Source organism: Amblyomma maculatum, chromosome 9 (genome assembly GCF_055883805.1).
Source record: "Amblyomma maculatum isolate TAMU_Amacu chromosome 9, ASM5588380v1, whole genome shotgun sequence".
NCBI lineage: Eukaryota > Metazoa > Arthropoda > Arachnida > Ixodida > Ixodidae > Amblyomma > Amblyomma maculatum.
In genome coordinates, this window is record NC_139352.1 from 17,046,342 (window position 1) to 17,168,237 (window position 121,896).

The 121,896-nt window shown below is 44.9% G+C and overlaps 8 protein-coding genes across 10 annotated transcripts in view; 3 read left to right on the plus strand and 5 right to left on the minus strand.

Annotated features, from left to right (window-relative positions):
- Positions 1-19,115, minus strand: part of LOC146178438 (cytosolic endo-beta-N-acetylglucosaminidase-like) — a 19,885-nt gene extending 770 nt beyond the window's left edge. The window contains exons 1-8 of the mRNA XM_084579972.1: positions 18,898-19,115; positions 16,620-16,768; positions 12,871-13,019; positions 11,208-11,525; positions 7,521-7,624; positions 6,189-6,297; positions 5,178-5,365; positions 800-1,018 (exon numbers count right to left, since the gene is read on the minus strand). Of these exons, the coding sequence (XP_084436098.1) occupies positions 800-1,018; positions 5,178-5,365; positions 6,189-6,297; positions 7,521-7,624; positions 11,208-11,525; positions 12,871-13,019; positions 16,620-16,768; positions 18,898-19,115 (1,454 nt within the window). The remainder of the gene's footprint in view (positions 1-799; positions 1,019-5,177; positions 5,366-6,188; positions 6,298-7,520; positions 7,625-11,207; positions 11,526-12,870; positions 13,020-16,619; positions 16,769-18,897) is intronic.
- A 28,188-nt stretch (positions 19,116-47,303) lies between these two features.
- Positions 47,304-51,780, plus strand: LOC146178439 (neurotrophin 1-like). Its single transcript, XM_084579757.1, has 4 exons — positions 47,304-47,348; positions 47,934-48,229; positions 50,707-50,970; positions 51,600-51,780. Exons 1-4 carry the CDS (start codon positions 47,304-47,306, stop codon positions 51,778-51,780), a joined length of 786 nt encoding a protein of 261 aa, XP_084435883.1.
- A 9,868-nt stretch (positions 51,781-61,648) lies between these two features.
- mRpL46 (mitochondrial ribosomal protein L46) lies at positions 61,649-69,487 on the minus strand. 2 transcript variants are annotated; one of them, XM_084578267.1, is made up of 6 exons: positions 69,338-69,487; positions 68,491-68,710; positions 67,524-67,648; positions 63,522-63,664; positions 62,888-63,019; positions 61,649-61,971 (listed from the first exon to the last, which is right to left on the minus strand). In XM_084578267.1, exons 1-6 carry the CDS (start codon positions 69,432-69,434, stop codon positions 61,687-61,689), a joined length of 1,002 nt encoding a protein of 333 aa, XP_084434393.1. In that variant the 5' UTR covers positions 69,435-69,487; the 3' UTR covers positions 61,649-61,686. The 2 variants fall into 2 exon arrangements, with proteins under 2 accessions (XP_084434393.1, XP_084434394.1); XM_084578268.1 differs by having other exon boundaries at positions 68,491-68,689; positions 69,338-69,483.
- A 199-nt stretch (positions 69,488-69,686) lies between these two features.
- Positions 69,687-72,036, plus strand: LOC146178441 (uncharacterized). Of its 2 annotated transcripts, none has more exons than XM_084578270.1 (4): positions 69,687-70,012; positions 70,084-70,154; positions 70,933-70,960; positions 71,763-72,036. In XM_084578270.1, exons 1-4 carry the CDS (start codon positions 69,970-69,972, stop codon positions 71,948-71,950), a joined length of 330 nt encoding a protein of 109 aa, XP_084434396.1. In that variant the 5' UTR covers positions 69,687-69,969; the 3' UTR covers positions 71,951-72,036. The 2 variants fall into 2 exon arrangements, with proteins under 2 accessions (XP_084434396.1, XP_084434397.1); XM_084578271.1 differs by having other exon boundaries at positions 71,766-72,036.
- Positions 72,037-72,178: 142 nt separating this feature from the next.
- mRpS34 (mitochondrial ribosomal protein S34) lies at positions 72,179-76,591 on the minus strand. The gene has a single exon (XM_084578269.1). The coding sequence runs from the start codon at positions 76,417-76,419 to the stop codon at positions 75,859-75,861; it is 561 nt and encodes a 186-aa protein (XP_084434395.1). The 5' UTR covers positions 76,420-76,591; the 3' UTR covers positions 72,179-75,858.
- A 2,192-nt stretch (positions 76,592-78,783) lies between these two features.
- On the minus strand, positions 78,784-92,188 carry LOC146178443 (XK-related protein 6-like). The gene is made up of 5 exons (XM_084578273.1): positions 91,774-92,188; positions 89,595-89,800; positions 87,643-87,928; positions 83,823-84,054; positions 78,784-81,921 (listed from the first exon to the last, which is right to left on the minus strand). Exons 1-5 carry the CDS (start codon positions 92,181-92,183, stop codon positions 81,679-81,681), a joined length of 1,377 nt encoding a protein of 458 aa, XP_084434399.1. The 5' UTR covers positions 92,184-92,188; the 3' UTR covers positions 78,784-81,678.
- Positions 92,189-92,838: 650 nt separating this feature from the next.
- LOC146178444 (XK-related protein 6-like) lies at positions 92,839-112,851 on the plus strand. The gene is made up of 5 exons (XM_084578272.1): positions 92,839-93,486; positions 96,497-96,702; positions 99,940-100,228; positions 102,281-102,512; positions 104,586-112,851. Exons 1-5 carry the CDS (start codon positions 93,074-93,076, stop codon positions 104,841-104,843), a joined length of 1,398 nt encoding a protein of 465 aa, XP_084434398.1. The 5' UTR covers positions 92,839-93,073; the 3' UTR covers positions 104,844-112,851.
- Positions 112,852-115,208: 2,357 nt separating this feature from the next.
- LOC146178445 (uncharacterized) lies at positions 115,209-121,447 on the minus strand. Its single transcript, XM_084579758.1, has 3 exons — positions 121,246-121,447; positions 120,106-120,380; positions 115,209-115,595 (listed from the first exon to the last, which is right to left on the minus strand). The coding sequence occupies exons 1-3, from the start codon at positions 121,445-121,447 to the stop codon at positions 115,401-115,403; spliced, it is 672 nt and encodes a 223-aa protein (XP_084435884.1). The 3' UTR covers positions 115,209-115,400.
- Between the last annotated feature and the right edge of the window lie 449 nt (positions 121,448-121,896).

Below are 121,896 nucleotides of genomic sequence, written 5' to 3' on the forward strand. Positions count from 1 at the left end.
ATAACGCAGTACGTATATAATATCAGCGTGCATACACACTGCCATCTTGCCGTTTCTTGCTATGGAAGAAGCAAGTCAACTGGGACCGTCTACACCGTCGGGACGGTCTCGTAGATGACGGGATGAGTTTGATGATCCGGCTGACGTTGACACTAATGCTATGTATTTAGTTACTGGTAGGGATGAGTCGATCTGGCTTAGCAACACAGCATAAAAAAAAGCTTTCGCTTGCGTAACCGCCACAGCCATTTTATTTTTCGACAGAAGCCCAGCCTTCGTTCCTCAAACTTCCGTTTGATACTTAAGCGTGCATGTTCGCGAATCGTGATCGTGGTGGTTTACTTAAAGAAAGTAAAAATCAAGAGGGGAAAAATATTGCTGGCCAAGGACAGGTTCTCGGGCAGCACGTCCTTCCAAGCTATTACTATCTGCTCTTTTCTGGGAAACATTACTGGTTAACCGTCTTAAATGAGGTTGCTCAGGCCTATGCTGCACCACCGAAAACATGTAGGGTGAATTACGCGATCGCACCGTGTACTCACGGTTCCTCACTTGCCGCTTCCTGAAGACATAATAGAGCGGCCGGTGTTAGGAAGTCAGAGCTAAGCCAATGTTTTTGTTTTCAGTTATAGGATTCGAGTTGTCACCATGTACCGTCGCTGCCGTCAGCCGAGGCCTTTGTAAACAGCACTTCCATCAATTTGATATGCTTGGCATATGCTTTCGCGGGAAGAAATCAACCTTGTAGGTTTGGTATCTTGCGCACCTGGTACACCATGTATCTGTTTGATCGCTCAACGCAGCGTCAGGAATGGCCTGGCATTCACGCCTGATCAAGTAGTTATTGTCGTCTAGCTGGGAGACGGTGACTCCAAGAAAAAAGTCCTCCGTCTCTCCAGAGGGAGTCTTGACCTTCAGGACGAGCGCAACGTCTGGACCGGCGAGCTGGGTGTCTCTGAAGACCTTGAAAGCGTAGCTGACGGTAAGCGAACCCAACGGGAAGTCGCAGCCAAACAACCTGCGGACGACCAGATTGGCATGTAGACAAATTCATGAGAACGATTTGTTTCAAACGACTCCGGAGGCGTTCGAACGCACCGTGTAGAGAATAGCCAGCAGGCATGACAGCTCTCAACTCGATATTACTCGTACCCGCAAACTTCAACCATTGCGACCTCTCCACATAATGCTTACGTCTTTGGCGTTGCTGCGTTGACTTTTAATAAAACATTTATCTGTGCGTCATGTGGCTATCTATATACGCTGAATTCAAACGCGAAATCCGTTCACCTAACAACGAATGTTCACGCCACCCTTTTGCGTGGTCGGTAAGAACGTCCCCGGAAGAAAAGGCTCCCGAGGGAGCGGCGCCTAGGAGAAAACATCCCCAAAGCAAAACTTCATACTAAAAATGAACTTTTCCGGATTGTACATGTTTACAGAAACTGCGGAAGGCATGGCAAAAAGCGTGGTTAAAGATCTCACCACAGCATGCCACCTGGTTAGTTTTATACGGTGCGCGGGGCCTCCTTACCCAGCCCATTGAGTACTTATCAAAGTAAGTCTAACTGGCTAAGTGCATTTTCTTATTAGAGACGTTACAATCGACTGGGCGCACTCAAGGTCTTGCGGAACCGGCCGTTACAAAAGTTGTTATTGGAACACCCTTGCGGATATGCCGGTGACGAGGGTCAAATCGGTCCGGTAGAGGTGGTTCAGGGTTTTAGCTGCATTTCCGTTGGTGACGGAGATGATGTAGTACAAAAGAATGCAGGCCGAGCCGTAACCGATTGTTGTTGAAGCGCAGAAAAAATACAGAGGCTCACTTCGCTCCGGCCACTCGGTTTCCGCTGCCATCATTTTTTATTAATATCGACGTAATGCATAAGTTCGATGTTTGGTCAGTTCCAAGCCAACGGGTGAAAGCGCTGTAGCATACACTGCTGCAACTCGGCACGAAATGCATTCTTTGCCGTATAGCGAATGAAGGACTATACAAAACTTGAAAGAAAAAACTTGCTGGAAAGAATAAGTGTGAGCAAATATAAGAATTAACCGAAGACAAAAATTGGCATTATGGTACATTTATTGAACTGGTTTAGGGACATTTTTTCCTACTTCGCAAAGGGGTTTTTTCTGGGGACGTTTATTCCGGGAACATTTTCTCATGGGAGCTTTTTCCGGGGATGTTATTACCCGAACTCCTCCTTTACATCTTTCGTGCCCCGTGGGGCCGAAAAACTAGCAGCACGCTTAAACTTCGTCGTAAGAGTAGACGCTATAGCGCCTTCAATACCTCAGTTTCATTCCGCGAATTTTCAGGCTTTAAGATAATGGTATGCAGAGTTCGGCAAAGTGTTAAATATATTTAGTTTGGTATTTGGGCAGAAAGGCGCAGTATCCGTCTCACTTCTCGGTAAACACCTACACTTACTAGGAGCGGCACAGAATTAGAAGTTACATATGTCATCGGTTCGACACAGAACTGAAATAGTATAACACCATCCTGAACGCTGAACAAGAACCATTGCGCCACTGTTTTGGTACAAAATCAGTCTCATGTTTTTTTCTGGTACGTTTTTTTTTTTTGTTCTTTTTTATTTTGATTAAGGCAACGGCAACGCTTTTTCGAGAGGTTTTAACGAAGTTTAGCCGAATAGGAAGTTCGAAGGCATTTGCGTACAGATGAAAATTGATGGAGCGGACGACGTGCAATGCGCACCACGAGAATGTGTTGTCTGCACGCTAGATGCTCGGCTGCGACGATAGCTACGATTATTCTTCTTCTGGAAACCGCCGTGTTCGAGCGTTATTAGAGAGATTTAGCACACCGTGATCCGCGATCCGCTACTGTGATCCGCCATCGCGCGTTTCATTGCGCACGCCCAGATCACTTTGATGCCGATAGATGGCGCCACATACTTGATGCCGGCACATTGACCTGCCGTATCGGAACCAATTAGCTTGTGCGCCCCGCCCACGAGCGGTAGAAGGTCACGGTGGCGGATCGCGGATCGCGGTATGCTAAATCTCCCTACTACCTTACAACGCTTGCGCTACCGTCTACCGCTACCGCACGGGCGTCAGCACGCATGTGCAGATCACTCTCAGTGCGACAGATGGCGCCACAGATGGCGCCACGCTTCATTCAAAGTCAAATGTAGTCAAATGGCGGTGGTTTCGGCACGCAGGGGCCAATCAGCGCGTAAGCCACTTACGGCACGCGGTAAGCGGTACAGCTGTTAGAAGTACCTATCGTGAGCTTCGTAGGAGCAGTTTCAGCGGCCGTGTCTGGCCGCGGTAACATAGATTAAAGCGGTCTATATGCTTCACGAACTGAAAAATCAGGCATGCTCTCGTAAAGGCTAACTGACAATCGATCCATTCGCACCATTAGTGAAGTTATAAAGAGCTGCGCAAAATATAAGTAACATTTTTGTATAGCCTCCGGGAATTACAAGAAAGCATTTCATACAGTCAGAACCTCAGCAGCTGCACATGCACTTCGAAATCAGGAGTTAGAAAAGCCATATGTTAAAATACTGGAAGATATCTATAGTGGCTATAGAGTCCCAATAGTTCTCCATAAAGTAAAAATATACCAATAAGGAAATGTTTTAGGCAGGAAGAAACAAGTTATCTGATATTATTCTCCGCTTTCTTGCAGAAGGCATTCATATACAGAGATTGGCATTACCTCGCGATAAGAGTCGATACAGAGTACTCTAGGGATCTGCGATTTGCTGATGGCATTGCTTTACTCAGTATCTCAGGGGACGAAATGCAAAGGGTGAGCAATGATTGACAAATGAAACATCACGATGGTTCTAAAAATTATGCACAAAGCTGCACTAATTTTCGTCAGTCTGGGAAGAAAACTGCAGTTCACGATGGCACCGAGACGCTGGAAGTGGCAAGGAAATGCGTCTTCTTAGGATAGTGTGTGACCGCGGATTCGTACCAGGAAAGGGAAAACACTAGAATGAAAATGCAGCCGGAGAGCTTCTTACCAGGATAAATAGGGCAGTACATAATTGTTGTTATCGAAAATGGTTCAGCATGAAATGAAGACATGCACAGCGAACTAGGCATGGAAAGAAAAATGATAGGCGTAACGTTAGGAGACGGGAGTAGAGTCGGTTAGAGAACAACCGACAGTCTAGTCAAAATCAAGAAGGAGAAATTGATATGGACAGAGCAGGTAGTGTGAATGCAAAGATAGTCGATGGTTGCCAAGGGTAACTGAATGGTTTCCAAGAAAATGCAAGCGTAGCAAGCAGTGGCAGATAGTCGAGGGCACGTCATTAGGAAAGTTGCGTGTATTAAGGTAACGGGACCTTACATAGAAACAGGTTTAGTTGCCGAGATAATAGATGACTGGTGTGCAGTGGGTAGTCAGGCTGCTGACAGAACTCCATTTTTAGTAGGGTATACCACGTGACCACAGAGGACGCATATTGAGAATGTCGCTACTCTGTCCAATCGGAGGACATGATTATAGGCAGGCAGGGCATTTTTCGTCACGCACATCTCAATTCTAATGACTTTTAGAGTTGGATGAGTGAATAGCTGAAATTATCACGCCGAAAAGAAGAGGACGAGATTCACTCCGTTGGCAGAATGAAGCGCTAAAGAAGACAGAGTGACTAATAAAAAATTACAAGAGTTCAACGCTGCTGAACCAAGTATTGAGCGAAAGCATCAGCTGCGGGGGACCGAAGGTTCTTCTCTTTTTCTTCTTCCTCAGCCCACAATAAAGCCCCGCTTTAACCGAGCCGTATGAACGCACCTTAGTGGCCTATAGGGGGTAACGTGAATTCCAGGGTCCTAGCAGGCTGATTCTGACTCGTATGGCTGACGGCATGAGCCAGGGCCCGATTTATCCAACTGTATGACGTCACTCCGTCTGTAGCGCTCCTCACGGAAGGAGCGGGAGTTAGGCCGCCGTTGGTGTGCACCGCCTCGCATGGCTGACGGCGCGCGTTGGGCCCCCGGTTTTTGCAGCAGATGGCATGACGTCACACCAAGGGTGAAGCTAAAGGTCAATGGTATGCACCGCCCCGCTATGCTGAAGGCTTGAAAGTGCAAGTAGTATTGCTTTCGCAATAAAACAGAAATGAGGACAGGCTGCAGTGGGTCCCTGTTTAGCGCTTCAAGCATTTACGGAAGAGTTGTACCTGAAGTAAGGCTCCTCGTCGGCGTGCTGCTCTTTTGCCTTGAACAGCAGGCGAATGCAGCTGCCCCCGTCATACGCGTCATCCATGTGCACAGTTGCCGAGCCGCAGGTGTTGCACAGTGTGTTCCCCTGATCGCGGGGCTGCAGCTGCTGCTTGGACAGGTTGAACCACGGCTTATTGGACAGCTTCTGAGTTGATGCAGAGGGGACAAACTTAATACACATCTAGTGCCCCACACCACTCAAACCCGGCGGTCCACATCGTGAACTATAGCGTTTACAGCACGAAAATTGACGAAACCACACCAAACAAGAAAAGAGCGGCAGCGCATTTTGTTTCAGCTTTGTTTCCGTATAATCCTTTCCGCTGGTCGTCATTCTCTCGTTACCAATACCTCCCTCTATGGATTTCGACCAAATGCACTGCAAAATGAAACTAGTGAATTTAGAGTTCCTTATTTATTAGCTAGCTGTAAAACAATAAGGCTATACCGCTATCTGAAAGCTCTGCAGAGCACGAATGTGCGTTTGTGACAGCAAAATATTTTGTTTAGTTTCAAAATAGAACTTTAAATTATTGTGCTCTTAACGACTTTCATGAGTCGCTTATATTTCTTTACTCATATAATTGATGAAATATCACACGTTCTGGGATTCTATTATCTTCCTGCCAGTATCCTGCATCCTTGAAAGAAGTAAAAAAGGGGCCACTAAGACCCTAAATACGCAGCCAATGAAAGCTAGCGCAAATTTTTCTACACTGCTAACGCTCACAGGGCGTCATAACGCATATTCCGCGTGGCGTTGTTTTTAGAAGTGTCGTTTTCATCCTCAATTCAAGTCACCTGACAAGTGGAAATGGCGGAACCGAAAGTGACGGTACGCATTTACTTCACTCGGCTCTGATGTTTCCACCAATCAGACGAGGGCAAAAATGGCGAAAGCGACAAAAACTCGAAATATGGGACCTAGGCTAATACAAAAAAAAAAAAAAAGTATGAATGACACCTACAGCGCCCGCCGAGAATAGTTTTTTTCCCACGCCCTGGCAGAAACTGGTGCAGAGCGGTAACGCAGTCAGGCGCCATTCGGGACAGATTTTGTCTGGGAAGTCCCACAGCCTGCGCATGAGAGGTGATGCGACATGAGCTCGAAACAGGTAAAATGCCAGCGCCGACTTAGGCATGCCGTTAGACTAATTACTCTATTGCGATGTCCTGAAAAACGAATCATGACGTTGGCTAGGGTTGGACAGTGGACGTTAAAAAGTAACTTCTCTAGAACTTGTGGGAAATATTTTAATCCCTTTATGGCTTGCAGTTATGCCTTAGATTCCGACAATAGCAGTCGTAATAATTGTGTGTTAGAAGCTGTGCGACGTTCGGTGACGTTCGTGTAGCGGCGCCTGCGTTTAATATCATCCCCTCTTATGTAATTGCGTTTACTCATTTTGTGGCGTGATAAATGATGACGATCTTTCCCTCTTCCGAATCTCACCGGAAGACCAATCGCTAGATTGTTTCCTAAGATACATGATCATGCCACTTTTCGACATAATTTCCGTTCGCAAAAGAGTACGTTTACTACAGCGTCGGTCATATCAGTATGACGGGAATTGTCAAACTCAATGCCAAAACTTTTCGAACGATGTCACCCGGTCACCTGCTGACTGGAACTATACCTTGTACCCGTTCTCGCAGCCACTGAAGGAAGCATTTTTGCCACACATTAACGTTTCATGTATTTTGGTGTCATTTTACTCACTTTGTGAGAACCGTCGCCAAATTAAGTATACTCCCTTCAGTAATGCATGGGTTTTGTAGTAGGTAAACTAAACACCTTTGCCAGTGTTTCCATTTCCTCGCGCCCTTCGACATCGTGTACGTAGCGTGATTTTGGCGATGTTGTGCTCGCGCGTGTTGTTTCAGCCCTTTTCGTTGTCAAAATCCATTTCCAGCAAAGATGGGACATTAGCCAAAGTGACGGCACCTACAGAAAATGACTTTCAGTATTTCCTTATCCTCTATGTCATCTGTGCAGCGTGGTTAATTCGTGAACGTGTCGGCGGGAGACAATCTTTGATAACTTGATGACATCATTTCGAATGGCTCCAAACATGAAACAGTCACGCCTTTCGCCCTGAACACATGAAAGCATGAAAGGCGGTTCGTGTAGCAAACTTTCAAAAACAAACTATTTTTCGAAACATTTAGTGACGTTCTGTAAGAAAAACTTCCGGTATTCTGGAGCATGCGGAACCGTTTCAAGAGCCTAAGTGCAAGCTACTTCACGGTGCATTGCGGCAGAGCATTTATGGTGCCTTAGTGCACGTACCAGCACTCACCTATACTGGTTCTTTAAGAAATTCTTCGTCAGACTCCTGTCGTACACGCGACCGGCCCCAAAAATGGCTGTCGACAAGCCGTAAGTGCGGATCATCTCGACTGTCTGCAAAAGAACAGCCAAAAACCGCTACCGTGAAAGAGAACTTCTCCGAAGTTAGCGCATCATCGAATTCGTTACCAATAGGTCTGATATATCGTTGCAGGAGCTCCGAGCAGTGCTAAGGGGGTGAGAGGGTTAGCGACGCTTGCTTACAGCTAGAATCAATATGAAAGGGAACACGGGAGCGCGTGTTCCCTTTCATATTGATGAAAGGGAACGCTTTCAAATGCGCTCCACGCTTTCAAATGCGCTGCCACCGACAGCTGATAAGAATCAGTGGTAAAGACGCACCCAAGGTAAGCTTAGTCGGCCGCTCTTTCCGAGCATCCCTAGGTGCTACCCATTCTCGTCTTGTGTTGGTGGCAGCGCTTTGCAAAGCGCGGAGGCCACGCGCTCCCATGTTCCCTTTCATTTTGCTTCTAGCTGTACATTAGTGAGAAAAGAAATATGCAATATTTCAGCTTCTCACATTTAACTATTTTTACTGCACCGACAAATTTCGAATAAGCTGAGAGTGCAGTGAATTGAAGAGAGTGCGACTTCCTACAAAACAGCAAATGATATTTATCACCATACTAAGCAACAATTTTTTACCATACCAAATATATTGAAGGACTTCTGCACTCTGTGAAACTATCCACAGTAATGAGCGTTTTCTGTTTCTTTTTAAAAATGAAGTACCAGTTTTAATTATCACTTTCGCCTTCATAAAATTAGTGAAATGTGATTAAAACTGAAGTTTACGCTGCAGCATCGTCTTATATCATTGGATAGCTTTTGTCGAGTTTGGTTGCCGCGGACCAATTAGCAGGTCTTAATCATTACCCTTAATTAGTTAACTCTGATTAAAAACTGAACAACCAGCTATATATTAAAGTAATATATAATTGGATATCTTATGTTGAGTATAACTACACTGGACTAATTGCAGGTCTTATTTAAAAACTTTAATTAGTTAACTGTGATTAGAGCTTAACTTTAGGCTACAACATCACTTCTTATGTCGTTGGCAAGGTTCCGGCGAATAAAATCCAAAATCAAGCGCTAAACCACACAAAAACCATGCAAAACCGATCGTGTTACCTGAGCTAACGCTAATCTAATTCGGTTCAAAAAACGCGCAGGAGAAGCGAAACAGTTGCATTTGATAAGGGAGTAATTACATATTTACATCCACCCAAGTGCAGCTATACGGCTACAAAGGAAGACTAGACAGCTTTCTCAGAAATTTTGTAGTTATAGAAAGCTGAGAAAGCTGTACAGCTTTCTTTTGTAGCCGTATGGCTGCGCTTAGGTGGATGTCAATATGCAATTACTCCATTATTAGAAGTCTACTCCACCTTGGGGGTTTCCCCTAAATATTTGACCAACACCATTCCCACTCCGAGTTATAGATCATTTCGCTCTCTAAATTTCTCTAAATTAAGATGCGTTGAATCTCATTCAACGCATCAATAAAACTGTGGAAAAGGTTTTGTCCTTAGTTTTTCATCCTTAATACGTGAAAGTAAGATTTTATTTGGGTTGGCCACCCCTCCAATAAGTTTATTTATTTGGTCATTATCAGGGTCATCGGCGCAGCACTGATGAAGTGGTAATTATTTATACAAAACCAAAAATTAAGCACTTTAACATAGGTGAAGAATAGCAGATCTGAATGCTTCAGGTTTAGGAATGGGGACTATGCAGGCAGGCAAGTGGCTCACATAAAGGTTTATCTCGTGTGTGTATGAAGAAGGGGTGGGGGGGGGGGGGGGGGGGGAGCTATGTACAAATGATGTTTTTGAAACGAAGACGTCATAAAATTGCTTCACTGAAGCGCTCTTCATTACGACACGATTTATACTCTTGAATTATTGCCTCAGTTCATTATCTCGTGAAGCCTGCAGTATCGCTTTTTGTCTTCTTTGTAGCAATTTTTTGGTGTCGTTATGCGGCGTATGTATACTTTATCTATTGTAACGTTTCCAGCGCCTGCGACACATGCACAAGTTATCTCGCTGCCGCTGATTTCTGTATTGGCTTAGCACACAGCCGAATTAATTCACACGTCTGCGTCTTTTGGTTCTTAACTTGTATTCTAAGGGCTCTATGGCGTTTCTTGGGGTATAACTGTGTGATTAGGATGAGTACATCGGTGTGGATGACTCTTTTCTCAGCATTCCCCTTTATTATTTCTTCTACGGATACTGCGATTGCGTAACACTCTGCCGTGAAACCAAGGTCGTTATTGTTAATTTGCATTGTTTAAAAGTGCCGTTACCTCCCTGACATCGAATCATCTGATTGGCGGTAACGCGTGAACGGGAAGTTGTGTAATGACATCCGGTTCTGGTGTTTCCACCCATCAGATGACTCGAGATCAGTGCGATAACAACACTTCTGGAACCGACACACACTCGAAATACGGACCCTGATGCGCACTGAGAACTTAACCCCATATTTTCTCCCATTGGTCGTATAGCAATTCCAAAGTAAAGTGCTCTTTTGGAACGATCTGCATAAAATGCTCCGAGGTACAATGATTTCATAAATAACACCAATGTATTTATATTATGATGTGAAGGGGCTTACTTAGAAATTTGAGTTCATCGTCATCATCAGCATCAGCCTGACTATACCCACTGCAGGGCGAAGGCATCTCCCATATTTCTCCAATTAACCCGGTTCTGTGCTAGCTGCATCCACATGACCCCTGCGAACTTCTTAACCTCATCCGCCCACCTAGCTTTCTGCCGCCCCCTGCTACGCTTTCCTTCCCTTGGAATCCAGTTTCTTACCCTAAGCGACTATCGGTTACCCTCTCTTGGGTTGGGAAATTTGGGTTGCTTGCGCTTAAAGGTGATTCGGCTTCATCATTGTTAAGGTACACTTTTTATGATAGGCTCTATGATGAAACGGCAGGCTCTATCAAAAACAGTGTACGACCGCAGTGCCACAATACTTGAACAAAAAATATTCATAATTTGACGGAATGAAAAAGGCCGAGATTGTGTTCGAGACGCATGCTCATGCTGGCGTCGATTCATGATTTGGGCTTAATAATTGCACTACCGTTACTAGGTGAACCTAAGCTTTTGACAAAAAGTATTTAGGTCAGAGAGTTAGCTTCTGAGTCGTGTTGGACAGTGGCTCGCCTTAAAGGCGACAAGTCTGCGGATGTTAAATTAACTGGCAACCTCACTCTTCTGGTCATCTCGCCCGAAAAAAACCTTTTACCAGAAAATGCACATAAAATTGGACAAAAATATAAGCACGGTAGTGGTATAACCCTCTAACGCGGGAGTGTATATACAACCTCGTCCAAAATCCCTGAGACCAATTAGTTTGTATTTCGTGCTTGAAGTGGGACAAATATAGTTTGCGTGAGGATTCAAACACCTGAAGGTTGAAAAGAAAACTCATGACCACACAGTTCTATCGCAGACTCCGTGGCTTGAATTTTGAGCTAGCTTATATAAGCTCTAAGCGACTCAACTGAGCAATGAAAAGGCTAAAAGCGCTATTTGCGGGAAGTGGTGTCGCCGAGAGGATTTGCAGCAGGCATATACCATTCAGCACCAGTAATGGATAACGCTTATCGTACCTCGGACAATCCGTAGCCACTCGCATAGAACATGTTTGCCTTGAACATATCGACGCCCGCATAGACATCGGCCCTGCGGTCGCCTGCGAGCTGAGCCGACCTCCGGAGCTCTTTTTTGGCCCATCGGAGGTGGAGGAAGATGCCATCGCAGAGTTCAAAGAATCCCACATTTTTCTTGTTCAGCTCGTTGTGGGGAATCATCTTTCCGCGCGCGTCAACGCCGTCGTACCAGATTACAAGCGAACCGGGTACAGTGCTGTGGGTCTCCATCTTGATGGCCTTAAGGAGGTCCTTGATGAAAGGCACGCAGCCGGCATCCTGAGAATGGGTAACGAAATAGTTATGAAAACCTCAATAAAGTGTGTAACTAATATGTACACTTTAGTTATTGATATGTGCACTCTAGTTATTCCGCGCTTTCCTGAACCATGTATATGAACTACGTTGTTTGTGTACAAACAAACCACCGAAGATCCGGCGTTTTGTGTATGTACAAACTTCCGAAAGTAAATCCTCCACCAACGACGACGAATGGTAATGACGCAACCATTACAACGACGCTCTATACCAGGTTACCCTATGATGAAGCGACCAAACGTCAAATAGACACCGCCCCCCAGCAAAATGACACCGATGGGCTCCAGTTGCAAAGTAAACACACGGTGAAGCTGAGATCGGACACCGAAGCCTATATTTCGATGACCTCTGAGCACGCATGGTGCTAACGCCGCCGCCGCCGAGTTCAATCTTTTACAGGAACAATTGTAAGCTCAATAAAGGGTTTATTCCAGTGCTATATATGTCTGTTCGTCTGTTGCCTTCGGCATTGTCACTGCAATGTCACATTATTAACTGCTCCGTGGCCCAAGAATTTTAGCACGCAAAAATATCCATTGATGGGCACTGCGTTCAATAAACAATGTCTAGATTTGCACTGGTCAGTTATCCACAAAACCTCGATGAACATGGACCAGTGATAAATACGCAACAAGGGCATCATTGCTGTAACACCAGCAACAAAATCATTTGCAACAGCAGAAACGAAAACGCTCGTCTAGCCGATCAGTCATGATTGCAGTTCAGCTTCCGATGCATCGATATTACCACCGACATAGATGTGAGTGAGCAAACTCAATAAATAAGGAGCTAGTGAAAGTAGTCAGAGATTTCTCTTTCGCTCGCTCTCTCTCTCGCACACACACAAAAGAACGCACAGAATGCGCCGTCTAAAATAGACTCTTCGTTATCTTTTAAAAGCTGTTCTTTCTTTCGGAATACGTAATAAAGGTAGCATAAAGCTCTACAATCTACAGAACTATTTTCTTCTGTACCGCTCAAAGTCAGTAATTAGAGTTGTTTTCTAAACTACAGGAGCAATCTAACTGCTCCTTAATTGGCATACAAAGGCATCACCACTGACAGAAGTTTATTGCATGCAGCTTGCAGTGTCAAATAACGCAAATGACTGCTCACCGCGAAGTAAGCTTCGATACGCTATAGGCAGTGCGTAAGCAATCCAGCGACACCTTACTCGTCATATTTGCACTGATTGCAATACCACATCAGGACATATTCGATTTGGGTGCTGTCTGCGGACAGTTTACGACCTATACGTCTACACCGAATGCAAATAGCGTGGAGGTTGTGAGTAATTGACACTAACCACTCTGCATCGAATGCTGACTAGCCATCCGTCGAACCTCCAAAGCGAAGCAACTTGCGCCAACTTTTTTGCAACTTGCTGAAGTAGACCGGAATTTCTGATGGTTTCGATGATATTCTGACCCTTGGCTGAATCCAGCATGAAGGTTCCTGAAATGGCAAAAACAGTAAGATTCGCTATCGCGCAGCTAATACTGATCGAGAAACTGCATCCGGTTGTCATACATTTCATCTAGATTGTTGTGCCTTATTCTCAACGTTGCTAATTCTTCCTCAATTTATAAGGTTGACGGAAGGTGTTTGCTGAAGCGGGCTTAAACTTAGCTAGTTCCGATGTTAAGAGGAAGTTAGCAATACATTTTTACGGCGCGTTCAAGAGCCTATTACTGCAATATTTGTGTGATGTTTAAGAAGGCAATACTAGAAATTTCATTAATTTTCTTTTTACAAATTACTAGTTGAAATTTATTAAAACAACGCAGGATCAGGTCTTTGTCATCCAAACATCTGAATTTAAATTAGAATGTCAGCAAAAACTCACTCATCAAATCTTAATCAGAAATGAAGTGAACAGTTTTTACCATCAATACGTCAGACGAGTGTGATGTCCAAATTCACTGAATATATCGTTTGTAGATATCAGCTTTTCAATTTGATAAGAAGTTCTGCCAATTTGAAAAAGCTGACTAGCCATCCAATGGCGAGACACGACAGCAGTGTTCACAGACGTGGCACTAGCGAAACGTGATAGTGCTCACCATCGTCATCATGATCGTGCCTACTGCACAACAAAGGGCTCTCTTAAATATCTCCAAATAACCGAGGAATATGTCAACTGCAGCCAAATGATATCCACAAACTTCACCTAATTAGTGTCACCCCCGCCAAGGTTGTAATTCAGTTCGCCAACCTTGACGGCCATCGCTCACCGTGCTTTCTTCCTCATTAGATGCCCTGCTTTCCCCCTTCCCCCCCCCCTTTACACATACGCTTTATTCTGTCTAGAATATCATGGACTCGCATCCGTGTTTTGACGCACTCTGCTCTCTCACTGCTTATAACGTTACACGTATCTTATTCATATCCATGGATGACTGCGTTGTCTCTGATACATCTGCGACCTGACTGTGTTCAGTGCGCCAAACAGTAGTCGCAGTACACTAAGTATCGTTCTTATATATAGTCTCCCGCGCGTACATCATCCGGCAATGATTGCGCTCCGGTCAGTTATGTTTTTCTTGATATTTATTTATATCTAGGTAGATTATCAGGCTGATGGCTGTATATGTTGATCTGTGTTTCAGCATCATCCCGGGATAGCTACAGAGAACCACTGCACCTGGTCTTTTCCACACTGAAAGCCTGCACATTTGCGTTACTTTCAGTTTGCCCCAGCGTCATTGCGCATGGTTGGGCCACAATGACAACAGCGCCGACTGCGGCAGCATTCACAAGTTCCACATTTGATGACACTGCTGTCACCAAGCGCGAAAAGATATTCCCGTCTCCTTTTTTTTTCTTCATTTCACGGGTTCTATTTTAAATGCATGAATGCTAATCTGGCTATTCCCCATATCGAGATTTTTAAAAATTGGCTGTGGCTTAGCTTGGTTAAGCCTGGTAATTGCGAAGCAATACGTGGGTTCTGAAAGATTTCTCTCGTGTTTTCTTCAAACGTTCCTCTCGTTGCTCGGGTGTTTCTTCAGCATGCCGTTTTCCTCGCTTTTCATTCTGCCTCTCTCGATACGCACGTTCCTTCTCGAGTCTCTGCTGTCGCTGTTCCGAAGTTTTTTGGGCACGTCGCTCCCGTTTGGCTGCGTTCCGGCTACAGTGAACTAGAATATAGATCACTGTAGTTCCGGCGTTCCGAACTAGTAGTGCTGGAACGAGTTGCACATTCCACACTGTCAGCAAAACTTATAACTTCCCCACTTGCTTCTGCCGTTGATTCTGCTGCCGAAGACGCTGAGCGTTTTTTTCGCCTGGCTGCATCTTGAGCTCGTCGCTTGGAAAGCCGTTCTTCTCGTTCTTATTCTGTCTCCGTAGCCCGCTGATGCTTTCTCTTTGCAACCTGCCGAAGCGTATAGGCTGGAGGCGGCATCTCGTGGGCTGGACGAGAAGAGCGGGAGTCAGGCCGCGGCCGTGGCTATGCACCGCGAAAGGTGACGGCGTGAGATGGGGCCCCGTTTTTAAGCGAGGCTATGCGGCCGCGGCATAGCACGGGCTGAGATGATAGCTAAAGTAGTATTGCTTCGCAATAAAACTCACAGACGCCACCACCGTAAGACGCTGTACAATGCGGCGCTGAAATATCGTCGAAAGCGCAGTAGCTGCATCGCGAAAGCTTTTTGTCGCTATGTACCGGAAGCGACGAGTACGAAACGCCGGATTCAAGAAGCACGCCGCTCTTACCAGCTCACGAGTCAAACAAACAGGCCTTTAAGTTGTTGGGGCTCGCTCGTATACCTTCCACTCCATAACTACAGAAAGCTTTTACGGAGTATAGCAATAACTGTTTTCAGTTTATCTACTCAAAAGAGCAAAATATTATAGTCGGAGACAGCTCGTCTGCTGTAACTATAGTGTACTAGAGTAGCTGTAACCTCCACACAGAATTCTTCCATGACAGTAACTAGTTTGCTCCTAAAGCGTTTCCAGTTATCTAAGTAAAGAGGTAGACATCTGACCAAATTATGTAAGTCCAAAGAATTTGATACCTCTTGGTTGTTTGGTATGATTAAATATCAAATAGTGATAAATATCAAATAATAATAATATATATATATATATATATATATATATATATATATATATATATATATATATATATATATATATCGACATAAATATGTTTTAAGTTTTTCAGTGTGACACTTACTACTACGTTTAATCAGATGCCTTGAAAACATGTGTGTGTGTGTGTGTGTGTGTGTGTGTGTGTGTGTGTGTGTGTGTGTGTGTGTGTGTGTGTGTGTGTGTGTGTGTGTGTGTGTGTGTGTGTGTGTGTGTGTGTGTGTGTGTGTGTGTGTGTGTGTGTGTGTGTGTGTGTGTGTGTGTGTGTGTGTGTGTGTGTGTGTGTGTGTGTGTGTGTGTGTGTGTGTGTGTGTGTGTGTGTGTGTGTGTGTGTGTGTGTGTGTGTGTGTGTGTGTGTGTGTGTGTGTGTGTGTGTGTGTGTGTGTGTGTGTGTGTGTGTGTGTGTGTGTGTGTGTGTGTGTGTGTGTGTGTGTGTGTGTGTGTGTGTGTGTGTGTGTGTGTGTGTGTGTGTGTGTGTGTGTGTGTGTGTGTGTGTGTGTGTGTGTGTGTGTGTGTGTGTGTGTGTGTGTGTGTGTGTGTGTGTGTGTGTGTGTGTGTGTGTGTGTGTGTGTGTGTGTGTGTGTGTGTGTGCGCGCGTGCGCGCGTGCGTGCGTGCGTGCTTCTTTTTAGTTGCATACTATTATGAAAATGCGACGACCTGCGCTATATATCTGTCAGCAACATGGATCAAGCTGCTTAAACACAGTGCTCGCGAGTTCATGTTTAAGCATTCGCTACAGTAAGGTGGGACAGCTGCACCACGGCCGCACATTGGAAGCGCCACGTTTTTGGCTGCACACACATCGACCACTGTAGGCCTCTTTGCCTACGCGGTTTTGGCAATCGTTCTGCAACCAATAGTTGCTGCCTTTGTACACTAAAGAGTGACCACTAAAATTTCAGGCTAAGTAACAGCCCATTTTTCATGGAAGATCGGAGGGCGCTGACACTGCTCACCCAAGACCCGGACGCCGTGCCTGTGGGCAGCCGAGATCCAACCGGGGGGCGGGATGGTGACCAGGTTGTACGTGTAGTAAACGAACGTGTTGATTTTCTGCCACTCGTGGAAGCGATATGCGTCGGTATCATCGCAGCCGTGGATGAACCTACAGAGTCATGATGTTAGAGACAAGAATACAGCCGATTGAGCACAGCTACAGTAAACCTCCAGTACATGTCGGTAAGGCACGACCGCTGTTTTTTATTGCAGTTATAGCTACACGGGCAAGACATTCTATTAACGTACGCAGATAGTATCGTGAAATATTTTGTGCACATCCTGTCAATACCTTTCAAGACATGGGGCATAGCGAGCTTTACATTGCCACCTGGCGGTAGCAACACCAGATACAATGCACGATGAAGCTAGTTGGTGCACATGGTACAGAAAAAATGTTCATTGGCTGACTTCTGCTCACGATGTACTGAATAATCCGGCGGCGGTGATAACTAGATGGGCTGTGGTTGATGGACAGAAGCGCAGCATTTGTGGACAGTGCTAGGTTTAAAGTTGACAGTAAATTTTGAGACCAGGCGGGAGAAGCCCGTACGATTGTCCCAAACGACGAATAGAATTTGTTGCACGTATATTCATTAAATCGACATATGTCTAGTAACATTTATCGACACAAACAAAGAGATGCACAGGCAAGGCTCAGCATGACGAAACAAGCACTACTGAATTTTAGGCAATGTGGCCTTGACATATTTGGTTTGAAGGTTCATAAAAATTTTAAGTGAAAACATTAACGATGTCATGAAAGTCGAACATCTGTCGACACCTGCCTGAAACCTCAGCGTGGAATGTGTATGCATTTCAGCACACGCAAACAGTTCGGATAAGAGTGGCGGTAGGAGTAGCAGTAGATGATTTGGTACATGTATACAAATGATGAGTACGGACAACAATTGCTTATGACAGTATGACTAAGCTTAACACGACAAACTAACAATGAACAAGCAAGACTAAGCAAAAACAGATGGCGAAGGATGAGTCAGCAAATTAAAGACGACCAAGAATGATATATTTAAAAAAAAAAAGAGCAGACTGAAGTCAGAATCACACATGGCAACATAGATGAGCTCCTTAAGTAGCTAGAGTGAACAATGTCTTCATGCTAGCTGTGCAAATATGCACATAACCAAGTCAGCTGGAAATTGAGGGACACATTATCGTGCAGCTGTCCCTTGCTATCCCACCGCGCAAGCTCGCAGCACTTGGGTGGTAAAGTCGGGCTAGATGGCGCCGCTTTTCAGAAAGAATATGAAATGGGTTACAAGATTGAGGATGCTCTCTCTCTCTCTCTCTCTCTCTCTCTCTCTCTCTCTCTCTCTCTCTCTCTCTCTCTCTCTCATGACAACACATAAAACGGATGTTAGAAGAGCTTGCTTGTAGAGCGAAAACGTAGATGAATTTCCCTCTTCAGTATCCTACAATGTTAGCCGGTACCCGAAGAATGTTGCCCTCACAAACTTTTCTTGAGATGTACAAACTCCTGTTTTCGTCTAAGTACTGCAACTTGGCGCACATCTTTTCAGCAGCTTGACCGTGATGAAGAGCGGCGATTTTTTTTCTGTACGTCCTGAATTAGTGTAATGCTGTTAATGAGAATTTCCCTGCGCAGGCCATTTTGTTTATAGTGATTCCTAGAAAAGTGAAGTCGACTCAAAATCAGGCGAATCAACTTCACTTTTCTAGAGGCACCCACAGACATGTCGCAGCCGTCGCCTCAAGCTTCCAACATCTCGCGCATAGCATCAGGCAGCTGATCCAGAATATAGGCTTATTTGTAACATTGCGCAACGCTACCGGTCCTCTGAATACGTTCAAGTTTTAAGTGATATTCGCGTTTTGTTTACCGAGCGTAAACCCTCGCCCAAAGGCACCGTAGCTTGGGAAATGCGTCACGTCCTTTCTCTGTATTATTCTCCTCTCCGGAAATGCGCTGCCCATTGTATGGACACACTGTCTCATCATCCAGCGAACAACGTTCAGTGCGGGAAAAAGATATCTCCCATTTCCCATTATCCCCTTTGCAAGGAATTTATTGTTTTCTTAGAATATCATCCTTTACCTTCCTTTTCCTGCTCAAGCCCCTTTCTTAATCTCGACATCATCTCTGATGTCATGAATTCGCTTTTGTTTCTTAATCCTCTCTGAAACATTTCTCTCTTCGTACCCGCAGTCCGTGCGTATGTATACATTAGAACCAACAGAGCCACCCCGTGTACCCACCTGTCCGCATGGTAACCGCCCTTCGCTTCGTGGCAGAAGAGGACCTTGGGGTCATTCGGTGCCCCTCGCTTGACAGCTTCATTAAGGGGCTCAAGGGCACACAGCAGCTGCTTCTTGTAAGCGAGCAGCTCGTCCAGAGTCTTGAGTGGACGCACCTCCTGGTCGGGCAACCGGGAAGGTGGTGGAGGACTGGACTTCCGCGAACCCACGGCGCTCATGGCTGGTGGTCTCCACGACACTTACTACGTGGTGCAGGAGTACAGGTGGCGGTGCCCCCGGCGCTCCTCCGGGTCGGAAATCTTGTGACACACGGGCGCCTGAAAGCGGAAAGGCTTGATCAGCCTTTGCTTCTTTCTCCTCTTCTGATAGGCATAATGAACTGAAAAAAAAAAAAAAAAACTAATTGTGGTTTAACTCTGGTTAAACGATAGCAACGGCGGAAGCTTCTTTTGCCTGCTACATTATACCCCTATCACGCCCTATTAGTGTAAGGTGCTATATTATTGGGGACACTTAAACTCATTCTTTAAGAGTATCAGGCGAGAGCGTAAGTTACCAGCCTTCTTCTGCTCCTCCTCCTCCTCCTCGGTTGTTCAAGGTCAAGCGTGGCATCCGCCGAGACCAGGCGACAGCTCGAAACCTGGCTCAGTATTGTAAAAATATAGAAGTCCAACTATCCTTGAAACTAGTCACGAGCGTTGGCCATCGGCCGCAGCCGCAGTGGCTGCTGTCGCTTTCATCTTAGCTCGCTTCCGCTCTAGGTAAGCTTCCCAGCAACTGGCTAGTCTGGTTTCTCGGTGGTCGACTGCCTCGGCAACTTGTCTGGCATGGCTGTGGTACCTAGCTGTCTTTAGCGAGATGGCGAATGTGTATTTTCTGTTCACCTATAGGCAAATGAAGGAGCGGCGCAGATGGAACATCATGAAGACGACCATGTTTAACGCACTGCGCGAGAGTATTTTGCAGTTGGAGCTTGGCAAAGATGACGATGTTTACTGCAGAGCACGTGAGCGCGTTGCAGTTTTACACGAGGCGCGATCGGCTGCGGCGATTGCAGAGTGCTCTCGTGCCTGAACACGACGATGAAGTTTACGATGTTTCCTGTGACAGCGCGAGATTGAACAACATGGTGCGCAGGAGTACGTGGCGATATTCGTGGTACTCATGCGGTACTAGGTACAGGAATAAGGCGGTATAATTTGAAACTCGCAAATGAACGCAGTAGAGCTAAGGCTCTGAAAAAAATCTCCAGACACTTTGGACCGCCTGCGTGCGAGGGCAAAATCTCTCCCGCGGAGCGATGCCCGATTCCCGTGCTTCATTAAGGTCACCGGAACACTGAACGCACCGTAAGCAACAGTCGGCGAGCGGGCAACACTGAGCAAGAAATGCAAGAATTTCTTGCAAGAAATGGGAGGAAGCAAACGACAACACGGCAGTGGAAACGACCAAACGACGCCTTGAGCACTGGATGCGGGTTCTCCTTTTGCAGCTTTTGCCTACCTTGCTGAATTCTTCATTAAAATCTCGTCTTTCTTTTGTTTTCTCGTCTGTGTCTTTCTTCGCTTTTTTTTTTCTCCTCTTTTGGTTCTTCGCCGATCTGTATGTCGTATTATGTCGTCTTGTTTTTTTTTTTTTTTTTTTTTTTCCTGTTCAGTTCCGTTCAGTCGTTCAGTCGTGTCCGACTCTTCGCGACCCTATGGACCATATCGACTGATTTGATTTTCTGGCAGTCCGAGGAACTCTCAAGTCTCCGCCAGCACCACAATTCAAACGCGTCAATTCTTCGGCGGTCAGCCTTCTTCACAGTCCAACTCTCGCATCCATACATCACAACTGGAAAGACCATAGCACGAGTTATACGGATCTTGGTTGGCAGACTAATGCCTCTGCTCTTTACTAGGCGGTCAAGGCTAGCCATGGCTCTCTTTCCCAGAAGCAGGCGTCTCCTAATTTCATGGCTGCAGTCTCCTTCCGGGGTAATCTTGGAGCCCAAAAAGAGAAAATCTGTCACAGCTTCCACTTCTTGCCCTTGATGCTCCAGGACTTGATAGGGCAAGACGCCATGATCTTTGTCATTTTAATGTTCAGTTTAAGCCCAAACTTCTCTCTCTTCTTGTACGCGCATCAGAAGTCTCTTGAGTTCCACTTCACTTTCTGCCATTAAAGTGATATCATCCTGTTACTGCTTCTCTATATTCCTGTTTGTCTTCAAATTACATATATCTTTTATTTAGGTGGCTTAGCTTCTTTTCGTTTATCTTATATTGGTTTAATCCCGGCAACAATTTACTGGCCCGGGCTCCCTATCTATTTTCTTCTCCGATTTTCTTTTTTTTTTTTTTTTTTTTTTTTTTTGCAGATGTACGCGAGAAGACAAATGAAATGAAACATAATGGGGACGGACGGTCAGATGTAAAACTGATGTGTGCGACCTACTCACGTGTAGAACGATTTTGCAGGCCTAATCCAAAACCCAATGTGATCCACGGTGATGTGACCACCCATTAAACTGGGTGTGGGCCATACCATTATTATCGTCATCATCAAATGGTGCACCGTGGCGACCACGTCGTCTGCTAAGCGAGCAAAAAGCCGACACCATCATCGGCGTACAGAAAAGAGCGGTCCCGCCGCAGTGGTGCTGTGGTTAGGGCGCTTGACTCTGTGCCCGAAAATGCGGCATCGAATGAAACCAGCTGCGGTCGCTTTTCGATGGTGGCGAAAGCAGGCTGTTCGTGTGCTGTGCGATGTCAATGCACGTTAAAGAACCTTAGGTGGTCGAAATGTCTTTCAATATGGCGTCTCTCATAATCTGAGTCGCTTCGGGACGTTAAACCCAACAAATCAAATTAAAAACATGAAAAGCGCGGATGAAAGTATTGGTAACTGAAAACTGAAAACTTCTTTCGGCAATCATTTACCTTCAAAGCGTTTCAAGTCAGCTATGCAACCGTAGTTCTTTTTTTTTTTTTTCCATTCTCCATCTCATATCCTACTGCCCTGAGGCAATAAATATCGTTTTGAGTCATTCGACGTGCGTCCGCAACGCATTTCACAACGCAAAAAGCAGGATGGCGCAGAGATATCGTGCCTTGCATGAATAAGAGCAGCGAAAATGACGCCAAGACAAGTTTTTCTGGCTATGGAGACAAGACTACAGGGGCGGAGCTTTCGTCACGGTGTTACTACACTATGTAGTTCGGGCATATCTGGCCTTAGGTACAGTTTCGGTTTCAATTCCGCCTTTGCTGAACCTCTAACGGCGCAGAAATGTACTTCTTTAGACAACTTAAGTCCTAAGGGAACGTATATTCACGGTTAATGAATATCACGCGCTACGTACAGCCTCGTCCACTTCTGACTATAACATGCTCACTGCTTTCAAAGCGCATATTAGGTCCGAACTCTCCGCATAGTAAAGTTAACTGGCAGTTCATGTGAAGCAGCACTTCCGGGTACATCTGCGCTTGCATCGCTTTGCATTGATATGCACCTAGGTTGGACGTAATGTTGGTTTGAAAGCAGTGACCGTGTTATAGCTAGAAGTGGATGACCCTGTACACTGACGAAACAGGCGCATTGCGAAAACGCACAAAAACCGACAGCTCAGACGACGTGCGCTTCGGGAGATGCCCGGCAGATGGCGCAGCCATCCCGTTAGTTTTAAAGCCGTTAGTTTGAACAATGCCGTGTACTGAACGTTGTACTGGCCTATACTGTAGTAGAGTCTTTATGTAATAATAACATAGGCATTCCTGTAATGATACGATATTCTAGAGCACGATCCGCGCATAGTGAGCTGATGCGTTTTGGCTCTGAAACTTTGGCTTGCTCAAAAAAGGGACGCGTAGAAAAACCTCGCTCTTTCTCCTCGTTTCTTCCCTGTATGGGAAATAGTTGGACGATACCAAGAACGCTGGAGCGCAGGACCACCGTTGTAACATGCACTCAAATGCCATTTCTGTCTGAAAAAGCGAGTCGAGTTTACGATATGCAAAAATTTCGATTGATATTCCGCTTGATGTCAAATATCCAACAACTTTCTATATTTTGTAAGTAGGTCTTTTTTTCTCTTGATAATAAGCAGCGATTACGAGCAGTGTTTCTTAATTTTAGATGTCAATGTTCTGTGCTGGTAGGATTGTATGACTGTGAAAACAAACTAGCTTGTTCGACCATTTTCAATGTATGGTCTATATGTCTATTAAGCAGATTCTAAAAAAAAAGGGGGGGGGGGCGTATTGCTTCCAATTCTAGAGCACTGGAGTTCAGGTGTCTTGAATTCATGATGTTCCTGGTAAGCATAGTAAATATATAGGTTGTGATTGAGTAGCTGTTGATACAATGTTACAAACTTTATCGACACTTCCCCTGAAAAATACAAGCATTAATGGAAGTATTCTGGTTCTTGATAAAGTGTACGGTTTCGCACTAATTTGGAAAATACATCAATGTGTAGTTTGCAGTTCAAGCTGTAGGTCAACACAACACCTAGATATTTTATTGTGTCGACTTCTTCTAGCAGACAGTTCTTGAAATAAATGTTTAATGAATACGGGAAAATCATGTCTGTACGCGGGACGAAACATTGTGTGCTTTGTTTTAGAGAAGACAAAGGGCCCGTGAAAAGCTATTTACTAAGACTATACAAAACCATCAATCCTCTCCGAAACGCGAAGCGGGGAGAGGCGCATCATCTGTCACACTTGTTTCTATGAACACCTAAACCGCGCCGTAAGGGAAGGGAGGAAGGTTGGAGTGAAAATGGAAAGAGAGAAAGAGGAGCCGTAGTGGAGAGCTACGGAGTAATTTCGGCCACCTGGATATCTTTAATGTGCGATGTCAGCGTACGTGTATACGTATGCATGTGTAATCTAGTGTATATGGTGCAGTTAACTTTGAAACAGTAATTACGAGGTCATTTCCGGTGTGTACATTAAATTTGAATTGAATGGCGGGGAAAGAGATGCGCTCTTGTTAAATGCGATTTTCCCAAAAATAAATGAGTCTTTTCCTTCAAAGAAAATATTACATAAGTAGCCACAAAATGGGCACTATTGATTTTTGATAAGAAAAATTAGACATAGGTTTAACCCTACTAAACCTTAGTAGCCAAAGCGAATGCTGCGGTACGTTTCGCTCGACCCGCCTCTCGGCGAGCTACGTTGGCACCGGTTAAGAGGCAGCGGAGGCTATGAGACAGAGCGAGCGCCTCGGCTACAGCGCAGCTATGGTTGAATGACGTCATGGTTGTCATGTGACTAGGCAGAGGCGAGCACACGGTTACTTCGGTTTCAGTCAAAACTTTTTATCATACCAGTTAGGAGACTCCGCTTCAAAAAGTAACTAGCTTCAGTAAGCATTTTTCGGGTGCTTATGGAGTGTGGCGCCGTCTAGAAGCGGCCAAAAAAACTATCTGGTTAACGAGGCCCTTCAACACTGCACCAAAGAAACATGTCGTATCATCCACATCTACACCGACAGTCAAGAGGCTATAAAAACTCTGAAAGTCTGTTCTTACAAGACCTCAGTGCGACACCGCATCAAACAGCACTGCCGCTACTTACAGGACCTTACAAGTCTCGGTATGGATTCATTGGACACCTCGACATCACGCACAAGGAACTGGAAACATGACTACCCACGAGGCCGCTGGCGCGCAGCTAGAGGAAGACCGCCGGCATAGCCGTGATGTGGGCCCGTTCAACTCGTACCACCCTTACTGTTCTCCAGTGTCCCTCATCATACCGGACTCTGCCATCACATGCACGGCTTAAACATGAGCGGAGGTGTTTGTTCCGGGACCTTGTCCTCGACATTACTCCTCCTATTCCTTCCGGCCCTTCTCGCCCTGCCCAAGTTCTCACTCACAAGGCGCGAGCCAGTGCAGCGTACACTCCGGACATCCTGAGTCGATGGCGCCGAACCAGGATCTGCTGCCCCAACTGACCTGCTGACTCCGTTGACCTCCAGTACAATGTCAAGAACACTTGATCACTTGATCTGGACCTGTCCTGGCACGGCGAGCCTCCGAGCCCGCTACACATCTGCTCAATACATTCAGACTTACGAAGACTGGACAGCTCCCAATACCGACGCCAAGCGCAAGCTTAGTGCCCTGCTAAACTTCATGTCGGAGTCTAACGCCCTCAACCTTACCTAACCCATCCCTTTCCACTCTAGGCCTCAGGTCATTCTTATGAATAAAGATTTATAAATGAATTATTGAATTGTCTGAAAATCTCTTTGTTTATTTTAACTGTTCTCTTTTATTTATCTCTACGACTGTTGTGTCTAAAAATGTGTACTAATGCACCTTTTCAGCTGAGTTTATTTGTCAGGTGGTTGTGCATTTATCAACAATCTGAACATTTACAACATACACACAGTTTACTTTATTGACTTCGGGGCGCCGTAAATATCCGTATACACCTTAATTTTTACCAATCAAAACCGCTGTGACAGATCGGCCCTCAAAGTTCCGCAACTATTAAAAAACTCTGGTTTCGGCGGCAGCGCACAGCGGATCAGTGACGTCATAGATGTCATGTGGCTTTTCGTTGGCTCAAGGTCAAACACGTGCGCACTGTGCATATGGCGAAAAAGCTACAGAGAGGAGATGTAAAAACTCTCGCTTTAAAAAAAACGTGAATGAAGCTGTCATATAAACATTGAACGAAAATCACTTTTCGCGAGACACTTTCGTGCAGCTAAAAAGAAACTGCGGCGCCGTTTCAAAAGTCAAGAAGAAGAAGAGGAGTCATGTTTCAAAAGTGTTCCATATGCACAGAGGCGAGAAGAAAGAGCTAAGAAGAAGGAGGAGGATCGATGGAGACCCCGAAGCGATCTCGAAGCCCACCTGGAAAACCAAAGAAGCACCCTTCAACGCCCAGGCTGCATCGCAGTCGCCCAAGGAAACATTCTCCGAGGAGCGCCGAACGTGTAGCCCAGGAACAGGTCGCCAGCCCAGAGCGGAAGCTTCGGTCTAAAGCACATACCACGGAACAATGGGGTGGCAGCCTCAGCAAGCAGCCGGAGAGCATTACTGTAGAGCAAGGCACACGTAAGCAAGAATTCTTCCTATTCTGCTGCAACCACGCTTACATTGTTGTTTATGGTTAGAACGAGCAGTACCTAATTATTGGTCTATAAGGCGGGCGGCGTAACAGACCACGATGAAATATTCCCTACGCTTACAAACCAACACTGTTTACAAACGAGTCGCTGGTAAACCCTGGAGGTTGCTGAGGCCACAGTGTTGCCGGGGGTATCATGTGCGCCGTCGTCTGCTACAATGCGTGATTCGCTTTCGTTTAACTACCACGGAGTCTGAGAAATGTTTTAAAAAAAATTGGCAGTGGTTTAGCTCCAGTTAAACCTAGTTGAGTTGCGAAAGCAACTGCTGCATGGCTACGCATACGATTCGCTAGGAGTGTAGACAGGATTTGTGCGTCCGCGGAGAGTGCCGCACCGCCACCGTCGGGAAATTAATTGATTGATGGGTAAAAAAAAATATTTTGTATGAGGTAGAGGGTGAAGTAATTAATTAAGCAGAGCCAAAAAAGTCAATTCGAGTCAAAATAACCAAGGACGTTGATATAATGTATAGACGTCAATCAGCTACGGACGCCGAAATTGTGCCACATACGTCAAAATTGTGAAACAAACCTGCAAAAACATTCTAAAGCTTTAAAATCAGGCCTCTAAAAGAAGCAAATGGGTGAGAAAGTGGTAAGTGAGTACAAAGAGTCGCAGGAAAGACGTTCGCCTCACGGCACTTGGCGAAATCTAAGTGCTTCCAACGAATTGTTTTATGTAAAGCTATCTAGGTTGAACGACTGTATAGCGAGAAAATGTAGTTCACCAAGGCTGTTTCTTGGTCTAGTTTGCAAGGAGCGTTTGCGATTCGGAGAAGGAGCAAGCTGATAGAGCGCTTTAAGGCGTATGGCCTACATAATTATTTATCACTAAAAAATGTACTCCCAGATTTCATACTCATTTCTTTAAAGCACTCGCCAACAGTTAACGAACGGCCGCACCTCCATAAATAATCTACGAAAAGCATAAAAACGACAATGAAATTTATTTGCCCATATTTTGTGACGGCTGCGGTCCCAATCAGTGTCCACTGAGGGCGGCCAGAGCACGCAGTTTTTCTTCCTTTGTTCATATTTCTTTCCTTTTTCATATTCTTTTCCTACTTTTTTTTTGCTGTCTTTCAGTGTTTTTTTTTTTTTCTTCCTTCCTTCCCTTCTTCCTCTCTTTGTTTTTGCATCGGGGAGAGCATCCGCCTAGCATTCGGCAGGAAGTGGCTTTGATCCCGTGTTCTTCCGGGTACCCATTTCCTATTTGGTAAAATATTTACCTCAGCCTGACTCCGCTCTTCTGAGGTGGATTCCTTGAGAAACGCCTCTTGGGAGGAGGGGACTAAACCGTTGTTTTAAATATATGTATTATGCTCTCAAGTCATAGTAGAGCGAGAGAAAAAAGATGGTTTACACGGTATGAAGGAGCGCTGAACAAGGGTAAAGGGGTGGGACGCCTCAGTTCGCAGCTCGAGGCAACATTTCGACAAGTGGACTCGTCTTCATCTGGGCATAGCGATCATCACTGGCAGGGGTTTAAATACACTTTTGCTTCCGAAGAAGAAAAGCTGCAGGGGAAAGTGGGTGAGAAGAAAGTAGATCATGGAGTGAACAAAAAAAAAATGTTTCTTCAGTACGTATTTCTCAGCCTGGAACCAGGAATCATGTGGCCTGCAAAAAAAAAAATAAATAAAAGCGGCAGTACCAGGAAAAACTACAATACCAGGTGCATGATAGGATGAACTCAGCATTTCTTCACGAAGGTAAGTCATCGTAGATGCAGCGTTAAATCAAGGAACTACTTAGAAAGCTGTTGGTTGCATGTATTCGTATGAGACATGTAGATTGACTGTTATCCAGAGTCATAGTGTAAGCACGCGCCCTCGAGAGTACTCAGCCGGCGACAGCAGCACGTCCACGTCTTAAGTCACAGAATAGTGGTGGCCCACAAGGGCACAAATGTTGGCATTCTTTGTTCATATCTTTGCGGGATCCTGGGGCGCGGAATTGGCCAAACAACCACATTTACCGAATCATCACAAGAGTTGGACGAAACACTATACCGAGATCAGGACAGTACAAGTGAAGCCTCACCTTTTGCCTCAGGCTTACAAGACGAACATGCTGAATTTTACCCTACTTGTAATCGTCCAAAAGTAAACGACGATGTTACTGAGCAGAGCTGAATCTTTTAAATGTTAGCGACAGTTCCGGCTTCCGCTCCCGCCTGGTCCAACTCCACCGGGCTGACAGCAGCAGAACAGCCAGCAACCTCCTCTGGTCCCCCGGCAAGCACAGAGGTCAACAGTATTGGGTAAGAATACTGCATTTAGAGCGAAGGTATTAATCCGGAGGTTAAGAGCCTTGCAGAATTGGCAAACATTTGCGTGTGCGACTGTAGTGATTTCACACACATAACACGAAAAGTCGGAGCGCGAGAACGAATTCGAACCCAGTGACATGTTGTATGAACCGAGTACAGACCATCATAGCCATCTCGTAGAAGCTTATCAACCCGCATCCAGACTGCAACACAGTATCGCGCTGTGCGGTGCATGTAGTCTTCTACATCAACTGCCATCTTTGCGCAAAAGCTTTCGCACGTCCTGCTTGCTTTTAAGTACACAGAAATCCTATCATTTGTGCAAATATTGTGAAAAGCTCACTCCGTTGGTTTCCTGTGGCAGTCACAACTACTTGGTACGAGCGCAGAACAAACCTTAAGAGGCTTTGGTACAAACAGGACGAGTAGACCATTCTCATCAATAAATACATGACAGTGCCCATCAATTCTCCATAATTGTCTCACATTGCACTTGTAACTAACCTAAAAATCAGCATATTTCCGCTGATGTTTATAGTGTCTTGCTCTTTGATACGATAAATGTCAGTCATTGCCTAAACATGAAACATATTTCTTAACATTTCCTCTCCCTCCGCTTTCCCTATTGCAAGCCTAAGGCTAACTGCGACGGCCAGGGCGCCACTAGGGGTATTTATCACTGCGGTAAAGACGAACGGCTCTGTCTCCCGTGTGAACGGGACGAAAAAATAAATCGTTACGTCCTTATTCAAAAGCAGAAAAAAACTTGAATCATGTGCTTTATGCATGCATTGCGAGACGCATCAATCCTATATCTGTGATTTGATCGTCCGTTGACTGCGGAGCTGCTAGACACCTATCGACTACAGAAATTCGATGATTTCCTGTCCGCAGCCTCTGCGGCGGATCCTCCACTGCCCTGTCCAGCACATCGCCGAAGCCTACAGCCAGCAGCTCACAGCATGCCACTGCATCGCAGCCATCACAGGGGCAGCCATCATCGCCACGAGTCGGGTTGCGAAATGTGGGCGACGGTCTCCACAGTCCTTCCAGGCCCACCGTAGCACAGATCGCAGGCCCAATACCAAGAATAGATCGAGATAGAAAACTGGCCAGAGGAACGAGCAGACCTAAACTCCAGTCAGAGGTGAGCTAGGTGTGCATCTGCAGTGTTCAGTCTTGCAGGTAACAAACAAAAATGAAATATAGTTTGTATTGGGATCGAACTTATTCATGCCCATGTGCTCTTTCGCATGGACATGGAGAAATCAAGACCCATCCCTCCTCCTTTCGTAGCTTTTTTTCGAATGCAGATTGGGATGAAGAAAAACTCGTGTGCAAATACATCTGTTTAACATTGTGTATGCATGCAGTTGATGAGATTTTGTCTTTAGTCGTATGGTACGCACGTTTGTGGTTCCCACGTTCTACAAAAGGAAGAACCGTTCACAAAGTACGCAACTAACTCCTAGTTCGCGAAAATGTTTTGTGTTTAAACTTCCGAGCCTTCAAGAATTTTTTCAAGTTCACCTTTCTCACAAGTTTGCGCAAATTTAGGAATACAGTGTCATGCAAGTGAAAACTCGCTAGCGGATGCAACAGGACGTATGAGAGTAACAGAGAAATAGCTTCCGGGTACCAGTGAAGGGCGCATAATTTTGCCCTCTACGTTTCGTATGTCTGGCAGAAAAGAAACGTACCGCGCCTTCTCAAAAGTTCCTCCTCTCTTGGTTGACGCATCGAGGCACCCTACATAGGGTTCCACTGAAATCCGCCTAGCGGTCGTTTTCGAAAGTACGTCCGGGAGATGGGCTGGCTGCGTTTCTTTTTTTTTTCGATTTCCGCCAATTTCTTATATTTGGCCTGTGTAGAAGTGGAAGTACTGATGATGCTGCAGACACCTGAGAGAAACGAAGCACATAATGCATCAGATGCATCCTAAAAACAATCGCTAAATATTAGCAGCAATGTTCAGCCCGGCCTCACTGTGGGTGTATATACGCTTCACCGGCTGGTCATTTATTCAACGCAGGAATTGGGTGTTCTTTCGTTATCGTTTCTTATATCAATATGTATCTGCATGTATATGTATATGTGATGATGTTCAGGCGCCTCGACCCAACACGACGTTTTGCGCCACCCGCCACTACATCGGGATGGCACCGCTGTCGTATATGTGGTTTCATCTGTCAAACACAAGTTTTTAACGCGGCAGCAATAAGTGTGTCGAGTCACAGAAAATTCGTTCTAGTCGTCGATGAGGTTGACCGTCAGCGAAAAATTCTGACAGAGCACTCAAACTGAGTAACTGTCGAGTTATTCAGAATCGCTGAATCTCAGAGCGGTTATTGTAACTAAAAGACAAAGTAATTGAGCGGAAATCCTACGCCCATGGAGGAAGGAGATTTCTTTCCTCCATGCTTTCGCTTGTCAGAACCATTCCGCTTCACTGATTGGCTGTCAGTAGTGTCGATTTCAGTCACGTAGGTGCGTTAATCTTCCGGCACGGCAGTGCCGCCAAAATGACGTGGACTTGAAAACTGATTTCAAAGATCAGTAGTGCATCAAAAAAGCCGCGTTGAAATGACGTGGATTTGAAAATTGGTTTCCAACACCATCATCATCATCATCATCCGTCTGACTATACCCACTGCAGGGCGAAGGCCTCTCCCATATTTCTCCAATTAACCCGGTTCTGTGCTAGCTGCATCCACTTGACCCCCGCGAACTTCTTAATCTCATCCGCCCACCTAACTTTCTGCCGCCCCCTGCTGCGCTTTCCTTCCCTTGGAATCCAGTTTGTTACCCTCAGCGACCATCGGTTATCCTCTCTTCGCACTACATGTCCTGCCCATGTCCATTTCTTCTTCTTAATTTTCACTAGAATGTCGGTAACTTGAGTTATTTCTCTGACCCACTCTGCACGCTTCCTATCTCTTAATGTTACCCCTACCATTTTTCGTTCCATAGCCCTCTGGGTTGTCCTCAACTTAAGTAAAACTCTCTTGGTTAGCCTCTACGTTTCAGCCCCATAGGTGAGTACAGGTAAGATGCAACTGTTGCAACACCAGTCGGGTACCAAATATAGCGGCCCTGAAGATCAGTTTTGAATCGCACGTTTATTTTACTTCTTTCTAAGCGGACTACTTCGTGCCAAAGGTTTAAAGCACATAACTAAAAAAATATTGTAAGCCCGTTAGAGAAACAATATTCGAAAGAACAAGCGAATTAAGGAAATCGGGCATATAAGCTTTCCCAAAGCGCTTGTTTTTACAGTTAACGCACGTCGTGGGGGATTTGTCGCAAATTTACGTTGGCATTGACCTTCAGGGACGAAAATACCTGTCTGTGTAGTTGGCAGCTCACAATATATTAATTTAACGTAAGGCAGACCTAAATTCGAAACCATAACCATAAATCATAACCTTAAGCATTGTTTTTTTTTTTTTCCTCACTTTAATGTAGCACTGTACAGCGCTTGGGTATTGTGCGCAGAAGATAATATGTTCGAAAAAGTGGTTAAGTTTCTCTGCGACAGCTGACAGCCCATCTAATGTCTAGTGTAAAGTGTACGTAAGAGGGCGACTGGCTGTAGATTGTTGCGTAAGTTCCTTAGATGAAGTAAAAAAAAAAAAAAACTGGGGAGACTTAAGCGAAAACTTGTAGTACGACGTTCCGTTAATTGTTCTCATCTGAGGCTTCCGGTGCGGATCCTTGTTCGCGTCTATTAACCTTACTATTAGTCAAATCATCATCATCAGCCAGAATATACCCCGTGCAGGGTAAAGTCCTCTCCCATTCTATTCACCTTTGCTACTCGATCAATCACTCCGAGAAATATTCGTAACATTTGGTTGTCACGCGTTGTGATAGTAAAGAACCTAAGAGCGATTGCACCAGAATCCACTTCTGTGTTCGGACCGCTGGTGCTAGCATTTTGTTTTTGTTTTACAGTTTTTGACGCTGTTAGCTTAATCGTCTTATTAAATTCAATTGCTAACAGTCGTCCGCTGAGCGAGTGCAATGTGTGGCAGCTCGATTGCGTGCTTTTGCAGGTCGAAGGCTGCAAGCCAGCATCGATTCATAGTAACAAAGCTGTCCCACGGGAGTTTGTGGTTTGTGTTGTCAAATAATCGAACATATTCTCACGCTTAGATGTAATTTGCAAAGTATGCATCGTTTTTGCTTTTCAGTGGTTTTGAGCTCAGACGGAAGTATATATCAACAATACCATTAGCCAGCAAGTGGCGTCTTTGTCAAGAAAAAGCACCATGAAATAATGAATATGCCAACAAAAATCAGTGGAAAAAGTATATTCGGTGTGAAATGTGCTTGGAGCGTGTCTAGAAGTAAATTATGCGCGCATTCTTGTTTTGAGTATTTTGTGAACGTTTCTAATATTACCGCGAAAGAGTTTTTGCTTATTTTAAGCTTTGAAAGTTTCCGGAAATTTTACACCGCTACCCTCAAATGAGGTCGTCCAGTCGTGGTGTACGTCGTTAGATTTTCATGACATTGCGGTTAATCAATTGTAACTATAACGTGACAAGGGCAAATGATTAACTTGTGGTTAAAAAGATTTAGCCACGAATTAACGGCTTAGTCACGATAATCGAAGGACTTTACTGGGTGGAGGGTCTCCTCCTTTCAGAAGTACGTACTTTCCGCTTCGTTCCTGCGTTGTATCCGACTACAGCGAGCATGACGCGTTGCGCAGAAGCGCCCTGCCACTCGCGGCGTCTTGGCGTCCCACCGCTCCTTGGTTACGAAAACTGGTACAGTAAGCACAATGCCACGGCATCCTGGCTCCAGTGAAAACCCGGCCAAGCAGACCTCTCCCTGGAAGGCACCAGTAAGTCAGATACCAATCATGCTGTCTTAACGGCCAAAGCTCCCTGTATTTGCATTCTCACACGAAAACCATTTCCACTTCAGAACTGACCGAACTACGACGCCACGGATAATTTTTCCGACCCTACACCCGGTAAAGGCGGATTCACACGACACGCCATTGGCCCGCGGACAGAAGGCGACGTGTTGTTCCGCTTCCGTTTTATGAGTTTCGCGTATGACAAGCGTACGGATAAAGGCAGCGTGCATGTCTAATTCGCTTTCGCTACTGCTCCGTCTTCGTGATCACCTTTGCAGAAAGCGATAAGTGAATTAGGCAGGCTTCACCAACATCGCAGCCCAGACGCCAACTTCAAAGAGAACCTTACATGACGTCCGGTCCGCGGACCAATGGTCAATTATTGTGCTTATCCTTCCCCCTATGCACGTTGTACATCCCCCCCGTTTGTCGCGCGAATTTCGCTCGTTTTTAACGCCAATGTAATGATGCGCTCGTAGCTTCTACTCCTATAAGTGTCGAAGCAAAAATAGCGTTGTGCAAGGTTTTGCCGCGCGAAGGGCCAGCACAGCCACCTCCCTGCAGTTCTATTAGAATCCTATGTCAGAAATAATTTAAGTGGCACACTTCAGTCACCTTACGTGCAGCAAGGCGAAAGCGTTTTGGCTGCCCAGCTGCGGTCCTTTGAGTTCCCCTGAATCATCGAGAGAGAGAGAGAGAGAGAAACAGAGAGGTCATCTCCCTAAGTCTTACTCTCAACTCTCTCTAGAGAGAGGGAGAGAACAGATAGTGAGAAAGAGAGTATCAGTCGCTACTGTCTCTCTCTCTCTCTCTCTCTCTCTCTCTCTCTCTCTCTAGAAAGAGAGTATCTCTCACTCTCTACTACAGAGAGGAGATAGGAGAGCGAGAGGAAGGAGGCGGGGGAGGAAGGGGTAGATAAACTGAGGGGAGGGAACGAGAAAGAGGATGAGAGAGAGAAGCTGAGGGAGATGGGGAGGGAGGGGTAGAGAGAGAAGGATGAGAGGGAGAGTCTACCTTTCCTTCTCTATCTCTCTCTAGAGGCCCTCTCTCGCTCTTTCTCTCTGTGAGAGAGAGAGCTCTCCCCTCTCTCTGGAGAGACAGTCGAGAGAGACACCCTCATCGCCGGCAATCATTATCTGTCCCTAACTATAACTATCGATCACTGTATACCAGCTCGCGAACACATCTCGCGCGCTCTTCCTGCGCACACTTTCCGCGAACGCCACTCATGAGCTTTTAAGTCGCGCATCGCGACAGGCGTCAAATGGTGCACAACAGTACTGATGGATGATGTCACGTTTGACACCAGTTGTTTTGTGTAGTGTGAAAGTAATCACTGCTCCGAAAAAGTAAGGAGCCAAACAATGTTGTTGTCAGCTGTGTAGCAGAGGTTTTCTAGCATCGGCGAAAGTCCTAATGTTAGGAGGAGCGCGTCCTAAAGGCCTACGAGAAAGCAAATCATTGGGATCAGTTAAGGCTTCGTGTTATGAGCAAAGCATTCAAACTCCCATGCATGTACTGCGGACGTATAACATCAATGTCGGTTTCGCAAGTCACTCATTGAACTCCATAAAAATCATTTTTAAATTTTAAATACGTAAAAAAATGAAAAATCGCGGAATGAAAAAGGGTCCTAAAGGCACTATCGTTCCCTCCCAATTTTTTCATCTCATGTATTTTGCGCTTTCTTCTCTGCTCACTTGGACAAATACGGAAAACATACCTTCCCTACGCGGCAACGTATGTATTATGACGCCCATGTACGCTTCTAAGGGCGTTGCTAGCCTTCGCACTGTTGTGCAAGCGAGTTCGAACTCGAACTACTATACATGTAAGCTGTGCAGTGCGGGTACAGAGGTCTGTTTAAAATGAAAGAGCGGTCTTGCACTTGCCCTTCTAGGGAACCCACTTTGTCTCGCGCTACGCGACTCGCGTACACAACGGCGAAGACACCTTCGTGTCTTTAAAAGTGTACCCCACATACGGCCACCAGGTATAATAGAATATACGCTATTGTTCCCAAAACAGCATGGAAGTGGGATAGGTAGGTGACGAGGAATCGGTAGGCAAAGGAGGAGGATATATAGCCTCGACATAACACAACGGCTGCTATGGGCAGGCGGAAGTAATGCGCTCCTCCAGCATCCGACTCACTTAATCCTTTCTCTGTAGCGAAATTTGTCACATTGAGTCCTCCCCGGCGGGTTCAGAGCAGAACGTCAACATCCGGTCACGTGACCGTCGCCGTTACCATCCCGTGTCCAACACCGCACACGTGACGAGCTCATGTGTGATTGTGCGTCCGTTCTGGTAGTGCAGGTTGCCACAAAGTCTGCAAGTCATATCCATTAGCGAAGCATAGCACAGCGACAGCTTTACTCAGCAAGCAACAAAAGTAGTTTGCAATAGCCACGTCCTTTTTTTTTTTTTTCTTTTTTGCTGCCCATGCCGAGCACTCACTCTTTAATTCTGGCGGGATTCCTGCACTGCGCAGTACGCTCCCGTTCCCGTCGTGCCGGTGGCAAAGCCTTCCGCCGTTGAAACGGATATCGGCCTTGCTACCTCACAACAAAGACCACCCGGCATGGGATCCTGGACGAAGGTGGCCTCTCCCGGTCACGGCACGGTAAGTCGTAAGACTCAGGACAGCTTCGTGAAAACAAAAACTCGCCTAAGAATTGCCTCTTATTCCTCACAGCCTTCGCTATGCTAATGCTGAACAATGCTGTCTCATGACAATTATTTATGCCGAGAAACGAAGTGTAATCAGGTATATCCGGTTACAATGACAGTGGGGAAACGGCAGAGCCGTTTCGAGACCGCAAATGAGTCTTCGCACGGGTCCAGGACCGATTCGACACCTTATCATTTTTTGTTCATAACGACTCTATTTTCTGTTGAATGATGAAAGTAACCTAGCTGCTATCTGTTTTCTCGTAACAAATTTTAAACAAAAATGCACAAAAGCACAATAATTCTACTCTCCCCTTCCCTGCCAACTATCCCCCCCAGAGTAGAGATGCGAAAGTTTTGGAAAATTTGAATAGCTAGGAAAAACGTTTTTCATGAAAATTCAGAAATTTTGGGGGAAAAAAGAAACGCGATTAGAACAGCGTGGACTTATCCGCTAAAAAGAACAAATGTGAATAACGACTTTAGCTTGATCAGCTCATTCATAAGCAAGCTCAGGCGAGCCATTAGTCGCATATTCGTCAATTCGTCCACATCGTCAACTCTTCAACTTGTTGACCATTCTTTCTTTTATCATTTTTGCTAAGGACGGAAGCCTGAACTTCGAAGGAGGTGTGCATGAAGTTTTATCCCCATTTCGATAACAAGGTAATGGCTTAGATTTTACATGGGAAATACCTGAGGGTAATACATTGCAGTTTTTAGTATTGAGCTCCGTGAGGATCACGTTTGCTGGCAATATTCTCCGCATTAAAAAAAAAATAGGGGCTTCTGCCATACGACTCTTCCCATTCCAAGCTAATAAAGAGGAGGATAGCAACACTGCCTAGAATCCGCTCTCAGGAAATCATGCCCTCACAAGATGCATGCAAGCTTTGATAACCAATTGGCAAGGTTGTTTTCAGCCGGGTTCCCTGATTCGCTCGTGACGGGGGTCGCCGAAAGTCTATTTCAGAAAATGAAAGCAAAGGCAGTGAGAGCGGGGGAAGACGTTCCTCGAAAAGAGGCCAATAGACCTGTGGCGGTGCCCTACATTCACAAGTTGGCCCACTATTTAAAGAAGGTTGCGAGCAGGCATGGTGTGCCGCTTGTCTCTTCCGCGCCTAGTAAGCTCGATTACATTTGCTCACTCATCCAAAAAGGAAGGAAAGAAGGAGGCTGCGGCACTAAGCACGTGTGACCGTTTATGAAGTGCGCCGAAGGTGTGGTGTATGAAATCTCCCTCTCGTGTGGCCGCTCTTATGTTGGACAGACTGGGCGCTGTGTTAATGAGCGAGTCAGGGAGCACGAAAGAAACGTTGAACAAAATAAAGAAGGACCAAATTTACCCAAACGTATAAGGTCTTGCCCGTCATGCTCTTGTGAGGAATGGTTTTCTGAGGCGCGGATTCTGCAAAGACACGAAAGATAAGGAGTTAATTGAGGCATTTTTTATCGATAAGAAAGCAAGCAATGTGTGTTAGTAACGCATCGATATCTCTGTACAAGGCTGTAAAGAATTACTTCACCCGCGTGGTGTCGTATCAGCCTTCAATCACGATGATGTTTCCTGTGTGTACGACTACTATATATGTGCGTGTTTCTCATTCAATAAAGCAGTTGTAAGTGGCGCTCCGTCACGTTACCTTTCTTGTGTCCGTGTGTGTTTTCGCGCCTTGAACTTACAATGAACTGTCACCAACTAGTCCAACAAGACGTTCTTTCAAAAAACCTCCGCGCAGCCCGGCCGCGTCGTCTGCTCCGCGCTGCATTCAAGCGCGTGTTGACGCGTGCGCGCGCATTTGCTGCTCTCCTCCTCCGGCCGCGTTCCAACCAAGAGGGGAAAAAAAAAAAAAAGAACTAGAATGAAAAAACGACGGCGCGCTTTTTCGCCAAACTTGTGCGGTAAACGGTAACGGGGTGGTTGTCGGTCCTTTTTCGAAGCCGCAGCGGTCATCGCGGAACCGAGTCAGCCTCAAACAACAGATATGCCAATCCTTCTATCCCCATACGCGATCCTGCTTCGGGAATCGGGAGCTAAAAACTGCGCTTTCGCTAGAGGAGATAACTGAAGTAGGGATTGCACAGAGTAGCAGTAGAACTAAGAAGACAGGTTTCCGTGGAGAGATGTCTCCGTCTGCATGGAAAGTCGTCAGGCATTTCCTCGCTGTTCGTCTCGTGGAGAGGAAGAAAACTGCCGCAGGAATGGCATGCCTCGGCTTCTGGTGAATGACGCAGATCGTTAGGAACCAGTGACCGTTAAATGCAGATAGGTTATTGATTTCGGACAGCAGCGCCACAGCAGCGAACTTCTTCTGGCCGCTGTCGGCAAAAACCAAAGGGCTGCTTTTGTGTTGTGTTTCGTGCCAACGTCTAAAACGCGCCAAAACAGATACCGCGGCGCCGGTAGCATCCTGTGTAGTCGTCACCCTTCCGAAGCGAATTGGCCATCTACCTCGCATTAAGAATAAAGCGCCAAGAACTGCCCGCAAGAGACCCATGATGGAACTTACACTACATAAAGATCTCTTTCCTTTGCAGGAATCAACGCTTCCTTCGACCCGATCTTGTCGGTCCGCAGCAGTGATGGCCCTGGCTGTTCTCGCCACAACTGTCATCGTCTGCTGTCTCGCCTACGCTCTCTTGTCCAGACCACGGAAGACGCCATACGCGAGAGACCAGCTTCTTTGCCGCACAAAGGACTGTCGGATTCAAGCAGAAATACTGAACACCTGGTTGAACAGCAGCATCGATCCGTGCTACGACTTTGAAGCCCACGTTTGCTCAAAGTGGATCAATCACGAAAAAAATAAGAGAGACGGTGCACACTCCATCATGGACCTAGCCTTGAAACAATGGGTTAGCGACTTTGAGAAAAACCTGGTAAGAGCCGTGCCGCACCATCCGGTCGCCAGTCAACTACTCGGCGTATTCACCTCTTGCATGGCAGACGCCTCACCATCGGAATCACTACTAGATATGGCTCGCATGAAGGCGTTTATGGGAGAGCTCAGAGTTCCTTGGCCCGAAGCGCCATTGGAAGGTACGGACCCTCTCGAAGTCGCAATTGACCTTTCGGTGAACTGGAGTGTGGGACCTTGGTTGGACGTCACCCTGCTACGACTCGCCGATGGAACGACTAACGTTGTACTACGACCAGCCAGCCTATGCAGGGTTTGGTTTCAGGTGGAACGAGAAGTCGCCGCTTCGGGAGCGCACCGCGCTCTCTGGAACGGATTATACGGAGCGTTTTCTCCGGGCCAGCAGCCGCGACCTGATTCAGAAATAGACAGTATTTTGCAGACACACAGCGACATCTTCAAAGAACTAAGTCAAGTCGTCATGCAGAAGCCGAAGGAACCATTGCGGTTTCCACTTCGGGAGATCTCAGCGAATCTGCCGAACGTGTCAGCGGCTCGATGGAAGAAGGCGGTGGAAGCCTCCACTGGTTACCTGTTTGACTTCACCGATGCCGTCACCTTCGCTGACAAGACACTCCTGGACGCGATGAGAAACATCTTCTCGCGCCATAACGACACAGCGATGCTGCGCGACCTGTCTTGGACGATCGCCCAAGTCTTTTCGTCGGTCGCCGACCGAAACTTTCTGACGTACACACTCGGAAACCGCTACCTGGCTCTTCAACAGCGGCGCAAATTATGCGCCACCGAGGTTGAGGCAGCCTATCGTTGGCTCATCGTGTCGCTGCGCGTCATCACCGACTTCCCTCTCGAAAGTCGAGAGACGATAGACGCTTCTCTGAAAGACGTAACGCTGGCCGTACTCTCTAAGCTCGAGAACCTGTCATGGGCTGAACCCGGTTTCAGACGCGCGCTCACTGACAAGGTCGCGAACGTCTCTGTAATCCTGTGGCCCAGCGGCAGCGCTTTGACACCCGAAGGACTGTCAGATTTCTACGCGGGGTGGATCTCAAATTCCAGCTCATTCACCCAACATTGGATCACCGCGATGAGGAACTGGCGACATCTTAGCGTCTCGGAGCACCCCGACAACTTTTTGCTTCCGTTTATTTCGTACGATTACTTCCTCAACGCCGTTCGTATGGCCCTGGTGACCCTACAGCCTCCCTTGCACTATGCCAATGGAACCAAGGCCATGATGTACGGCAGCCTCGGATTTTACTACGCTCTACACCTGGTCCGGAGCTTCGACGGCATCGGACTTAAAATCGATGCGGAAGGAAGAGTATCCGACTCGTGGCTTCCAGCACAAAATGCAACATTGGCGAACAGGGCATCGTGTCTCGGATCGGGACAGGGTTATGATGACTTCTTTCCCGAGATTCCCGCTATGGAGGCTGCGCATGCTGCCTTCGAGGCTGCCCTGAATGACCCCGACCGCCCGCAAACGGTTGTTAGGGACTTCAGTGAGGACCAGCTGTTCTTCTTCGCTGCCTGCATCACGGTCTGCGGCCTCCAGCATGAGCGTACCACGGCTCAACGCATCGACTGTAACAAGGCCATCACCAACTTTCCGCCCTTCGCGAAGGCCTTCGGGTGCCGTGCCAATGTCGCCATGAATCCAAGCGACAAGTGCCCCTTCTTTGATTAAGTTCTACTGGCAGGAATTCATCGATCTTCAGTTTTTCAAAGGAGCAAGTCTCTGCAGTGTTTTTCGTCTTAGATTCCTGATCGTCTTGTAGCATACTGCACTTCATCGACAATCTTATCTTTAATGCCTTTCCTTGAAGTGACTTTCGTTCAGTATTCATTTTTGTTAACTAGCGATGAGGTTAACGCCCATTGGAATTTGTTGATGCTGTATGCAAGTCATTTTACAGCTCACAAGTATGACGTACGCGAAAAAGATAAAAACATGCGTATGAATAGCGAACGTCGCGTGAGGTCTGTAAATGAACAATGGACCCGTAGCAACTCATTGCTCGTGCGTAGTCAACAGCATCAGGCAGGATGCACTTTGCTGAAACTGAGTGATGTACTCAGACGCTTGAAAGCTACCACGGTGTGCGCATCTATGAAACGGTGCTTCTTATGACTTCGCGAGGCTCGTCGAAAAGCTGATAAGTCAAATAATTATCTAGTTTTCTGCTTCTGATATCAAATGACAAAATGCGTTTCTCTTCTTGTGGAAACAGCGCAAAACACAGCGGACAATCTAGAAGACGGGACAGGCGCTCACTATGAGATTGAGGTAGGACAAGAACGCCATATCAACTAGCTCGATTTTCCGTGCTTCTGCACTCTTTCTCTCTTGTACATTGTACCTCTTCTTACCGTACCTGAAACACGAATGCAACTCAAGAAAAATAATTGGCTGTGGTTTGAACAATGGTTATCCCGAGTAGAATTGCGGAGGCAACATCTGCGGCGAACGCGGCACCTCTGAGTCACCGCGCCGTGGAGGAGTCAGCTGGATGGCTTTGAAACGGGGTGGTAGCAGTTGCTATCATGCTCGTTGTTTTCCTTATATCTTAATTATTGTTTTAGATTGGTTACCTATACCATCATTCTGTTTATTAAATTTTTGTTTCTACATCACTGACATTATGTTACTTTTCTGCTCTTAAGCCACTAATCTTCCAATCGTTTTTTACTAGCTTCCACCGCAGGTGCATTCACCCGGCCACTGGTATCTCTAAATCCCAGGGCCTCAGGAAGAGTGACTGCGCCTGCATCAACTTCCGGTTGGATAACATCACATTCGAGTACAAGATGATTAATTGTTTATGTGGAATTACCACATACTGCTGATGTCATCTTCATGGTTAAATTTCTTTTTGTAGCTGCGTGTTCTAAGGCACCCTGATCTAGCTTCAAAAAGTAGGGAACTGCATCTTGAGTTATCAAAGAAAGCTTCCTTCCTGATCTGCCTTTTCCAATTTCGGTATAGTTCCACAATTCTGTTTTTTTTTTTTTCACGGAATTTATCCATTTTTTTGCAGTCTGTGTTTTTCGCCTGTTGCTTAACGCTCTTTATTTTTTCGTCCTTGTGACCAGCATACTTACTGGTTAGTTTTCTTGTTCTTTTCCTCCATTGTGAGTCAACGCTTTTTAGGTATAGATATTTAAATACTTTAGCTGTCCACCTGTTACTGTCCAGTTTCCTCAGGCATTCCTCATACATTATTTTACTCAGAGCTTCCTGTACTTTGAAAGATGCCCAGCCCATATCTCCCTGTACCACCTCATTTGTGGTTTTGCCGTGGGCACCCAGTGCTAATCATACGATGGCTCTTATTTCTAATGCCGACTGTACCCCTGCTTTTAGGCACAAAACCACATTTCTGAAAGTAAGCCTGGGCACCATAATTCCTTTCCAAATAACCCCTCAACACCTGATACTTGTTGTATCCCCACAATACCCTATCCTTCATTATCCCGGCATTTCTTCGTCCTTTAGCCCTATATGATTGCTCATGCTTTTAAATGTATGCCAATCCTTCGTTTACCCATACCCCAAGATATTTATATTCTGCCACTGTGGGTATTTCATGACCTTGCATTTTAAGACCCTGATCAGTTGAGCCGTTGGAAATCATTAGACCCGACTTAACTGCGCTAAAACTGAAGCCTAGAGCGTCCCCTTCGTCTCCGCAATACTTAACTAAAGTTTACAAATTTTCCTGGCTATCTGTTGCCAGCACAATATCGTCTGCATAGATCAAACCGGGGAGGCGCTGCTCTACCGCCTTTCTACCTAATCTATATGACAGGTTAAAACCTAGGTTACTTCCTTGTATTCTCCATTCCAGGTTTATCATATAAAGCATGAACAGCAGCGGTGATAGAAGGCAACCTTGTCTTAATCCTTTGCATACCTTGACAGCTTCCGTACTTCTTATCCCTTCCCATGTAATTTCTGCTTTGTTATCCCGGTATATTTACTGCAAGAAATCTGTTCTCATGACCGATACCTTATTTCAATATGTTCCACAGGAGTTCCCTGTTTACGTTGTCGTACGCCCCGTTTATGTCCAAGAAGGTCAAATACAAAGGTCTATTTTCCACTCTAGATATTTAGATGCATTGGGTAAGCACGAACAGGCTATCATCTAAGCGCCTACCATTTCTAAAGCCGTTCTGAAGTTCTCCGAGTATCTTGTTACTTTCTACCCATGATTCCACCTTTAATTTCACTGCCTGCATGTCTAACTCCAACCTGTACATAGCAGATGTTATGGTAATTGGCCTGTAGTATTTTGTGTGCATCCTATCTCCTTTCCCTTTAAAAATGAAATTCGTTTTACCCTGCCGCCAGCTGTCCAGAATTTGCTTATTCGTCATGATTGTTTTCAAAGTTTTTAACAACGTTTCCTTACTTCTTGGACCAAGTTCATTAATTAGCTTGACCGGAATTTTATCGATTACTGTAGATGTGCTTTTAGGAATACTTTTTTTCCGCCTTTTTCCACTTTCGATTGGTCAGTTCTAAGCTGCTTTGTATTCGGCTATCTTGTGTTGTCTCCTGATTTGCGGGGATTACCCTATCGTCGCTCTTAAATGCCTCAGCTATAACTTTTGGTGGTGGCCCCGGCCAGCCCCATCTAGAATTTGCCCCGGCGCGCCAGCTGTGCACTGTGTGACGTCACTCCCTTCTGGCGCATGCGCAGCTGGCGCGAGGGCGGCGGCACATCTCAGCCATCCGCGCAGCGGAGGAGTCGGCGGCGGCTCAGATGCGGTTCTCTAGCTGTGCTCCGTGTGACGTCACTCGCTCCGCGTGCATGCGCAGCTTGGCTCATCGAGGGCTCTGCGAAATGGCTCAGCAACTAGCGTAGTGTTGCTTCCGCAACAAAATCTGCCGATGGTCCTCGAAGGGAGTCGTCTGGCCAATGGTGTCAAACGGTTTTCATGACGCCACGGTTTAAACTCTACTAAGCCGTGGTGAGCCCCCTTTCACCTGCCACATCCTAGGTTGCCACACTAGCAGGTCCAGAAGTGCACTGATTTGCTTTGCGGCCGTACATCCTATATATTAAGCGGAAAAGTGCTTCTGGCTTGAAAGAAGTTAAAGCCTAATCTGCAGGGCAGCAGCAATTGCGCTCGCTCCATGCGCCTCAGGCTAGCCAATATCGGCAGCGATGCATCCAGTCAGCACCAGCATCTCCTGTTTCTGATAATTGAATGTATAAAGCTGTAAATGAGCACATAAAAACGAGAAAGTTTGTCGCAACAGGAAAAATGGATAAATGCGCTCACCCTTCAGCAAATATCGGGCACACAGACTACAGGCAACAATAAACTACTGTGCATCGGACAGTTTAGAATGCATGCAGATTTTTCCTTTCAGGGCGCAGTTACAACCCAGTCCAGCATCGTAATCGAATTACGGCCACTGGCGATATCAGTCGTGAGTACAGTGAACCTGGAATGCCCCAGCATGTAATTAAATTGTAAACTATAAGGTTTAACATCTCGAAGAGTAATGTTGGCTATGAAGGACATTATGCGAAAGTGCTACGGATAAATCTACACCACCTAGTATTTTTTTATCGGATATCAAGCTGGCGTTTTGATATTTCATTTCTATCATAATACGGTCGCCGTAGCCGGATCGAACCCGCGACCTGTGGATCAGAAATCTTAGCGCCAAGGCCACCGAGCCACCTCGGGGGCGCATGGAACTTTTGCTGCAGAGCAGCATGACACCACGGTATATCTCGCAAGAGGAATGTTTGGAAGAGGGGTAAGGATATTCATGGAATGGGTGGTGATGAACAGAAAAGACGTGTGCAAGCCAGAAATAAATGTAGGCTTACCACGTGCACACCAATGCAGAGTCAGTAATCAAGTTTCGCACTGAGCTCAGTTCAGTTCAGGCGTTCAGTCGTGTCCGACTCTTCGTGACCCTATGGACCATGTCACGCCACGCTTTCCGGTCTCTCACTATCTTCTTAACATCACATAGCTTCATCTGCAATGCCTCGAGAATGCCATCTAACCATCGCGTTCACTGCCTACCCCTTCTCCGGCGACCCTCAACCTTTCCCAACATCAAATCTTTCTCCAGCGACTCCTCTCTTCTCATCAGATGACCAAAGTAGCTGAGCTTTAACTTTAGAATTTGACCCTCCAATGAGCAGTCAGGGTTTATGGTCGACAATATCGACTGATTTGATCTTCTGGCAGTCCAAGGAACTCTTAAGAGTCTTCGCCAGCACCACAATTCAAACGCGTCAATTCTTCGGCGGTCAGCCTTTTTCACAGTCCAACTCTCGCATCCATACATCACAACTGGAAAGACCATAGCACGGGTTATACGGATCTTGGTTGGTAGACTAATGTCTCTGCTCTTTACTAGGCGGTCAAGGCTAACCATTGCTCTCTTTCCCAGAAGCAGGCGTCTCCTAATTTCATGGCTGTAGTCCAGAAGTACGTGCCTGTTAAAGCCCTGTTTAAGCGCCCATTTGCGACCACTCCTATACATAAACTATTGCGCTCTGAAGTTGACACGACATCCAGCAGCGACGAACGAAAGCATGTTTTCTTCCATCGCAAGGAAGCGCTCAGTGAGCTGGAAGACTCGCAAATGGTCTTGCAATGTCAAAAGAGACACAGTGTACAAGAAAGACCAAGCTCTTCCACAACATTCGTAGCATTCACGCTTGTGTCCCGTCCGTCTGCCTGCGCTACCCTGCATACGGAATGAACGCTCAGTGGGTCAAGGTCTGTTTTCGACACGCGTGGGTCTTACAGGGAGGGGCCTGACCCTTTCGTAATAGGCTCCGAAAGAACTCCGCGAAGAGAAGTCGAGCTCGCGAGTATATAACGGCTGCGAAGCTTTGTGCACGAATCGGTGATCGAGGACCCCTTCGATTCGGTACAGAACCTAATTCGAGTCAGTGACACAGAGGCAGAAAGAGCAAATTGAAATTCGCGCTTCACCACCGTCGCTACACGGTGGTCCGACACAATCAGCAGCCTACCAATGCATGGGACTGCACAAGAAATGCTTTCGCGTACAAGGGAACGCACCAGCGCTAGGCTGGGAGCGTGTCTCGCGTGCGCGAGCCTTTCACTGGCTCGTTCCGGCCCTCCCTGCAATGGTCTCGAAGACAAAAAGCAGGGGTGCTGACGTGCCTCGATGCGGCGAGAAGGTCGCCCGGCAAAGGAGCCGACGAACGACTGCCGCGATCGTTCGCGGACGTTACGCCATACGCCAGTCTGTGTTCGGACAGCGCCGTTACAGCTTTCCAAGCGGACGATCTCAGTGCGACCACTTCTAGCCAACCCTGTCTCGTGCGATTCGTTAGCGGAACATGGCTAGCGCCGGCAGCGCCATCTACGGTGATCCTCAAGCAACGCCCGGTTCGGAATTGCGAATGCAAACCCTATATACTATAGAAGTTACAGATGGTAAATGAAGTTCAAAACATTCGTGTTAACGACGAACCCACGCTGCTGCATAGAAGGTTGCATCATTTTTCTACCAGTTTCTGTCAGACTGCAACATCTCAGTGCTAAACTTGATACTTTTCTGCCTCATTTATTTCTCCTGCATGCGTGACCAGCACTATTTAAGCTCACACGACCTTCGCCTTTTGTGACTAGGGGGACGTTCAATATGGTAAATTGACAGGCAGCGCAGATTCAGACAAAATTACTGACCTGTTGGCGTCCTGGAGTAGGTGTTTTAAAGGCACATCAAATTTTGTGCACACCAGAATCATGAACTAGGTAAGTGATGAAAGTAACGAATTATCAGAAGTAGTGTTGCCGCAGGTGACACAGTACAGGGAAAACTAGGTAACACTGAAAAAGGTTCTTCTCGACTATAGGATTCTCTGACAAAACGGAATTATTATAGCCACCGCAACAAAACGCCGGTAATAAGGCTCAGATAAGTTGTTTGCATTCAAAGAAAAAAAAAATAATTTATAAGTGTGCTTTAAAATCTCTTAGAGCGAAACTTTTCGCCGGTTGCAGGTGGCACAGAAAATTGCAACCTGACGAGATCTTGACAACTTAGGGAAGCCGTTTGGACAGTTTTTCGCTTCTCTAACATCTTTTCAATAAACTGGCGAATACGACTGAAGCATCTGAAAAGATATATCTGCCGACCGGGATCACGTGCAGCAGTAGCACGCGCACGCCACCGATACCTCCAGATGGCGCTAAGAGCGCATGTCCACGCAGCGGTCCACACAGTGGCACAGAAGCAGTGATTCCCACGACATAACTGAGCGTCACGCAAGGCATGAGGACCCCTTCGATGCCAGGGGTGGAATCCTCGCGTTCGCTTTCACTGGGACCCCTCACCCCTACGCCGGCCGCGGGGCGCGCAATTAACGGTGCCGGCGGCATCCCGCCCGCAGAGACAAAGCGAGCCGCGCGGCCGGCCGCTCTCCCTTGGCCCCGTTCCGGCCGGGTGCCCCTTTTGTAGCGCGGGCTGCCTTAAAACACCGGTGCCGGACCGCGCGTCCCCGCAGACGCGCACACCCGCAGCGCGCGCTCCCACAGGCTCAGTTGCGACCGCGATGGATGATCGACAGAGGATGAACATTCCACCACGGATAGGCACGGTGAGAGCAGATCTACGGCGATAGGTGGTACGCTTGCCCTTCCTGCGAAATCTGCCTGCAAGACCACCGCCTGAAAAGAGGTCGAACCCAAAACAGCAAAAGAGAGGTCGCAGATTCAAATGTCAGATGACTTTAGAGGATTTCTAACTACAGAAGCTGCAGAGGACGGATCTTGTTCCCTCCTGCAAACAGAACTGATTTTCAACAGACTGAGTACCCGTCGCTGATGCTGTTCGCGGTCGAGACTTGAGAATTATAGCGCATACGCAGAAAATTCATACAGCCCTGGACAATGCGCAGCATACTTGCAACTGTAATGGAATCCTTCCTCTGCTACGACTCTTCAGAGCTAGATGCCCCCAGGGACTCAAAATGAGCTTTAACTCTTTATGTTCGTCTTCATCGCAATATCTAGCATTTAAAAAGGGTACCACAGCCATTGGATCAGATAATTCTCGATGGTATCCTGTCTCCTCCGCCTAAACTGTTTCCGTACATACTAGAATCAAGAATTTGTATCTGGAGGACTCCGTGTCACTTGTTCCGCGGGCTCTCATTAAGACTCTCTCGTCATGTATTTCGCAGAGGCAGTTGCTGGCAGCGTTTTCCCTCCTCTCAGCGGGCCTTCTCTGGACTGGTGCAACGGTGGTACTGGGGTCCGAGTTCCCGCACCACCACGGATCAGGTGGTGCCGGGGGCGGTGTGGTGGTCCTCTACCACAAGGACCCCCCGTTCTCGGGAGACAGACGCTTTCCAAAGGGCAAGCATGTGACCACTTCGCTGGTGCCAGCCGCCTCTATCATTCCGTCGGGATTCGTGCATGGCAGGCCGTCGTGCGCACGGGACCTGGACCTGTGCGTGTTCAACCACGACTACCCCATGTAAGTGTACAGCTCTGGTTACTACTGTTGTGACAACCTTCGGGAGATTTTGCCTGAGCAATTAAAACAGAAGGAATTGATAGTTTGGACTGGTAGCCTTATACACAGATTAGAAACCGTAAAATAGAGTTTTGGAAACAGCGCTAAACCCGGAAAGCACATGTGTACGATTCTCTCAGTCTGCCTAAATGTAGTACGCCAACATCGAAGACGTATATTACCAAGCGCATTAAGCACGGCCGCTAGGCACGCAACTCGAAAGTTCCGCACGCACACTTTGGGTGCAAAGTAACATCAGAAACAGTAAGAGGTTAAGCAGGCTAAAAATAGTAACATGTAGGATATAAGATTATACGTCATCTCGAGAAGTAGAAACAGCCGAACACGCAACAGGATGGCAATAGAAACACGTTAATAAGCGTCCGAAAGCTACTGTCACATATTCCGCAGCGGAGGAGAGTGAGAAGAATTACTCGGTATGAGATTATCTGTTAGGCATGCCAAGCTCATACTAATGCAAAAAAAAAAAAGTTCCGGACTGCGCTTAAGCTTGAGCGGAAATGGCGAAACCCACACTACAGGACTCTATTCAGTGACTGCATCGTCACTGTCACCTGTACTATCATCATCGTCACTATCATTATCAACTAAATTAGCCATCATTGTCATCGCTACTATAGTCATCATCACTATTGCTACATCATCATTATTATTAACTAAATGCACCGTCATTGTCATTGCTACTGTCATCAATATCATCATCATAACTGCAGCGTCATTATAGTCCCTATACTATCATCATTATTACTAATTGCAGTGTCACTGTCATCGCACTATCATCCGTACACTAGACAAGGAAAATTACCTGTTTTTCACGATCCTGGCGTAGAGCAGTGGTTTGCGCGCTTGGCTGGCGATCGGAGGGATAGTGGTTAGATTCCCAGTAAAGACGACAGATTTAGTACCACTGCGAAGGACGTTTTCTGATCTCACTCCCTGTTTGGAAAAAAACAGCGCAATCACCAACTAGCCCGTTCTACCACCCTTAACTTTCTGTACAGGGCGAGCATGAGCAAAATAAATAAAAAAAGAAGGCTTTCGCCTTAAGAACAGATCCCCGAGATATTTCTGTATCCGTACAGACGCATTGACATTGTGCACGTGACCTTGCAACAAATTATCTGATCTTACTTTCTTCATAATCCTTGTGATCATTCGCTTTTTACTTCATTTCGTTGCATGATGAGAAATCAATGTTTCATATCTATTCGATTAAGACACTAGCATCGCAATTCTGATATCGTTATGTGCATATGAATTAATTTGCGTGCCTCCCACCCTCGCTTTTCTAAGGACACTCCTTTAAACCATTTTTTTTTTATCTGGTGCTTACCGAAATGATCACCTTTCCAACATGCATCTCCCCCACCACCCTGTAAATTAAAAAAAGCACGTAATTTCAATTCCTGGGCAAACCCCTGTGTGTATATGCTACATCCCTCCGCCAAAGTGTCCGCTGCCGAGCACTCCAAGTGGGAATCGTCAAAATACATATATGTCTTCTTCTCCCACCTTCGTAGCCACATCCAACATCTTATGCCTAATATAGTTACGACCATTCACAAAGACTCCTAATCACGTTGCTTTAGCATTACGATAACATCAGAAGTCACTGATGTCTGCTTTTGTTGTTGTTTTTGTTGTTGTGTTTGATGTTGTTTTATGTCATTATTACACGGTTGTGTTGGCGCATTTGCGGACCCCTACACGTCTGTCTGCGCACAAGACAGCCGCTCGAGTTATCCGGCTGATTGTAATTCCCCGAGGGCATCTGTCAGCGGCGGCACAGATACAGATACACCTAAACGTACAGTTACCGCTTCCCTCCAGCAGTTGAAGCAGTCCCGGCTGGTGACATCACATCCCTCCAGCCAATCACCGAAATTCATGACACAAATCATTTTCCCTGGTGAAACTTCTGAGGTTAGCGCATTAAAAATGGGTTCCTATAGAAGAACGCCATTTAAACTAGATACGCCAAACTGTACCCATAGCCCACTAAAGCTGAAGGTTTTGAGTGTGCCGTTCAGTATGTAGATACGAACTCCTTAACGCATCAACATAGCCAGCAGGACAACACCAGCTGAAAGTTTTAGTTGCGGGACAACCCCTGAATGACGTTTTCATTGCACTGCGCATGGCTCCAATGCTCTATCCATGCCTGAAAGCACATTTAAGTGTGCGTCCCCTATACCTCAAGCGGGTATCCACCGGTTTTTTGAAGGGCAGTGTCCTGGCCTCGTTCTCAGCTTCTATGGGATGAAATTCATTAGAAGATGGCTCTTTGACGCTGACTCGTACAGACCATGCCAGCACTTCAGTCATGACACTATCTGGCTAACAGCGCTTGTGCCAATAAAATCTAACAATTTCAGCCAGTTATTATCTCTATTCCCTTTCTCGATGGCTCCATGCAGCGAGAAGGTGCAGTCCATCGTGGACCGGTACTACAACCAGATGTACGACCTGTACCACACCCTGTACAAGACGCCTCCCCATGAGGTCCAATGGGTGGAGAACTACACGCTGGCCTTCGCCGCCGAGAAGCAGCACGGCAGCTTCGTGTGCCGCTCAGAGGCCGTCTACCTGCGCATCGGATGGGCCAAGAACTGGAAGGGCATCTGGATGACCGTCGTCAACACCGAGCGCTTCCCGCAGGTCACGCGCGTCGAGAAGTGCAAGTAAGTCTCACGGTGGGGGGAGGGGGGGGGGAAGAGTAGAAGGACTGCGACGCTTACGGGTATACACTTCTTCAAAGTAGTACCACAGTCCTTTAACGTTACTGAGGGACTCTGGTAATATACTCAGTTGTTTTTCCCACGCACCGTTTTGGTACCCTTGAAGGTGTAAACTCCTGTGTATCTCGGTATTGATAAGGTGTATTTTGCGTTTGTAGTATCTTTCACTGGTGTTATTGCTGGTAACGTACAGGCAACATCTGCAGAGCTACTGCAGCTTTATAACAAGTCCATTTCACCACCAGCAACCACCGCTTATTGTGCACTTATCTATTCATTTATTTATTGTTTATTTAGTTATTGAAAATGCCTGCAGTACTCATAGGTATTATTGCAGAGGGAGGATACATCTGAACGCAGATTGCCGTTTTACTGATATGCTACGTGCACGAACTCAAATAATGACACCATGGACTAGTTCACAGTACAAAACAACATGGGAAAATGGCAGTGGGTGATATCTATATTCGTAGGCTCTCCTGTGCCTCTACGTGACGTTACATTAGGTCCCATCCGCGGCGCCATAATCGCCCGTGTCATTATAATCGTACGCGCATTCTATTCATGTGCAGGTACCGCAACAAGCCCTGCGACTACATGGTGCCCTGCTACAAGTCATCCTGCAAGCAGCGCGAAATGCTCTACCCACTTATCGCTGTCAACCCGTATGACGCTGGACAGAAACCCGTCATCGACCTATTCCCGATCCCCAGTGGATGTGTCTGTTACGTAGACGACTACCGGTTCCACTAAGTACCGTTAGAAGGCAGCACATATGCCGTGGTATAGAGTGTTCAGAATGTGCGCATAAGGTTAAAGGCTGGGCCAATAAGGGAGGAAAGTTAGTGAGCCAACTACCTTTGCTGGGATTCAGTGATGAAAAGATTTGCTTGGCCATAATCTTTGCAACAGTTAAGAGCACTTAAACGTTCTGAACAGGTGTAATGAGTGGCGTTCCACGCGTTGCCACCTTCAGATGCAATCAAAAAGGCAATAATAAATGCAAATAAAACTGCATCAATGAAAGAACGCTGATCAAGTCCGGAATGCAGTAATACAAAACAATATACAGCTTTCCCCAAAAGGCTTGATTCTGCGCCATTTAGCAGGCTCTTGTAGCATACCCATAGCAGCCCTAACTTTCGGAATGTAGAGGACGAAATGTCCTGTCATCTTCAAAAGTTTGAAGCTGGCGATGCGTAACAGGCCACATAGCACGGCCCTGAAGCGAATTCCTTGAACTCTATACTTTTGGCAAATGCTTTAGATCTACAATGATCTGGCTGGTGTCCAATGATGGATACAAAAGTGAAGTGTATATATGTGTAGAGCAGTGCTAGCCGTACTTGTCTGTGCATTCTTTAACTTAATCTGCATGAACTGTATGCTCATCCATGAACGTTGCAAAGCGAAACGATTTCTTTGTCATGGAACATTTCTTTCATGTTATGCTTGTGTTTTGACTGCAATAGCAGTTTGGTCCACGCACTAGAGAAGAGCACGTCTCACTTCCAAAGAAGCTGAAAACAAGAATCAACTACACATTCGCGTTAGAATGCAGACACGATACCTCTCTGTTTGAAACTAAAATATTGCCTCCTCTGCTATCGATAATAAAGATGTCAAAAAGGCAACAAACCAACCTTGTGTTCAACGAAAGGTGGTAACACGATACAAGCCCTTGTGAATTTCCCCAATGAAACAACTGCATCGTCAAACGCCTGGTGCACTGCACGCGAAGCAAAACGTTGCGCTAGTTCAATAGGATATACATTTCGGGATAGCTATCGTCCTCGTTGTTGTTTTTTTGTTTGTTTCTAGAACGCATTGCAAAGAGAATAAAAATTCATCCTTACACCTCCGCGCAACATGAGTGGTGTTACATCCTTGTGGCAAGCAACCTTCCGAGTTCTCAGTGCCTCAGAACAATGAAGGGAAACGAAACTTTTCAGGCGGTCAGATTGCAATTCGTTACGATATTTATCGACAAAAAGCGCTACCATACCATGCTTCACACGCTTCGAGAAAGTGAAGCAATCATCTGGAGAGATTGCTGACTCACCGTTTTGATTAAATCTATACTTGGCTTGTGTGGTAATTTTTTGTTTCATCTCATACTCCGGCAGCACTATAGCTACACTACTTTTTCCCATCGAAATAGTAAAGTGAGGTTCACTTCATGGTGTGGTATGCAAATAGCGGAATTCACAAGGAGCTTCGCTATACGCATCTTAGAGCGGCAGCAGCATGGGCAACAGTTAGGGCGCTTTTCCCAGCTATGCGGTGTTAGTGTAACACCGTGCCATTCTGAATGGTCAGCACGTTAATGACATCACGCGTCATGTTATGACACAGCGTCACTGCTAATGGTGACGTCACGACTGAGCTATGCTGGGTACAGTGAACTAGAATATCTGAGAGGCAGTTTTCTGTGGTTATGCAACCAAAGCTACAGAGCTGGCATAAACCAGTTCACTAAGTAATCACTCCAGAAATTTCGCGGAGCGTGCTCCCGAATGTTATAAGGAATCATTCGTGTTCTATTATACCAAGATTATACAATATTAACCAGTGGAGAGCATTTAGTTTGTACAATACGTCATGCGCATGTCGATGGCTGCTCCACCTGTCGGGAATACCGCGAAGCTTACGTGGGCCGCATCTGCTGCGTCTCCTCGCCGGTTCCTTCTTTCGAAATGTGCTTGCTTTGACAACGTACAGCCTTTGTCAAAAGTGTAGAGCCCAAGGGGTCTGCTTGTGAGCCGTGTAGTGGCGCTAATTTAGCATTAGAGGAGGTCCTTCCCATTGGAGAGTGTAGGGCAAAAAATCTTCTCGCCACCAAGAGATTCGGGAACGAAATGCATTACAAGGCGCAGGAAGTGGCTCAGAAGCAGACGCCCCGGGCTCTATACTTTTGACAAAGACTGTACATCGTGTGGGCTGTTGCAAATTTGCGTTCGGATAGCCTTCAGTGGTGCAAGGAACACATTTCGGAAAAAGTGTCGGCGTATTTCCCGCCTCGACAACTATTATTTCAACGTAAAGTCATAACTGAAACCGATAACGCAGCTTAACCGTAATTGAAGCCAGATATCCCTGAACCACGTACCCGGTGTAGTAACAGTGCGAGGAAAACTCCGCCGCATAGCCTTGCCTGCATATCCATAGAAAGCTGCATACCGTTTTTTTATATCTTTTTGTTTAAGCTAGTAATTATAATAATAATAATAATAATAATAATTGGAATAATTGGTCCACGGGAAAGGAAGGGCGCAGTATCTGTCGCACTTGTTCAGTAGACACCTGAACCGCGCCGTTAGGGAAGGGAGGAAAGTGGAAGTGAAAGCGGAAGGAGATGAAGGGGTGCCATAGTGGAGGGCTTCGGAGTAATTTCGACCACCTGGGGATCTTTAACGTGCACTAACATCGCAGAGCACAAGGACGCCACTTCGTTTTGCCTCCATCAAAACGCAGCCGGCGGCGGTCGGGATCGACCCCAGGTACTCCGGCACAGTAGTCGGGTGTCTTACCACTAGACTACAGCGACGGGACTTGTTTAAGCTAGTAGGCAGGTTTTTGGGGCAAGAAAGGCACAGTATATCTGTCTCACCATCCTGCACACAATTTGTGAATTGATTTATAGAAAATGAAAAGCACAATTCACGGTCGACACCTAAACCGCACCGAGACACCACCCGAACTACAGGCCTTCATTTTTTCCCACGTTCCGAACACTTCCGACAAAACCCGAGCCGAAACTGGGGTACGGGGGCGGTTTTTCAAGCAAGCGAGCTTTATATGCTCACGCGTAATATTAGTTATAATAGAGATTTAGCTTACCGTGATCAAAGCCACCTAGTCTAGGTGGCTTTGCTGTGATCCGCGATCCGCCACCATGACTCTCTACCGCGCGTGGGCGGAGCGCTTAAGCTGATTGGTCCCGACGCGGTAGGTGTGTGCCGACATCCAGTATGTGGCGCCATCTATCGGCATCAAGGGGCGTCTGGGCATGCACAGTGGAACACGCGGTGGCGGATCATGGTAGCGGATCGCGGATCACGGTAAGCTAAAACTTTCTAATAATGCAAACCGCCCCCAACCTTAAATTACGCAGTAGTAACCACCCTGATAGGTTATTACGTTTAGTCTTACGAAATTTCCTGGCTTACGTAAAACGGTTTGGTTTATGGGGTTTAACGTCCAATTCAAGCGACTCAAGCTATATGGAAGACATCGTAGTTGAGAGTTCCGGAAATGTCGACCACCTGGGGTTCATTGACTTGCACAGGCATCACACAGCACATAGGTGCCTTCTTTCCACCTCGATCCACCGAAAAGCGACCGCCGGGGCCAAGATTCGATTGCGCATCCTTGGGCACAGCTAGCAGTCGAGCGCCCTAACTGCACCACCGTGGCGGGGCCCTACGTAAAATAAGTGGTGCTGCAAAACCTTAAATTTCTGTTACAAATTTAAATTTTTCTGCTAACGTGAAATCTAAGCTGGAACTGAGTGACAAAAGTTTAATGACAGCAGGCGTTTTTGTATACGGTTTTGTAGAAGAAAAAAATTGAATTGTAGCAGAAATTTAAGGCTTTACAGCAGCTAAAATCATGTTTTGTAAGACGTTCAAGCTTTTGCAGCAGAAAAAACTGTTTCGTAGCAAAACCTCTCTGTTGCAGCACAAAAAAATAAAAGTTGCAGCAAAATATCGTCTTTACAAGGTAGAAAGTTCACATTTTCGTGCAATTGCATTACATCAAGAAATTACGAACTTTTCATCCGCATGTCGTCGTTATCTGTTCCTAAGGAAAACCTATACAGCTTTCCAATAATTGGTCGCTGGACGCCGCCATTTTGTTCGCTGGACTGCATTTTGCGCTTGGCACTAGCCGTGTGGAAGCTGCAGCGGAACCAGTTTTTCTGCAGTCCAGAAAGGAGATATTTCGACATCTTCCTCAACCGAAGAAAAGAAAGGCTTGCTGATCGAATAACTTAGTTTTATTGAGGGTGAAAAATAACTATCACCATGAAAACTATATTATGCGCAAAACGTTAGAATAATATCATTGAAACTATAATGTCCTCGGGTAGTACGAATTTCCTGTTCTTTAGCAAACAAATATAGAAGTGAGGGGCTCATTACGAGATACACACAAATGGAGCAACAGCCCCTGAAAACAGAGGAAGCATAGGGGAATTTCTGTTTGGTGTTGACTGATATGAAATAACGCAACCATGAATTGATCCCAAAAGAGTAAAAAAAAATAATCGCATGCCGATGCTTCGACACTAACACAGCAAAAAAATATTTTAGGTTTATACCATGGTATCAGTGTCTGTTAGATCAATATGTATATTGCCGTTATTTAATGATTCCGAAGAGGCACAACTTTCGAAATGACGGTACTGACAGCCGGTAGCCCCGTCCCTAAAAATTCCTTCGCAACGCTTTGAGGACAGCTTTATAGAGCTGGCAGTGCGGTTTGTATTTAACGTCCAAAAGCGACTCAGGCTGCGGGCGACGCCGTACTGGATGGCTCGGAAACTCTCGACTGGTTCTTTAACGTGCCCTGACACCGCACAGTAACTTGTTTTTCGCCTCCATAAAAAGTGGCCGCCCCGCCAGTATTTGATCCTGCATCCTTGGGTTGGGCAGTCTTGCGCCCTAACCACAATATAAGCCACCACGGCGGGGAAAGTGGCAAAGGCATTCTGCCTAAATACTGCTTTCTTGGTGATAAGTAGCGCGTTTAGTGCTCGCTTATCGGTTCTGCAGCCCTTCGATGGACACGTGAAGGTGTTACTTATTGGAACAATAAAGAAACAGTGTTTTGATGGCGAAAATTGTTTCTCAGGGTGCATCGAATATTGACTTCGTTATTTCCCTTAAGTTCCCCACGAAATTTTCATGCGATATTTTTTGACAAGAACTAGTGGTGGCCATATTGATGAATATCTGAAGCGTTCTTGTACAAAAACGCCGAAAATGTTGGTTAGAAACGTTCAGAGAATTTATCATGGCAATATTCCAAATACTTACGTGCGGCACGGCAATCCTATCACTGAGTTAAACCAGGGTCATGGTACAGTGATCTTTTTACAAAAATGGTTTTGTGCACTGCCATATCGGATACTGGACTGTGCTCGTAGCGCAGGGAAGGCTGAGGATTAATAATCTCCCACAAACCCGGCCCACAGTCCAGCGAAACCGGTTCGCGAGTGATTTCCCATTGGCTGCTTGCATTGCTTGTACGCGCACATAGCGAAAAAAGTGACGCTGCTGTCGGCCACTCTTGAACGCAATATGCTATGGCGTGTCTGAGTTCGTCTGCAATAACAAGTTTGGTAACTTGGGTTTGCATGGTGTGTAAAACAGCGAAATATTTATTTTTGGCTGCGCAGCTAGTACTCCAAGAGCGTTTTGCGCCCAAAACGGGAATTGTTCAAACGCCATTGTATTCCATACATTTCTGATGGCGCCACTACAGCACTCCTTTGAAACCCAGCTGAAGCAGGCGATATTTTTGGAGGACATATGCGGAAACCCCCGCCCACTAAACTATGAAGGGCGGGCACGGCTGTAGGCACGAAAACGAAACTATACCGCGGCAGACAGCGTGGGGCTGCGCTCTGCTTGTTTCAAACTTCAACCTTTAAGGGACAGAACACTGCAATTTAGGCCCCAAATTTGTTTTCGCCGCAATGGGAAGATTGATGTCTAAAATGTTCGATTCCAGTTTTGGTAGAAACAGTGTTGAAATGTTTTACCGAGAATTTTTCGATCAGTGCATGCGCCCGTTTTTATGTAGTCCGATGCTCGAAACCATAAGCAGCGACCGTGATGACGACTGGTGGTCGACAAAAACGACGCCCCGAAAACAAATTAAATTTCACTCACCAGGCAGTAATTCGACATTTTTTGCTTAGAGCAACGTAATTTTCAGTTTCATACTCAAGGCTGTTACGGCACAATAACGCACGACTCGTCGACGAATGTTTTACTGAGTACCATCATCGCTTCATTTATGCAATTCCAAACACTGTGGCACCATCTAGTGGCAAAACCTGAAAGCATGCCTCTTGCGATGCGAAAGGAGGGGTAGTTTTTTATTAAAGGACGCAGTAGAGAGAAAAAAAAAAAATATAATGAATTTTGACATGCATTCCTAGAAGAAAAAGAACAGTGTGCACTGAAATCAGCTATATTTTGCTGACATATAGTCACGTGGGGTACTATTGTAGTGCTCGACCTGTACTATATGAGATAGTCTTTTCATCTCCATGATAATCTCATGACACATTTTGGCCAATGTTTTGTCCCTTTAAGGCTTAGACCGTCATTTGAAGTACACACTGAGTCTTCGCGTGGCTGAGGACATCCAGTCAAAACGACTTAGAGATAAATCTAAGAGAGAGGAGTGATAAAAATGCTTCAGCGCCCCGCATCGAAACTACCAGCAAAAGTTTACAGTTTTAGCAACGCCATACGGCAAACGTGTGCTAAGGCAACTGCTACCGTACCACAAATTTGGCTAGGCAATCCCAGAAACGACAACACATTATCATACATGCCATACGGTATATGCAGTACGGTTGTCCGAAACCACAATAAATTTATCCAAAAAATGAAAAGCTAACTTTTGTTGTCGCCCCCCCCCCCCCCCCCAAAGCAGCCAGAAAAGAACTCAGAGAGAGAGAGATAAGAGAAAACTTTGGCACACAGCATCGAAACAGCCTGCAGGAAACAATCAAACGAAGAGATAAGAACACACTCTGGCACCTCACATCAAAGCCCCAGAAGAGAACACGGAAAGGTAAGAAAACTGACATAAGAGAACACTTCGGCCCCCCGCCCCCATCGAATTCCCGACTGGTTATAGCAAATATCGCGAAAGGAACTGGTGCAGTTGTTGTGTGATAAATACATGCCGGGCACTTTGTTACATAGAGCTGAAATTAACTAGGCCGTTACCTAATCCGGCTATTTTTTCTTCTAATCTGGTTTGATCACAAGAGGATGGTAACAGACTAAAACTGTGTGGGGTGAAAGTAGTTGCAGTGAATGCACTGATAGAGTGCTCATGTGCCACAGCTCCACCCACTCAATTATGAGTCCTTTCTGTTCGCTGCACACGCGCATGTATGCACGGACGCACGCATTCACCCAATGTGAAAGCCATAACAGGAAAAAGCAGGTTCAATCCATGTGACAAATGTGAGATCGTAGAAGTCAGATTAGCAGGCGTTATTTAGAAATGTCATAAGTGCCACAGGGACATATCTCGTTTTCAGATGTTTTTTCAGTACTTCGAACAGAAACGCGTGTTACAACTCAAATCAAGCAGAAAATTTAATTCACAAATTAATAAAAATTTCGAATACTTTTTTTTTTCCTTTATTTGTTTCTCAGTGTCTAAGAGGAACATCCTTATTTCCTGTGACACTGTAATGGAAGAAGCGTGCCACCAACGCGCGTGTGGATTGATAACTGGGGGTGGGGAAGACCTGCTGCATGTGGTAATGTGCTACATGTTGACTCTACATGAGAATGTCATCATGTGTGTGCTTGGTCCCCTCTATAACTCGGACCCGACCATCACAAGCAGTTCACTGCAATATGACGTCATCACCCTGCACCCTTACTCATCTTTTACTTACCTTTTTCCCAGTGTGGAGCAGCAGGCCAGGGTCACCTTACCGCCTGCCGACCTCTCCACCTTTTCTTTCGTTAATTTACTTTCTCCCCCAGGTTTCAGTTTTCGTTTCACTCTCACCACAAATTTCAAAGGTTATTTGGTGCAGGAGAGGCACAAAAATGAGGAAAAGCTCGATTTCGTAGTAGCAGGTAGCAGTGTCATTTGGCACAGTTTGCCACAATCAGAGTAACTGCTCCACTGCAGTGTACATGCTGCTCTCAGCAGATGACATATTTTCAACCTCGAGGCACTATTTGCTCACACTAAGTCTAGCATTCTATTTAGTGTTTCTTCAAATCAAAATGCAACGGCTCACAAGCTGTAACAGAAGGCTTTGGTCTTTCATTACTTTAAATGTGTTCACAAGAAAAAAAACCTGACAAGCTACACTACGGAGGCACCATGAAAGCGCTGGTTACGTTTGAGGTTGGTTGATGATTAACCAACACTATAATTGCCCAGTTTGAGGCATCCTGCAGAGTACAATAAATGAAGGTCCACGAAAACATGTGCAAGCCATGGAACATGTTGAATACATTGGCCGAAAGGCCGCCACTGTGTAACTCACCCTTACTCCTCCCACGCAGACACCCATGCACATACAAAACGCAAATATAAAACATCCTACCAATAAAATCTATGCACTGATAACAGTACATGTAACTTCTGTAAACACATCTAATGAAATGACTGTCCACAAGCCCTTCTTTTTGAACTGTGTGTAATGATTTGAATGTCAAGTGGCTACTTTTTAATTTCTTTCTATTAACCATATAAATTAGCAAGTGTGAACTGAATCTTGCATAAGAACAAAAGCCAAGAACAAGTGTCAGATAATATGTATGGGTGTCCAAGCAACAATGTATAAAGTGACCAAAATCTCAGTTGGTTACAGATAGAATAAGCTGCTGCCATGAATTCGTAGCTGATCAGTCAAAAATAAAATTATGAAGGACATTTAAGCTCTGCCTTCAAGGGTATGACGCGATAGCATAAGCTACCACCCTACATATAAAGCCCAGCTTTAACCAAGCCATATGAATGTGCCTATGTGGCTTAGGAGTAATGAGTATGAATGAAAATGCGGGGGTCCTGGCAGGCTGATTCCAATATCACCCTGCAATATGAAAGGAGAGGCCCGAGTCGGTAGCTCCTGCCAAACGTATTAACAGGCAATGCTACATACAATCAGTGTGCAGCCATGTCAGCTGCTAAGTACCGCCTGCCAGGACCATGCTCGTGATCTTTCGATGGATTTTCTGGTCAACGAGACCCTTAATGCTATTGTGTTAAAAACATGCTAACACTTTCCACTGCAGTTTACTGATAAAAGTATGAGGTCAGTGGCATCTTAAGGACCCTCCATGAGAAGTGCACATGAAGGAGGAAAAAATTACAAGAGTTTAACGCTGCTGAACCAAATATTGAGCGAAAGCATTAGCTGCGGGTGACCGAGCGTTCTTCTTCTCTTTTTCTTCTTCCTCAGCCCACATATAAAGCCCCGCTTTAACCAAGCCGTATGAACATGCCTTAGTGGCCTATAGGGGTAACGTGAATGCCAGGGTTCTAGCAGGCTGATTCTAACATAACCGTCCCATGTGAAACGAGAGACCCAAGTTGGCAGCTCCTGCCAACTGAGCCATGGCTCCGACCGCGCCACGTCGACCGCTTGAGTTGGGAGCCCACCTCTTGCTTTTGTATCACATGGGGTGTGACGTCAGTGTCACGTGGGTAAGACGTGGCTACCGCCGCGCTACGCCAATCCCTTGAGTTGGTAGCCCAGCTCTCACCCTAGTGTCACGTGAGATGTGACGTCACAGCATCCCGTAGGTAAGACGTACGTGGTTACTGCCACGCTACGCTGAATGTTCAAAACCTAGAGTAGTATTGCTTTCGCAATAAAAAGAAAAAAAAAAGCAAGCACTTGTGTGAATACTTCAATTTTATTGCGAAACTAACTTCCTATCTCTTCCCAGCCTTTGCAGCAACTTTGCATTCAGTCCCAATTTCAGGTGTAATGCTTGCCTTTCTGCGCGTGACAGAGGACAGTGCCCTGTCTAGCAGCTGCTGATAGGGCGTTTCTTCGGGGGCCATCAGAAAGGCCCGTACTGCCTTGTGGTACCTAGGCAGCATCTTAGAACCGAGTTCCTTGTAACTGAGCCAGGAAAAGTCGTCCGCCTTTTTCAACTTCTTCAGGTCGGCAACAGAAAGGCCACCATTTCTGAGCTGTGCCTTAAAGAAGAAGACCTGACATGACGAAAGACCAGAACAAAGGCTTAATTAAATAGCAGTCACAGTATTGCATGTACAGCCCTGTCTAAGAAATGATCACTTTGGCAGTGAAAAGATAAACATGAAAAATGATGCAATCCATAAGTAGATGACTTCAAATATATTGTGTAGTAAAATGTGATGGGACTGCAGTAGTCGCATTGGTGCAGGTTTGAAAATTCCCTCTCAATTAGGAGAAAAACATCCATTTCATTTTTTGCACATTAATAACAGTAAACAGTTTCAAGTAGCCAATACTCTTGCTTCTCAGAAAGCACCAACAAAACTCTTTTTCTTCTATTCTAGCAGCTCATGGGGTCATTCAGCAGTGAGAAATTCCATTCATTTGTTTTGAACAGACCTCAGTCCATGCAGCTATTAGAGATTTTTGCCGTTTCCATGAAATATGAGCGCTGAGAAGTGGAAGTTTTAGTGAGATTAACGCTTCAAGCATAACAACTGCAGGCAATCAAGGAATCTGTGCACAAACTTGTGCCAGTGTAGTTGAGACTGAGGGAGTCGCCAGGTAGAGGCAGGATGAGCCTCACAACTCCTCCAAGCTTCTCTTATGCCAATGATTCGCAGTTTCCCCTCTTTAATTCACCTGCTACTTCTTTCACATGCACCCCGACTACCCAGCAGGGTCATGAGCACACTTTGAAGCTCAAAGTCCGTAACTCACGTAATAGCTCCTACAGACATGTAGTTCCCAATTTTTTGAAGCTCAAATTTATCCCGAGATCACACCGCAACTAGTATGGCCGACTGAGAGTCAGCTCAATAAATCTAGTTCTTGACAACCTAAAAGCAGCATTGCACTTCAATGACCATTACTCATTTTGTTTCAACCTTAAAGGTTCAAAGAGCAATACAATAACTACACTCCACTTGCCTTTGCACCCTGGATGCCATCCTTTTGGAATTCAGGAGGATAGTAATAGCTGTAGTAGCCTGCTGGTGCATAGCCCAGGAAGAAAGCCTCCAATGCAGGTCCACATACTTCAGTCAATGCTCGTTCAGCAGTCTGCACAGGACAAGGAAAGCTCCTCAGTTCCTCCTATGAAAAGAATCTGTGCGCACTTTGCAGTTATATTTTTGCCTGAATTACAAATGCTGAGGCAGTGATGCTGCCCTGAAGCAGGCTTATAGAAGGTTCACAAACCTCAGGAACCCTCATCTCCAAGGGCGCAATGACCTGACCCAGTGCACACTTTAAACTTTCGTTTATAGCAGGATATTATGTAAACACTGTAAGTAGTGCACCTGTTTATTTGTGCAACAGGTAGATGAGAGAAAGAAAGCCTAAAGTTTAAATATCAAGAAAACCTGAAGCAGGTGGCTATCATTCATTTAAGTCTGTTCTAGGCATTCTCTTTATATTGGCACAGGTACGTGTTACACAAGCCTCGCTGAACTGAGGCTCACTGGACATAGGAGTGAGGACACACAAGCACAGAATAAAAGGAACATACAAAGAACAACCAGCAAATGTTTTCAGGCAGCGCACTGCATGCCACGAACATTACCTGTCGCAGGGTTTCACCCTCAGCGTGAACTGCCTGTGGCAAGATCCAGCGATGGCCCTTGCCCAACTGCTGATTCACGACCAGCAGAAGTGGCTGGTCGAGGAGCCGCTGCGTGGTCCGTGTGTCTCCTTTGGCATCAGCCTCTGGTGGGGAAGGCATTATGACTGGTAGTACCAGCTATTTAGCGCCCCCATTTTAAAACTTTATTATGTTCTTTTCTTCTCTCACTGGTATCACGGGCTTTTAGTAATTCCCCAAGTAATGTACCTATAATGCATGCCTTCTCAGAAATCAACAAAACCACACCTTAGGAAACACCTTGTTTTCAACAACCTTTATCTGCCCAAATGCCAACAACTGCAAACACACCGCTGCCAGTTTTTGAAGCCATGTTTACACATGTGTAGTTGCACTGTAACCTGAAGCTACACCAGGGAATGTGTACCCTCCCTTGTTCTTTATAGGAACCATCTTAATTCGTGCACACCAGGAATGAGTATTGCATTTCCTCTTTCCTGAATTCTCATCCGCCACTCCCCACAACTATACATTTAGACACTCTCTAATTTCTATTCTGAGGGAATCCTGTTAGCCCCTTTAAATTGCTAGACATTCATAGTGCACTGGAGTCTTCAACATATGAATGCCTAAAAATACAAGCAAACAAAGATGCTACCCATAAGCCACATCACCGAAGTGTTACTGTAAATGGTTTAATTTACCTTAAATTTTATCTCGTACAAAAATTCACTCGAGGGTCACGAGCACACATAATGCATTCTATTTCACCTTCAGTTACAATACTTGCGCACTGATAACAGTAGCATATAAACATCCTGTACACCGGTAAACAGGAGTATGGCAGGGTAAAAGACAGAAAAATCGACTTGCTTATTTTATTGCCACAAAATAATATACAGCATAAGGAATAAAACCATGTAGTTCTGAGTGAGGAAAAGTGCTGCAAGCCATTTAAGCATGTTGCCAAGGTACACGTCCTTGGCGTTTAAATGTGACAGATGTGAGCGTTTCTTTGTATATAGCTTTTCTTTTACTTTTTGTAGATATACAAGTTTCAATAAAAAAAACATGGCAGGTTTTGCTAAATATACATTGATACATATTAGTTTTACAACAGTTTTATTATCTTTAAAAGCCCAGTTTCCCTAGCAGGGGTGCTTTTGTGACATACCTAGTGTTCTTGGTTTCCGGTTCAACTGCTTTGCCAGCGTATTGTCTCTTTTGAAAACGAAAGCAAGCTGTTAGCTGCACCTGAGATACATGTTTCACTGTAGGTGATACAGTTGCGCGGGCTGGCTTAGAACCAGATGCTTTTCCCGTATGGATTTTTTCTGGTTCCCTGCGACCCAAGGTGAATACTTTCAGGCTCTGACAAAAATTACTGTGTTGCTGCACTTTCTTCTAAGAGTACAGCAGCTGCATGGTGGCAACTCTCCATAGCTGCCAGGGCTTTACTGCGTGGGCTTTTGCTGCGTGCTGGCAGTCACTTCTTTCAAAAAGAGCATGCCAACTCGTGTGACAAGTGCAAGATAAAGATGTTTGAAAACGTCGCAATGTTTCACGACCAGTTTAAATCAACTAGAATCTCACACCTTCTTATTAAACTTGATTCAATAGACATCTACTGACCTACGTCACCAATGAAATACTGGAGGACAGGCAAAGGGTGCGGCCACCCCGTGGCTTGGCCTGGTCGGCAAAACATTCCGCCGGTGGTGGTGTGGTGCGAAGGATTTGGGCTCGTGTGGTGACAATTTGCCGTCTGACCGCTGTCAAGCTCTCGCATGGCGGAATGCGATAATCGAATGAAAAAGACTAGTGGCACATGTTTCTTCTGCTCCTGAAGTGGCGAAAAATGTGTTTTTGAGCCACACAGAACGAAGCGGCAGACGTCATGCGCTAGCAGGCCCACTCCGATATTATACTTGACCGTAAGCAGATTTTTGCTGGTATACTCGTATGTTCACATATTTCTGGGATAAAAAACAAGCACTTAGTTCGCTTTATTGTCCTTCTGAATGATTTGTGCTTGAATACTGACTGACCGCGCCCTCAAAGACCCGAATGACATGTGATCACTGCAGCGCTTTCAGAGCATCTTCTTTGGCATTCAATTTATTCCAGTTCAGCAGATCAGGTTCGAGGAGCTAGGTTCTGTCACGAAAGCTTCTAAAGGGCATATCAGTGGCATGATCACACAAATACAACCTCACCCCTAGACAAAATCGTAATAAAACATGTTCAAAGGCTTGTCGTGTTCCAGTTTCCAATCGAAAAATTGTTTTAGTTGAATCATTTCAATTTATTTTTTAATATCCGTGCACCCTGCATGATATTTATTATATTTTACAAAACGTGCTTGCGTTGCTTACCATACTGGTTGTATCGATAAACCCCACGTTTATTTGCTGTTCCACACTGCACTTGCCGGGAATGGTATAGGTACTAACATGATCAAAAGTTTGCGGGAGGTGTGTTAGCGTTAAGTAAGTCTATCGTAGCTCTTTTTCCGGACCCGTTTTACGTGGTATTGCTAGCAGTGAAGAAAATTTACGCTCTCTTGTAACACAGTTTCGGTGACTGGATAATGCGACTAGGCACAAATAATTTTTTCCTGCATACTCACCGACTATAAACTAGCAATCACATAATTGTTTGTCTAGCAAAAACATAATTTGTTTGTTTGGTCAAAAGTACCACAGATAAAAATATTTGTATTCAAGAGGGAAATTGCCCAGCCAAGCATGGAGCTCGCAAGTATGCTGCTGCTTTCACCCATGACTGCCCATGCTTCATGGGGCTTAATCACTTTTGTGAAGAATTAAAGAACAAAAATTATACATGTCCGTTATCTCTAATAGGACTGTATTGACTTGCTTTCCAGCATGTTTAAATCCTATTCATTTCAAGCGTTTGGTAGGATTTTATGTCCTCCGCCTGTTCTTGGAACAGAAAAATAAGTGAATGCTTGCAGAGAACATGTGATCATTTTTCAAAGTGGGAATGCTAATGGTGACGTGTGCTAAGAAGTGCTGCATACTTGTGCCCAATATATATATATGACTAACGTTCAATTTGAGACAAAAGCTGCACAGCCACAGACAGCTCCCCGATGCTCCTTATAACAGGGAGATCTGGCTGGAAAGGTCGCTTTTGCCCAGCAAGTCTGTTTTCTTTCAGTGCACCCCTGTTTCCCACATGCTTCCCTGAAGTCACATTGTTTGCAAACAAGGAAATAGCTCGAAATAGCTCGTAATAGCTCGAAAAGTGAAAGTGCAGTCGAAATCAAATTGAATAGCAAATGCTATTCAAAATTTCTAATATTTGCACACCCCTAGTATAAGATATTGCATGACTTTAATGCCACATGCATTACTAACCAACACAAAGTAACACACTAAAATATGCAGTAGTTGCTGAAATATGAAGTGCAAACCAAGACAACCATTCACCTTGCTACACGCCCTGAGAATTTTAAAACCATAAAAGAATTGCTATGCACGAGTCTATTTGCATACTGCTTTGCATATGATAATTATCCTTTGCAAAGAGTGTGGGCGGCTGGACGGATTTCAAATTTTCTTGCGACATTTTGTGCAGCCACCTTGCAAAGTCATGCTAAGCCTTCTAATTCATTCTGCATGACCTATTCATGAACTCCAGTTGGTTTAAAGTAAGGTAGCCATTGACAAATGTAATGCTGGTGCCATTTAGAATTTGCTTTGGGAAAAGTGCTTTTGGCCTAACTTCTTTCAGGGAAAAAGGTCAAGGATTGCACAGTTTCACCAAGAATCCAAACTCCCCATCCTGAGGATTACACAAGGCTAATCCTACCTGCAACAGAAACCTCTCACCTATCCCTCTTCCTATGGGTTACCAATAAATTAATCCCAGGTGTCACTTGCTTTTTTGCCAATAAAGCTTTGAGGATCACCACTGAGTCAAGTGGTTTGAGAGCTCACTGTGATGCTGCAGACTCACCTGTGATCCTCGGTGCAGGCTTGAACTCCTGAGCCCTCTTGAACCAATCCTCTTCAATATCCTGCGCTGTTCGAACCTTGATGGCAACTGCTTCGTCCGTGTCACCAGTCTTCTTCTGCTTTTCTCTGATTGAATTAAAAAGTTACTAAAATATAACACTATGCAATTTAAGCAGGAGTAAAATGAGTTATGATGACAACCCATCAAAAGAACCATTTTCACCACTTTCATTCTCGAAATGACTACCAAAAGCACCATTTTAACTTGAGGGTTGCATACAGTGAAAAGCTAAGAAACAAATTCAATAATCTTTGCAAACAAGGATCCTCGAGGAGAGCCACAGACAGGACCCATTAACACTGTTGCATCATGCTCTCAAAGGCAGAGCTTAATTAAATGTTTCCCCTAATTTTGTTTCTTGCTGTACACTAAGGCACGCAAAGCAAAGAAATGGATTGCCAAGTACACCATTCGTCACAAATGTGGAGAGTAGAACATACACCTGGATGGAATAACATACACTGAAATGAATTTTAATGATTTCAGCACACCAAAACCCACAGAGTAAGTGGCGACACCTAGGAGAAACTCCCACTGAGCCTTTCAAAGCACAGCTAGAAGCAATATGAGAGGGAACACCGGAGCGCGTGGCCTCCACGATTTGCAAAGTGCTTCCGCCGACAGGTGATAAAAAATCAGGGTTAAAGACGCATTCAAAGAAAGCTTGGTCGGCTGCTCTTTCCGAGCATACCCCGGTGCCACCCATTCTCTTGTGTTCGTAGCATCGCTTTGCGAAATGCGAAGGCCACGCGCACTCGTATTCCCTCTCATATTGCTTCTAGCTGTACCTGAGAGGTGACTTGCGATAAACCATGAAAACCAACATACTGAAGAACTGATAATACAGCACTGCGCCTCGGCAGATAGTGGTATTTCATGCAAAAGCAAAAAATAAATAAATGCGTACTCAATCAGCTGCAGTTCATGATCGCTGAGCAGGCTTCCCTCCACTTCGATAGTACGCAGGATTTCGAGATACTTCTTCTCAAGTGCATTTAACTCCGGTGTGACGATAGGTTTGCGCTCGAGGGCAACGGCGCCAACCAGGTCCCAGACAGAGGCGGAAGCAGACGATGGTGTAGATGTCGAACTGGAGCGAACTAGACCTGCGAGCAGAATTTGTGCCGCTGCACAAGCTCTTGACGTGTTGGCTAACTGAATGCATACGTGATCAAATAAGCTCCGCCGAGTAAGCTCTACGTAAACAAAGTCAACAAAGAAAAAAGCTTGAATTGCAAAATAGTGAAGCGAATAAGTTTAAGGACTGCGGATGTCTAGCTGTACAGACGATTCCAAAGTCCTCGTCGCGAAACATTTTCATGTTTTTTGCAAACTTCTTCAAGCACAATAATGACATATGAAGGCGTTTTCCTACCGCTTTGTAGGACTTTTCTTCTTTCGTTTTTTCATTTCAAGCGAGAAGAACATGGTATCTACATAAATGAGGAGTCACATGCCATGCAGTTCACCTTCACGAAAGCGAAAGTTAGATGCCCCCGAACTAAAACAGCGAACCATTCACAATAATAAAAACGCTCACTTCTTAAAGCGAACATTAACTACACCCTTAGCGTTTGCATTTTATTCCGGGTAACTACATTTACAGGTATCAGATAGAGTTTCAATTTGAGCAACATAGAGCGGCCGGTGCGAAGAGCTCTCTGAAAGCACTCGCACACAAAGTAATGACAACGTTAAAAAACCAGCCATCAAGGAATGAAGAAAGATTTTATGAAAAAATTGCATCAACTAACCGCTTTCGCTGTTATAGATTGATCTCAGAAGGCAAAACGAGTTCCGAAAAGACTTCCTTGGTATTCGGGCAGCGCACCTCACACTCGGCAGCGCCATGTTTGTTCATGACCGCGTATTGGGTTCGGCTCTGGCTAGTTCTGATTCTGGCCGTATTCTAAATAAGCCTTCCTTTTATTTGTTCATAAAATAAACATTCAACTGAATCGAAAACAATAAAAATAAATGCAATGTACAAAGTAAAGTGATTGCTTAGAATACTTAAGTATGTTGTATCTCTTTTGAAATTAGTGGTCTGCTGCAATTTCAGGTGGCGTAACGGTACTAGGTACTAGTTTCGTTCTCAGAGGAATATTTCCTTGGCGGCTTGGCCTTGCAGCTTGGACTGGGCGTCGTTTTGCGCTTGGGCCGGACGGGCCGCGCGTAGTACGTGCGCTATGTGTAATACCCTATGCGACATTGCGCTGACCTCGGCGGATTGTACGGAACCACAGTGATTTCCCGGTGAAATGGGTCCTTCACAAAGAGTGATAACAGCGGAGATAGAAGTTGAGCTATTGTTTTACATCACAGTAGCTTGCTGGAGGTAGCCCACCAACTTGCGCGGTTGTGAATCATCGATTGACCGGATGCGATGCTTCCCACAACGCTAGCGCTGCCTCTTCTCATTCTCGCCGGTAGGTTACAACTTCTTTTGAAACTTGAATAAATGTGACGAGGCTGTGCCTTTTATCCTATTATGATGCAGCGGTTTGCCTGGCAGACTCGGATCAGCGAGGTGACGGGGCTGACTGCTATTCTAGCGGATGCGCCAAAGAGGTTAGTATTTGGCGATTGCTTGTGATAGCTAAGTTTCGATCGAGTGACCGTGGTTCCTGCCTGAATTTTGTTTCTAAAGCACTTGTTTCTCATCTGCTGGCTACGTGATACCCCGTGTTGATCAACGTAAGAGGTAGGATGGCCCTGGGTGACTTTTTGCCTGCGAGTATTCAGGAAGGCGCCGAGATTGCTTTATTAAACAAGGTCATCACTTTGCACATTTTTGGTTCTTTAGACTTACAAAGCATAGGTGTCTTTAGGTTCTATTTCTTGCTGTCCGACTTAAAGTCAAAGTATTGACCGTTTGAATCTTTGTGCACGCTAATTTCGACATTGCGGCTGGCGTAGTTTTCATTGTTCAGGGCCTTCCTTTATCTTTCGCCTACCGATTCAGGTATAACCTGATATCCGAGTTTATAAAGGCGTAGGCCGGGTGTAAATGCCAGCGCGGTCGTAGGTGGATTGCGCGCTAATGCGCCTTAGTGCAGGTATAAAATCTTCGTACAGAACGGATGAGACAGGGAAGCAGTTCAGGAAATACGACAGATTGTAGTTGGGAGCTGCAAGTCCCTTGCACCCCTTGGCTTCCATGCGCGCGGAAACGGGGAGCAAAGAGACTGCTTGTGCCAAGCAGCTGCAACGCACGTTGCAGCTTTATATGTCTTTTGGCCGACATATAACTCCAGCTTGTGACTTGTATGTGTGCTATGCTGTCGTTCTGTCTTTGCACGCTTAGAACAGCTGCAAGGTTCAATGTTAATGAATGGTTCTATTTCAGGAGCGAGAGCTGGCGGCGCACAACCACGGTATGTATTGTTTGCATAAGATTTCTTTGACTTTCCATTGGCAGCTGCTGGCTTATTTTTTCCCTGAAAAGTGGGCATTTGCTGGCAGGCCTTATAGAAAATGCGTGTTAATGTCACTGCCACTTCAGTTTGCCATGCCATTGTTATTTATAGGCTATGACTGGATGCATCCAGCCAGAAGTAAAATCATAGGGCACCCGTTATGCGTTTCCATAAAGAAACGATCATTCACAGGCAACATAATACAGCCACATACAAATTCTGCTGTGGTCCCATTTGGAGGCTTTTGTGTGTGATTGCATTGTGAAATGGTGCTCCATCTGGAGCTGTGCAGGATATCCAGAAAAATTTCACCAAGTTTAGTTGCCCTAGAGCTGTATACATTGGCTGACAGCTATTTTTGCTGCAGTGCCACAGTTCAATTTTCGTTGGCCATCACCACATGCTTACAAACAAGATGAAATTAGCCGGATGGCTCTTCCCAGTTTGTTTATTTGTGCAAAGTTTGCTAAGGTGACAGTTACCATTTTCATCTGTTGTCGTGATGAATGAAACTTAGAAAAGGCTTGGAATGCGTAATTTGACTGTCCAAAAATAGACATGGGACAGGACAAGGAAACCGGCTGTACAAACTACTTCAAAACTACCTATTCCCTTTCCCATGTTTAAATGTTCCTCTATTTTCACAGCAGCGCAGTTCACGCTGTAATCTAAAACAAATGCATCAGCTACATATGGGTGTCTTGTTACCTCTTGGAAGATGGTGCAGGTGCCACATCTTTATGACTTATTCTTACCCCAGCAGGAGGGACAGAGGCATCACGTGAGAGACTGGGTGCTCCTGAGCGTTCGCCAGCTACAGCATCGACCAAGCAGCTGCACTCGCCAGCGCACAACAGCCATCAGCAGGATAGTAGTAGTCAGCTCCTCAAGGTCAACTTCTGGCTGACCTTACTCATATCGGCACTCGCAGCCGCACTACTTTCGTGACCATAGCGTCATGTGTAATATATGTACAGATTCAGCTACCCAAATCTGTGGCCACCAAATAAATGACCTGCTTTCTTTGTTGCCATCTCCTGTGGTGCTGCCTTTCGCACTCTAGCTTAAACAGAAGCTGAATGGCCACCAATAATGTGTCAATGTGCGACCCAGAGGGTCAGAACTGTATTGCACAATATGAAAAGAAAATTGTGGGGGACACTTGAGCTCCGCCTTTAAGGATATGATGCGATAGCTTAGGCTACCACCCGATTATAAAGCACTGCTTTAACCAAGCTATATTAACGTGTCTGTGTGTCCTAGGAGTCTGGTGCCTGGCTCTGCATCCAAGAGCACTCGAATGTTGATTCTCATTCCACATTCCCATCTCGCATTAGCAAGCCGAGTCGGCAACTCCTCCCTGCTTTATGATATCATGTGGTCTTGTCAAGTCCGATAATCCCACTTAACCATCGAAGGATCGATGCTTGGTTATGTCTGCTGTCTGCTAGCACCTGCCAGCACCAAGACCTTGATTTTTCGCTCACGATGCCGATGACTTTTTTTGTAATGTGGCCTTTAGCACTGTCTCATTAATATGAATAGTAAGAATGCAATGCTCAGAAGTCTTCTTAACACTCCGAGGTTCCTTTATGTGGCTTTTCTCACAGTAAAAGCGGTGGCAAAAGTTCTGACTCATCCTTTCCTTGGAGCAAGGCTGCAGCATAGAATCCATTACCTTGCAAGAAAATTGCAACCTGATATTAGAAGTTTAGAGCAATGAGAAAATCTCTGCGCTTCTTTCACCTTAAAGACTCCATTTATACCACAGAACTTTTAGACAAAGACACAGACCAAGTAATATGCACACGCAACTGTGCTGTTGTGTGTCCTCGCTCAGTGTGTTTACAAGTGCTATGGTTCCATAATGACAGACCGAAACAGATTAGCCCAGCAACATACCTTCCTCTGCTTATATTGCTCTCTTCAGAACATGCAGTTAAGCTCAAGACTGCTTTTCTCTAGAATCTAGCCAATAGCACTATTGTAAAGCAGCGGCATGTTTCCAAACAAAGGTTCATAAAGTTTTAAGCCAATTTCTGAAGTGCCAAGATATGTCCCTTATTTCATAAAGTGAATTTATCTTACCTGTGTTTCAATATAAGGAGGCAGAAACGGGATAGAGAAATTTGGGGCCGCTCGGCATTTAAGCAGCTTTTGAGCAATAAACTATAAAAAATTAGAGCATTATAATTATGCCATGCAATTTGTTTTTGCAATTGGAATGTTTATGGCTTTCCAACACCGTTGGAACAGTGTCTAGCAATTGGCACCGGCATCACCTCCACAACACTTAAAGTACGCTTTTGTCAGACACATAGGCTTGACACACTTATAGACAAAAAGGCTCGCCGGTTAGGTATCTGCTTGTTTTTACAGCAGGAGCATTGGAACAACTCATGTACTTTTTTGTACCCGGAGAAGTTTCCTAATGGCTCACAGTAGTTTTGGCGTCTGCTTCGATTGCTGCTCTTGCTTCTTGCACCATTGGCGATTCAAAAGGCTAGAAGCTGCTATATCATGTGCATAAAGCATTTTTACGCAATTTCCTTCAACTGCTCATTATAAATTTACTTGCAAGTTTTTATTATGCTCCATGCTTCCCTAGCTCATTAAAATTTTATATGTATTAGGCCCAGCACAAGACGCACTATACCCTTGCCACAAGTGCACTAGTATCGTTTCAAGTTTCACTATGGAGGACCCCATAGCATGGACACGCAGTTTACCACGCCACCAGTTTCATGGTCGCTTCATTGAACTGGATCGGATGGTATTTCTCTTAGGCAATACAATGGCCCACTGCGTAGGAAAAACCCATGCTGTGCTAAATTTGACAGTAAGGCATCACGGCAGCCAGTTTGGAGCAGTTTTGCAACGATATTGAGTTTTGGAGCAGGGAAAGCAGTTTGGAGCAGAATGGAGTAGCACTTTCACCTCTGCAATCTGTACTATCCAGCAATTGCTGCAATTTGTGCATTCAGGAAGAACTTGGCCCTGTCAAGACTATGAAGTATTGAGCCATAAATAGCACTACACTACTGTGTTCTAACAATATTGCCATAACTCCATCTAGGCACACTGCACAACGAAGGCCTCTACATGTTTTAATTGACCCATAAAGAAGGGAGCAAAGCCTAAATGACGCTAAGTACTCCACTGTATGGAAGAGCGCTGAACAAGGGTAGAGGGGAAAAGACAGACCACAAAGTCAGCAAAATAACATGTGCAATGTACACTATTCAGGCAAACAAGAAATACTCGGAGAGCAGCTTGCAGCGGTCTTTGGTAAATGTACGCAAGCACTGAAGTGAAGGCAGGCAAGCAGTGAGTTAGCAGAGCTGAGATCAAGCTTCCTACTGCATTTCATTGGAATAGTGTAGTTGTATACCCATAGATCTGCACATCGTCACAACATTAATGGGATAGCTGTTCCAATAAACAATTTTAATATGCTCATGCATGAAACTGAGCAGTTGGAGGATGTCAAATAGAAAAACTTGAGAATGGTTAATGTTCTCAAGGACATAAATCAACAGAGAATGGTTTAGCTATTAGTGCAAGTTCCTGCACAGAGCCAAGCTGCTGGGGAAAAACCAGTTCCCAGTTTAAGATTGGAAATTGGCGACGAGTTGTAAAGTCTGTCAAAAAAAGAAAGGTGAATTATTTTTTAGTTTTCAGAGGATATTGGATAAAGAATGTTGTAAAAATTTAAAAGCTCTGCTTTTAAGGACATGATGCGACACCATTAAAGACTCCTATCTACAACTACACTTGCGGATCCTCGTTCGTGTACACGCATTTTGCTACCTGCTTGATCATTACTGCTTTGTGCCACTATCTCATACATACTTATTAGCATACAACCATAAGCTACCACATTATGTGAAAGACCACGTGACATAGATACAAAGTCACACTTTAACAAGCCGTATACGAGCATGCCTGAGTGTCCCAGGAGTAGCACGTCCGACTAGGGATCCCAGGGTCTTGGAGGGCTTTTCCAAATCACCCTACCATCTCAAAGCAGAAGGCCGAGCTGGGAACTCCTGCCATCTCGTGAGTTCCTGTGAAGTAACACAAACCACCGACCGATCAGTACCTGGCCATGTCACCTGCCAGAGCCAAGCTCGGGATTTTTCTCGGAAGTGCCAACGCCAGATTTTCTGCAGAATGGGGACTTTAATGCTATTTCATTAATAAACAGGGCTGATTCGAGCAACATCTGCTGTTGCAGGGCTCACATTCCTCATGCCACCATCAAGAATGCAGTGCAAGGACGAGTTTCTGTACACAACAGGAATCGGCGTCTTGAAGACATTGCTGGCTGCTTTGCAATGAGAATGTGCAAAGTTGTATTATTAATGTATACGCACACAAAATATAAGAAACGCTCGGAGGGGCATCATACTGGCATTGCGCAATTGCAGACGTCTTTCCCAATAGGCACAGACCAACAGTAACTTTAAGCGGTTTCGATGAACACCAATCCTGTGAATATGTGGACATTCTTGTCCTGTATGCCTGTCCGGGAAAGCTGAGATAGCATCCACTACCTGTTGTGGATCTATTCTTTATCGAAACCAAAGACAATCTGGCACCTGGCCACCGAAGGTCTGCATCCCGCGTTGCTTGCATGCAGGTACCGCATCAGTGGTCCCTTCTGGGTTTCATTACTTAAGCAAACAATCGATACTGCTTTAAAAAATTCGGATACATATTTATAGCGCCAGCAACTATACAATTAACGACAACAAAAATTCTTCTGAAGGCTTTCCACGTATGTATTGAGCTCATCTATGTGTTTATATACACATGCCACATAACATTTCCTACTGTGAAAAACAAAAGAGCGGCTATATCTCCTTGATGCCCTGCCGAAACTTGTCGGTAAAGTATTCCTTCATGTCGCGAAGCTCGGTGTCTGGCGTTTCGCCTTCTTCCGCAATGCGGTAGACCTTCGTGTAGGGGTTTGAGTAGACAGCCCGCAACTTGGGCTCTGAGTCGATCCCCTTGGCCTTTAGGTCTCGCTCCGCGATCATGCGGAACAGGGGCGGCATCTCTAAGTAGCGCGGCAGCACCTTCGGCACTGCGTCCTTTACCGGCAGTGACAAAAGGCGGCCCTCTTCGCTTTTGGGCACGAGCTTGTAGTCCGGAACCTGAGGGGACTCCAGCTGGATGACACCGATGCGGCGGCCCCGGAATACAGTGTCGGCCCATACTTCGCCGTACTGGTTGGCGTCGTCCATATACGGGATTACCTTTTTGATAACGTAGTACGAGTGCTCCGAGTAACGCTCGAAGCCCGTCCGCGTCACGATGCGACCGACGCCGAAGTCCTTGAGGTTGCCGAGAATCCACATCAAGTGCTTGCCGACGTACGTGGACGGGTATCCAACATACTTGATGCGAGGCATTGCGATTTTTTTTTCCTGGGGCCTTAGATAAGTAAAAGCAAGATTGGGAAGACCTCAGATGAATTCTTGAAGGACAGCTGGCACGATCGTCACATGCATAAAATTTCTCACATGGCTCACATGGAAGGCGCCATGTTATTTTCCTGGATTGGACCTTGGGATTGGATCGACGCGTCTTCGCACGAGACATCGACAATAAAGAATGCTTGCAAAAATATCTTTTGTTTCAGTTTCGAACTTCTCACTCAGACACGGTATTGATCGAGACCAGTCAGCAGAAAATAAGTTAATTGCGTGCAGCTGAATTTAAAATATTGCGGGGCTTTATCTGCTTTATCCCTGTTAAACCTAGTTATCCGGCCGTAAGCTTTTATAATCATGGATAGCATGGATACACATCACCCTACGCCGAAGCGTTGAGACCAAGACCGACTGAAATACAGACCTGCACAAAAAACAGGGTCCTATGGGACCTCGTGCGCCAACTTTCGTTACCTTTCTCGTCGTTGAGGGCGCTCGGTTGACCTGTTCGTCTGTCATTTTCATCATCATCAAATCACAAATTAATATAAACAAACTGTACCCAAATTAAAAAAAAAAAAAAGATCTTTGCCCAAGTTATACTTCTAAAATTTTGCCTTTTTGTATTTTAGCGGACAGTGTTTATTTTTATAATGTTTTTCTGTCGCCAGAAGACATACCGCGATTCCGCTTTGTGCGACGGCACTGCAGTTACTCGCTGCACATGCGCAGAACAGGTGCTTGTGCATTACAGCGTGGACAGATAAATAAACTATAACGACGAAGAAAAATGACAGAACTAATAGACCCTTCTTATTAACAGGTTTACAGTATCGCCAGGTTACCCGTAGTGTTCGTTCCCTAGCGGCGAAGGCTATGAACTAGAAGGTGCGCGCTGGAGCAGTGCTATCTGTGCAGGTCTGTATTTCAGTCGGTCTTGGTTGAGACAGTGAATTCTTATTCTAGGCACTGTAGCGCCGATGTATTCGTACAGGCACGCGCCTCATCTATGGCGAGACGGAGCAACCAAGCCAGGTGGTGGAAATTTCTGGAGCTCTCCACTACGGCGTATCTTGGATCAAGGTCGAATTTTCGGCGCCACATAACCTTGAGAGTTGCAGAGAAAAGAGCAGAGCTCACCCCTCTAAATGTGACTTTTGCCCCGCAATGGACCCCGTGCCATCCCGGGCGCCAACCAGCTCTTATGATATCGTGGATATTCCCCTTAGACCTGCTATCGTGACAGCATAGGGTGTGGCAGATAACAGGAAGGTCCCGGTGCAGTCTTCTATGGTACCCTCGTTTGTTTTTTATGTATTGTGGAAATATGTTCAATCTAATAAACTTTCACTTCTAAACAACTATGGGGTCGTGAAAATCAGCCAAAGCCTTTAGGGTGTCCGAGGGCTATCTGCCGCTTTTTTCGTCCACTTTCACCAGCTTTTTCCAATCAAAATCAATGAGCTGTATTTCAATATTTCTAAACCTGCTTCATGACTACCATAGCTAAATTTTAGAGCTCAAAATAAAGCCCCAGTAATATAAGTTTCAGCAAAAATGATACTGGCACATTCAGAGTGTGTATAATATTCACTTAAAGCAGCCAAGAAATCAAGAAGTTCATAGAGCTAATCTTCATTCATATTCGAGCCAAATTTAAAAACTTTGTGTGGAGCCGATAATCTGCAAATAATGTGTAAAAAGTGCTCGCGACGACCACTCACAACCGAATAGGGGGACACATCTCCGCGCACAATACTCTCTATTGATGTCAGTGGGGCTGCAGAGTGCGTCCCCTCATTGGACACTCCCAAGTTACACGGGTGGGACGGAGTGAGGTGGGGCACCGTCATGACTCGTTTTTCTTGTGCGCTGGCGTGGATTGAGTTGGGTGAGGGAGAGGAGGCGCATCATTTTCGATCGCTAATATACCTGGTGCTAATGAAGCTAGTTTAAATATTTTTGCGCTGCAGAGAGGGTTGATAGGATACCTATTGCTCATGCGCATTTTATAACTTTAGTAAATAGTTGTGAATGGGCCCTTTCATTGTGGCTTGCTTAGGGCTTCATACGCCCTGTACAGGTCATGAGAAATAATTACATGCATATAGACTTTTCCCCAAAGCTCAAGGCAGCTGGATTCTGAACAGTGGGAAGAAAAACCAGAAGTATTTGTACCACAGCTCTATTCTGTCCTATAGGCAGGCATTAGTAAATGCTTCCCTAGTCCAGCATAAAATGTGGTGATGCACTACGTACTGCTTTGTTATTAAAATATCTGTTAGAAGTACTAAAGTGATGACTGCAGCAAATTTTTAATGATTTAGTACATGTACAAACAAATGACAAAAAAGTTCAACAGCCATTTATTAAAACTCTCCATGTCACAGGTCAAATGTCAGGATTAACAAGGTTGCAAAAAAAAACAAAAACCTTATAGTAAGTAGATGAACAAACATTACCTGTGTACATAAAAAAACATTTGTTCGCTATTGTAACAGTGGAATTGCTCTGAGTTATCACAGATACATATACATATTGAAGGAACATTGCATCTTGCTGCCAGCCTGGGTTATAACTGAGACCATATGTGACCTCTCCAGTGTCTTCTTACAACTAACTGAGAACTGGCTACTAAAGAGAATGTGGAAAATCCCTGTGTTTCTAACTATATCGCCCTGCTTACTTTGGGAACCTTTGTGGGGCAGTTTATTCTGTGTATAAACAGAGATCGTCTTAATGGCACTGGTATCCTCATAATGCCACAGCATGATCTGAAAAATGGCATTTTCTTTTACTAGCTGCAGCGTAGAAAAAAAATTTGGAACAGAAATGCCTCAGCTTATGTGCAAAACGTGCGAGTTCACTATTTGCTATGTGTGACAGTAAAGCATTCAGTACCAGCACTGCTTTACTACATTGCCCACTAGTCTCGACACTAAGGTTTTCCCATACTACCACCTATGACAACCAGCATGCAGTCTCCAGGCAAACATTAATAAATGCAAAACAAGCAAAAGAAATATGTTGAAGCAGCAATATGGGACGGCACTTTTAAAAACAACAAAACTGCTCTTTTCCTGTGACTCACACCCAAAGTCATCTCATCCATTAAACCCAAGCACACGGACGACACAGCACTCAACAAAGTGAGAAAATTCCAAGCAAGACAATGATAGTGATTTCCACAACAGCTACAGCATCTGCCGTCATAGGCTGGTACAAACGCAGAATGCAAATAAGTTGCTCATTGGCATGTGTATATAATTCCACATGAAGTAAGCGTAACACCACACACGTGTGCAAAAGCTGCCCACGAATGGTACACACGGTTGCAACAACGCCACATTGCTTACCTTCGTTATAAAATGGAAACTGCGTGGTGTGCCAACCACACAATAGAAATTTATTGCTATAAAAATCAAACTATGAAACTGGCACAGCCCTTTCTAATCAACTCTGAAGCTTCCTTCAGCTCTTCCAAAGCTGCCCGTAAAGCATTGCATTAATATCACATCACTCAGTTTCCATAAACGCTCCAACACACTAACGACATTTCAAAATATATATCCACACTTTAAAAAGCTTTAAAAGACATTTCAAACCTTTTATTTAACTAGGACACTAAGATAAAAACTAACATTATCTAACACACACAAAAGAACAAACAAAACAAGTGTAGCACTCGTAACAAGATATAAAGTATTCAGCAAGAAGGAGGGGGCAACTAAAGAAAATTTGAGCTTGGATAGCTGAAAGCCTTTTAAGAATGACTAGACAGCACTGATAGAAAACAGTCCCCATGCTATCAGTCAGCGTCTACAACGCTAATGACATCAAAGTAGATTCAATGCTCTGCGATTGCACACAAGAAATTCCCACGCAGCAAAATAAAATTATCGAGACCCAGGTGTAAGCATTAACACTCAAACAAAGCCGGATCTTGTCAGAACCTTATTGCTTTGTCTAATTGCAGTGCTAAAATTGTGGAGCTGTAATGATCTACAGCTTGAGAAGCAGTAGCTTTTAACACTCTAAGCTGCATTGTATGCCAAAGATTACTAATAGCAGACTGTATGAAGCATTGCGTGCTGCTACGCAGGTCTAATGGAGAACTTAGTGCACCACAAAAAGCACAAAAACAAAAACTTCACACAGCGAGCTGCTAACGCTGAAGGTAGATGGCAGCCCACTGCTTGATCGAAGACTTTCACAGGCATGGAAAGTAGCAAACGAAAATATTCTGACCATAAGAGAGTATGGGCATGGGCCAGGAACCTGCTTGCTGCTGCCAAGTGCATAACATATCTAAATGCATGTTCATACTGTATGAAAACAAATAAACCAGAAGCAAGTGTTTTAAACAAGTCACAAATTGTATATGCTTAGAGAGCCTACAATGCTGCCTTAGTGCTCCCACTAACACTTTTGACTTACAACTTGAATTTCAATGTTCAACTCGCGCCCGAGACAAGTATTTCGACTAGTACAGTGCAACACGTCAGGGTTCCCATCCATGCACTCTTTGGCACTGGCAACCATGAGAAACTCTCGCAAGCTTGACCGAAGTTGAACTGCATCTAAACGTTGGTTTATGCACGGTGTATGCTGTCGAGAATATTCCAGCTGTGCAAAAGGTATGAATACAAAAAAAAAAGAAGTGCAGTGCAATGCCAACTATTGGGACTAATCATGCTACGTTCACAATGACAAAGCTAATGCACCCTCGCTGAACAAACCTAGCCGCAGCACACTAATGACTCCAGCAGTATATGCAGCCACCCATAACACAACAAACTGCATAAGAGAATGCAACAAGAAAGACGTGTAGCAACAATCTCCACCTTTGGCACTACCTTTGTCATCACATGCAGTCTATAGGGGTTGGCACGTTGGTCCAAAAGCAGTGGATGGAAAACTGCCAAGAGATCTGTGGACGTAACCTGTTGTTGGTACCGGTATGGTTAGTTTTAACACTTGCGGTGGCCAATTTGTTAGTGACCAGCCTGAACAGCCCGAAACAGTTTCATTGTTGTCCATCATTGCTTCTGGAGATATCACCATTGTCACTGCTACGGCAAGTTACACTGTGCTGACTGGCCACGAGAGAGAGAGAATACCACTAAAAGCGTAGCCTCTGTTGGCAATGAACCTAGCAGTGGCCACCTTGCCATCAACTCTGTTGTGCCACGACTGGCCAAGTGCACCATTTCCTAGACTGGTGGACAGCGGCGCAGGTCAGACGTCGGCCTTGCGGCTATCGTGCACGCTGCTGTCCGTGTCGCAGGAGCAGCTGCAGTCTTCCTCACTGGGCGCGGTCTGAGTGGTGAGAGATTCGAGGTGGCTGGCAGCGACATTCTCGAGCGCGTGCACCTTGACAATCTCCTCGTGAATCTGTGCCCGCGGTGCTGGCAGGCACTGGTTTCGGTGCAGCACTAGCGGGATGCTGCCCGTGGGGTGGAGCAGGAGGTAGTAGATCACCTGGGCCGGCAAGTGCCGCATGGGTCAATATCAGCATAGAGGAAGAAGAAAACTGCACTTAAAGGGACAGAACACTGGCCAAAATATGTCATGAGATTATGGTGGAAATGAAAAGAGCTTGCCTCATATAGTACAGGTCGAGCACTAAAAATCAAAGGAAAGAGGCTTTACAATTTTAATTTGCCACTGAAAATCGCATAAAAACTGAGGCGCTACCTTGCGGAGCAACCCCATTACTTTCACTGTAGTACCCCACGTGACTACATCTCGGCAAAATATAGTTGATTTTCGTAAGTTCACACTGTTCTTTTTCTTCTTCGAGTGCTTGTCATAATTTAGTATATTTTGCACTCACTCCAGTGCGTCCTTAAATAAAAACCACCTCTCCTTTCGCATCGTGAGAGGCATGGTTTCAGCTTTTGCCACTAGATGGCGCCAGTGTTTTGAATTTCGCGGATGAAGCGATGATAGCACCCACTAAAACTTTCGTCAACGAGGCGTAACAGCCTTGCGTGTGAAAACTGAAAAGGACGCTACTTTAAACTAAAAAATGTCTAATTATTGTCTGCCGAGTGAAATTTATATTTATTTTTGGTGCGTGTTTTTTGACGACCACCAGTCATCATCGCGGTTGCTGCTCATGGTTTCCAGAATTGGACTACATAAAAACGGGCGCATGTACTGATCGAATAATTCGCGGTAAAATTTTTCTACATCGTTTCAACCAAAACCACTATGGAAATGAACATTTTAGATCACAATCTTTTCATTGCGCTGAAAAAAATATAATGCCTAAATTGCAGTGTTCTGTTCCTTTAATAAAAAAATGGCATTCAAAACTTCCTGCACTAGACATCTCATCACAGTCTGAAACTATGAGCTTGCTGTCGGTGTATGCTACCCATATCTCCCCTGCTGTGCATTGCATATGTGTATATGCAGATGACTGACAATGGCGCATGTGCCTGAGAGAGAGGAAGTCAAGGTTGCCAAGCTGGGCTGTTTGATTCATGATCAATCAGAGCACATATTCACCATAAAATGGCTCTACTTCCCGAAGCTTACTTTTAGCTGCAGATTTATTTGAGCCGAGGCAATATTCATGCCGTGTGATGTTGCTTCACCAACCTTCTCCCCATAAGAAAAGGAAGAACTGAGGCTATCTTGTCAACAAAACTGAGCAAGCACAATGTGCTTCATGATGATGATGATGTTACAACTACACTTTTTGCACAAGGTAGGTAGGCATCTGAATAGAGTGTCCGACAAATGTACAAATAACAGAAAACAAAAGAAAACAAAAATAGGGCAACATGAATAGCAAAATTTTAGACATGAATCAAACCTGAATATTAAAAATGAGCAACAGAATATCCTTTAACAAATCTTTCCAATATACTGCCTAGTTAGATTGCAGATAAAACTGTCTGTGAAAGATGTCCAGAAAAGAGCATATATTAGACAGGTGCAAACAAAATTTTTGGATGCGAAGCAGTAGGAATAATGAAAACTTCTTGCAAACAAAATATTTTCAAATTTTGAAAATGAGCAAAAACAGTTGAAGTTATTTTTAGTAGTCATCACCGGGAAAAAAAAAAAAAGATATAATGTTACAAATTGAAAGAGTGCCTTCAGAAAAATAAGGCGGTGAGTAGAGAAGTCTCTTTTGACAGCAACATAGTTGGCTCACACTTTTCAGATGTGGAATAATATCTGACTGACAAGTACGTTTGGCGAATTACATAAATAAACTCGTAACAGAGCATAGCAGGTAAACCTGCTACAGCGCCAAAAGAAAAATCTGATACTGTGACGCCACCTTGCATGGAATGAGTAACAGTACATTGTGATTAATGAATACATAGAAAGAGCATGAAAGCATGAGAAGCACATGTGCCCACCATGAAAGTGATGCCGAGGAAGAAGCACAGGGTTCCACCCAGCACCGCGGGAACCTTGTACCAGATGTCGGGAGGACTGTAGTTGTAGAAGACGCCCAGAAGAATGCTGTTCTCCACAAACGTGACAACATAGAAGGCAGAAAGGCGGAACCGGGTGGGCGTGTCCACCGGGTTCAGGTAGCAAAAGATGAACACCACACCCAGCACCAGGTTATAGACCAGCTCCTCCACCCTGGGTGCAGTCAGTGTAAAGCAGGCAGGCGATGCAACACAGGGCAACTTGTGACGATTCCAAATGAGATGGCCATTTGCATTCTGAATAAGTTCACAGAAACTCAAGGATATCTGGCTGGCCAGACCTGCTGCCAGTACGTTTTAGAACTGCTTAATCCAACTGTGTTACTCGTTATTTTAGGCTTCTTGCCTCCGAGGAAAAGAGAGCACCTGAAGAACAGGCCCCTATTGTGTTGGGTCTAGTGCGGGGGTGGACCCAAAGGCTCGTTGTTGACTGACCAAGAAGCCAGAGCCTTTGGTACTGGGGCACTGACCACGGTTGCCAAAGCAGAGATGGGCCGATGATAAGAAGACTCAGCGATGATTTATTCTCAAGGAAGAAGTAAAAATTGAAGCTCTTTTACAGCACGGAACAAGCGTTTTTATGCACTGCACATTGCTCTGTGAAGAACTCCATTCCCTAGGGAGAAAGGTATGGATAACAATGGTAGATAATGCCCTACCTCTTCATGTGCTAACATCTGTGGGAGAGGGTGTATGCCCATATCCCTGCATGTCCTGTAACCCAGAACACATACAAAAACCTCCCACGAAGAAAAAAGGAGAAGCATGAATAGGTTTAATGTTCAAGCATGAAATGAGGACCACCCTGCAGGCACGGTAGAAGGAAGTGACAGCCACATATCCATGGTGAAAGATGGTGAATTGCAGAACTCAGCATGGAACCCAAGATCAAACTTAAACACTTTGGGCACGTCCATCAACCAATAATAAGGCAGCGCTTTGCAAGAGCTGAAGGTACAGGATCTGTGCCATCAATCTATATAAGTGTGAGTTATAGCTAAAAATCTGCAGCTTGTGCCTGCCATTGTGCCACTACACACAGAATACTACATTCTTCTATAAGGGAATCTGTTCTTTCACTTTGCTCTCGGTTTGACAAGTGTCTGGTTTATGTGTAGATGCCTTCACGCAAACATTTGTGAACGTGCATCCTGTTTCAATGAGACATTTCTTTGTCTGTTCTTGTATTGGGAAGTACGGCCGTGCATGATGCCCCGCTCTGCCCTGCCGCCAAAAATAGGCATCTGGAAGTGTTGAAAAAAAATAAACTTGATCTCCTTGTTTCTTCGCCTCACGACGAGCAACATGTATCAGTGTGCAAAGCACTGTAATGTTTTTTATGAATCAGACACTGCAACACGAGATGAAGCTGTGTCACGTATGAGACACATTGGCACTCACAGTTACTAGTGTTACAAAACAAACAGATAACCTCACTGGTGTTTCAATCTGCAACATTGTTTTGGATCTTGCGTAAGACCTGATTTCTGACAGCTCATGGGAGTGTCAATGGCCCAAAGAAGACTGAGAATTAGCGAGAGCAAACTGTATTATGCAAAGTCTGCACTGTACTGTATGCATATTGTAGTGCAATATGTATTACTGGCATTGACATTCGATTGCACATAGTATTTTTTCTCTTGTTTAGCATTCCTTTATAACCATTTCACTCAGTGGTGGCTGTAAGTACCGAGAGTATGTCAAAAACTTTTTCATCCTTAGACAATACTGGCTAATGCAAGCCACCAGTTTACACAAAAAGGCCTTTCAAAAGTCTGTCCAAATAATTACAACAGACTCCGCACCAATAATGCTTACGCAGCATTTTACACATGCCAAACCATAGCACTTTGCTGCTGATAACGACTTCACGAGCTGAATTTTCGGCCATAGTAAGTGCATTTAAACTGATCGGAAAATGCAAAAATCCCCTGCACTCATATTTTGCCACATCTTGTATAAATCTGTGGGTGTTCAAAACTAATCCGCATCCCTTTACTTTGGCATACCAGTATTCCAGGTTTACAGCATTGCACTTAACTTCACTTAACAGCTTAATGGCGAAAGCCTTTCCACCTTCTTTCCTTCTACCTCTTATCTTCGACCTCATTGGGCGCGAGCGCTACCACTGGAGCGAACGGCGCTAGTGTCGATCTAGAGGAGCAAGTGGGATCATGTGACTCCTCTTACTACTACTGAAGCAGACGCTTCATTGAATTTGTGCGTTCTGATAGTTAATAGTCGCGTTTATTTCTACAGTTTTGGTTGTTAAGAGTTCCAGCCTTTCACGTTTTGATCTTGCATCGTTACTGAGCCTGCTGAAGTTTATTTAAGCTGTTGCTATGGTCCGTTACTGTTCTGCACACGGACTTAAGCGAGGGAACCCAGTGCAAGCTCCCATTGCTACCCGAAACAAAGCTCACAGAGTCTTTCTTAATGAAGATTTAAATGGGCAAAGAAGGGAGTGGTCATTCTCATGATGTGGGCAGCAGACGTTTCAGCGAGTAAGATTTTGTTCATGGTGTTGGCGCTAAACAATTCGGTGAGCAGCAGAAGAAATGGTGTGCGCGTTTTAATTTGCGCTTATCACTTATAAAGCTAGCGATACTAATGCTGGAAGGATGGAAAAGATGCTAGCTTCTGCATGAAGCAGTATGCTCCCTAAGTAAGGAAGGATCGCGCGAAAGCCAGGGCCTCAAATTATTCTAAATGAACGCGTTGACACGGAAATTTCACTGAAGTGAGCTAGAAGATTCTGCCGCCTCAGGCAGCGGTATGCATGGTGAGAAATGACAGAAACTGCGAATAAACGAATGATTGAGTATTGCATACATGTTGTGATGTGCTGATCGAGGTATGCGAAAAAAAAAAAAAGCTACTGAGCACGGGGAAAACAAATATCTGCTCTGCAGAGTGCCAATGATGGTAGTCACTGCGCAAGAATGCGCCGCGTGGAACGCACGTCTTCACACTTGCTATAAAAATTAATCCATGTCATCCCCACAATCAAATTTGCTTGCTCTACTACGCTTCCACCGGCACTATGCGAAGGCACTCAGCATCTGTCAGGCTCCTGACAGTTCTCTGCTCTTGCGAAGAAATCCTATTATCTGTTCAGTGATTGCTTACATCTGACTGGTTGTTGTGTGGCAGCTTCAGTTGTTTTCTCTTTTTTCTTTTTTTTTTTTCAGAACAGCAGAAATGCTGCAGCCAGTGCGTGTCGTGGTAGCACTAAAGCTCACCAACTTCGATAACTCTGACTCGGCTTTCTTGCCGAATGAGTGGGTCTAATACCCCCATTTAAGCTTATACAGGCCCAGACCGAGATGTATATTAAATAAATAAATAAATTAATGTAATGCTAATGCACAACTGAACTGCCTAGAAAAGCATCCTACAGCCGCAGTTCAACGTGGGTTATCCCACTTAGGTCGTCACGCAAGCGCTTCCGAGAGGTGGCGCCATGGTATGTCCTCGCGCCCAGTACTGTATGTCTGTGTATTTGTTATAAAGACCACTCCTCTCCTTGACATGCCAGACTGAACTGATTAAACGTAGCCTTTTTATAGAGACTAGACGTAACTAGCCAAACGGGGAAATTATCTCGACTTCAGAATTTATTGCAACGCCTGGCAGACACATCTCGCGCAACCTTGCAGACACGAGATTTTCACCATGAGCCTAGAAAGGCTGTAAAATCTAACAAATACTTATCACATCAGGCATGAGACCGATTACCCACCTGTTCTCGTAGAACTGCGTCTTCATAGAGATAATCCAGGCGGACATACACAGCCAACGCAGACCACAAACGAGGAACATGTAGAGCGGGAAGATGGAGGCGAACAGGCCCAGTGCCAGTACACGGGGCACCAGCACGAAAAGGCGCCAGAGGAAGTAGACGGCCGCACCACGCCACCGCATGTTGGCCTTATCCTCGATGACCAGACGCAGCGATTTGTTGTACGAAGCCAGGGACCAGGCCACCGACACCAGGGACGTCACGATGGATACGTTCTGAGCCACCACTGGTGAAAGCATGGAGAAAAAAAGAAAGCGACTTGGGGAGGAGTAAATACAAACAGCATTAAGCTGACCTTTAACACAGGCTTGCTCAAACCATGGGTTTCTTTTAGCGTTATTTAGGGTGCCATTAATCTATGTGTGCCCCAACTTCCATGTGCACACTACCTACTCTGTTCTCTGACTATTCGATCATTGCTGTTTAAATTTCACCACTTCTTGAAAGTAGTCAGCAAAAAGAGACAACAACCAGAATACAGCTCATGTGAGGTTCATCACAAATTTTCAGCAGCTGTTGGGATTCATTGAGGCTTAAAAACATTGATAACACCTGCTATAATGCACGATCATTCAGCTTCCTTAAATGAAAATCTGAGCAGTATCCATGAGCCAAATGTTTAACCACTACCTGCCTGACGCATTTGTGCCAACAAATATACCAACCAAGATTGCTAACAAACAACACGACAAGGGCAAACCGACAAGCAAATGAATATGTAGGCAAAGCCAGTCAAATTTCCTTGGACGAATCCCAAATCTACAGATTACCAAGTTGGTAAGTGAAATGACTTATTTTGGAGACTGTCCTGTGCTTGAATTTTGGAACAAGGCTGATTTTTCTACACAGACCTACATGGTTGCTATTATAGGTGTACAAATAAGCTCATGTGCACTCCTTCTTGTGAGAACTGTATCCCTTCTATGGTCCCCCTAATTATTCAACTAGCTGACAAGGGTCAATAAAATAGCTAAAATGAAAAGATCTTGGTTGAATATTAGAGGAATCCCTCAAAGTGAAGTAGATTTGTTAATAAAAAAGTAATTACTGAGACACGTGCACCCAAGCGCAGCCATACAGCTATAGAGGAACCAGGGAGAACGAGAGGAATAAGATGGCTTACACGGTATGAAAGAGCACTGTACAAGGGTAGAGGGGGGGGGGGGGGGGGGAAGGGAGCCTCAGGTCCAAGTCGAGCCAACATTTCGACAAGTGGACTTGTGTTCGCCCAAACGAAGACAAGTTCACTTGTCGAAACGTTGGCTCGACTTGGACCTGAGGCTTCCCCCCCCCCCAGACAAAGCTTTCTCAGAAACTTCGTAGTTAATGAAAAATTCATCCTGGTCCAGGGACCAAACTCGGGACCGCCGCCTTTCCGGGGCAGTCGCTCTACCAACTGAGCTAACCAGGACAGCTAGCAGATCAGAAGTTAGGACGTTAGGAAGTTACTTTTTTTAATAAAAATTCTACTCCACCTTGGGGGATTCCCGTAAATAATCGACCAACAACACCGTTCCTACTTCGAGAACTATTGATTAATTCGCTCTCCATTTGATTTGCTGGCCGTCCTGGTTAGTTCAACTGGTAGAGCGAATGCTCCCGAAAAGGCAGTGGTCCAGGGCTCAATCCCCGGACCAGAACGAATTTTTCTTTAGCTACGAAGTTTCTGAGAGTATAGCTTTCTTTTGTAGCCGTATAGCTGAGCTTGGGTGGATGTCAATAAGTAATTACTCCTTTATTCATGGGGAGGTGTTAATGTCTGTGAGCTTATCTTGGATTTTGTATTTGCAAGCATTACTGTGGACTTCACAAGCTCAATTTCCTTTAGTCAATGCACGCTTTATTTCTAAAATGAGAAGGAAAGAAAGCCAACAACTGCAAGGGCTACTGACTTGTCCAGAAGTCTTCCTCCTGATGTGGGTAGTCCCTGGCGAGGATGCATATCTGAAGGATCAGCTGAGGCGTGGCCTCCATGAAACACTCGAAAAGCCGAAGCATGCTGGCGTCTACATCTTCTTCGGCACTCCGTCTGTAGAACTCACGCTGCTCCGATTTGCTGCGGGCACTCTTAAGGCCATAGATGAGGGCATCAACATACCTGCACCGGTGTGCAAATGCATACATGTTGCTGCATCAAAGTAACTATTGTTGCTGCAGCAAAAATGTGAGGCATCTAAATATAAACAAGTACTCACAAAAAGTTTTAAAGCCAGATTTGCTCCATTTCGTTATTTAACAGACCACTTCATCATTTGCATCAGTGGTGGTATGGCCAATCGATACACAATGTGGAAAGCCATTAGCCTAGCCTGCTTCAAGTGTTTTGAACAGAAATCAAACAGCAACCACGAAGTCAGAACTAACACTCATCACCATTTCACAAATGCTTAAGAGATTTGAATTATGTTATAAGAGTTCCTCTTACACCTTATCACATACAGTATAGGACTACACCAAACGAAATAAGATGGTTACTGCACTGAAATTAAGCTGATCCTGTCCTCATGCACTCTATTTCCCTCCCTGAGATAGCCATTCACCTGCAGAGTTCTGCGTGGAAAACTATAGTGAGTTGGCATCAATGTCACAGTGGTCACCATTTTGTGATATATGAAGCATGGGTAAAAGCCACATGCATGTCTAATCTACTTATTGCCACCTGCCCTGGCTCACGCCACAGGTGCTGCATGCTGAACCATAAAATGGGGCGTGTGACGTCACGTGAATACCCCCTGTGCAGCCAAGCAGAGAGTTTCAACCCAACCCCGGCAGCATTGAATAGCTGGAGAGTACCAAGTACACGATGTGTAACTATACAGCAGTGCAATTCCAGCCCCACAATTGCCATTTTAAAAGAATCCTAAGCCACTTTTTGCCAAAAAGCCATTTCGTAGCCTCGGGGTGTTCAGGAACCATTTCATTAAAAGCACTGTGTGGAAAAATGTCTAAATACAATGTACATATGAGCATCCAGAATCTTGTAACAAATTCTCAAACATCAAATAACAGCCTGTTATGACTGCTCATTTGGGAAAAGGGCTATATCTATCTAACTGTGGTTGTACCAAGAATTGAAGGCCTCTGGTGGTGCTCAAGATGCAGAAAAGCTTCATAGAGGTGTTCCACTAACTGAACCTGTACAATTAAAACAATAAGTGCAGTTGACATGTTTAATGTGCATCTGTAATAGCCAGACTTTCACGTGTGACTATGTACGCTCTATTTATGCCTCCAGCTCAGCTGAGGCTGAAAATAAATTCTGTGCTACAAACTGTTCTGTCAAAGTTCTCCTTGGTACTGCAATCATGATTCCAAAAATTTTGGGCACCTTCTAGGAGTCTTTAAAGTATTCTACGGTGACTGCTTCATTTGAGGACATTTAGAGGCTACAGCCCTCAGTACACAATATGAAATTAACACACATTAACGACAATACTGTCTCCTGACAAGTCGTTTGCCCCTGTGCCCTGTATTTGCTGGCATGGAATTCATAATCAACTTTGATTTGAGGATCCTACAATGAGGTTTACACACTGCTTATACTCAACAAGTTTTTAATATTACGCTACAAAAAAAAAATATCACAAAGAAGCCTTGTGTAACGTGCCTGAATGTTCATTTGCAGTTGTGTTTACTGAGCGCGCAAGCGATATATGCCTTATTGTATCTTTCATGATAATCACTGCTGTATGCAATGAAGCGCCGTCGGTGGCTTATTGTGTTCTGACATTGACGGCCGATGACCTTATCGGCACGGAATGGTAATCAACAAGCCACACTGTTCAGCAATTTTGACACTCTCAATAACAGCGACAGATGATACGTGCGAGCTTCCAAGGACGCCCGAAATGAAGTGAGAGTCATCAATTTTCGCCACTTCGCATAGACACGTGGCTTTACTATGGGCGAAAACATCAACACGAGACAGGCAGGGTACAGCACTTTCTCCCCAGCATCTTAAGATCAGCATTTCCTACACCACTCACTCCAAAGGTCAATGTGCGCAATTCTAGTTACGTAAACAGGAACTCACTCGATTGCAATGAATCGGCGAGCCAAGATTTCACTCACCTGACGACTTGTCCCAACTGCAGCAAGTGAAAGGCAGTCCTGACGAACCACTGCAGCTTGGACGGGTGCTTTCCGTGCTGCTTGAGATCTAGTAAATACCACCTAAAACTAAAGCTCATCATAATGGTCGCGGGAACCAAGATGAAGGCCATGGTGAGCCCGAAATACCAGTAACTTCTGTCCGTGTAGTGCCGGTACGCAACCCAGATGTCCGAACCGGTATCGAATAGAAAACTGCCCACCGAACACAGCACACACAGTCCGTCGAGAATCGTGTACTTTCGCTGCTTGAAGGCCGTCCGCACCGATGGCCTGCTGGTGACCACCACTGCGGGCTCGCACTTGCAATTCGAGTCGGTCGGCCCATTGGCACGAGCGCCCGTCGAAACGTCCGCTTTTTCCGTTGACATCGCCGCCGCTTCGTTCCGCCGCGGCTGCCATCAGAGCCGGCGAGGATATGATTTCTACCCGATCTATTTTATTGTCGCAGCCCGGCGCGGACCACCACTGCACCACACATGGTGACCTAGTGGCACGGAACCACTCTCCGAGGCGGCGGCGGCCGGGTCATCTAACAACAACGCGACACCACACCGCAACACGCATCCTTTTCGTCCTCGGCTGAGCGTGACGTTTGACCGGGAGCTGTGTGACGTACTCCCCCAGGGATCCCAGCGGCAGCGGCTTGGCCTCCTCTCTACATGCTTTTTATAACACCGCTCGATCCACGCCTGTTGCACGCGGGTGCTTTGTTCTCACCACGCCTCAACCACGGCTGACTGATCGCTACGTGTACCGAACGCTTCAACAAGCGAGAGAATGTGAGCATGTGAGTTCAGCGAGCGACACCACAAACGACCAGCCGCTGTTTCGCGTCATGTAGAGCATTTTATTGATTTTATCTTGGTGGTTTCTGTTTCGGTTTCCCCGCGTTCCGTACCGCATCTGTCTCCGGCCTGCTCTGGGGCACCTAGCGATTCGTCGAAAGTGTGTGCCGCTGTGTCGCACGTATACTGCGTACAAGAGACGTTACACGCTTTTCAGGCCTGGAATTTGATCAAAGACAGCGTCCCTGGCCTTGGTGGTTGGTAAAGTAACGCGGTAGCGCTTGACATCGACCGGTCCGGAAGTGCAGTCACCTTGCACTTCCTCGCGCAGAGATGACCGCTGGGCGACGGGGGAAGCATCGTGGCCGCAGCGTCCGAGGTAAACAAACTCGTTCGTTCGCCGTCGAGCGCGGTACGGTTCTTTGATTCGGGGTGAGGCTCGACCGGACAGGACCGGGCACTCCTGCGGCGGCATGCTGGCGGCTGCCACCACACCGAGTCCGCCGAACGGCCGCTCGTATTCGCCCGCGGAGGGGGGACTGAGAATGGATGGCTTCAGGGCGATGGAAGACGCTGTTGAAACGGACGCCGTGTCAGAGTCTCTGTCCTTCACGTGCTGGGACAAGACTGTGCTAATTTTTTCCATGGTGATGGTGATCGTGGACGTCGTTTTGGACGCCTGGGTCGCGTACGGGCACCTCCAGCACGGTGCATTGGTCTACTTCGCACTGACACTCGTGTTCATCTTGGTCCCGTCGTGGATTGTCACTTGGATCAGTTTGAAGTGGTGCCTCATCCAGACACGCCGGCCCGAATACGACGAGTATAGGCAGAAGACGTGGCTAGCCGTCGTGCTTCATGTCTTCCAGCTTGCCATCGTTTTCAGGTAATAATCGCTGCTTTTGTGGATGACAACGCTAGTAGTTAGGCATTGAATTGATTGCTATATGCACAGATCACAACCTCGTCGTTTGGTAAGGTTAGTAAGTTCCAATAGTCAGTAGTAAGGTGTGCTGTCGTGATTACCTCCTCGTTTGGTAAAGGTGGTAAGTTGGGTTAGGTGTGCTGTGTTGTCAATAGCTTCAGCATTATGTAGTGGGCGATCCTGTTTTGTTCACACGAAAACGAACATGTTCGGCAGAACAGCACTGTGTACCTCCTTCAGACCGTATTTATTCCGGAAAGGTTCAATGTTACTGGTGAACTGGTACCCGTTATTCCGGTCCCTTTGTAATGTTCATGTCGTCGCACGTGTCGATGATAGACGACGTGATAAGATATGTCTTCGACGCAGTTGTCGCGTTCACCTTCTATTCGTCGTCACAGTAGGAGTCTCTTTTAGCTTTGGTTGTAACATGTAAGTGGGAGTTGTACGAAGGATTTTATTTTTTCACCGAATGAAATGATACTAATGACCAAGAAGAGCATTTTTCTTTCATGCAGAATGCAAGCACACAGATTTGGCTTTCAGTAACAGCCCCCGTTTCGGCATTTTTAAGAAGAGCCTTGTCTCTTTTCCGCAATGCAAGTTTTGTTAGGAGTTAGACAAATATTTACCCTCCTAAAGTGGATTGTCATTGTGTGGTTACTAATTTCCAGTGTAGTTGTATGTCTGAACTTGAAACATTTTACAGTAATTAAGTAGTTACGTTTAATGTCTAGCATTGCAATCTAATGGCACAACATATGGATACTGTGCTGAAAAGAACTGGCTGTATATTCCTTTGACTGCCATTTTGGGCTTGTCCATAAAGCAAGCCCAATTTAAGGCCCCAATTTGGTGTGCAATCTGTCCTTTGTTGTTACAGTGCTTCTAATACGTGCTGAATGCTTCCGTGCCTAAGAACTGCCATCCTTGCAAAATAAGGGTTGCGAGATCGACAAAAATATGCCTTAATGGCAATTGTGAGACATTCTTCTAGTGCACGAAAAAAAACACAGACGAAGGTAGAAGAGACAATACGAACCTTTGTCTGTGTGTTTTTTCGTGCACTTGAAGAATGTCTCACAGTTTTACTAGAAACCAATTAGCGTAGCTTTCTACGCTTAGTGCCTTAATGGCAAACACTGCTGGATACTCATTCTATAATTTATCAGAAAAGCGTTTTAATATGTACTGCATATATATGTATATACTGTATATGTAGCTCACTAGCGTGAGTCCTTTATGTGGTGTGTACTGTTGTGAAGTAATGACAGTTGTTTCACTTGTGGCAGCAATCGATGCAGGGTGGCACAGCTAACAGGTTAGCATCGCTGCAAATAGGAGCGCTTGATGTGATAGACGCACTCAGCTTATCATCTTTCTGCTTTAAGGGGCACTCATCACTATACTTTCCAATTTGCTGAAAGGTTTATTGGATTTTTGCCTGCCATAGCCGCACAGTGTGCTACACTTTACCTCATGGAGAAATGCCTCGAGTTTATTTCGACTGCACGAGATTTTTTTAAAGCATGCACCAAAGTTTCTTTCATTGCTTCTATCGCACGGCTGTTTTTTGCATTTTGGTTGCAATAAGATGCATCCACTAAGGCTGGACTGTAGTCACCTTACACGCAGTCACAGGTCCGGTTTTTTCCATTTTTGTCCCTCAAGCCGAAAGCAAGTGAAAGGCCAGGAACTCCATCACTTTCTTCATGGCGATCTTTCCTAGCTGTGAGGAAGTTCCATTGCTATTTCTCATTTGGACAAGCAATGCTGAAAATAAACACTACAAGGCTAAAGAGTTTGATTTCTTAGTTCATTGTTGGAAATAACCACTTGTGATAAGTTATAGTGGCTGGCATGACATCTCTTCTTTTTGCACAAAGTGGGCCAAAAGAAAAGGACAGGTAAACTGCAGGTAATAACAGGACAAGGACCATGGAAGCCAAAAAATTATGAAGAAATAAAACAGTGTTGTTTGATGGTACATTCAGCTTTTAGTAATTTGAACTTGGAGGGAATTGATATTTTGTTTTAATTTTGCACAATTTAAATTAAAAGAGGCACTTTCCATACAATTCATGCTTAGATGAATTCTGCAATTTGAATAAACCTGATCAATTAGCCAGTCTGTAGGTGTATTAGGAACCACAGTCCAAAAAAGCATTGAGCTAATCTCATTATGTGGTTCTATGTTACCAATATTACATGCTGTTGTATACACTTGCTAATCCTGCGGCAGCATGCCAACACTTCTTAGCCACATGCTACCTTATGTGACTGAAGCCTGTTGACATAGCCTGAAGATACAGGGTACTGTTATTGTTCAAATCAATGGACTCAGCATTGTACACAGTAGATGCTGTGTTGGCCGGCACAGTAACCATAGTACCTTTGCAGCTTGAAAGTACATGACCCTCCAAAGAGCACCGAGCTCATTTATGAGCTCTCTGCAGCTTTTGTACATATTGCCGCAAAACCTTCAAAACTGTGTTTGTTGTTTTTTAACAGCCGCCGGCATACAGGCTTATCACTCTGATTCTGGACCGCGTATCAGTTCCGTAATCTTTGTTTGTTAATGCTCGATGTCGCGAGTCACACCTTTATCAGTTTTGATGTAGCGCAAGATGCACCGAGATCTGTCTCGAAGGTTCCGGCCACTCGGGTGTCCTTCCACAATGTTCCAGCCCGTGCTGGTAGCTGTTTGCGACGTTATCTAGATTGTTCTGTGCAGCCTTTAAATTGAGCGTTGACGAGTGTGACGAGCATTCTTTGTCCGACGACCGACGAGCACGTTTGTTGCTATCGCTGCCGCCGAGTTGCTTAGTTCTTTTGCAGGCGCAAGTCAGCCCAATAAAGAGTTTCTTCGGTGCAATCATCGACCTTTCATTTGTGTCGTCGACCTTGTAACTCCTACGTGACAGTATATTTGTGCCAGAATGGGGCAACTTGTTCTGACTCTTTCTTCCAGGTACCTGAGCTCACTGACCTTTGGCCTCAAGAGCCAGGACAAGTCACGGACCAAGACAGACCGTCGCATCTACTACCAGCTGATGCTGTGGGAGGACAATGATGCATCTGTGCTGCGACTGGTCGAGTCCTTTCTGGAGTCGGTGCCGCAATTGCTGCTGCAAGTCTATGTGCTTACAACTGCTCCAGAGCAGCCAAGACCTATGGGTGAGAGTCACTTCTCTTGACATTCACCTGCAAGTCTGCTTGGTCATGTAGCAACTGGAGGCATATTGTGGAGACCACCAACAGATGGTGCGACTTGTATTGTCAAAGGCACTGTGCAGTGTAGTGCAACATGTTTTAGTTTTAAAGGCCGAGGAGCCATTTCTAGTGGTCTTAATAATTGGTTCACAGGAAAGAAAAGGCACTGTATCTGTCAAATTGCACCGTATAGGAAAGGAGGAAGGTGGTAGTGAAATTGGAAACAGAGAAAGAGGAGCCGTAATAAAGAGCTGCAGAGTAATTTCGACTACCTAGGAATCTTTAATGTGCACTGACATTGCACAGCACGCGGGCGCATCTCCATTTCGCCTCCATCGAAACACATCCACTGGTGGTTGGGACCGAACTCGGATACTCCGGAACAGTAGTCGGGCACCTGCATGATTGTTAACAATTGTTATTAATGAAAACTGCGCAGGCAGCCAGTAAAAAATCGATCTTAAGTGGCATATTTCTTGGTAGTTAAGGGGGTTTGGGCTCTTCAAACAAGGCTTCTTTTAGAGCTCAGTGTCAAGTGGCACCTTGGTAAGTGTTCCAAAATTGTCATCCTATCAAGACCGCTGCAAGGGCTGCCTGGTATTGCTGTGCAGCAATAAAATGCACTGCTTTGAAGTGCGACCAATGAGCCGCCATAGCTTAGTAGTAGCAGCATGGTTCTGCTGATGGAAAGCACGTGAGTTTGACCTAAGTGACTTTCTGCCATCTCCACGGGGATAAGTTTGAAAGCTGCAGTGAAGTGACCCCTTGTGCTGTGGTGGTCCATGAGCTATGTCATTTTGCCAGTAAGAGTAAGTTTATGGGTTTGATCTCAACCGTAACACTTGTGTACTGAGATTTCAGTGCGCCGAAAGGGGCACCGAAAGGGTTGTAATCCTGAGAGCAGATTGAAGTCGACACAGGTTTATGGATCAGAACTTTTTCATTATAGTGTGGTTTCTTTCACAGGAAGCAGTGCTGTTTTAAACTAGAAGACAGCAGATAACGAAGGATGCTCATTGTTATCATAGGTTGCTTTTACGAATGAACAGTGGTGATGTCAAGGAATGTTTTCTTTACTGAACTGTGCTTGCATGTTAAGGTAACTTATGTGTGCTTACCACTATTGTGCTTTTTATCATGCAAGGATGGTGAAAAAAACTGCGAAATGCCAGAAATTAGAGGGACACTAAAAGGAAAAGCAGCGGAAGCAAGCAGCTGTGCTAGACCGATAAAATATCATTTTAAAATACACCCAGCGTTTTGTTTTCTGCGCTTTAAGGTGACTGAATTGTTAAATAAAAATCAAACAAAGTCCCCAATGAGCTCCTCTGTGAGGCAGCAGGGGTGATTTATTGGTTTCACACCATCATTCCTCCAGTGAACAAACAAAACATTGTACCTTGAGGCCACTTAGAGGAAGTAAAAAGAAAAAAAAAAGCCAGTTTTCACACTGATCACAAGGGCCTTTGTTGCAGTGTTCGTCAACACATAGTGGGGCCATAGTACTGTTTGCATAAAGCCTAGCTTGTCACTCCCCTGCCCTTGTCGTTTGGAAAGAACGCTAACAACCATGAGGGCTTCAATATGGCTCGCACTTCTGAAGTTGTCGCACATGGCAGCTTCAAGGAGAGTGAGTGAGATGCTGCCTTCCTATTTCGGCAGTACTGCCCATTTCCAGTATTGGACATGATAGAGCTGGCTCATTTGCATTTGATGGGGAATTCATATGACCACAGGTGCAGTTGGCAAAATTTTCAGTGCAAAACCAAGACAAGAAAAGAAAGAGCACTCAATGACACGAGCGCTTGTATCAGCGTGGAAGAGCACACAGCACAGAACAGTTGTCGCATACTTTTTCTTGTCGTATCCTGGTTCTGCGCCATTTAGCAGCTGCTTTCAACCAATTTGTCCAACCAGTATGAATGCAATGCCAGAAATTTGATCAGCATTGCTGTGGCCTTTTGTTCTTACATAATTTTCTGGCTTCTGTGGGCTGCTTTAATAGTAAAAACGGCAGATTGTTATATTAGGACATTATAATTGTCTCTATGTTGCACAGCTTAGTATACCTTGTAGTCCCTGTTTAGATGAAGCAAACGCACAACGGTTGACAGCATCACTGACATCAGTGCGTTTAAGTCATTGGGGAAGTAAGGATGTTCAATGTTCCAGCATTAACTCCTAATTTCTCGGCAGTGCTTTTTTGCTGCCCCAATAAATTTTAACAGAATTGTGAAAGGACTACGTTAATTGATTCTACTGTATACTTTGCACAAACTATTTGTGCAGTTGCACGGCATGAATAGTTGCGCAGTGGAATATGGCCCCTGCTTGCAATTATGTTAGTTTTTTTTTTAAAACATAGTATGTTGTCAGTATTCATTATTTATGCATGCTTCTAATGCAGCTTTCCACTTTCAATGCTATAAAATCAAAGGACAAAAAGAAAGCTATTTTCGTTACGGTGTATTTGCTAGGCATCTTGTTACAAGAAGTCTCTATAGTGGCTGCCAGCTATGACAAGGAGAGGGCAAAGTTACCATGGAACGAGCAATATGCCAGGTGGCCGAGCCCTAGCCAGGCACACTGTCATGTAACCGAACTATTTGGCAGATTAACACAGTTGCAGTTCTGAGAACAAAAATGTGATGTGGGCCTTAATAGTATCACTTTAAAAGGTCACTCAAGACGAACTGAAGGCCACTTGCATTGATTAGAGTGACACGTCCTGATTACAAGTCTGTACTTTTGCCAAAAAAAGCTGCTTTCATGCACTAGAAAAATGTAATTCAATCAGGTTAAACTGGTTCTACTACTGCTGGCCGCTTTCCCTGAGCAAACTGTACTCAAAGCAAGTCAGCCTTTTTTTTTTTACATGGATGTCTGAGGTCTAGCATCACAGCCATTTACTCCCACACGATGAGCACTGCATTCTTTTTGTTGCATGGCATCAATAGCTTTAACCGAGAGGTGCTCTATTTTGAAATCTAAATATTCTCAGAAATAAATTCATCCTTTGCTGCCGGTTATTGACCACAAAAATTATGCAGAGCTTTTTTCAGTGTCTATTTAGAGCACCCAAGGTAGTTGATAGTATGTACCTTGAATCTCCCCTGCAACATTATGCTCTCTGGCTCAACAATGTTTTGGGAGGCAAATTTTTGTATTTTATTGTTAACCGATCTCGTTGTGCGGCGTCAGTCCTGGTGCAGGTGGCGTCAATCACGGTCGGCGTGGCGTCGGTGGCCTGGTCCCTAGTGGCCTACATCCGGACACTGCGCTTCTCGCTCGAGGATGCCCCCAACGTCTCCTGGCTGGGCACCATTGTGTGCTACTGCTGGCGTCTCATGGTGCTCGTACCACGGCTCGTGGCGCTCACCCTGTTCACCTCTGTGTTCCACTGGGCACTGTTCATCGTCTGTGGAGTGCGCTGGGTGCTCATGTATGCTTGGCTCATCAAGTTTGTACGCATCCGCCAGTACGAGGACAGGTGAGTGCCCACGCATTTCACACGTGTACCACAGACAGCTAAAAGGATGCTGCTTTGGCTCTGTGTTGGGCTGGGAGATCTTTGCATATTTCTTGTAAAGGAGGGGGGGGAGATGGAAAGCGGGCTTAATGCACAAGAGACAGGTTCATTTGACACGAAAATCTTCCGAGAGTCTTTTTGCGCATGGGTAAGTCTTGTGAGTGTTGTACAGATCTCTTTCCTTTCTGTTTTTTCTGCCATGGTCTTGCTCCATATGGGTTTCTTAAAATCAACCCTGTTTGGCACAAAAAAGTTGTGGGGGCAAAATCTGCTTGTTTCTTTGCTTGTTGCGATGGTTCTGGCTTTGTTGAACTTAGAGATTACATTCTTAACAAGATAATGGTGCAGAGGTTAGGGGAATCGACTGCTGGACACAAGGATGCTGGGTTAAATCCTGGCCACGGCGGCCCCTTTTCTGTGGAGAGGCAAAAAGCAAGGTGCCCATGGGCTGTGCGATGTCCGCGCATGTTTGAGGGCCCCGGGCGGTCGAAATTTTACAGAGTCCTCCACTGCGGCGTCTCTGATAGCCTGAGTCGCTTTGGGATGTTAAACCCCATAAACCAACCAACCGACCATTCTTAAGAAGTGCTGGTACTATTTTTTGCAAAACGGAACAAGCTTCTGCATTGAGCTGCTCTTTTCTGAGGTTGTCATCTGTCTTGTGGCCAATTATGGTTCGGTTTAGAAAATGCAACAAATGGGGCAAAAACTTCTTTGTGGTGTTCTGCCTGGTTGTACAAGGTGATGGTTCTCAGTGTTGAGGCACTGCTTGTACAACACTGTTGGCAGCACTGCGTTTGCTGTTTTTAACACGCTAAACTCTTTACGAAATGGAGCAAATGGTTCCATTTCTTAAAGAGTTTGGTGTGTAGAAAGCAAGACGAAACACTTCATCTTGTCTGTGTCAAATTTGTTCTGTTTCGTAAAGAGTTCAGCGTGCCAAAAGCAGCATGCACAATCAACTTTGCCGAGTCCTCGCTTTCTCACTGTGTTTGTGAGGTTACAATCATTATACCCATGCTAATAGGTACCCGCCTCTGCATGAAAAATAAATATTGAGGCTTGTATTAGGTCACCTTAGGTATTTTATGAACCTCATCGTGATTTGCAATCTCTGTTTCTGCCATTTAATGTGCATGAAAGGTTGTTTTTTTTCAGTACTGTATGCGATGTCATTGATTCTTCATCCTAAATGTTGTCTCTGGCCATGAAACCAGTTTCAGTTTCGATTTTGCTGCTTTTCCTTTCTAAAAGCAATTTAAAAAAAAGGAACTCTTTGTTTTATTGGAGACAGGAAACATCGTGGAATGTTATACAATCAATAACTCAAAATGGTGAAAACTCCTTCAGAGTTGCCTTTTAAGGATGCACCATGCACTACTTGCTACTTTCTGTTCTGTCCTTTTTAGGGGAACCCCCTTCTCGCCTGCATAATGTAGATGGCGAGTGACAACTTCTCACACGCTTTAGAACCCTGTCATGTCTGCACACTTTTCTCAACTTTGTATAGAACAGGTATCTGCTGTACTGAGTCTAGAGATTCTCAGAGTTTTTGTAGAAAGTCAAATGCAAGAATGAAATAATAAATTGAACGCAGAGTTACTTGTTCTTGTGCCATTGAGAATAAGTTTACATATAACTACGAAATAAATCTGAGCATTTTTGACATTTCCAATATGTGATGCAGTTGAACTTAGAGCCTGAACATGCAGATGCACCCATCGTTACGGCTTAGTGCATTTGGCATTCAGCTGCTACTCTCGAGAACAGGGATTCATACCTGGCTGCAGGGGCCATATCTCAATGGGGGCAAAGTACAAAAATGCCTGTGTGTAATGCCATGTCGGCACACATTAAAGGGCCCCAGGTGGCGTAAATTAATGCGAAGCCCTTCACAGCTGCATCCTTCATAGCTTGAGTCGCTGACGCAGAACATTAAAGCCGCCCAATTCAGAATTCTCAAAATTACGCTTCAGCAGCACACTCCCATTTTCTTCTTGCCGCTTCCTCCAGAAGTGACAAGCTATGCTTCAAGGCGGTGCTGGCAGCCGTCTACATTTTCTGCTTCATCGATCTGGCACCGGGTCACCGACGGTTCCGGTATGCTTTCTTCTACGCCTTCACCTTTGGCGAGAACGCCCTCCTCTTGGGCCTGTGGTACCACTACAAGCAGGGCAGTCCCTGGTACGAGACGGTGGCCCTGCTGGGAAGTTTTTGCAGCTACTGCATGGGTATGGTGTTCCTGGTGGGTACCGGCCTGTTTCTTTCTGGACCCGTTTGTCATTAGCCGTGACCCATTTGCTTCCGCCTTTTCATCTTTGGCACTGTCTAGCCGTGGGCTGCTTGACAAAAAATCACCCATTTGTTGCCAGGCTTTAACTGCGTCTTGCATTGAGCAAACATACTGCGCACGTACAAACAAGAACGAGAAGGGTGTACAACAAGCGCATGCTCACAATATATTGTTATAAATTTTATAGATCTTTAGAAAGTCGTCCAAAGGCCTAGTGCTTTCATTTTGATACAAGCTGATTGACGGGTCGCTTACACAATTGTTCCCTTTATTTCTTATAAAAAAATGCCTCGACAAGCTCGTGTGCCACCTGATCATGGCTTCTCCTCAAGTATTTTGTTTTTGCCAGCAAAGGTAGGCATGGATTATCGCGTGTAGCTTCTAGGCACGCTCCGCAGTTCAAGGGTAAATTTGACCAAGTTTTTTATTTCAGTGAAAGCTGGTGTTCTCTTAAATGATCATTACAGGCCTGTCGGTGTAATTTATATCCTCCCGCAGGCTAGACTGCCTGGACAGGGAGACTGGCCTTTCTTTAGTTATTTGGATCAAAATTGCATATTATTCTTTTGGTTTTTGTTTCTAGCAAGCAGGACTCAACTGGTTGATTACATTCTAGGAACGAGTCGATACCACATTAGCGATACCAGCGCGTGGCAGTAGGTCTTATGGTAATGAGCATTGATAAATAAGTGAGAATTTAGGTGATAATGACTTTAAGCCTCATATACACCTACAGCCATTGCATAAAGCATCGCCAGAAGAGTGATAATTGAGAGCAAGAAAGGCAGATGTTGATATTTGGTAGGAGGTATGACATGTCAGGTTTAATCTGTCGAAGTAGGTCGGGCTATAAGGGATGCCATAGTGGAGGGTTCCAGATTAAATTTCAACCATCTGAGGATCTTTGACTAGCGTGTTAGCAACTAACTGATTGCAGCTGGCAAGGTGGATGCTGGATCATGCCAGTAACTTATTTCATTGACTAGGGGACTGTCTTAAATACAGCATCACTGCTCATTGCCTTGTGCATTGCAAACCATTTATTTTATTATATAATTGGCCCTTGATGATTTGAACTCTAAGAGGCTGAAAATTTATTTAATCAAATGGACTTATTTAAACCAGGTGAGCCCGTGCTATACACTTGAAGTTGGTGGTACAAAAGCCATAATTTTGATGAACCAGCAGTTGGACTAACAGGACTTCAATTTCAGAGTCAAACACTTGTTTTATGCAAGTAAGTATGTCAGTTTCTAGGTGCAACAGAAAACTGGGGTGGAATAATGTAACAATGCCAAAATCGATTCCATTCCACCAGCAATTCCGTCAAAATTTCGTGCGATGACTACAAAGTGAATGCCACCATGATTCCAAGGCATGACATTTTACGAAAAAAGCTAATAAGATAGTAAAAGATATGCCCAAATGCTTTTCCTTGTTTTTTTCTTTGCAAAGGCCTTTAAGCAAGTTTATTTTTGAAGAAAATTCATTTTCTATGAAGTTAGTAGCAGTAAGAGTGCATAAAATGTGTGCAGAGTTTTACGCAATAACGAAGAAGTGTAAAGAGCTCTACATATGCGGAGAAATTTTGCTTTTAAACAGTCTTACCCTTGTTTACAGGCAGCAACAGTGTGTTCCGGATCCAGTCCGTTCTTTGAGGCAAAACAAAATCATGCCATTGTGGGGGCTCTAAGGCTTTTAATAATTTTCCTCTTCTGTGGCTGCAGTCGAGTGCGATCGGTTTCTATTAGTTGCGATCGATGTTGCTGGAGGTTTCCTCGTCTGCAAATAACCTTGCAAACTGCGATCGGTCTGTGAGTTCAGCATTACCAGATGAACTTGTCGTCCGCAGAGACTGGCCGTCAAGCATCCATGGCAAACATTAGCATGTCAGCATCATATATACCTGCGGTTAGGCACTGCCGAGAAGCGCCTTATCACCCCTAATCTACTTTGCAATATACCCTTGAGTCTGTAAATCCATTTTTACATTGTGCTTTTTTCAAACGTTTCTGTTCGCTGCAGGTCATCTACTATCTGCTGCTACACCCGAATGCCTCCAGCATCGTGCAACCCAAAATGCGAGACGCCAATACCCGCTCCGGGTACATGTCTGACGAACAGGAAGACTCGGCCGAGGACAGTCCCAATGTGAGGCGCAGGTCGCCACCCCGCGTCAAGCTCGCTGATGTTGCTCCCAATGGTGACTCCTCAGATACCTCCTTCTATGAGAGTGGCGACTCACCATGCTCCGTGCCAGGATTCAAAGTGACAGCCGTCTGACACGCAGCCGAGCTCCCTCCTTCGGGGAGTGGTTGCTTCGTGATCCCTCACTCTGCGTCGTGCAATTCGCGAGCAGACGATGGGGCTGGTTGTGTGGTGAAGAGCTTTGCTGACGTGTTGTGAAGTCGCGAGATGGTGTGGTGAAGTGGCACGGAATGCCAGAAGGCAGTGCTGTTGCCACCTTGTTGATCCAGTGTGAAGTGTGATGGAGAAGACCATGGGAAGTGTGTTCCGCAGTGACCGACGTTTATGGTGTGTCCCACTGTGTCTATAGCACAGGCAGATGATAGGTATGATCGGTTGGGCTAATTGTAATACGCATTCTTCTTTCAACCTGTGGACACTGAGCCAGAGAGCAGTGGTACTGCAAAGGCAACTGCCACAGTCTTTTACGCTACTGTTACTGCATGACTGTTGAGTTCGCGCATTCTGTTTTCTGGCCTTGCGAATGCGGCTAGTAGATTCAGCCAGTCTGGTGCATATTTTAGCCACTGACACCACCCCACTGAGGGCCACCTCCCTGACTGGTTTTAGGATGTCACTTTGATGTCTAGGCCTGGAACTAAAGGAGTGGTAGCATTATCTCTCTAGGGGTGTGCGATTATTGAAATTTTCAAATCGGAATCGAATACGAATATAGGAAAAAAGATACCTTCGAATATTGAATCAAATATCGAATATCTGACCAGTTAAAAAGATGTAAAATTTAAAAAATAGCAAACGCTGTTCATTTAGTTTATTTCAGAATTCACATGGCATTTGCAAACAGAATTAAACTACAACTGCACTGAAGTGTATGCCCTGCTGAAATATCCAGTATAAATTTTATACAGGATTCCGTGAGCCACTTTTTTGTACAAGAAGCACCTGCATGAAACCGGATGGAGCTATCGTATCACTGATGAGTACAGTAAACTTTCTGATTCGGCCTTCAAGGGACTAGAAGAAATATAGAAATTAGTAACAGAAAACTCGAATTATCGAATGGACCTAAAAAAAAGGAAATTCTTTGCATTACAGGAATTTTATATCATGAACGCTTGTACAATAGACGTTTGCGAGACTTTTTCCCGGTTTCGTCAAATGCTTCGCTTTATGCATACTTGGTTTCGTCAGATGCTACGCCTTGCACACACGCCTTGCACACACTGTTGAGAAGGCCCTCATCAAAAAAGGAAAGGTCCTTCTTAAAAAACAATGGCCCCATCACATTTTGAGGATGCCTCACTATACAGCCCACGTGATAAAGCATTGCGATGAAGCGTGCAATGAGGGCAAACTGCAGTGAATTTGCGGTGTAATCGGTAATTTCCGAATATTTGAAAATCACGAATATGTTTTTCAAAATCAGATCGAATAACGAACATATTTGATTCGTATTCGAAATATCGAATATTCGTACACCCCTACTTTTGTCTTAACAGAAGTAGTACATATCAGCAACAATAATCTTGCTAGGTTACTGCTTATCTAGCATAATCAAGGAGTTCGAATGGAATTGTAGCGCTTGAAGTTTTATGAACTGGCTTTGGTGTTCATTCATCTTTGGATGTGTGTGATGCCCTGTACTGAAAAGAGCTATGAAGATTTCATTAGCAGATTTGTTGCTGTGTTTGAGAAGACATCAGTTAATCGATGTCGTGGGACATTGAATTGGCACGTTATCGCTGTGCACAAAGTTGGTGCAGAGTGTTGCAGAGCCACTCAGCTGTAATAGCGTGTTGCACTTCAAAGTGCCCTGCCGGGGTGGCGCGGTGGTTACGACGCTTGACTACTGTTGCCAAAAACGCGGGATCGAATCCCGGCCTCGGTGGCCGCTTTTCGATGCAGGCGGAAAGCAAGGCGCCCATGTGCTGTGCGATGTCAGTTCACATTAAAGAACCCCAGGTGGTCGAATTTTCCGGAGTCCTGCACTTTGGCATCTCTCATAACCTGAGTCGCTTTGGGACGTTAAACCCCACAAACCAAACCAAACTTTAAAAGAAAGTGCTCTTGTGGTGGAACATATTTTTGCTTTCCTTTTTATTTTTTATTGCTTGTACTCAACCTTTTGATTTCCAGGCTTCAAAAGTTTCGGATAAAAGTTGGGAACTTCCAAAAATTCATACTTAATTATGGTCTCTTTGTCACAGAGGTGTAAAAATTGAGACTGGTTACGAGAAAGGTAATTACATGGTAGATGAGTTGAGCTAATCTTTGTAATTTTTAGATGTTTATAGTTTCCACAAAACCTCGTGCCAATACATCGGTGCATGCGGGAAATCAAATGCAAAATACAAAACTATTAACCGCAGAAATTTAGGCCGTTTTGCCGTTAGGGTTAACTTGCATTAATTTATGTTTTCACAATCTTATTGCATCTCTGGCAGCCAACTAATTGGCCTTGCTTTGATAAATATGTTGGAGAGGAAACCAAAAACTCAAGTGTGCCAGCCAATTACATAGTTATTCGTGCAGAACTGAAAATTATTTGAATTTTTGTGCTCTTTGTCGCACATGCAATACCGGTTGTTACAGGGTTGAGGCAAGTGCTTTGTTCAGCTTTATATGGCCCTGGGTGTCATTTTTTTGGTTTGATAATTCTAGTGGCCCTATTGTCTAGAGTTACCATGAGCATGATTTGGTATATATTGCAGGGCATGGAAGGAAGGTGGCTGCTTTGTGGCATAAGTGCCTCTCACTTTACCTCTGTTGTTAGTTGTCAGCTTGAAGAAAGGCTTGCAGCTTCCGAGCTTCGTTCTCATGCTTGGGGCCCGTTTGATAACAGGGAGCTTTCACAGATTCTAGGTACATATTTTGCATTGAGACTAAAATTTGTATGTAGGTTTCGAGCATGCCCACTTTGTTGTCAGCCTACTGTGTCGAATAGATATTTCAGCTAGGCAAACAGCTGAAGATTTATTTGTACAAGCATCTTTGTTGCCATCTCTTTCAAACTCCTAGCAGTTATCGTCATCCAAGTTACAAACGGAATTTATGAATTATGAGGCATTAAGGGAATTAACTTATAATAGGAAGCCATTACTTGCCCATTTGCATGAGGTAGAATGTGAAGGCTTGCAGTCTGACTGGCTGCATATAATAAACTACACGTGCAGCCATGCAAACGGTAACTTACATTGCTTGCAATGTGAGGGTCACGTTTTGATGTCTTAGTGTTATCGTGCATATATTTAGCAAGAAGCTTTGACTGATGTGCCACAGAAGAGTTGCAGTTAGCTTGCTTTATCTTGCTTGACATCCCTCTGGAGCCCCTCACAACGTTGCACATCTTTGATGTAACGACGCATTGGGAACTGTTTCTTAAGTAGCGATATGATCTCAAAATTCCAACTCCTGATAGCAAGTTATGAAATGCACATGGGCATTGCTATATGAACATGGTGCTCAATGCTCACTGATGACTTAGTGAGTGCTTATGCACTCATGAACTCGGCAAATATCGCAAATCTTGCATGATTCTCGCTCATTGCAGACAATTGATTATCTGCATAGCTCCTTTGTGCAGGATAGATTTAGTAATATGTAAACTGTTTACATCGTCTGCAGCTTCAAGGCTGGTCCTTCTTTCTTTATTCTGCCTTATTACCACTTTATCCTGAACAAATTCTGTCCTGTTTATGCGCGACGCGTTTTTTGTCGCATCTAGAGGTGGCGTGTTTTCGTGACATGCTCTGAGTCACATTTATACATTTTGAATAGCATGAGACACTTTTTGTCTCATGCTGAAGCGACACGCTGCTTTTGTGACACACATTGTGTCACATACTTTATAGGTATATCAGCACGGGGTTCACTTTGCCACGTGCAGCGCTATCCGGCTACTGTTCTTGTGTGGCATGTGACCCATTTTGTGACACGCACCGTATGTCAAGTACTGCACATTTCACAAATGCCACAAGCCTGATTATAGGCTTGGAAAACTTTGTCACACGTGTGCTTCAGGCACCACTGTGTAGTGGGACAGCATGTCTCGCATATTGTGGAGCATTGGATAACCCATCATTATATCACACTGCCACTTTTACGAAGATGGACGACAGGTTCACATTTTGCCAGTTCCCATCACTTGGCCATGCGACACGAAAAGTGTGCGAGCGTCTGGATTTGTTTCTAGCTCTTTGTCATGTGTATGTTGTTCACTGTTGAGGAAAATGTTGTTTTTGACTGTGCTGGAACAACAGTTGTGCTCAGTAAGTGTATAATGCCTCTGTATTGTGCTTATCTCATAACTCCTTCATAATGCTTTTCACCAGTGTTCCCAAACAGCCTCGTTATCGTCTTTGTCGTGCATTCTGCACTATACTAAAGTTCCTCTTTCGCACTTTATAAGCGGGCCTTATTATGGTGCTGCTGGTTCATAAAAGTCTCACTGTTAACAGCATGCATATTTTTCCTTGCTTGTAAGGGCAACTGGACAGGATTTAGAATTTGGTGTGCTTCAAGGGATTGAATGTTCAAAACTTGCTGTAAAACGTGCAAGGCTTTTCTGCTCTAGTATTTTAAATTTGGATATGATTGCTCAACACAGCCTTGATGGCATTCAGACTTCCTGCGGACACTGCTTAGCTTGTAGGAGGCCCCGTAATGATGTCATCCATGGTTCCAGACACTGCACCAAAATGTTTCGCTAATTGGTCAGTGATTTGTTCCACCATCAGTTGACCCTGAATCCACCTTGTGCAGTAAATGCCCTTATGGGGCCCTTTTTAGGACGGCATAGACTTGATTAGCCTCTGTAACTCATTGTTCAGATCTGTGTCCTCTGGAATGAGGTGTCGTAAAAGGCCACGGATACTGGATAGCTCAGCATGATATTATTAATTATTCAGCGTTCAATGGCATTTTGAGATGTGAGCAAGAAGAGCAGAATTCCAATTTTTGGTTCAGATGGCATCAACTAGCCAAGCCTTATTGCAGAGCACAACGCTTTGCGAAAAAGCTTGAACATTGTTTCAACTTTCGTTAGCAATTATGGCACAATCTTGAAAACTAGAGTGAAAGATAGTTGGCCCTATTTATACGTTTGAGCCCTAGAAGCTCATCACATTCTAGAAAAACGGGGGTTCAGCTTATCCTCAGTGCAGAACACAGCTCTGAGTGCTAGGTAACTGTTATTGTGATGTGCTAACTGCTGAATTAGGATGAAGCTGGACAAGGCACTTTTGAGGGCACTTGTTTTTGAAAGCGGGCTTTGTCCTCTTTAAAGGTCCCGTGCTCTCAGTCACTTACTACAATTGCGGTGGGACCCTGCCGTCTAGATGACACTTTTCCGAGGATCTATGATCTGTGCTGTAAATGTTCCTACAGTGTGAATTTTGTCATATGATATTATGTGAATACCTGTATAGCCACTGGGGAAGTTGACCTTTGTACTCTTTCAGGGGTTGTGATTGTCTGTTGCATTGTTGCACGAATGTCGTTAAGTCTAAATGTGATTAGACTTGGCCAGGTTGTCACATTCTCTGTGCAAGTCTGTTTATGTATGAAGGGCATCCATCCCAAACAGTAGCCATATATTCACTGGAGATGTTTGGGCATACACATTCATTTGCTTGTGTTTTCCAGTGCTTCTGGAGGCCAATACAAACGTTTCCACATAATTTCTTGTTCACGCCAAGAATAAAATGAGATTGTAATGACATCAGAAACAGAACAGCTTGTAACAAAATATTTGAGAGGACAAAGTGCAAGCAAAAACAACAACAGTGTGTCCTTAATTGTGTTTAATTTGATACTGCTGATGCAAGTGCCAAGGGCCAAAATCTTGCAATCTTTTCACTGCGCAATATGTAGTGATTAAAGAATGATAACTTTGAAATGATATTCTACATTTGCTTAAACATTTTGAGACACTGCCTTAATTGTATAATGCGGATTGGTTGACCATTTTGTGTACTGTGAACTCTCCTGGTCTGACTAACTGTTTTATTGTTACGTGTATTGCATACCAACTGTTCGGAGTCTCATACTTTTGGAACAGAATAAGTGGCTTAACTTTTAGCAAATCTTTGCTGTCTTGTATGCATATAAAATCTAATGTTCAGGGTATCTGTCATGCATCCTGCATGATGCCATTGCAGAGTAAAGCATTAAAACATGTTTTTTTGCTAACTGTCTATTTTTGGCACATTGGTCTCAATGTGCAGCGTGTATAGCCCTGGTATTTGTAGTTACATCATGGGGATATTAGCTAGAAAGTTTGTCTTAAGTAGTGTGCCCATCTTACGAGGTCGCAAACTAATGCATCATTTTTTTGTCGACTATTTATTGGTTCTCAGTGCTAGCTGGCTTACCCGTGTATTGTGCTCTCTACACTTTGTTCTTCTAGTCATATTTGGAACAATTTCAGCTCCTTCATTTTTTCATGGATTTGTAGCCTAAGGGTGAACACAGGGTTTGATTAGAACAAATACTTTTTTCATTTGACCTATTGTAGACACAATGTATGTGTGTTTCTCACAAGATATTTAATGGGGTGTCTGTCTTTACTGTCAACATTTGCTAGCTATGAGCTGCGTGCATGATGCATTCGTCCAAGGTTTCCTATTAAAGGTTTTCCCCTGTGTTCATTACCAGGGTGCATTTTTGCTGTTCATATGTCGACTGGAACAGAGCTTGCCAGTGCAATTCAGCTTGTAACTGAACGGTCCCCACCAGTGGGCCCTCAGTCGAATGTGCCAGTAGTGCTTTCTGTGTAAAATTGCTTCTTTACGACTAGTATTACCATCATGGTCCTGATTCCATTCATCCTCATTGTTTATTGTCTACAGTTGATACAAGCCTTAGCTCACACTGATGTCTTGTCATTTGAAGTTGTCGGCAATTAGTGGTGCAACGTGATTTGACTTCATAGCTCATTTATTTACTGCATAAAAGCCAAGAGGTGTATATTTAACGAAGTGTCGTGAGAAACTGCTCTGGTAATATACATTGGCTTCAAGGTTTTGTTGCTTTTATTGAGCCATCTGTGATTCTGTACATTCCATTTTGCGATGCCGAGCTGTATTGACGAGGAGACATTAATTAGCCATTGTTACGCTTAGGCGTCCATGGTTCGGTGGTGGGCATAGTCATGTAGTAGCCCATCCATGCATTTTGTGAGTGTACCATTGATGATGTTCGGTCACAGCGGCAGGTGTGCTGGCTTCAACTTCAACATTGAAAAAGCATGTGCTGATGGTTTTGAGAGCTCAGGTAGAGATGCTCTGGAAAAGGTCTGCCTGCATTTTTGTGGTGTAGTTTACGAAGCAGCGATATACACTGGCGCATGCACTTGCAAGTCGTACTGCATGACATTCCAGTCAGGATACCTGCTTTGAGATTGAAGGGCAGTAATCTTTTTTATTGACATAGAAGCATAATTATTGGTTCATAGCTGCATAGTTTCACATTACCTGAACAGGTTCTTTGTCATTTTGCTTTTCTAGTATAATCAGTGAACAAGTAGATAGTTACTCTGGTGTTAAAGCACAAGATGAATTCACTGCCACAATAGAAAGCTGAAATAGGCTTGTTAGCAACTTTATAAAAAAGGAAAAGGAATGCACCTGAATTTTTTTTCCCATTCTGAGGTTGTTAACATCATATTGGTTTATATTCTCCGCAAATAATTTGTTAATGATTTAGCTTTGTTTTTCTTATTTTCTAGCATCTGAACAGCCTGCTCTATAAATATGCTGTCATGGCATGGCTGCCAAAAGACATATATTAAGCTCAAAAAAGGAAAGCTCAAAACCTTTGCGCTGGATTTTGTGTCTCACGAGTCATCAACGTTTGAGTGTTAGAGATTTATGCATCTGCTTGACGTTAGCCTCAGACATACGTTTAGGCCGAGCTAAACATTGTTTATTCTCTGCTGTTATCTTATCATGCATTCCCATAATCTTTACCTCTGCAGTGCTTGTGCGGCTATGTATCTTCCACATTATTCCGCAAAGCTCATGTTTGTGTTGTTTTTGTAGAACATGTACTGTGTGCTGACAAATAAATACACTGGTTTGATGAAGTGCTACTAGTCTTCTTGAAGCATATTAGTGCCATCATTGCAGGCACGTGTTCACAGAAGCACCAGGGTTTGCTCACTTTTCACAGCCTCTGAGCATGGACGAAGGACTATTGGTTGGTCTTGCATTAGTGGTCGTATGAGAAATTTTGATTTTTTTGATTAGACAAAAAATATTCGAAAAAAAACCTAATGCAGTAGAAGTGCTCGTATGTTTTAACAAGCAAAAAAAAAAATTTCAGAAACCCTTCAGTACAACTTGAGTTGCACTGTTGCTTCTGTAAAAAAAAAGAAAAAAAAAAACTCAGCCTCTGAAGATAGGCACAAGTTAGTACGTCAATGAGAAGTTCAAGGTTTACTATATGGTAAGCAATGGCTTTTGAATGGTTCAAAAAATAAATTTGAGAATAAGACTTCTTAGTGTTGCTTGTTGGCCTAATCCAAGCCAGAGCTCATTATCTCCATACTAGAGACTCGCAAATATTTGTTGGCTCAGGCTATCTTAGAAAGGCATTTACGCATCTTAGGCATTTGGCAAGCACTCGCAGATTATGACGCAGCTTACCGGTATCGCTCAAGAGGAAAGTATACAACAGTTGCATCTTGCCTGTACTCACCTATGAGGCTGAAACGTGGAGGCTAACCAAGAGAGTTCTACTTAAGTTGAGGACAACCCAGAGGGCTATGGAACGAAAAATGGTAGGGGTAACATTAAGAGATAAAAAGCGTGCAGAGTGGGTCAGAGAAATAACTCAAGTTCCCGACATTCTAGTGGTAATTAAGAAGAAGAAATGGACATGGGCAGGACATGTAGTGCGAAGAGAGGATAACCGATGGTCACTGAGGATAACAAACTGGATTCCAAGGGAAGGAAAGCGTAGCATGGGGCGGCAGAAAGTTAGGTGGGCGGATGAGATTAAGAAGTTCGCAGGGGTCAAGTGGATGCAGCTAGCACAGAACCAGGTTAAGTGGAGAAATATGGGAGAGGCCTTCGCCCTACAGTGGGTATAATCAGGCTGATGATGATGATGATGATCTTAGAAAGAAAAGTGTAGTTGGTTAAACGTCCAAAGCAACTCGGCCTACGATGGATGACGTAACAGAGGGCCTCGAATAATTTTGTCCGCTTGTGGTTTTTAAGGTGCATTGATATCGCACAGTACACGGGTGCCCTGCATTCCACCTCCACCAAAAAGCGGCCACCATGTCCTCGATCGAACCAGGTATTCACAGGGTGCCTTGATGTGCGCTCTCGGATACTAGCGCCACTTGTGAAGAAGGCTAACTGCATAGCTGTCGTTGGCCGAACGTGCATATACATTTGACATCTTTCAAGAAATGATCAGTATAGAGCCAAGTTACCAGCTTTCTTCGACAGTACCTGACGCGGAGCTTCACACTGCGACCACGTATCAATACCTGAAACTCATACAACGCATTGCAGAAAAACGAAGACGACAGATATGGGAGACAGGATAAGACTGTGTCTGCGTTTTTCTGGGCTCTATTGTACAAGCAAAACAATTGACTCAGCTCTCCATTATGAAACTACCGTTGGTTCACAGCTCGGTCAGTTAAATGTAACGTCACTTGTGGAGAGCAAATTATGCCGGGTGTCTCAGGGAAGCCCACAACATATATATATATATATATATATATATATATATATATATATTTTAATGGGGTATTCGATTTCGAAAGATGGCTTTTTCGACATGGTGATACCATTTTGACAGGCGTCATAAAAAAGGTGAATAACACTAACCAGTCGTAAGGTTAACTAAATTCTAATAGCTACCTTTCCAACTACTTGTAAATTTGCAGCAGGCGAGTAGCAACAGCCATATCTAATTCAATACTTTCAAAAAGGCGATTTCCCATTTGGCGCAGTACGTCTATTAGGCAATTCGAAAATCGCGCGCAAGCTGTGAGCGCACGGCCCGTGCGGGGATGAGATCACGCGGCGCATGCGCCGTGCAACGCGGACGCGCGGCTTTTAAAAACTTGCAAGACGATCACTAACGAACATGCTGTCAGTTGGATGTCTATCTGTATTCGGTAAAATTTTGACCATTAGAATTTAGTCAACTTGGTTAACGCTATTTACTGGCTTTACGGTCGGTGTCCGCCTTTACTGATATTAGTCTACCGGAGCAGCCATTTTTTTGTCTCGGGCTCCACTGAAACGTCTGGTATACTATAAGTATATTGCATAGAGCCACCGCTAGCTTCTAGGAACTGGCCACATGATACGCCTGGGTTTTGATTCAACGTTTGGCAAGTGGATTATGAAGAGCTCTGCGTTTACTGGGCTACCAAACCGAAATCCCCCAGCCTGTACACGCAATGAAATCCTGTTCTAGACATGCAGCTGTCTTGCAATATGTTCGCGCTGGATCATGGGATGCCGAAAACACTTGGCGAGACGCCTGCTTCACGCAGCATCCGCCGCCACAGCGCGTGGCGTCCTCTCAATCACGTGACCCCAATCGGCGTATACAGATTCGATGTTCAAAGGAATCGGTGGACGCTGGCTCAAAGCGCGCAGTCGTTCAGCTCTCGGGCGACGCGTTTCCGTTTTGAACGACGAACGTCTTGCCGCTCCAGGTCTCTTCGGGCAGGCCCTTGGTGATGGAGACGTTATCCTCGATGAGCACCTCGTTGATGGTCGGCATCCGGTCGACGGACACCACCGAGATCTTTCGGTGACCGGCCCAGTACGAAGCCAAGCCAGAGTTGCGCCTTCGCTGAAAAGACGAGCATTTCAGGCGTTGAGACTATGGACGTCGAACTTGAAATATGCAGAAATGTTTTAAATAGAAGGGCGCCTACATAGGTTCGCAGAAGAGAATGCAATGTTTTTCGGGTGAGATGACGACAACAGGGTAGTTAATTTTTTAAAACAAAATAAAAACATGCCACTCTGGAGCAAAACTAGCTGGTAGCCTTGAACTGGGTTATTAAATAATTCCCAGATGGGGTCATTTAGCAGATGGTCCTAGCAGAACACATTGGGGACCAGCTCGACACGACTGCTAATTGCTATATAACCTACTTCATCTGGGACTACTATAGAACCAGTCAGAATTGTATTAAGGTACAGAAACACGTGGGTGGCAATCTCTACGGGTGTGGGTCGTGCGTCAGATCGCATGTGTCTTCTTTTCTTTGTGTTTCGTTTCCTCTCCGTTTGTACTGAAGTCCTGCATCACGGCGGTGGGGTGTTGATCTACAGTTATATATGCGATATGCGTCGAAAATACAGAGGCCAGCTTGCTGGCTTGGAGCACGTACGTAATGGGCTGCTGTAGGAGCCTTAGTACTACTGCGCTTTCGAAATAATTTGAGAGGCGGTGATGCAAAACAAGTCATGCAGCATCTCGGTTACAAAATCAAATCTATGTGCATCGTGTAATTCTGGTAAATTATGCATTAGAGAGAAAGAAATTGATTGTACAACAGTGCACAACACAACAACAACAACAACAACAACAGAAAAGAGAGCGTGAAAAATCTTATATTGAAAACTTGATTGAAGTAATAAATATCATCAAGTTCGCGAATACACTATGTTGAAGAAGATAAAACAGAACCAGGTACCATGCGGACGGCTCGACAAGGTGCGTGCATTTATGACGCCTGACTCGCCCTTGTTGAGATTCTCTTATTACCTAAGGTTAAGAGTGGCGCCACCATTTATGCGAGCTCCTTAAAGGGCAGTGCATCTGCCCAAGGGAATGCCGGGATGCAAAGGTTTCGTATTCGGACTGACGAGTGCTGGACTGAGAACGTGGAGGAGCGTCACGACTTTCTCCGCTGTGAGCAGATAAATTTAATACAAGAGCGCGTTATTCACTTCCACAATAGATTAATAACGCAAGTTCAAATTCACTATTAGGCTGGCGTGAAACTTTGAGAGCACTTCTCTGATGTTTGCCTCGAGAAGAGTTATGCTGTTCAGGCCGGAACCAACTTTTGTGCTTAAGAGCCTCAAATTCAAATGTTAAACCACAACCTCCAGACATTCCTCTAATTCCTGTGCGTCTACAGGGATGGATGAAATGACGGTTAGTATCAGTTAGCGTCCCCTTTGTAATGGGGTTGCAGCAGCTGCCATAACGCTCGTTACGTTTTCTTTATATTCGCTTCTCGTAAGGGCAATAAAACCCCGTTCATAACGATATTATTTGAACAATTTATCAAAATTGAATGGAATACCTGTAAACGATCATTTTTCTTTATAAAATAATTGTCTTGGTGTTTACTTCTGACCCGTTTTCAATGCGTCACCGCCTTGCTTTGAAGTCACCAAGAGATTGTAAAAAATGGTAAAAATCAAAGCGATCGTAAAACAATAGCTTTTTGCTCATGTCTACCGCGCATTCATTCGCATCACCTGTGCTCTCTTTAAACTCAAAGGCTTCAGGGAAAGTGACTGTGCTTATTTCGATACCTGGATAGGCACTGCCAAATTCTAGTCAAATATATTCGATAATTTTTGCCCATTTTCCGCACAATGCACATGCGTCATCCCATTAGTTAAATTGTTTTCGTAGCTTCCTGTTCTAAGACACCGTAATCTCGTGTCAAAGAGTAAAGCGCTGCCTCTGGAGTATCATTAATTGATTACTCTTTGTATTTATAATCCTAACGCGATAGCGTTCATGACCCTGTTACCCCGAAAATATGGTGTCTGCTTTGTGGGCGAACGCTCGCAGCCGCGCCTCTGGCTGGTGATAGTTGACATGTGGCATAAGGCTATGCACTGATTGGTCGCCAGATTGTGTGACGTCACGAGACCACATGACCTGGCGGAGTTTGCTGGTGCTGCCAACTCGGGCTTCACCTTTGAGATGGCAGGGTGACATCAGAATCGAGCCTTCCAGGAATCTTCGATTTCAAGTTAGACATACTACCCCTAGACCATGCAGGCACGCTTAACGGCCTTGATTGAAGTGAGCACTATTACCTGTCTCGGTTTTTCTTTTATATAATAAGGTATATTACGACTGCAGACTAATTAGTAGGCGTGAGATGACCGAGGCATAAAATTAAATGATTAGTGACATACGAATAGCAAAGTGCATGTCCGTGAACGAGGATCCTCAAGGCGAGCCGGCAAACGGGAGCCTTTGACGCTGTTACGTCATGCTCTTACAGGCGCAGCTTAAGTGCCCTTTCCCCTCCCCATTTTTTTATACAGGTCTAGTAAAGTCTCCTTTTTTTTTTTTCTTTCTATCGTCTGCGCATTTCACCGAATATTGAATATCGAGACCCACTACGGCTTGCCCCTGTAAAGCTGGCACCTGCAATGTTTTAGCTGCCAAAGGCGCAGCCAGCTTTAAAGGCTACTATTAAAAAAAGACGTGTAGGTTAAACGCATGACCACAAATCCTGGGGAAAATAAGCGTTATTTTTTTTTTTTCTCTAGGAGACAATTTATGAACGATTTATGAACATACGCATATCTTAAGATCTGACGATAATAATGATCTTCGCTGATGTTTTTTTTTTCGAGACAGTTTTTTGCTGTATATTGTCAAAAATGTGCCCATTGGTTTTCCATTGCAGTCTACTCGGTTCCCGTGCAGAGGACAGAATTTGAAAGCTAGATTTGTTGTGCATAGCAAAACTGAGCCTTCTCATCAATACGTTCACAACAGAATCTTGCCATATCCGAGAGCTGCCTCAAAATTACTATCAATAACTCATTGCTTTTCCAAGAACACAATCATCGCTGTGTTCGTAACAGTATTTGCCAATATTCTGTACGTGTTACAGGATAGAACTGATGCCCCATAAAAGTATACTTGGTCACTGTGGAGAAAAGTTAACCTAGATCGACAGATTACCACTTTACAATAAAACGATCAGCCGGGCTAGTTGTTCGCGATCCATAAGTATCAGCAACGTGAACACAATCAGGAAAAGCGACAGCGGAACGAAATGGTTGCTGTTCTGCCGTACCTGCACCAAATGAAGTATCGCATAATCTGAAAAAAAAAAAAAAAATGGTAAGAAAGCAGGCATTGACGTAGTCTTTTCAGACCCACAGCACCTGTCGAGCCTGTGTGATAAAACTAACAAAAAGAAAAAGAAAAGTTGCTCTACAATTAGGCATTGAGACCCCTTTGTGTCCTGTGAAGAGGGCGTTGTTTATTCTATTCATTTAGCTTGCGGTAAGGCATACATAGGTCAAACAGGAAAATGTTAAGATAAAAGTTTAATGAAACACAAGAACGACTTATATGTGGCGTCGTTGAGATATTTGTCCGGCCACTGCCGGTGATGTAACAGCAAAAGGACATGCTTTCCCCGATTTACGAAAACAACCGCCCTGAAGAAACATAAAAACGATCTGCGCGAAATCGTTGAAGCCGCCTACATGCCGGTGCTCGGAGAAGGTTGCGTAAGAACCGCTTACATCTCATTATCTGAAAAAGAAATCACATTGACCTCTGGTTTTATGTGATTTCACCTAGATTTTAGAGACACCATTCACATTTTGCTCTTTTTCGTTCTGGCCGCGGTAATTGTTGGCGCTCATCTTCTCTACTGATAATCTTTTTATCGTTTCTTGCATTCACATCCTCTAGCATAATCTCGTCCTCAACCCTATTTTTCCACCTTTTTTTTAATTTGCCACTCGTGCGCCCTCAGTCCTGCTTTTCCATTCCTTTTTTTGTATGTATGTATGTATGTATGTATGTATGTATGTATGTATGTATGTATGTATGTATGTATGTATGTATGTATGTATGTATGTATGTATGTATGTATGTATGTATGTATGTATGTATGTATGTATGTATGTATGTATGTATGTATGTATGTATGTATGTATGTATGTATGTATGTATGTATGTATGTATGTATGTATGTATGTATGTATGTATGTATGCGCAGTTACAAAGGCCTCTTTACTTTTCTCATGAGCCAAAGAGAACCTCTCATAAGAGGAAGAAAAGCCACGATCGAGATGCGCAGAGCTCGTGGCTATTCTTTCTCTTCTGAGGAATTCTTTTGGCTCGTGACTATCGTGGTTCGCGACTCTCTCGTGACTCTCTTTCGCTTGCTTACACCGATAACGATGGCGATGCGGTTCAACCACCGAACGGGCGCATAAAAGCTGCGCTCTAAAAGATAGCGTTGCCACAGCGTGCAATTTGGACAAGTAAACTGCCATGAACCCGGGACAGTTTTGACGATGACAGAGCAGCTTACGACAGGGAAAGGGCATACATTAAGCGTACTAACCCATGAGCGCTTGTAGTGGACGAATCCGTAGCAGAGGTAGGCGAACAGAGCGATAAGGCCGCAGGCGAACACGATGAGCAGGAGCGGCTGGTAGAGCAGACCCAGGAAGAGACCCGCCAGGGATACGCACAGGCTGAGGAAGACGCACAAGCTGGCCTCGATGATGCGACTAGACAAGGACCGGACGCCTTTTTTCTTGTTTTTTCCCTTGCCTGCGCTACTGTTCGCGCCGCTGCTGGTGACGCGTCCGGATCCGTTGGCTGAGGGGTTCACTCCTGCCGTGCCAAATACGGCATTTAACAAAAGAAAAAAAGAAACAGCGCGTCCCGAAACATTTACCGTATTCAGGGAATGGTCACAGAGGTCATTACAGTCTTTAGGCTCCACCTCCGCTTTTCTACATGTACGAGAACACTGAAAAGCTGGTGAATGTAGACGGTATACAAGCTGGACAACTGGGAATATTCGTTTTGTCATCAATGTTCTGAATGGGCCAAGTTAGGAAAATGTGATCTTTTTGAATATCGTGTTATTTGAAACAGTATTCAAAGCTCAAAGCTGACAGACATAAGGCTGCCCTCGAGGTTAGTCATTAACGGTAAGTAACAGAGCTTGCGTGTCATGTACGCAAAACCTTATTTTGTGGTCAACAGTGAACTAAGTGATGTTATCAAATTCATGCATAAATTGTGGCGCTCTGATCAATAGCAATTGCACTTCGAATTTTGATCGCTTAGCTCAGAAATACAAATTATCTCCATAGTGAAGCTGTTTCTACGACGAGTTACTTTTGACACGTTACAACTGTCCACGCGACACTTATTGCAAGTCTCCACCAGTTTGTGAAATTAACAATTACTTTTGATGACGAGATTAGGGCGGCGCTAAAGGTACACCTCAATGACCAAGGCCACAATCTACAAATCTGCCTAGTTTTCACACCTTCATCCTTTGAGTGTTTCTTGCTTCATGTCATACAAAATGTCCTTCAACCATCGCTAATTATATCCTCTCCACTCTTAATTATTTCAGCGAAGTTTGCCGTCTTAAGCGAAAGTGTCCCAAGAAGCATTACCGACCTTGCTACGTATAAAAATCATGCCGCTATATTATCTTTGCTTCCTTTTTTCTTGTCCTTACCCATAACTAGGTGGCTTCCGAGAAAGTGGTTCGTCGGATGTGCGCTGGGAACGCCTGTGGAAACGTGTAGCGGGCCTCCTGGACCATGGTGGTAGCTGTGGTGCCCTGTGTCGTTGCCATGCGTCTCGTTGTAGAAAATAATTGGGCTTGGTCTTAAAGTGCCAGGAGTTATATGAGTGGCGGCTGTCTCCAGCGGAGTCATGCCTGCATCATTGATTGATTGAATGAAATAATTAATTTTCGAACGAACGCAAGAACGAATTAGGAAATTAAGAACGAAGGAGCGAGTCGAACGTTCTAATAAACGAAATATTTTGTGTATACTTTTCGCGCCATATATTACACACACCCCTCAAGAAAATTTTGTGGGTAAAATTACGTGACTTAGAAGCGAGAAATATTTATAAAAAAACATGAGCAATACCTTGTGGCGTTTATGCACCTCCACATGCGCTCACATACAAGTGGTTTCCGTTCATTTAGTTGCCAGCCATAAAGTACTTTCGAACATCTTACTCGGGGCAATATCTTTTTTCAAGGAAATAAAAATATTATTAGGTTTCTTCAATTACATGGCGACTTTGGTTCAGTTTATAGGGTTTAACGCTCCAAAGCAACTCAAGTGATAAATGACGCCGTAGTGGAGAGCTG

Excerpts from the sequence above, each read along its gene's own strand:
- LOC146178439 (XM_084579757.1), top strand. The coding sequence starts at position 47,304 with ATGGATGATCGACAGAGGATGAACATTCCACCACGGATAGGCACG. Across the intron at positions 47,349-47,933 it reads TTCCACCACGGATAGGCACG|AGGCAGTTGCTGGCAGCGTT; the intron begins GTGAGAGCAGAT and ends TGTATTTCGCAG. Across the intron at positions 48,230-50,706 it reads TTCAACCACGACTACCCCAT|CGAGAAGGTGCAGTCCATCG; the intron begins GTAAGTGTACAG and ends GGCTCCATGCAG.
- mRpL46 (XM_084578267.1), bottom strand. The coding sequence starts at position 69,434 with ATGGCGCTGCCGAGTGTGAGGTGCGCTGCCCGAATACCAAGGAAGTCT. Across the intron at positions 68,711-69,337 it reads AATCTATAACAGCGAAAGCG|CGGCACAAATTCTGCTCGCA; the intron begins GTTAGTTGATGC and ends GAGCTTGTGCAG. Across the intron at positions 63,665-67,523 it reads GCCTGCACCGAGGATCACAG|AGGCTGATGCCAAAGGAGAC; the intron begins GTGAGTCTGCAG and ends CTTCCCCACCAG.
- LOC146178441 (XM_084578270.1), top strand. The coding sequence starts at position 69,970 with ATGCTTCCCACAACGCTAGCGCTGCCTCTTCTCATTCTCGCCG. Across the intron at positions 70,013-70,083 it reads GCCTCTTCTCATTCTCGCCG|CGGTTTGCCTGGCAGACTCG; the intron begins GTAGGTTACAAC and ends ATTATGATGCAG. Across the intron at positions 70,155-70,932 it reads CTAGCGGATGCGCCAAAGAG|GAGCGAGAGCTGGCGGCGCA; the intron begins GTTAGTATTTGG and ends GTTCTATTTCAG.
- mRpS34 (XM_084578269.1), bottom strand. The coding sequence starts at position 76,419 with ATGCCTCGCATCAAGTATGTTGGATACCCGTCCACGTACGTCGGCAAG.
- LOC146178443 (XM_084578273.1), bottom strand. The coding sequence starts at position 92,183 with ATGTCAACGGAAAAAGCGGACGTTTCGACGGGCGCTCGTGCCAATGGG. Across the intron at positions 87,929-89,594 it reads GGAGGAAGACTTCTGGACAA|TGGTGGCTCAGAACGTATCC; the intron begins GTCAGTAGCCCT and ends TGCTTTCACCAG. Across the intron at positions 81,922-83,822 it reads TCCTCGGCATCACTTTCATG|GTGATCTACTACCTCCTGCT; the intron begins GTGGGCACATGT and ends TTGCCGGCCCAG.
- LOC146178444 (XM_084578272.1), top strand. The coding sequence starts at position 93,074 with ATGCTGGCGGCTGCCACCACACCGAGTCCGCCGAACGGCCGCTCGTAT. Across the intron at positions 93,487-96,496 it reads CAGCTTGCCATCGTTTTCAG|GTACCTGAGCTCACTGACCT; the intron begins GTAATAATCGCT and ends TCTTTCTTCCAG. Across the intron at positions 96,703-99,939 it reads AGAGCAGCCAAGACCTATGG|TCCTGGTGCAGGTGGCGTCA; the intron begins GTGAGAGTCACT and ends GTGCGGCGTCAG.
- LOC146178445 (XM_084579758.1), bottom strand. The coding sequence starts at position 121,447 with ATGACTCCGCTGGAGACAGCCGCCACTCATATAACTCCTGGCACTTTA. Across the intron at positions 120,381-121,245 it reads CGGAAGCCACCTAGTTATGG|GAGTGAACCCCTCAGCCAAC; the intron begins GTAAGGACAAGA and ends TTGGCACGGCAG. Across the intron at positions 115,596-120,105 it reads TCCACTACAAGCGCTCATGG|CGAAGGCGCAACTCTGGCTT; the intron begins GTTAGTACGCTT and ends TCGTCTTTTCAG.